At 38.4% G+C, this 143,886-nt stretch overlaps 6 protein-coding genes across 10 annotated transcripts; 2 read left to right on the forward strand and 4 right to left on the reverse strand.

Annotated features, from left to right (window-relative positions):
- Positions 1 to 613: 613 nt before the first annotated feature.
- kiss2 (kisspeptin 2) lies at positions 614 to 3,271 on the forward strand. The gene is made up of 2 exons (XM_051691040.1): positions 614 to 722; positions 2,997 to 3,271. Exons 1-2 carry the CDS (start codon positions 614 to 616, stop codon positions 3,269 to 3,271), a joined length of 384 nt encoding a protein of 127 aa, XP_051547000.1.
- A 330-nt stretch (positions 3,272 to 3,601) lies between these two features.
- On the reverse strand, positions 3,602 to 11,214 carry ldhba (lactate dehydrogenase Ba). 2 transcript variants are annotated; one of them, XM_051691299.1, is made up of 8 exons: positions 11,059 to 11,214; positions 7,723 to 7,859; positions 6,406 to 6,523; positions 6,119 to 6,292; positions 5,747 to 5,920; positions 5,391 to 5,508; positions 5,130 to 5,253; positions 3,602 to 4,285 (listed from the first exon to the last, which is right to left on the reverse strand). In XM_051691299.1, exons 2-8 carry the CDS (start codon positions 7,849 to 7,851, stop codon positions 4,118 to 4,120), a joined length of 1,005 nt encoding a protein of 334 aa, XP_051547259.1. In that variant the 5' UTR covers positions 7,852 to 7,859; positions 11,059 to 11,214; the 3' UTR covers positions 3,602 to 4,117. The 2 variants fall into 2 exon arrangements, with proteins under 2 accessions (XP_051547259.1, XP_051547260.1); XM_051691300.1 differs by lacking the exons at positions 7,723 to 7,859; positions 11,059 to 11,214 and adding an exon at positions 6,728 to 7,704.
- Positions 11,215 to 18,983: 7,769 nt separating this feature from the next.
- On the reverse strand, positions 18,984 to 23,832 carry LOC127436723 (phosphate carrier protein, mitochondrial-like). Its single transcript, XM_051691039.1, has 8 exons — positions 23,475 to 23,832; positions 23,124 to 23,281; positions 22,081 to 22,208; positions 21,487 to 21,666; positions 21,171 to 21,352; positions 20,368 to 20,540; positions 20,064 to 20,174; positions 18,984 to 19,502 (listed from the first exon to the last, which is right to left on the reverse strand). The coding sequence occupies exons 2-8, from the start codon at positions 23,257 to 23,259 to the stop codon at positions 19,339 to 19,341; spliced, it is 1,074 nt and encodes a 357-aa protein (XP_051546999.1). The 5' UTR covers positions 23,260 to 23,281; positions 23,475 to 23,832; the 3' UTR covers positions 18,984 to 19,338.
- A 778-nt stretch (positions 23,833 to 24,610) lies between these two features.
- LOC127436499 (lamina-associated polypeptide 2, isoforms beta/gamma-like) lies at positions 24,611 to 46,186 on the reverse strand. Of its 2 annotated transcripts, none has more exons than XM_051690698.1 (6): positions 45,716 to 46,186; positions 33,432 to 33,549; positions 32,930 to 33,079; positions 32,708 to 32,859; positions 26,469 to 26,572; positions 24,611 to 25,473 (listed from the first exon to the last, which is right to left on the reverse strand). In XM_051690698.1, the coding sequence occupies exons 1-6, from the start codon at positions 45,950 to 45,952 to the stop codon at positions 25,134 to 25,136; spliced, it is 1,101 nt and encodes a 366-aa protein (XP_051546658.1). In that variant the 5' UTR covers positions 45,953 to 46,186; the 3' UTR covers positions 24,611 to 25,133. The 2 variants fall into 2 exon arrangements, with proteins under 2 accessions (XP_051546658.1, XP_051546659.1); XM_051690699.1 differs by having other exon boundaries at positions 24,613 to 25,473; positions 32,708 to 32,850; positions 45,716 to 46,057.
- An 893-nt stretch (positions 46,187 to 47,079) lies between these two features.
- LOC127436501 (serine-threonine kinase receptor-associated protein-like) lies at positions 47,080 to 60,310 on the reverse strand. Of its 2 annotated transcripts, XM_051690702.1 has the most exons (10): positions 53,539 to 53,783; positions 53,260 to 53,384; positions 52,965 to 53,100; positions 52,741 to 52,822; positions 52,561 to 52,633; positions 52,297 to 52,396; positions 51,983 to 52,120; positions 51,473 to 51,609; positions 50,192 to 50,341; positions 47,080 to 47,809 (listed from the first exon to the last, which is right to left on the reverse strand). In XM_051690702.1, exons 2-10 carry the CDS (start codon positions 53,369 to 53,371, stop codon positions 47,748 to 47,750), a joined length of 990 nt encoding a protein of 329 aa, XP_051546662.1. In that variant the 5' UTR covers positions 53,372 to 53,384; positions 53,539 to 53,783; the 3' UTR covers positions 47,080 to 47,747. The 2 variants fall into 2 exon arrangements, with proteins under 2 accessions (XP_051546662.1, XP_051546663.1); XM_051690703.1 differs by lacking the exons at positions 53,260 to 53,384; positions 53,539 to 53,783 and adding an exon at positions 60,182 to 60,310.
- LOC127436500 (ethanolamine kinase 1-like) lies at positions 60,228 to 82,058 on the forward strand. Of its 2 annotated transcripts, XM_051690700.1 has the most exons (8): positions 60,228 to 60,374; positions 63,137 to 63,396; positions 68,585 to 68,725; positions 71,750 to 71,892; positions 75,363 to 75,446; positions 76,318 to 76,478; positions 79,685 to 79,758; positions 79,854 to 82,058. In XM_051690700.1, exons 1-8 carry the CDS (start codon positions 60,228 to 60,230, stop codon positions 79,924 to 79,926), a joined length of 1,083 nt encoding a protein of 360 aa, XP_051546660.1. In that variant the 3' UTR covers positions 79,927 to 82,058. The 2 variants fall into 2 exon arrangements, with proteins under 2 accessions (XP_051546660.1, XP_051546661.1); XM_051690701.1 differs by lacking the exons at positions 79,685 to 79,758; positions 79,854 to 82,058 and adding an exon at positions 73,323 to 73,417 and having other exon boundaries at positions 76,318 to 76,466.
- Positions 82,059 to 143,886: the final 61,828 nt, after the last annotated feature.

Here is a 143,886-nt window from a genome sequence, read left to right on the forward strand (position 1 = left end):
TCTGACAGTGCGGACTCATTTGAATAAGCTATTTATTTGTTTTTACGATATCCATGCTGAAAGCAAAACGACCATGAATCTTCCCTATTCTCCCACAAGGATGCGCCTTTGTTTTCGGTTATTGAAAATGACAGTAATTGTACAGCATTTTTCTTTCCACAGACGCTTCATTCGTGTTTACCAGGTGCATGCAACTTATTTTACTTTCAGATTCTATTTTTCTCTGAGACGGAATGTGTGAATCCTATATTCAAAATCTATGGTGATGCGCATAAAAGCGTGCAGTTATTATGGCAGAATTTCCAAAGGTTGCGTTTTGCAGCAGAACCTCAGCAGCAAAACACGTTATTTGAATAAGTGGGCTTCAAGGAACAATTTACCACTGGATTTCCAAGAAAAAAAAAAAAAAAGAAAAAAAAACAGTAGATAAAATATTCTGGATTCGGATATAGAGACGTCCTATTCGCCACAGACAGTTAAACATGTAAAATAAGGTCAGAGGATGTCACTGTCGACCATGCTTTATATTGAAGGAGAAGATCAGAGCATTGGTTTGTTCCCTGAAGACACAGAAAGGCGCAGTTGTGCTCCATAAGCTTTAAAATTCAGCAATATGAAAATCAAGGCACTTGTTCTTTTCCTGTCTGCAGTGATCTGTCAGTCAACAACTATGAGAGCACCGTTCACATACATGGATACACCTGAGCGCACCGGCATTCCAGGTACATGAATTTCTGAATTATTATTATTATTATTTTAAATACATGTTTAAAAAAAAAAAATAAAAGAACAACTAGAATCCTTTGGTACCCACACATATAGTCAAATAAAAAATAATAAAAAAGTAATTCTGACTTTATTTCTCGTTTTTGCGACTACCGATGATAGCACACATCACCTAGACGTCTATTTGATGTGTGTGCTCATCTGCAATACGTCTATAAGACGTATGTCAATAAGAATGGATGTCAATGAGCAGATGTCTTTAAGACGTTTAGGATTTAGAATGTTTGTACATGTGACCTTTTTAAGATGTTTAGCAGATGTTAATAAAATGCGATGCTTTCCAGACGAAAAGATCTAAAACAGAAATTGACAATTTTCAAAATAGCAACTTTATATTTCGATTTTGCTACTTTATTTCTTGCACTTAACTCGTTATTGTCACTTTGTTCCTCGCAATTGCGACTTTATTTCTCGTAAGTGCGACAACTGATTGCCACTTTATTTCTCGCAGTTATATCTCCCCAGATGGCACACGTAGGGGCGTAGCTACTGGGACACAGCTGCCAGTAGGTGGCTGGCACAGACCCAACACTTACAGTGCGGTATTTATATATTACAGTATATATTAATATACAAGTATTATATAAGTATATTAATATACAAGTATTATTTACTTTGATTATTTGTGGTATTTTAAAGATTCTAGTACTGCAAAATAATTGCAAAATTAACTGCAAAAATAAAGGGCATCTTGTGGAGCACTTGCTTCTGTTTCACACATGACAATTAAAGACTGAGCACAAGATGGTCCTAAATAAATTGACAATTGCGCATGTGCACAAATTTATTTTTTACTCTGTGCTTGTACATTGTGGGATTTAAATGTATCCAAGTGGCTCGAGTGTTTTGACTACGTTCACCAAAATTAGTTCCGATCCATTTAATGATTCGTTCAGTGACCATTTCTGGTGATGCCAGAAGGTGGTGACAAATTAGTGTCTTGTGTGAAATTAGTCACTGAATCAACAACTCAAAAGAAAATTGTAATCCTTTAAAATATGTATGTCTGCAGACCTACAAAGAGACTTCAGGTTTTATGCATTATAAGAACAAAGCAAATGTATAATTTCCCTACTCTTTGTGAGCTGCTGAGCATAACTTTTATCAAAAGACAACAACAGTCTTATAATTATGAGTTTCAATAACGCCCGTACGTTTTCATTTATAAAATAGTGTGTCTGCATATCTCTTCACTTCATTAAAATGCCTAAGTGTTCTAAGAGCACAGCAGATGTATCTTTTTCCTACAGTTTGTCGACTGCACACCAACAGAGGTAAAAAACAGGAGCTGATATTAAAAATAGCTTTACATATTTAACACAGATCTAGTAATCTGCAGAAATTGGCAAAAACATCTGATTCAACTATTACCTCACAAATATAATGTAAAAAGCATAACTTAATGAAGACTAAGGCGCTGATATAAACTCCACTTATGTGTGCTTGTTTTTGTTTTCTGCAGTGCATTTCACGTAATGCTGCCAATCAAGAACGATATGCCAATAAATAACTCTCATTTGTCATCTCTAGATTATTAATTTAGGTCAACATCAATGCTGATAAAAAAAAACATGGATAAATGAGCATTGTTGAAAGCAGTTTTGTAGAAATGAAAGAAGCCGCATTGATTAGACTGTCTGACTGATGGCCTATAACATAAGTGTTGTTTAGGCTCATGAAACTCACATGTGATTGGCTGGATGGTTGCTCAGTCAGCCCAAAGAAACAAAATACAAAGAATACTGTATACAAATCCACCATTTGGACTCGGTATGGATTTAGCTTGGAAAAGTGCCGGGGACAAAAATCACCTTTTTAAAGTGTGTGTGGGGGACCTGTCCCCCACGTCCCCCACGGCTGCTACGCCCCTGCCTACACCTACATATCTGAGATATCTGGAAAGATAGAAACATCTTAAAAAGATCAGAAGATCATAAACATCTCAGAGACATCTGCTGAATGTCTTACAGACGTATTGTAGTCTTATAGACGTATTTTTATGCTATCAGGGTCTTAATTTCACTTTATTTCTCGTAATTGCGACTTTATCTGTCAGTATCTCGCAACTGTGACTCTCTATCTCGTTTAGCTACATACATTGTTACACAAAGTTGCATTTCCTTGGCCAACCCCGGGATAAGAAGCTTTTTATAATGAAGAAAATCAATGTTTCCCGCATTTATGCAGTAAAATGATATCTTGTATTTCAGATTCCAAGCCAGCAAGATTTCATCGCTTTCTTTCAATGGAGCGAAGGGAATCGGACGATCCTAGCACTTCGGACGACGCAAGCCTTTGCTTTTTCATCAAAGAAAATGACAAATCGAGTCAAATTTCCTGCAAACATCGGTTAACACGCAGTAAATTCAACTACAATCCGTTTGGGCTGCGCTTTGGAAAACGAAATGAAGCGATAACGGACAGATCCAAACACAAGCACCTGCTGCCCATGATACTTTATTTGCGAAAACCAGAGACTTCCTGAAAACAGCTCTTCTATCACATCCTCATCAGTTGGATGGTTAAACTGTTGGTAATTATTTCAGGCACATTCTGCCTTTAATTTCTCAATTATGGAATTTTGTGTCGCACTTGTTTGTCAAGTTAATGTATTTGTGCAATAAACGTTTTATATTATTTAATAGATTTATTAAGTAAATCAAATGTTTTGATTTCATGATTGTTGGGATAAAAGTTAAGATTTTACCTATTCTTATTTATTTGAAATAAAGGTTTTCACCACAAGAAGGTTCTAAATATCTGGATTTGTACCTATACACATCTGAAGATCAATAATGCGGTCCACAAATGCAGATTTGGTCAGGTTTCAACAGGTTTATTCATTTTTGAACTTTAGTTGTCATCTTTTACACTCATTAATATGACTGACACATCCAATATGATTCAGAAGACAGAATACATTTGTGTCCATTTTACTTCGGTCCTTCCTCCTCTTGAATTAAGTAGAGAAAAACACATTAGAACTTTCCCTAATGATCTCACTAAATTATGCCAAGAAGAAGAAGAGAGAGGTGTGGGTTCTTTCTTCATTGCCCACACAAAGTGACCAAGTTAACAAGTGCAATTGTGAAGAACCTTTGGAGAACCTGAAGTTCCCCTTTGATCATAACAGAATCATATTATCAGAAGAGACGTTCCTCATTTTGGATTATTATGCCTACATGGATCACCATGGAAAAAATAGTTCAAAAGTAACCATACCCAAAAGCAAGTGAGAAGGGAGGACAGAGCTAAAGTGTGTTTAAAGATTCTGAGGGAGTGTGTTAAAGAGTTATGGACCAGAGAGCGTGTTGTGCCCTCTGCGGATGTTCTACAGGTCCTTCAGGTCTTTTTGGATGCCCCAAAGAGTATCTGCGCTCTTCTTGAGCTGAGCGATTTCTTCGTCAGTCAGGGTCATGTTGATGACACTGCCCACTCCGCTGCTGTTGAGCACACAAGGCAGGCTCAGGTACACCTCCTCACTGATACCATACATGCCCTGCAGGTAACACAAGAGCCAATATGTTATGTTAGAATGCATTAGAAAAGGAAATATGGATACAATTGGAAAAATGGAATAGTATAATTCTCAAACATTAATGAATAGTTCACCACAAAATGAAATTGCAATCCCAGATGTGTATGACTTTCTTCTGCTGAACACAAATGAAGATTTTTAGAAGAATCTCTCAGCTCTGTAGGTCCTCACAATGCAAGTAAATGATGGCTAGAACTTTAAATCTCCAAAAATCACAAAGGCAGCATAAAAGTAATCCAGTGGTTTAATCCATGTTTAAGAAGTGATATGATAGGAGTGAGAAACAGATGAATATTAAATTCTTAAATACACTTTTTACTACAAATTTATACCTGCATATGCCTGAAGAATGCGAATTGCCCAAAACAACAAAAAGAATGTGGAATTGAAAGTGGACATTTATAGTAGAAAAGGACTTAAATATGTATCTGTTTCTTACCCACACCTCTCATATCACTTCTGAAGACATGGATATAAACACGAGTCATATGGATTACTTTTATGCTGACTTTATCTGCTTCCAAAGTTCTGGTCACCATTCACTTGCATTAAATGGACCTACAGAGCCGAGATATTTTTCTAAAAATCTTCCTTTGTGTTGAGCAGAAGACAGAAAGTCATACACATCTGGGATGGCATGAGGTTGAGCAAATGAGAGAATTTTAATTTTTGGGTGAACTATCCCTTTTAGTCTCCTATGCAGATAATTGTGAAAGAGGGATTCATTCAAAAAGTGTGTGAATGCCGACAATCAAGGTGGTTCAAATCATGACAATTTATGGGTGAACTATCCCTTAACACTCACTTTCACCATGGTGGAAACAGGGTGGACCCTGCTCAGGTTCTTCACCAAGCTCTCGGTCAGGTCAGCCACACTAAGGCCGATGGCCCAGTTGGTGTATCCCTTCAGCTTGATCACCTCATAAGCACTAAAAGACAACAGTAATTAACTGACCTATACTTTTCCATCCATTAATCCACCCTTCCCCTTCGATGTTCAGCTAGAAATTATACTAATCTTGATTCATCCATTTCCCTGATTGCCCATAAATGGGATGTTCTCTACCTGTCTACAACCATCTTGTGAGCTTCTTTCCAGTTCTCAGCATCTTTATCTGTGCCAATATCAGGGTTGAGTTTCTGCAGGCTGACTCCAGCCACATTTGCTCCACTCCATACAGGCACTGTTGAACAGCACAAGAGAACAGCAGCTCATAAACCAACAAGTTCAAGTTCTAATTTCTTTTGTATGAGAAACAACTACACAATTCTGGCCATTAATCCACGTGATGAACAAGATACGTGGCCTGACGGGTATTGCACGTGCTCAGACATGCATTACTTCTACGACACCCATGTCTTCCTTCCCACCCCATTTCTCTCTTTCTACCCTCAACCCCCCCACCCCCAGCTCTCTCTCACCGCTGGAGTCTCCATGCTCTCCCAGGATGTAGCCATTGAAGCTGCTGGAGTGGATGCCCAGTTTCTCTGCCATGATGTGGCGAAAACGGGCGGAGTCCAGGTTGGTTCCGCTACCGATGACACGGTGCTTTGGCAGACCACTCAGCTTCCAGGTCACATAAGTCAGAACATCGACTGTAGGAACAGAGACAGTTAGGATTACTACAGGACTTACACTAGAAGGGTTAAAAGACAGCACACACACACACAAAAAAAAAAAAAAAACCTTTTTTTTTTTTTTTCCAACTAACAACTTTACTTCATAAAGCAGTTTCAAGAATTGGTGTAGGCATTATATAAAACAATGTCAGCATGTTCTCAATGTGTGTTTACCTGGATTGGACACCACAATGAGAGTGCAGTCAGGGCTGTATTTGACAATCTGAGGGATGATGTGTTTGAAAATGTTGACGTTCCTCTGCACCAGGTTCAGTCTGCTCTCACCCTCCTGCTGACGCACTCCGGCCGTCACAACGACGATACGGGAGTTAGCGGTCACCGAGTAGTCTATTGGTCAAAAGGTGCAAGAATGAATGTGAAAGTGTCATGGCGATGTATTAAAAAGCATAATCAATATGATAATCTGTAAACAAATAGTCAGTGCCATGCATGCATCTCACCCTTGTCGGCAACAATCTTTGGGGTCTTAAGGAAAAGGCTGCCGTGTTGCAGATCCAACATCTCGCCCTTCAGTCTGTCCTCCACAACATCCACCAAAGCCAGTTCATCTGCCAATTCCTACAAGACACAAAACAGCCAGTGGGGTAACACTTAGGACGATCTCGATAATGATTCTTAAATCCCAAGATCGATCTCTTACTCCATGCACAACCCTCTACTACAATGAGAGGATATCACTTGCATGTGCAACCAAATTTTGCGCTATGCGACTCAAGTGAATATATTTGGCAATTGGCTGGAAAATGTTCAGATTTCACTCACCAGTGATTGTGTAGTATAGTGAAGTATTCAGCAGCAAGATGCTATCACTGCGTGTTGGGAGTAAAAACATTACAAAGTTCCTTTGTAATGCGTGACCAAAGACAAGATACATGCAACCCATTTGTCATTGAATAATGTGTCTTTTAATACCCTTTCTGTTCTCCACAGTCAGTTGGTAATCAAAAACAAAAAAAAGAAACATTTAATTCTAACCATAAATAGCACAGATGAGGTAAAGCCATTTGTTTGCATTTAACAAATCAATATAAATACCTGTAAATAGTACAAATTATGCAATTAAATAAACATGTAACAAATATATGCAATACAAGATCATATTTATTGATTAAATACATGGATTTGTTCAATTATAAAAGTTAAAATGTGACCAAAATGATGGAAAACTAAAAAAAATATTAGTAAAATAAATATTTACATAATGTACCTAGCAAGAAGGTCCCCTGTATAATTAACAGCTGGAAGAGAATTTCTTTCATATGTAAGCAAAAGGACATTATAACTGAAATATTCCCATATGAATTGATATCGAATCTGAATTGAATTGAGAGCTAGTAAAAACACTAGTTATAGTGTTACTCTAAATGTGGGATTTTTGTGGCGCTAGTATCACCAATTTAAAAAAAACAACAACAAAAAAAAACAATTTATAATAAAAAATCCTACCATCCAACAAACTCACGCTATCGGTTGAGCCAATGTTTTTATGTCAGATTGGTTTGAACGCTCAAAACAGAGTTCACACTTTTTGTGGAAATCAACCTACAAATGGCTAATTTATAGTTTAGCTGGGACAAGAGGAAGTTTTTAACATTAAACAATTACATCAACTTAAATTACACTGACAAAATTTCAGTTCTCTTGCAAACTAAAACCAAACTAACTAAAGAGTTGAATGTTGACATGCCAAAATTCAAAAGTTGTTGTGTAATCAGTTACATGTAGGAAAGTTGGTGCTTGAGATGAGGCTTTCTTACCCTAAGCAGGATGCTAACAGCACATGCCATGCCCACCTGCCCCACACCAACAACTGTCACTTTGTTCCTAGGGGGCTCAGCAGCGCCACTGGCCAAAGGAGTGATGAGCTTCTCCATTACTGAGGCCATGATCTCCACTGTAAGCAGGGGAGAGAAAATGTTCACAAATGTAAAATAAAAACTACGGAGTAAAAACTATCCTCTGGACCATAAATATTAAAAGTGAGCAAAAAAAATAAAAAATAAAAATAAAAATGCTATCTGTGCTGTAAATGTTAACTGGTGAGATCTGGGTTAAATTAAAAATAATAATAATAATATTATATATATATATATATATATATATATAATTTTTTTTAAACTTGCCTTGGCCAGAACACTAAAGCTGGCCCAAGGTAGAGTAAATCACCCCATTCACAATTAGGCCCTGGAGTCTGGTCACTCTGACCCCCTTCTAGATATCTAGACAAACTAGGCGTGGTTCTTCACAGTGGAACTACAAATGTTGCAAGATAAATTTAGATAATTTTTCAGCTCAATTAAGGATTTTAAGGTTTGGCCAAGACAAACATCCATATCACGCAACTTTATCTCTGATATTAACCAAGTAATCAAAAACCAAAAACATCATTAAAAGTGCATACTTCAGCATAGGGATGCAACGATACCATTTTTTCTCTCCCGATCCTATTCCAAACCCAGAACTCTCAGTATCTGCCGATACGATCCGGTTAAAAATGTCAGTATCATAGCTGATACCGATCCAGGTATCAGATCGGTGCTCTCCTACTTCAGCAAACAAATCTTTACAAAGCTTCTTGATAAATTTATTTTGCATGCTGTGCTTAGTGTTACTTTGGAAAATAATCACTTTAAAATGCCATTACTTAAAATTAACTATGAAGAACAGACAGGACACTTGCAGAGTCTTCTTGAACCACCCAATCAATTGAATTACAACCTAGACAAACCTAGATAAGACATCACAGCACTGGCTCATTTGTGACTAATTCTCAATGCACTCAAAGCAAATATTAGTTACTGCAATCTTAAAATATCAGACTGAGTGCATTTTTCCTTATCTGGGCCATGGCCAGCATGACACACAATCATGCAGTTCTCGATACGGTAGCACTGTGCCATTATCTCAAACCCTTATCTTGAATTGCTGATAATTAATGTAAACAAATTAGTGGATGAAGAGTCTATTGTTTTATGAGCTCATACTGCTGTGAAAAATCCCTCTATTTTTGGTCTCAATGGGCTTCCAGAAATAAGTATTGTCAAGTATTGAGCTCCATTCATATCCTCATAGGCTATTAAAACATGAGAAAGCCATAATATTGGGATAGAAGAAAGTAGTGTAAACAATGCCAACCCAAAAGAGAGATTTTAAACGTACTGAAGGCTTTCTATCAGAAGGCAACTGGATGGGAAACAGAACTGGCAAATAAAGGTTGTAAATTGCTAAGTAAGGTTACTTGGTTCATAAGAGCTCTAACAAACACACAGTTATAAATAAATGAATGCATGAATAATAGAACAGAAAAGGTGTGAGAACTGTCTCTGCTAAAGACCCTTTGTCAAAGCAGGGCTAAAAAATGAGCTATAATAAAATCATCATCATTAAAAATAATAAATACAATTTCATAAGAACTTTTATGAAACATAATTATTCATTTTAGATACAATAATAGTAGGTAGCTTGCGGGCATTACATAACGGCACATTGCACAATAGTTTTAAAGAAATATGACAATTAAAATTACGATTTTAATAACTTTACAGCTAAACACTCCAAAAATTGGCCCCATACACTTCAAATGCAAGTACTTCACTGTAACCTCAATTTTTGCTTTTTTAAAGAAAAGGAGGGACAAGTCAAAATTATTTTATGTGGTCATCAACATTATGCCACAAATGCTGCCGATGAAGCTTAAAGGGATAATTCACCCAAAGATGAAAATTCTCTCATCATTTACTCACCCCCATGCCATCCCAGATGTATATGACATTCTTTCTTCAGCAGAACACAAATTATGATTTTTAGAAGAATATCTCAGCTCTGCAGGTCTATGCAATGCAAGTGAATGTGTACCTACATTTTGAAGCTCCAAAAGCACATAAAGGCAGCATAAAAGCAAATCATACGACTCCACTAGTATGATCAATGTCCTCAGAAACAATATGATAGGTGTGGATGAAAAATAGATCAATATTTAAGTTATTTTTTACAATACATTTTCACTTTCACTTTCTTTTGTTTTTGGTGATTCACATTCTGCATGCATATCACTTCCAAAGGAGAATTTATAGTTAAAAAAAAAAAAAAGACTTTTTATTTTTCATCCACAACTATCAAATCGCTTCTGAAGCTATGGATTTAATCACGTGAGTCATATGGATTAATTGTATTGTTACTTTATTTGCATTTTGGAGCTCCAAAATTTTGGTACCCATCCACTGACCAAAAAGAGCTGAGATATTCTAACAATTTTAATTTGTGTTCAGCAGAAGAAAGTAAGTCATACACACCTGGGATGGCATGAGGGTGAGTAAATGATTAAGGTAAACTTTCATTTTCGGGTGAACTAGTCCTTTAGCTTGTATTAATCCAGAAATATTCCTTTAAATTTGATTCAGCGCTCATTAACCCTTTTATGACGCAACCGTCCTTATGACGTCCTTGACCATTGGGATGCTTGCAGCGATTGCGTTTGAAAACAGACAGAAGTGTCTATAATTACGCCTTTAATTGGGCTACACGTAAAAGATGTTCGAGTAATGCATATATTCGTAGTTTGGCATCCGACCATTCAAAGCCAATTTCATGTTCCGCGTGCATGGATTCCACCATGTACATGCGCGCGCAGGGATAAAAGTGCATGATGCGTCAGCGTCCTTGCTCATTTTAAAATATTGTTAAAAAGACCGTTACATCTGCACCGTCTGTAGCCCAGTGCCTCTAATTCAGTGCCTCAAAAGACGCTAAATGTCAATATGAGCTGTTACAGTAATGTTTAAATCACAATGTAACCGTTGATTTTTCAGCCCCTTTACAACGTCAGCAATACACGACACTAAAATGGTTACTTCGCACCATGACGACGGTATTAACAGAATGGTAATTCAGAGAACTGAATCTGACTAGACATACGCGAAGCAATAAAACAGCATCAAACACTGGGCCTCAAATTTGATCATCTACACGCAGGGCAATGGGCATGTTTAAAGCATCCTAGAGACTGCGCGATTAATTATATAAAACACGTGGTTTGCTAGCAATAAAACCTCTCTGGGATCATACATGAAAAACGAAATAGCAAGCGTACATACATTAGTTGCAGGGATGTTAAATGTGCGTATCTCCTTGGCTGCTGAGAACCGGTGAGAGTGAGTGTCCGCGTGACTCGTGCAGTGTTCAGGATTTGTGCGTTTAGCTCTACGCTATGTTCGTATGCGCGCGGCGCAGAAAGAGTATGACCTGCTGCAACCAGTGCATGCAATGCACTTTACTTATTTGAGGAATATGAGAACGACAGGCCCGGCCCACTTTCCCTTTTGAAAGTTGTGTCAAGGATTTAACATTTGTCGCCATAAAAATACTTCCTCTTCAATCATCTTGCACTTTAATGAGATCTGTATTAGGTGATTGCAAAGTCTCTCCATGATGCAACATATCCCAAACATAATCCAATGTTAAATCTTACAATTAAGACATTGCAATAACTCGTTTAGATTGTTTTTGGGGCATACAGATCATACAGGATGTGGGTTGCTTAATGGAGTCCTTGAAACTGCATTGGGGCTGTGTTTTATTCAACCATGAACTGTAAAGGCTTTGAACTTTGCTAGTAAACATCCAAATCCAGGTGACATAATGAGTAGTCACTTGTTGGAACTCAAAAATTATCATTAAAACATCCAGACAATCTGTGAGACTGCTTGGCCCATAAAAGAGTTAATATATATATATATATATATATATATATATATATATATATATATATATATATATATTTGGATGTACAGATTTTGCTCTTATGGAAAGTAATTGGTACTTTTATTCACCAAAGTGGCATTCAACTGATCACAATGTATAGTCAGGACATTAATAACCTGAAAAATTACTATTACAATTTGATTTTTTTTTTTTTTTTTTTTTCAGAACTTCTTAAACTACTTCAAAGATTTCTCATTAAAAAATCCTCCATGTGCAGCAATGACAGCTTTGCAGATCCTTGGCACTCTAGCTGTCAGTTTGTCCAGATACTCAGGTGACATTTCACCCCACACTTCCTGTAGCACTTGCCATAGATGTGGCTGTCTTGTCGGGCACTTCTCACGCACCTTACAGTCTAGCTGATCCCACAAAAGCTCAATGGGGTTAAGATCCATAACACTCTTTTCCAATTATTTGTTGTCCAATGTCTGTGTTTCTTTGCCCACTCTAACCACACTTTTAAAACCTAACTAACTAAAGAGGTGAATGTTGACATGCCAAAATTCAAAAAGTTGTTGTGTACACTTTTTCTGTTTGAAAATTGGCTTTTTTCTTTGTAATTCTTCCCATAAGGCCCGCACCCCAGAGTCTTCTCTTTACTGTTGTACATGAAACTGGTGTTGAGCGGGTAGAATTCAATGAAGCTGTCAGCTGAGGACATGTGAGGCGTCTATTTCTCAAACTAGAGACTCTGATGTACTTATCCTCTTGTTTAGTTGTACATCTGGTCTTCCACATCTCTTTCTGTCCTTGTTACAGCCAGCTGTCCTTTGTCTTTGAAGACTGTAGTGTACACCGTTGTATGAAATCTTCATTTTTTGGCAATTTCAAGCATTGCATAGCCTTCATTCCTCAAAACAATAATTGACTGATAAGTTTCTAGAGAAAGCTGTTTCTTTTTTTTGCCATTTTTGACCTAATATTGACCTTAAGACATGCCTGTCTATAGCATATTGTGGCAACTCAAAAACACAAAGACAATGTTAAGCTTCATTTAATGAACCAAATAGCTTTCAACTGTGTTTGATATAATGGTAAGTGATTTTCTAGCACCAAATTAGCAATTTAGCATGATTATTCAAGGATAAGGTGTTGGAGTGATGGCTGCTGGAAATGGGGCCTGTCTAGATTTGGTCAAAAATTACTTTTTCAAATAGTGATGGTGCTGTTTTTTTTTACATCAGTAATGTCCTGACTATACATTGTGATCAGCTGAATGCCACTTTGGTGAATTAAAGTACCAATTTCCTTCCGAAACCAAAGCAAAATCTGTACATTATTAAAAACTTTTAGCCGCCAGTGTGTGTGTGTGTGTGTGTGTGTGTATACATATATATATATATATATATATATATATATATATATATATATATATATATATATATATATATATATATATATATATATATATATATATTACTCAACCTTTTAAAATAAAACACTTCCATGTAGTCTGTGAACATGCTGTAATTTTCAGAACTTCAAGCTATAATACTCTCTCTGTTGACCTATATTAAAAAATAAGTGGCTTTATTGCATTTGGGAGTCACATGAGTTTGCATGAGACCATTATGAGAAAAATTTAAAAGTTGTACATTATAAGTATTTAAATGAGTATGAATCTGACATGTTTCTGAAGCATCACACTTTAGATGTTCAATGTTGTGCTGGTATCATACATTTTTATGAACAGATGATACGTATCTTTATGGCAGGTATCTTTTTGGATGTGTTGACAGAGTACTTTAAATAGAACTCTTGCAAATACATAAAATATTTTCCTTTATTATTTCTCTCAGAATAAAAATGACCCATTTAGTTACGGCATCAAATGTTTGTGCGTTGCCACCTCAGAAACAGCCTTCTTGTTTTGTGAACAAACAAGACTTCCTTAAATCCCCAGCATGGGGACCAGTGAGGCCTCAGATCCACCCACTAGCTAGTCCAATAAAAACATTTGTCAGCCAGAGACATCTGACCATCATTAAGGGCACTGTATCATCGGCTACACAAGCTTAGAGAAGAATTCGTATTTAGACATGTAGACAGATAACATGCAAGAGAGAAAGAAAGATGATAGAGAGAAGAAGAGTATAAGAACATGAGAGAAGTAGAGAGGGAGGGAGATTGCTGGATGCCTTGTCTTGTCAGTGTTTGGTTTTGTGGCAATATTGTGTAATAGGCAATGTATATAACATACTGTAACTGTTAGTGCCCCTCTATGTCTTGCCATGCTGAGAGTCATTAAAATAGAGCCGCTATAAATATACTAGAGACGGTGTCTGAAACTTATTGCATTCAAGCCCTTTTCAGCCGTGATATACTGAATCCGAATAGTACAAACGATGACTTTACGCCAAGTGTGAGGATTTCAGAAGTCATAAATAGCGTGGATCAGGATGGCTAGATATACTCCAGATTCAAAGATTAGATTGGCTGAGTGATCTGAAAATCTCTAGTCAGCATAGTTCATGCAGAAATAAATCAATAGTTGATTGCCCGCTAAGCATGCTCATATTTATCAAAAAACTGTCAGTCTTGCTATTTTTAGACATATGGGTCTAAATATAGTATTTTGCAAATACTTAAATACAAATACCTGTCATGTCATCAAAATTAGTTTTCAGACATCAGTTGAGAAATTAAAGTCAAATATTTGTCCGTTGCCATGGTTTGATAAACTTATTTGGTGTCTAAACATTACCAGTATCTCCAACCTTACAGGTTTATCCCTCATGAACACTATTATAGTTCACCTCATTCATTCCCACCAATCAGTGACCACAATCCTACTACCCAAACAACTAATGGCCAATCACTGGCCTGCTTAAAACTGGAGAACAGAGATTTTGTTCTACGTGAGGGTAATGAGGGTGGTTGGAACATAGTACATTTCCAGGATTCACTTCAAGGACATACTGTAGGAGAGTTTAATAATTTAAGGAGATTAATAATTTCAGAGATTGACAGAGATCTTTCGAGAGCAAACGAAATTATATTATTGCATATATACTCTACTTTTGTATTATTTTGTATCTATTATCTGCTGCCTCAAAACCAAAAAAGTGGGTTAATTTTTATCAGCCTCGTTCTTTTTTATATATGGTATCAAGTTTTTAAAGATTTTAAGGCATGTTCTAGCAAAGGGCTCTGCATTTCTTCACAGAATATTGCATTCAGAGGCTGCCAATCCATTCTAGCTATGCATGAACTCATATGACCCACCTAGTACACTGCATACTATTTCAAAATGACCTCTAAAAGTAGAACAAGGGCAGAGACAAAAGTGTGTGTGAGAGAGAGAGAGAGAGAGAGAGAGAGAGTGAGTGAGACAACACATTAGCATGCACACGCATGCACAAACACATGGAATGTGGTATTTGCTCACACTCTTCACTCTGGTGACTGCACTGCTATATATACAGGTGTTCATCTCATCTTATATCCTAATAAAAGTATGCAAACAGTATCTTTTGCAAAGACCCGGTCAAAGATAAACTCAGGGTGTTACACTGTAATCTTTATCACTCTTCAGCTAATGACAGATTGCAGTGTGTTAATTGAGTTTCCAAGAAGAAGATACGAAAAGTAGCTTTGAAGTGGTAAGTGCTTAAAAAGGATTTCACAGAACATGATTTCTTTTTTTCTTCTTCTTTTTTTTTCTCTCCTTTTCTCCCCAATTTGGAATGCCCAGTTCCCAATGCGCTCTAAGTCCTCATGGTGGCGTAGTGACTCGCCTCAATCCGGGTGGTGGAGGACAAAGCTCAGTTGCCTCCGCGTCTGAGACCGTCAATCCGTGCATCTTATCACGTGTCTTGTTGAGTGCGTTATCGCGGAGACATAGCGCGTGTGGTGTCTTCATACTATTCTCCGCGGCATCCACACACAACTCACCACGCTCCCCACTGAGAGTGAGAACCACATTATAGTGACCACGAGGAGGTTAACCCAATGTGACTCTACCCACCCTAGCAACTGGGCCAATTAGGTTGCTTAGGAGACCTGGCTGGAGTCACTCAGCACGCCCTGGATCAAACTCGCAACTCCAGGGGTGGTAGTCAGTGTCTTTACTCGCTGAGCTACCCAGGTCCCCCAGAACATGATTTGTATCTTAATCTAATTAAAAATTTCATCTAAAAACTGCTGCTTTGTGAAAAACAAAATTTTTCAAACGTTGACAAACTCAAATCTGACTGGTATAATTATATTGCTCATCAGAACAGCCACAGATTACTACGCAGTCTTATAGGGTGTATATGAATGAGCTTCTAAAAGTGTTATAAACAGCTGCTTTAATATTCTGTGCTCATGTGTTCACTAAAAGGGTATGGGACGAGGAGGAGGGTGTGTGCACGGCCGGTGCTGAATAAGATGATCAGTGGGAGAGCGAGATAAAGGAGAGCCGGAGATGCCAGTTCAAGAGAGACGCACTCGGCCACGCTGCATGTGTGTGTTTGTTTTATGCTTTACATTAAAATATATGTTGACTGTTCAGCTGGTTCCCGCCTCCTCCTTGCCCGTCCTTTTACTGTTACAGTTGTGCCAAAACCCGGGAGGGAGGATGGATGCGCCGTTGCAGAGTCCTCACTGCTGCCATCTGCCAGGGGACAGAGGGATCGCTGCCGAGAGCCGGAAAAACCGCTGTTGTCCGCCGAGAAGGGGAGGAGTGCTTCTGTCACCAGGGGTCGTGGGCTTGCTGCCATCCACCAGGGGAGGAGTGAGCTGTCGTCCGCCAGAAGGCAGAGGAGCGTTTGAGGACCGGGTGATGGCGTGTCTGGGGACCGGCAAGCAAGTTTTTCTCTCTCTTTCTCTCCCCATGCCTCCCCTCGTCTCTCCCCCAGGTTCCCAGGAGGTAAGGTGGACCACCGGATGACAGAACGGCTGGAGGGGCAGCGTCAGGGGGGTGGGTGGAGGAGAGAGGAGAGTAAGTCAGTCCAGTGGCACCCGGCCTGAATCGGGCAGGGGAGGAGTGTGACGAGGAGGAGGACGTGGCCGGGCCTTGAATGTGCATGGCCGACACTGAATCAGATAATCAGCGGGAGAGCGAGATAAAGGGGAGCCGGAGACACCAGTTCGAGAGAAAGATAGAGAAGCACATGGCCACACTGCATGTTTGTGTGTTTTTTTCTCACCTTTTACTCCCCAATTTGGAATGCCCAATTCCCAATGCACTCTAAGTCCTCGTGGTGGCGTAGTGACTCGCCTCAATCAGGGGCGGAGGACGAATCTCAGTTGCCTCCCCGTCTGAGACTGTCAATCCGTGCATCTTATAATGTGTCTTGTTGAGCGTGTTTCCACGGAGACATAGCGCCTGTGGGGGCTTCACGCTATTCTCTGTGGCATCCACGCACATCTCAGCACGCGCCCCACTGAGAGCGTTAACCACATTATAGTGACCACGAGGAGGTTAAGCCAACTTGACTCTACCTACCCTAACAACTGGGCCAATTTGGTTGCTTAGGAGACCTGGCTGGAGTCACTCAGCACGTCCTGGATTCGAACTTGCGACTCCAGGTGTGGTAGTCAGCGTCAATACTTGCTGAGCTACCCAGGCCCCGCATGTGTGTGTTTGTTTATGTTTGTTTTATGTTGAGTTTTGCATTAAAACTTCGTTGACTGTTCAGCCAGTTCCCGCCTCCTCCTTGCCCATCCTTTAACTGTTACAGGGTAAAAATAGCCAGCTGGACTAACAGTTTTGTCAAGGAGCGGGCATTTTTTGCATTCATATAAAGGTCTGTTACGTGCTGTGGGTTTTGATTGATTTATTTCTTTATTTCTACTTTCTGAATTCATCCCTGTTCTAATGATAAACTAAAGCTTATTTATATATAAAAGCAATGTGAAATCCCAGTGAAGTAACCCTTGTGTAAAAGCGTGTGCTTTTAACACACTTTAGCGGACCTGAAGCTGCATTATTCTCAAAAGAGGTGAAGGTGCATTTGGAGCCATTACAGAGTGGTGGGTCGATGGTCGAAGAGGTTACAGTGAAATGCGGCTCAGCAGCCCATCCCTTACAAAAAATCTAAACTAGCCGCACATTTGCAGCTACTTATTTTCACATGCACATGAGCTTTTTATTTGCCGCAAATGTTTGCAGTTCTTCGTCAGTAATGGTGAACCTACGGCAAACCTTTGGCAACAATAGACAATTTGCCGCAAAACTCATTTGCATGTGAAAATTATCAATGGCAAATTTGCCATGGACTCTCAATTTTTGTAAGGGATAACCTCTGACCCTCAGCATCAGCAGCTCAGGAACGAAAGGAGAGAAACAAACCAGGGAGCATGAACAGTCCATTTCTCAGAATTCATCTTCACAGGTTCTGTTACCCTCAGCACTGAGAATCACATTATCAAGAGAAACCAAATGGGTTATAATGATAACAATGGCGTGATGCATGCCTGTCTCTTTTAGTGGCTGGATATTCTTTGTCCAATCCCCTATGCACAAAGACACAGGCTAGCCCCAAACACGCACACGTACACATAAGCACCCTGCCCAGCCCCTCTCACTCACAAACTCATACACTCTCACAAAGATACCCAAATGTAAGCACACTCCATCTGTCACTCTGTGAAACAAAGTAAGTGACCCCTCTCTGTTACATGTATCTATGATAGGATTTCTCTTTGAGTGCTCCGTATTGAGGTCACAGGTCACCATTTTCCTATTACTCGTATCAAGCTGATGAGAATGGAATAGGCGAGAGAATGCAGGGGCATTGTGACATCACAATAAGATTGTATTAGTTCATCACTCTTACAGGCTACTCAATGCAATATAGACCTTGTGGATATTTCAAAATAAAGAGTCCCCGGTGTATTTCAGGCCTAAAAAGTCCTGAGTTATGCACCAAATCTTCATTATTCTGGTTATATTTGGGATTTTGGTTAAACAGTAAACTGCATCGGAGATTTTATTCATTTAGGAATCTTTGTCCTAAATCAATAAAATCTGCCTGTCATAGTAAGGAAAGAATAAGATTTGTTTTAGACATTCTAAAAATCTATTTTAAAAACTACTGGCCAATTAATCAGTTATCTGCCTTTCCCATCACCTTAGTTATCGGTGTTGGCAAAATCCACTATTGGTCGACCTCTACTGTAAAAAGTTAAAATATTCTACACAAAATGACAAAACACTTTTTAGTATAAACAAATATTATAACCAATACGCTATTTCCATAAGTGCTGATCTTAATAAGGGGTCTATGTGCTGTTATTAATTTGTTTATTGTGAAAACTATTGCACAGGCATTTTATTTTTATTTAGTGTCATGTTTAGGCTTCAGCAACTGATTAAGGTTCTTCATTAGTGCCCTCTAGTGTTTACAACACAAACCACAGCAAAAAACATTCAACTAATGAGAGTGAAAAACACAAGACAGTAGACCTACAGCTGTTTTAGTGGGTTTTTCAGTTTACTCTAATATTCATACAGACATACAGTGACACTGGAGAAATCCAAAGCAGAGTCTTGTGTATCTTATCGTTGATTTTCACGGCCTGCTGGTGCTATTAACACTGATAAAAAATAAACCATGAACTATGGACTTTACTGTAATTGGTAAATGTTAAAAAAATCATGTGTGTGTAGATGTTAAGGGAGGAGTCTAGTGGTCAAGAAGACCCATCTTCCTCTTAAGGGACTCGGGCATCTCTGGGGGTGGTGGACGGGGCAGGCGTAAATACACCTTCACTGAGTCATAGATGAACCACTGTAGGGCCGTCAGTGTGCCAATCATAATGATGCGAGCAAAAAGCCCCTTCCACACACCTGTAAGAAAGACACAAATGAAGGGGAATTAAAAAGTGTCCTTATTATACACAGATTATGATAAGACCACTCATCTGATTTTATTTAAATGTCTTCTAATCTATATCTCTAATCTATCCCTCTATGCCCTATAATAAATACCCCAGACTAAAACAGGCCTATACCTCTTCACTTAACATCCAATTCAAGCCATTTAAACAGCCCAAACATAAAACATTGTGACTGTCTCCTATAAATGCTTTGAAAACATATTTGACAGGCTTTAAAGTGTCCAAAATGAAAACAACACAGTCAAATACATCTCTAATAGCTATCATGACACTTAAACACCCCTATAACTAATCATTTAGAATGAAAGCAAAGAATGAATGAGACAGACAGAGATTATTCAACTACCTCATCCCTAACTGTTCTGATGTAACGGGAATAACTGTTAAACAACGGCAGCCTCTGGTGGTAATAAAGAGCATTACATCCCTCTGGACACGTGATGAAATGGCAATATAAATGACATTTGTGTAGAGGTATTCTGTGGTTTATGTGGGTGTAGCAGTGACTCACCAGCAGGTCCCAGTCTTTTCAGCACCTCAACAGCTGAACTGCCTTTCTCTTTGTTTAGTACAGACACCACAGAGTCAGCGGGATGGGACACCACAGCACAGAACACACCAGCTGTGGAGACACACACAACAAGGGTTAGAGTACACTGAATGCAATGAATAGCCTTTAAGACATTGAATATAATTTTAAATAGCAAATCTATCTCTTATCTGTCTAACTATCTATCTATCTATCTGTCTGTCTTTATGGAGACATACCATGTAAAATCAACTTCAAGGCCAATCACACAATCAGATTAACTTACCAATGTAACCGGCAACAAAGGTCACCACTAGCTGTTCAGGCTTGGTGCACTCGCTGCGGGGTTTTGGTACTATGTGCTTATAGAGCATCTCCACAGTGCGCTCAAAACAGGCAAACTTCATCATGGTGTAAGGGATCTGCCTCAGCCACAGGGGATAAACACCCTTATAGAAACTGCAAAGACAACAAGAAGGACCTGTGAGAACTCCAACACACTTTTTTCAATACTCTTGAGGGTCTCAGAGGCATTGCAGTCATTTGGGCAGATTTTCAAGATTTTATATTTTTTTTTTATTTTCTCCCCAATTTGGAATGCCCAATTCCCAATGCGCTCTATGTCCTCGTTGTGGCGTAGTGACTCGCCTCAATCCGTGTGGCAGAGGACGAATCTTGGTTGCCTCCACGTTTGAGACCGTCAATCCGCGCATCTTATCATGTGGCTTGTTGAGCGCGTTACCGTGGAGACCTAGCTCGTGTGGAGGCCCACGCTATTCTCCGCGGCATCCACGCTCAACTCACCATGCGCCCCACCGAGAGCGAGAACCACATTATAGCGACCACGAGAAGGTTAACCCAACGTGACTCTACCCACCCTAGCAACCGGGCCAACTGGTTGCTTAGAAAGCCTGATTGGAGTCACTCAGCACTCCCTGGATTCAAACTTGCGACTCCAGGTGTGGTAGTCAGCATCTTTACTTGCTGAGCTACCCAGGTCCCCCCAGATTTTCAAGACTGATAAGCAATGACAGCTTAACAAACGGGCATTTTTAAGAAACGCATGGTCTGCATTAAAGATCTACTCACGCATTTAGCCCCTCCTCAGCATACATTTTAGGGGCACACTCTCTCAGGGTGTTTGCATAGCCGGGCTGGGTCTGGATGCGCACTTTGCATGCTTCCATAGGAGCCAGTGCAATATCAGCAAAAAATTCAGCACTGGCAGATGCGGCCAGATAAACAGAGGTTCTCCACAGAAAAGCGTTCTCCTGTTTACCAGACCACAACAACAGGCAGCTGTTAGTTGTTGATGTTTCATCAAAATAATAAGTCAGCTGGCATAATTAGGTTCTTTGGGGCAATATATGCTGCCCCAAATTAGTTCCCAAAATAAGACACTCACCTCTCCAAGCATATCATTGTACAGGGCCTTAAAGACTTCATAGAAACCGAACTTGCAAAGGCCTTGCATGGAATAACCAATGAATGTAGGGGCCCACCCTTTCCCTAGTCCCCTCACGCCATCCTCTCTCAAGGTGACAGAGAAGCCTTTGAAGATGGACTTGTATTTAACCGGGTCCACCTTGAAGACAACAAGATTAATTCATTTGTTAACTTCATTGTTCCAAATTCGGTCCATATTAATCGGTAATTTATTTAGCAAGTTTTATTTTTAATGTAAATACAATAATGGTAAAAACATCCCGTTGGTAATAGGCTCAGGCTACATTTCTTTTAGTGCAGACATTACAGTCCATTGCTAAATTCATGTATACATACGTTTATGTGTTTAGTGTTATATGGAGAAACTTAATGAGACACCATAAAATTTATTTCACTTCCTGTTAATTTTATAAGACAAGGTATCAGACATTGGAAATGAATATACCAGGGAAATATATACATTTCCACCATTTCACACCAGCATATGCATGTTATTATTTCAGACAACCTTTTCCATGATAATTTCATGTTATATTACACTAATAAAACAAACCTGGATGCGGCATTTAATGAGGTCAAGGGGCACGACTGCCGTGTGCGTGAGACCACAACTCAAAACCCCACCAAAACCACAGAGGGCGTAATATTTATTTGACCCATATTCACAGCTCACATCTGCATCTGATGGAGAGAAAAAAACACATTCAACAACCTGACATCTCTAAAGACCATTCTAATACATGTTATCAAGGGCAATCATAAATGTACACTTTTTAAATCAATTTTAGCTAATGTGCAATGTGCCCAGGCAAGATGATCAGATGGAGTTCAATGTTCACGTACTGAACTTCAGGTAACCTCTGGCAAGTAGTGTCATTCCAAACTCTTCTATACAACCGAATGCATTTTACAGAACAGACCAACTATAATGTAAGCTCTACATTTAACAGAACAAACTTTCTTTCAAAAAAGACGATTGTAATGTGAAGTAATTTATTGCTCATGGCTTACCTTGAGTTTTATGCCAATAGTCAACCAAAAACACCAGACAGCTAAGAAAAATCAGAGGATTCACAGAGGGCTGTCATAAAACAATGTTTTGGCAATCTGTCGCATGCCAAGACTATTCTGTCCGTTTTAGTCATGAAGGGCCAAACGAGTCTATTCTGTTGTCAAATAGCAGTCAGTTGGTGTTGTTCATGTTCAAGTACAATATTTCCCAAAGCAAAAGCATGTAGGAATTAACATATGGCAATAACGACATGGCAAAGTCTATTAGGCAGACGTGTAATTCTAGTGGAGGTTAATTCTTTAAGAATGGAATGACGAGCCATCTGAGACCACTTTAACAGTAGTCATTTCACTGTGCATCCTATATATGAAGAAATCTTCTAAAAATCGAATGAATAAATAATAATAAAAAAAAAGACTAAATAATAACCAAATGAATGTTGATGATAAAAATCTTATTCTTATACATAAGACATCTTCCAGTAAACACAGAATGTTCCCCTGTGGTTATTTTTTGGGAACCAATACAAATGAATATGTTATTGAACTCTTGTGTAGCTCAGAACTAAAAGAAGACACTCTTACCATCATGAGATGCTGCAGCTAGTTGACGCTTATTCTGTCGGCTCTCTGCTTTCTGATCATCTACAGGTTTACAGGAGAACAGAGGAGTATGGAAAGGACTCGAACATGCCAGCTGCGTTAGGGTGCTTGGATACATTTTCACCAGTAAGGAGGGTTTACTTTATAAAATAAAAAAAATATATTGAGAATTAAGATCAGGGATTTCTGCCTTCACACTGTCCAAAAATTGGCCTAAAAATGTTTTTTCAAGTTTTTGCATATACTGTATTTCTGAGGAACACCCAGTTCATTTTCCAGGCTTCAACTATTACAGAAAATGCTATTACAAGTTAAAATAAATATTCCACTCACTTGTTGGCTGTTGCCTCCAGGGTGCATTTAGTGTCGGGTGAATCCGAGACATCAAATGACCTCAGACTAAATCATTCTGACCTTCTGTGACGTCACCACACTGCGAATTCACGTCAAGCTGTGACACTCTGAAATACAACCTCACCATTTGAAAGAGCCATGATGCTTTTTGGCCCATCTTTACACTGTAGCACTTAATAATTATAAATAAATAGTAAATAACTAACACTTAATATCTTTGGCTTTTCTTTTACACCAATCAATGTTTAAATGAATCAGAATTCAATCTCTTGCTCCAAGTTATTGATGCGTGTGTTCTACTGTTACAAAATTCTAGTAACTGAAAAAGTCCCACTGTATTACAATTGCTGCACAGTTGAGCTCACAGTAGTGTGTGTGAGTGAGAGTGAGAGAGAGAGAGAGAGAGAGAGAGAGAGAGAGAGAGAGAGAGAGAGAGAAAAAGAGCTTATTACACAGGGTAACAGGCGGTATAAGGCGATTAAACCCAATGAGACAGTCTATTCCTGGACCAGAGTCTAGGCCTTGCACGGTTATTTCCTCCATCCCTATATGAGATGAAACTAGAACTGCCATCTACAATCAATCAATCTTTCTCCTTTGCTAAAGGCAATAAATTTAATATAAAAAATTCTATTATTAAGGAGGTCAAACATATACTGTAGATACACATTAAAATATACCAGCCAACTGAAATGAAGTGAGGATAAACAACATTATTAAATTTTATGTTTAATGACTAAAGGCACTCAAACCCTCCCACCAAGGCTGGTACTAGGTTGTGAGGGGGAGAGGGGCCGGCTGGAGAAGTACAAGGAAATTCTAGGGGGCAATTTAGAAACCGTCTTTGGTGACAATGTAGAAAGTATAGATCTACTTCAAATTTTAGCAGATGAGAAATCAAACTGCCCCGTTCCTTTTAAATCCACATTACAAATCAGTATTTCTTTTTTTCCCCTTTTTTTTAAATGGTCTGTTTTGAAAATTCTCAATTGGTGTTTTTATACCATTCAAATTAATTGCTGACATTTTAGGATTCATAAGCTACCTGTAACTCTACACCCAAGATCCTGAAACAACAATGACTCATCTAATCTTTAAGAATACATTGCAAATACAGTTTATTGAAAATATTTGTATTTCAACAACAGATACATAAATACTACAAGAGGCATCAATGTTAAGATGAATACAGCATCTTTTAAGAGCTGTGAAAATAAATGCATATATGACAAGTAGACACTAAATGATGTTAACAAAGAAAACAAAAAGGTAAATAGACAACTCATCTTCAACACTCTGACAGCACCAACATTAACTTGTAAAATAAAATACAAATGAAATCATACACCCATCCACTCACTCACTCAACAAGCAAAAAGAAGGAAAAAAACAGTTCATGACTCAGAAACTATAAGAGGCTCCTCTTTCTTAAAATTAAAACCATGTTTTCTTCCTCTCAACCGATTCAGTTGGCAGAGGGCAGGAACAGAGAACATGATGCTGAAGCATTGCCATCTTTATGAATCTACAAAGAAAGCAGGTAAAGGTCCATGATTTTAATGGTTGAGCCAACAAAGTGTCATACTGGCTGAGAATGATAAAGAGAGAGGGCAAAGACTGGGATGATTTGTACGATGTTCACTTGCTGGTGCTATCATCTGCTCCACTTTGCTTGAAGAGTCCAACCTCATTAGTCTCCATGGCCTGGTAGACAAAGAACAGAAATACAGCGACTGCACTGAGCAGCACAAGCTGCACCCAGACTGGCAGGCCACGACGTGCTCTGGTCTTCACAGCGGGGGGTGCCAGAGGCTTGGAAGCGGTTAAAGGGACAGTTGCCGCCCATGGAACAGACCGGGTCTCTGTGTAGGAGGTGTTGGTTTCTCTGAGCTCCGCAAGATGGAAACGGGATTCGTCCAGCTTTGTATCAACTACAGGCCGGCCAGCTGCTCCTCTGATTGGTCGCCGACAGGTGGCACTGAGGAGGCAGGTAAACATGGGATGTAGACAAACAAATTAGTTATTAGGAGCCTGACAGTTTAAATATGCATACTAGAAATTCAGGATATTAAAGTTAATAATCACACTTCACCCCAGATAACAACATGCTTGTGCACATTATATGCAGGCAGGGTAAAAAATTAAGTTTGCTGAACTGCTTGAGTTTTTAGCAACACACACCTGATCTGATTGTCTAGATTTAGAACAAAATACCTAAAGTTAATCATGATAAAATTTTATCACCCAGCCCACTGAGGCAGGGGCAGAGCCAGGAGTTTTTCACAGGGGTAGCCTGGCAGGGGCCAGCGATCAGTCTGTAGTAGCACAGACATTTTCAGGCAGCATTTCCGTATCGTCGGGGGGTGGAATATAGTGACACCTGGGACAGAGAGGTGCGGCGACCTTGGTGTGCGCACATGTTAAGACTCCTGTGTGTTGCGGTTGTACAGAGACAGTTCCACCTTTAAAAACTAAATTGTGCCAAAGACAAAAAATGACCAAAGCGGCAGTTGCGAGCGGGGTGGCCATTGGGGTGGCCAGGCTTTGGTCCATGGTGGTCACAGCCACCCCTGGCCACCCCCTAGCTCCGCCACTGCACTGAGGTAACTGTTGCTGAACAACACAAGTTGCTGTGTGAATACATGAGCCACTGTCAATGAGCTTCTTATTGCGCTCATGAACGTGCAACGGATGTTAAGTTTGTAACTGAAAAGGGACTTATATTTTGGGTTCTCGCCAAAATCTACTGTATGCCTTTAGAAGACATGGAATATGATGTACGAGTCACGTGAACTACTTTTACGATACTTTTGGGGCCTTTTTTACGTTTTAAAGTGAATCATTATCAACTGCCATTAGAACATCTCCTCTGAATGCCAAAGTCATAAGTGTTTGAGCAACATACGGGCGAGTAAATTACGACAGAATTTTCATTTTTGGGTGAACTATCCCTTTAAAATCTTCCGTTTATACCTGATTCCTGTGGGAGTGCTGAGGTTTTCGTTAGAAAAGATCTCTTCAAGAACGTCTCTCTCTACGGTCCTTGGGGTCTGATCAACGGCAGACACCTTTTCAACCTGTACACAGACAAAAATAATTAGGTGGATGCTGATCCAGCATTTAATGCTATTAAACCTCGCAGTTGCTTAGGTCCTGAAGATCCATGTTGTCAGATTTCACTTTTCAGAAAAAGACATTTTATAACACGACAACTGTGTCTAACCAAAACAGATTTGTGCACCCCTACTCCATTTAAGTGGAGTTCCCTCATGACCATATATCCGTGAACCCAGACACTTTACTGATCATGGCATTACCATTGCAGTCTTCTGTGTAGCTGTCAGGCTGCTATCAAACCCACGGACAGGAGTGACCGGGGAGAGGAAAGGGGTGATTTTGGACTGGGTCTGTGGTGAACCATAGCTCTCCTGATGAAGTGTGGTTAGATTCACATAAACTGTAAATTTCAGCACCCATGTAAAAATATATCATTTACTATAATAAAAAGTTAAGAATAAAATATAAATAATTATCAAGAGCAAACCTGGGAAAGTTTAACAGACACAGGCGTCAAGTCATCTGATGTCATACAATATGCAGAGTCCCTAAAAGACAGTGAGGGTGACAGGCAAGCCTCTCTCTGGCCATCACGGGTAGGTGATAGACAGAACATCATGTCAAAGGTTTAGAAGGTTTGTTCTAACTCAATTGAGGCTGAATGTGTTTTGAAAGCTTGGGTACCGAGACAGTTTTAGACTCCTGAGACAAAGCCTTCAGAGAAGAGACACCCTGCTTAGCTACTAAAATTATTCGAGTTATTAACCATTACACATTAATAAATCAGAAGTGCATACCGCAGAAGCATGGCTCCCAGGTCAATTAAGACCTTTTACATGGCCTCTTGTATGAATTTGAGACTCACTGCATTTACAAAAGACATTATGGACAATAAAATAGTGCCTAGACATCCGATACCTTTATTTAGAGAGAGCTGAAAGGGTGAACTAAGAAAGATGAAAGTGTATGAAGGAATCACCTCAAAGCAAGCTGTATTAAGCAAGGAAACTAGTGGCTCTCAATTGGATGGTCTAGCTGGAGGGGATGTGATGTCAGCGGCATTCTCATCAAACTAGAGACCGAAGAGATTCAAAACTCAAAATGAGCTCAAACTACCCTGAGATAGGAGAAAACATTAAACTGTATTTACCAAGCCAGGTAATTAACGTTTATATGAAAAAAACACCATCCTGGTTTGCTGGACTGTTTGTCTTGATAGTACGGAGTTGTGTATAACTCAATAAACCTCAAAGAAAACATACAATACCATGCAGTGTATATATATATATATATATATATATATATATATATATATATATATATATTTTAGAGGTAGACCGATATATCGGTTTTACAGATTAATTGGAGCCGATATTTGCTTTGTGGAACGTTTGCCATCTTCAAAAATCGATGTCGATATGTTGGCATCATTCTACAGTTTATCGGGGGCTTCTAGAGGTAAAATAAAAAAGGCGTGTACATGGGAAGGGTTGCTGTATCTAAATCTTTCAAAAATGAAGTGAGGATTAAAATACAGATGAATATTACCAAAGCATGTTTTGATTCGAAAAATCAAGTGCTCTTAATTGAAATGAGGGCATGCAAAGAAACATGCGATTACATGGAAACGTGCCCCTTTAGCACAAACATCTTATCTCAAACTCCATATCCTATGAATTACAATAAACTTTATTCCTCATTAATCTGGTGAAATAAAATAGAGTTGAGATTGGTCTTGTTTTCCTTGGATACATTACCCTTTAGAGTCACCTTTATATTTCATAGCAACTATGTGGTGATTCTTATGCAGCTGACAAAAAACAAGACACACACCGAGTGTCTTGCCAACGGCAAAGCGGTTCATGTACACAGAACCAAATTATAATAGCTTAACCAAACTAACAATTCTACTGCTGCCTTGCAAGCACTGGTATTTACTTCAGGAAAAGCAAATCTAGTTACACTATATTGCCAAAAGTATTCGCTCATCTGCCTTTAGACACATATGAACTTAAGTGACATCCCATTCTTAATCCATAGGGTTTAATATGACGTCGGCCCACCCTTTGCAGCTATAACAGCTTCAACTCTTCTGGGAAGGCTTTCCACAAGGTTTAGGAGTGTGTTTATGGGAATTTTTGACCATTCTTCCAGAAGCGCATTTGTGAGGTCAGACACTGATGTTGGACGAGAAGGCCTGGCTCGCAGTCTTCGCTCTAATTCATCCCAAAGGTGCTCTATCGGGTTGAGGTCAAGACTCTGTGCAGGCCAGTCAAGTTCTTCCACACCAAACTCGCTCATCCATGTCTTTATGGACCTTGCTTTGTGCACTGGTGCGCAATCATGTTGGAACAGGAAGGGGCCATCCCCAAACTGTTCCCACAAAGTTGGGAGCATGGAATTGTCCAAAATCTCTTGGTATGCTGAAGCATTCAGAGTTCCTTTCACTGGAACTAAAGGGCCAAGCCCAGCTCCTGAAAAACAACCCCACACCATAATCCCCCTCCACCAAACTTCACAGTTGGCACAATGCAGTCAGACAAGTACCGTTCTCCTGGCAACCACCAAACCCAGACTCGTCCATCAGATTGCCAGATGGAGAAGCGTGATTCGTCACTCCAGAGAACGCGTCTCCACTGCTCTAGAGTCCAGTGGCGGCGTGCTTTACACCACTGCATCTGATGCTTTGCATTGCACTTGGTGATGTATGGCTTGGATGCAGCTGCTCGGCCATGGAAACCCATTCCATGAAGCTCTCTATGCACTGTTCTTGAGCTAATCTGAAGGCCACATGAATTTTGGAGGTCTGTAGCGATTGACTCTGCAGAAAGTTGGCGACCTCTGCGCACTATGCGCCTCAGCATCCGCTGACCCCGCTCTGTCATTTTACGTGGCCTACCACTTCGTGGCTTCCACTTTGTTATAATACCACTGACAGTTGACTGTGGAATATTTAGTAGCGAGGAAATTTCACGACTGGACTTGTTGCACAGGTGACATCCTATCACAGTACCACGCTGGAATTCACTGAGCTCCTGAGAGCGGCCCATTCTTTCACAAATGTTTGTAGAAGCAGTCTGCATGCCTAGGTGCTTCATTTTATACACCTGTGGCCATGGAAGTGATTGGAACACCTGAATTCAATTATTTGGATGGGTGAGCGAATACTTTTGGCAATATAGTGTATATTTGTACCAGTTTTTTAGGAAACCTACCACAGGGCCTGTCCTTCTCCTGTCTATGGAAACAGGAAAGAACTCGACAGGTGAGAGCTCAGAGTTTTCCTGAAAACACCACATAAACATACTGTTGAGTAACAAAATATGCTACTACAACGGAGGGCCTCATCTAATTTGTAAAGCAAATATGAAGGTGACCAAAATGTGCTTCAAGTGGAAACCTAAACACACCTTGTGTTCATCCAAAAATGTTTTTATAACATCACCATTGTGAGCAAACATCCAGAAACCTGGTGATGTACAAAAATAACAAAACGACAGATTGGGTTACGGTGTCATCACTGGTGGGGACCGTCTGATCCAGCCTGCGAGACAATCTCTTTGATTTTCTCTTAACATTCAAGACTGGCCAGTCTTCCTTCTGCTCATCTTCCTCCTCCTCCTCCTCCTCCTACTAAACATCACACAACAAAAAAAATCTAGAACTTCCCCGAACAAAAGTAGAAGTTGATCTGATGATGACAGCAGGTGTGTGAACATTTAAATGTGAAGCACAGACAATGCCCATACCAGACAGAGCAAACAATCGCAGTCATGGGATCACCTGCAGCAGATCAGATCTCTTGTGAGGTTCAACAGCAGGTGGCGCTGTTGTATGCTGAACAGGTAATGGTGGGAAAATATGCAGGTGTGAGCGTCATGGAAAAACAATACATTTTTAGGTGGCTGTTTTCTGACATGACATATGGAGCTGACAAATCTTTCTACAGGAGAACAGGACATCTCGCTTCCAAATTTCATGTCGAAAACCACCAAATTTGCACACACCTCTTCATTATTACTATGTTCCACAATAATAGTAAAGTCATCAAAACTGTGAAATAACACAAAATGAAAGTAAGAGAATTATTTAGTGACATTATTTTTTCAAAACCATTGTATATTTTAGCTTCTCCATAGTAGCCACCCTTGGTCTAGATTACAGCTCATTCTGAGCATTCTCTCAACCAACTTCATGAGGTGCCACCTGGGATGCTTTTTAAACTGTATTGAAGGAGCAGCAATGAATGATGGACATGTATTGGCTGCTTTTCCTTTACGATCCGCTCCAACACATAGTCATGAGAAACATGAATAGTCACATTCTGTCCAAACAAGTGTAGTTTTATAATGTGGAAATGATGCAACGAATGCAAATACTTAAAAGTGGGGCATTTGGACAGACAACGCCCAGAGCAAACATGACCACCTGCTGCAGGTTAGATCTATTTTGCAGTTGACGAAGGTGATGCTGGTTAGGAAGTTTAAGTACAGCTATAGGGTTGAGTTCCAGGTAAAGTCACACAGGAATGCAAAAGCCAAGTATTTTTGGAGGAAGGAGGGGCAATAAGATGATAAGAGGGGATTAAAGTCTGTGATCAGCTAAAGTGAAAAGGAAGGGATATGAGACAGTGGGGGCTACAAGTTGCAACTGAAATCAATTGAACCCTAATATCTTCAGTCTGCTTACAGATTTGTTTCCTTTACCATTTTGTCACAACTAGTGGTAGACTGATATATTGGTCAGCCTCAGGCCAATTCATTGGATTATTAATATTGGATAATGAAAATTGTTTTGTTTTCAAATATTTTAAGTAAACTTTGAATAAATGTGTTCCATAAATGTTTAATTTAATTTTAGCTATTGTGTCTCATTTGCTATCATTATATTGTATTATATATATTTTTAAAATACATTATGCAACATTTAGTTTCAGTTCCGGAATCTGGCTGGATGAGCAGTGTTCCAAGAAAGCTGATATATAAAGTCCAACAGCACTGGGACACTTCATTTACATAGCTCAGCTTCTCTGTGTTCGTGGCTTTCTAAATAGTGGTGGGGATTTTAGATTCATTGTTCATTTTGATTTGATTTATTGACTATTTCTGGAGTTTGCATATTTACTCCAATAGGTGGTGACAAATGAGTATATCTTATGTTATTAAAGAGTCGTTCACTCAGTGACTCAACTGATTTGTTAAAAACAGAGTCGTTCACCACCAAAAAAAATGGAACCGAACATGAACAAGTTGCTCAATTTACGAATGAAACAACACTAGTTCAAAACAGAGTATCAGTGCAATAACACAGGTTAACTACTATTCGTGTCAATGACGTGAGATCTATTAAATTAACCAACAATTAATTAACAAATGAAATTCACGCAACACAATTACTTGAATACACCTCTTCCATGATGAATACATTTTCAATTTCTCAGTTCAAAGTCATTTGATATTTTTTCTAGTCCTTAAAAGTAAAATGTCATGTGGTGTAACCGTCCAGAGACGGGAAAACAAAATCATATTAAAAGCTAAAATTCTTGAAGAAAAAAAAAAAAAAAAAAAAAGCGTGAGTATTAACCTTTTATTAACTATCCTTAAAAAAAAAAAAAAAAAAAAAAAAGCAGTGAAAATGTTTACATTTAAAAACATTATTAATGTTTGAAAAACATGTCCATTAAATCAGTCATATGGTGTAACCAACATGTAGGTTGCCATTTTGTTACCATAACCAAATTATTTGATCTAATATCTAAAAATTGTTGTAACTAAATTAGACTTGACACATATTTTAAAATTCATTTCTTTCACCTCGGACCATCTTATTTGTCAATGACTTATTAATTGTTTGTTAAATTGTCGTATGAAAGCAACACAATCGCAATCTTGCTGTTATTCTGTATATCATTACTCCTGTGTAATAGTTTAACTGGCATACACATCGGCCAACCTTCTTTAGATATTGTAAACAGTATCAGTCAACTACTTGTCACAACACCTCATTTCCTTTGTTTCACGTAAAAAGTTGTACAGTTTGACACAAACGAGGCACATTTTGGCTAGTGTGCATTTACCTCAGGTTCAGCACAGAAAATATACTACTGTATGTACAAAGGGAAGGGAAAGTGAGAGAAAGAACAATTTCTTCCTCACCCTGTTGTGCTGGCTACCGCGTGTTCTGGTGGTCACTTGTATTTTCTCTCTGCTCCTGACAGGCCTCTCCACAACTGGAATGGGTTCTGCTTCCACTTCTGGTTCTGGTTCGGGCACAGACACAGGGGCTGGTGCTACCGTTTCTGCACCAGCTTCCCAAGTGTTAATATTTAGCTTCCCAAGACGCATATGTTCATTTAAGGGATTGGTTGGTACGGTTACCTTCCTCCTTGTCACTGTACTGGTCTGAGTCTGTGTTGCCATTATGGTTGCCATCTACATGTGATACATCTGAGGGAGGGGCCACTTTTTCAGGAGGGCCCAGATCCAACAATTTTTGAAGCCTCTTTTCATAGACCTTACGGGTGGATGCTGAAGTGAGTAAGACATTGGTCAGAACAGGTCAATGCAGTTCAATTCTACTGAGCATGTTTAACATTATGGGTGAATACAGTTTCATTTACAGCATTCAAATTTATGTTTCTTTGACATCATGAAAAGCGGGGAAGACACTGGAAGGCCATATTGACAGTTCCAGATATTAAAACCTTTTAGTTGCTGTTTTTAATGCCGAGTGATGACAACTCTATACCCAACCTAGTAACACAAATGAATAGAGCTATTCAAGATAAGAAAAGGCTTTGATCAGTTCTTGCACCATCTGTAAATATTTCTCCGTTACATCTCACAGTAATATTTAAGTTTTCAATCTTAAGTGGCTCACCAACAATGGGTCCTGCGTTCAAACCATACTTCAGTAACAGGTCTTTCAAACCCTCATTGGTCAATTCGGTGACATCGATTTCCTCTGGACGAACTTTATCCGTTTTCCTGGTAGCTTTCTGTGAGGAAGAGAGGCACATTAACATTACAATACTATACAGCAAATTTATTATAATTTAATACTTGATGTTTTAATGAATACACAGGGTGGGCAATATGACATCTTATATCATGATAGGAGTAGTTTTATATAACTCTAAATAAATCACAATATAGGGGGAAAAAAAGGATTATATATTAAATAACCATATTGTAAAAGTCAAAGTAAAAATAATGGTTTTAAATCAACCTTACAATAATGCTAAATTTCATTATGCCACATTTTAGTCTAACATTAACCAGTATTATTATTAGAGATGTGATGTTATATTGAATTTCGATATATCGAGAACCAAAAATAAATAAAAATGAACCATATCGTGGCATAACTCGATAATTCGAAATTTGCAGCATTGTTTTCTGTCCATGTGATCATACATGAAATGACCTGTCAAACATCATAATCTCTCTATCACTTGATTTTACCCCTACTGCGTTTTTTTCTACACTGTTTACAGGATTCATACAAGGTCCTTAAAGTGCTTGAATTTAGCTTTTATAAATTTAAGTACTGAAATACCTGGAAAAATCAGCTTGTTTTGATGAAAAGTGCCTGAGATTAAAATGGATCATTTCCTCCTTGCAATGCGTGTCCATCAAAGACTCTTACTCCACTCGCACTCCACTTTCATTGAATAATGTGTCTTAATGTCCTTCCTGTTCTTTACAGTCAGATATAAAAATAAAAAAAAAAGTAAATTCTCATCAATTTTAATCTCACATAGCATGGATGCGCTAAAGAAACCGAGAGATTCTCATTGATGTTCGCTGAACCGGAACACTGTGAAATGCACCTTGAAACTCTTAAAGTGACGGTAACCTTTTTAGTGTTTCTTATACAAATGAATGTAAACTCAATGTTCTTTCTTGTAAATTCTACACATTATTTCAAACAGTGATGGCTAGGGTTGGGAACAGAGAACCGGTTCTTGTTCAGAACTAGTTCCATTCTTTAAAAAAAAAAATTACCAGAATAGTGTGATCTTCATGACTTTCAGTTCCATTAATGGTTCTCATGTGTGCGATTTTCCACCATTGCAGTTGGAACACCGTTCTGAAATACTCTGACAGTGTTTCCAGCAGCACATTTCTGCAGCAGCGCTGCCCTCTACTGACTCTACGGTGTAAAACACACATCTCTACCAGTGTATTTAATTCCCGATCAAACGAGTCTTGAGCCGGCTCTTTTGAATCTACAGAGTGAAACATTTGCACTTCCGGTACATTTCTATCCCGAAAGAGCCATTCTAATGAGCAGGTTCTTTTGAATCTACAGCGCGAAACTTACAGCACTTCCAGTATACAAGTAATCTTATACTGATGCGCAAGTTATGAATGACCAACTTGAAATTAAATAAGAACTGTTGAAGTCTCACAAGCCTGAAGAACAACATTAGGCTACAAAACAGTCTAAACTGTCTCTGGAACTGTTATTGTTTATTTAATGATGACCTGTGTCTCTTAAATCAAGCAGTGCAGTTACTGACGGGTTGTTCATATAACAATGTATAATTAAAGATGCACAAGTTTTGTTGTAATAAGTGGAACTTTATAAAAGAATAAATTAATGAAATATGCCATCAAATTTCTTGTTGGTTTAGATTTATTTAAAATATAGTTAGGATCTATTATTGGATTGTAATTATTAGGCATACACCAATACCACTTTTTCTCTTCCGATCCGATTTCAATATCGGAAATCTCAGTATCGGCCGATACCGATCCCAAGCCGATACCGGTGTTTTTTTGCATAATCAGTTTAGAATATCTTCACATAATTGTGTGGAACTAATTGCGAGTACTTTTTAATATTTAAAGAAACACAAACCTCTAACTACACATTATTTCAATATAAATGAATAGCTTATTATAAAAAACTTTATTGTTAACTAGTATACTGGATAATGTAGCAGCAAAATTAACAGTAATTCCAGTCTTCAAGTCTTCAGTAGAATTTTTTTTCCTTTCCTTTTTTTTTCCAAAAATGTTTCAACTTGCATCTGGACTTTAAAGGATTCAGATCTCTTTTGTTCAATTTAGTTGTAAGACATCAGTCCACTTTTCATTCACACAGTTATTTTTTGGAACCCATTCAACTTAAATAGTTGTAAACAAATTGTAAATTGTATAGTAATTTAAATTGTAAACAAATACTAAGGATGATGATGATGATAATAATAATAATAATAATAAAATTGTTATTAATATCGACTTAATTTGAATTACAACAGTACTATATTTAAATCGTGCACTTTTTAAACCCTCACGCTTTTATTTTGACATTCTAAACTCTCCAGGATGTCCTGTATGTGACTTTTTGTAGGCAAGTTCACAGAAGTTTAATTCGATTCTTATTCAAATTCTGGTAAAATGCACCTCCGGTGCCGTTCAAAATGCATATTATAAGTGAACCGAACTATTGAGCGTCTACATCTGAGATGCTGTTCTTGAGTAGTGCGCAAATATTGCGCACCGCTGAAGGCTAAAAATAGCCATGAGTGCATCTTCAGCCTGTGCGTGAGTTTGTATCAGCAGAGCAGCACCATTCACTAACATGCTGGGGCTGCGCATACTATATATTTACTTATTAAACACATCCTTTTGTGATTCACAGAGCTAAATCGCACGTCTTCATGTGGCTTTGTATAAAATGCACGAGTCATTTTTGGAGCTTGAAAGTAACGAACATGACTAACACACAGTATTGGATTTGGATACCCGATCCATCTAAAAGCTTCAGTATTGGAGCCGATACAGATCCAGGTATCGGATCGGTGCATCCCTAGTAATTATGTCTCTAAAATGTCTGCAAACACACCTTTTACATGAATTGTATTAAATGTATTTCTGATTTGTTATATCTGCCCAGTAGAAATCTTAAATGATCTCATTATTTTGTAACAGACAGTAGAGGGTAATAAATACAATAAGAATTGCAGAATTTTTTGACCGATTAGGCTCGATTTATGTAGCTAATCTGTGGAAAATATTTGAAAGCAAACATGGCCGGCTTTGTTTCCTAATATCTAACATCATTCAAACAGAATTTTATTAAGGGTTATGATTTAAAAAAAACATGCATGACACATAATTGTTGACGCATAACACTGTTTTAGCGGTTCTCCTCGTCAGTGGTGGTTAGAAAGTCAGGCTTTGATTTGTGTGTGATATTGAGAGAAGTCAGATTGAGTAGCACAAGTGATCCCGTTTTGCGCTCTCCTGTCTCTGGAGCCTGCCGGACTCGCGCACTTTCATGAGGTGCACATTTATTGCCACATGGTGGTGATTTTGCGTAACCAAGATGAAGACGATATTCCAAAATGTATACGGGTTGTCAAATTTCTACCGGTTTATCAAGTCTACCGGTATAATCACCCACCCTTATATACACTGCAATGTGCTGCAGACCTGTAGTCCTTTGTAAAAGATGACATAATGGCAAATTAGTTGAACTTAAAGCAACAGGTGTCTAAACATGCCTGACAGGCTTTTAATTACACACTTGAGCAAAAGTGGAGGGAACTTGGAAACTTACCTTCACATGAACTCTATCAAGTTTAAAAGTAAAATCTGAGAGCATTCTTTTACGTCCACCCAGCCTATAAACACACTGCTCTGAGAAGCTATAACTACATAAGAAACAGCAGAGAGCCAACAGGGTGGAGTCTGAGATCAAGCTCATGTGAAGTAAACCTAGAATGTAATTTCAGGAGCAAACATTAATCTGGAGAAACGCAGATAAAGTTAACTACCCACATACAACAAACACAATCTAATGAGATGCGATTAAACGAATGGTCAGTTATGCATATACAAAGTGATAATGGGAAAAAGTCCTGCTTCACAAATGCAAACATGTGACCGAGTAGAAATGGTGAAAACAGTGAAGTGTAGGGGGAGAGAATGTGTTATGATGGGGAAGGACAGACGGGAGGAGATCATGAAGACATTTGCTTCAGTTTCATTGTAGGGGCCTTCACTGGGGCCGATCTGGAACGGTGCCTACTCAAAAAATGCATTCACAGCATTCCAGCAGGATGGAGGGAATTTTTTTTCCCCTGTCCATGAAAAACACCCTGAAGCTCATAAAGCGTCTACAAAGGTCAGCACTAGATTTGCATGTGAAAAATGGGTCCATAAACAAAAATGGGTTTCTATAGAAAAGTTAGTCATAAGAGTTTATCTTATTAAAACTTTGGCATGTATTTAGAAAGCATTGTTAAAAATGTCTGATTAACTTTTATTGCATAAATCGGACCATCCTCGTTACTATTGGTAAAAGGTCCTTTTTAGTTATGTTTTAAAGACAGGTTTATTTATTTAACAATTTGTGATGGAACTGAGGGACTATCATTTGCTGAATGTCAGAATACAAAAAAATGGGGTGAAAAAAAAAGCACAGATTTGTCTGCAATTCGTCTCGCTTTTTTGCGTCACATTTGGTGTATAAACCAGGCCGAGAGGGCCTTTCACTTCACGCAGCCACTACTTTCAGAGGATTCCCATGCACAAAGTGACATCGCAGCCTTCGCAAGCTCCATTTCACGCAGCTGTGCACATCCCAGTTTTTGTAAAAGTGCTTCAATCCCACTGGATGAATTTGAGGAAAGGGGCAGGGCAGATGTGCCTGTGCTTTTGGAATAAACGCACTGCAATTTTAAAAGGACAATACTTCACAGTGAAACTACCTGCTGCAGCTCCTCAGTTCTTGTATAGAAAGACAACTATGTCTATGTATCCATTTCCGTTTATATACTGAATAAATAAGGTCTAAACAAGTTCGGTTTCATTAATATACACTGAGCACTTTATTAGGTACACCTGTGCACCTACTTAGTCATGTGATTAGATAATCAGCCAATCATGTGGCAGCAGTGCAATGCATAAATTCACACAGAAGCTCAGGACCTTAAGTTAACGTTCACATCAACCATCAGAATGGGGAAATGTGATCTCAGTGATTTCGACTGTGGCATAATTGTTGGTGCCAAATGGGCTGGTTTTAGTATTTCTGTAACTGCTGATCTCCTGGGATTTTCATGCACAACAGTCTCTAGAGTTTACTCAGAATGGTGCAAAAAAAATAAAAAAAACACAACATTCAGTGAGCGGCAGTTCTGCGGACTGAAACGCCTTGTTGATGAGAGGTCAAAGGAGAATTGCCAGACTGGTTCGAGCTGACAGAAAGTCTACGGTAAATCATAGCCCCAACTGTACAATTGTAGTGAGCAGAACTGCATCTCAGAATGCAAAACACATTGAACCTTGAGGCGGATGGGCTACATCAGCAGAAGACCTTGTTGGTCACTTTATAAGGACCATAGTGTTTCTAATAAAGTGCTCCGTGAAGGTATAATTGAATGGCTCTTGTTATTTTATACTTTGTAAATTAAAAGCATTTTTGTGAACATATGGTTAAATGTAATTAGTTCATACAAATATTTTTAAATGTAGAACTTCTTATCTTGACTATAAAATAGGCTATAAAATATGAAACACTAGTATTTTAACTATAAACAAATAAAGGTGCCTGATTTTAGTCACAGAAATAGCCTACTGCTGGTTCTAAATAGTTTGTTCAGTTCACCTCTTGCATATGATCAGTGAACATAACCTATATGCATTCAGCAGTGGCACACCACCACTGCTAAATTATGAGCGCCACTGTTGAAATTTAACATGTGAACCCCCATGTGACGCTGCCGAAGATGGGGGCACAAGATGACCCGGAGACCTTTCTGGAGCTCATCGAGCGCACGGCCCAAGCTCTGGAATGGCCGCAGGCGCAATGGGCAGTCCACCTCCTACCGCTGCTGACCGGGGAGGCTCAACTCGTGGCCCAACAACTCCCGGTCGACAACCAGCTCAGGGTACCTCAGGAGAAGAAAGCCATACTGCAGCGGATTGCTCTTCGGGACTGTGGCCATCGCCAGTAGTTCCGATCACTGACGCTGATGTGGGTACCCGACACTCCGCAGGCCGCCCCCGATCGAGCCAGGACGTACCAAATACCCGCGAGTATTAGGGGGAGTACATACCAAGCCTTGGTGGATTCAGATTGTAACCAAACCTCCATTCATCAATTCTTCATTCAAAATGGGGCATTGGATACAAATAATCAGGTGAAGGTGAGGTGTGTGCACAGGGATATTTACGATTATCCTGCAGTGATGGTCACTATTCTATTTCAAGGTCAAAAGCATAACATTGAGGCTGTGGTTAGTTCCCACCTCACCCATCCACTAATTTTGGGTACTATTTGGCCGGCTTTTCCCGAATTGTTAAAGGGGTTGTGTGTGGATGGGTCCTGTAATACAGTCGGATTTCAGCTCTGCGTCAGGATGTAAGGGAGCCCTTAGGGGAATTCCCGCTGGGGATTTCCCTCTGGAGCAGACGGGAGACGAGACACTTAAGCACGCATTTGACCAAGTGAGAGTCATTGATGGTCAACGCCTTCAACCCCGCACTGCAATCACATATCCGTATTTTTCAATAATAAATGATCGGTTGTATCGAGTGACGCAGGATGCTCAGACAAAAGAAGATACAACCCAGTTGTTAGTACAAAGGAGCCGTTGGGAAATGTTGTTCCAAGTGGCTCATCATAGTCCGATGGCAGGTCACTTGGAACAGGGAAAAACACTAAGCCATCTCATGGCCCGTTTCTATTGGCTGGGCATTAGCGGGAATGTTAGATGGTGGTGTGCGACGTGCCCCGAATGTCAGCTGGTGAATCTACCGACCACTCCAAAAGTGCCATATCTTCCGTTGATCAAGGTTTCCTTTGACAGAGTTGGCATGGACCTTGTCAGGCCATTAGAATGGTTAGAACAGTCAGCACGTAGGCATCGCTTTGTGTTGGTTCTGATGGACTACGCAACGTGATGCACAGAAGCAGTGCCTCTTCGCAACATCTCAGCACGTAGTGTTGCGGAGGCACTCTTCAGTATAATCTCTTGAGTGGGGATTCCGAAAGAAATCCTCACTGATCAGGGCACTACTTTCATGTCACGTACACTATGTAAGCTGTACGAATTATTAGGTATTAAATCAATTCGGACAAGTGTGTACCATCCACAATAGGAATATTAATAATATACATAATATGAAATACGCCAAATTGGGAGGAGGGAAAAGCCAATCAGTTCAACCCGGTCCCTTGCGGAGACCACCTCTCACTGTCACAACCTAAGGAGGTTGCCACATTGCAAAATAATTTATCTGGTGTGTTCTCGCCTCTCTCCGGCCACGCTAATCTCAAAACACCACATCAAGACAACCCCAGGAGTAGTGGTACATAGCCGTTCCTACCGCTTACCTTAACACAAGAAACAAGTAGGACAGGAAGAATTAAAGGCCATGCTCGATATGGGCGTAATAGAGGAATCCCACAGCGATTGGACCAGCCCGGTGGTTCTGGTGCCTAAAAGCGATGGTCCGGTTCTGTGTGGATTATAGAAAGGTCAACGTGGTGTCCAAATTTGATGCTTATCCAGTATTGATGAACTGCTTGATCGGTTGGGCTCGGCTCACTTTTATTCGACACTGGATTTGACAAAGGGATATTGGCAGATCTCCTTGACCCGATGTCCCGTGAGAAAACGGCCTTCTCCACACCGCTTGTCTTACACCAATTTGTGACCCTTCCATTCGGTTTGTTTGGGGCCCCAGCTACGTTTCAGCTGTGGACTGAGTCCACAGACTGCACGCTGCGTATGCCGCTGCTTATTTGGATGATATCATTTACAGTAATGATTTGCAATGGCATATGCAGCATCTGAGGGTGGTTCTGAGGTCGCTGTGACGAGTGGGGCTCACAACAAACCTAAAGTGCACAATTGGGCAGGTGGAGGTATGGTCTCTGCGGTTCCACTTGGGTCACGGGCAGGTGCAACCCCAAATTTGATAAAACTGCAGCGATTGCGACCTGTCTGAGCTGTACCGTTGCGCTGTAAAGCGAACAAGTTTTTGAGTTCAATAAAAGGACACTTCTGTGTGGGAACCGCCATCTTCTGCTTCCTCCTTTTGATCCAAATTACGAACTTGTTACAAGCACCTTTGACAAGAAAGGCGGAAACAGCAAAAAAAAAAAAAATGGTGTGTAAAATGCTACCAGAACTGCTCTGGGTAAAGAGAACATACTGCAAGGAGAAGAGAAACACTTAAACACCTGTTACGTAATATTAATAATATACATAATGTGAAAATTATCTATAATAAAATTATATATATATATATATACACACACACACACACACACACACACACACACACACACACACACACACAGTACTGTGCAGAAGTTTTAGGCACTTGTGAAAAATGTTGCATAGTGAGGATGTCTTCAAAAATAATGACATAAATAGATTTCATTTATCACTTAATGTCATACAAAGTCCAGTAAAGCTAAATCAATTTTCGGTGTGACCACCTTTTGCCTTTAAAACTGCACCAATTCTCCTAGGTACACCTGGACACAGTTTTTCTTGGTTGTTGGCAGATAGGATGTTCCAAGCTTCTTGGAGAATTCTCCACAGTTCTTCTATCCATTTAGGCTGTCTCAATTGCTTCTGTCTCTTCATGTAATCCCAGACTGACACAATGTTTAGTGGGGGGCTTTGTGGGGGCAATGACGTCTGTTGCAGGGCTCACTGTTCTTCTATTCTAATCTTTTCTATTTGCAAAAGTAATGTTTGGGCGTCTAACATTTATATTTCCTATTGACACACTAAAGCTAAAGATATAAATAACCGTCTTAAGATGCTTCTCAAAAGCATTTGTCTTATGTGCCTAAGACTTTTGCACAGTACTGTATAATTATATTTTATAAGCAAGTTCTCTCTCAGGATTTCATCCGTTAACATTTTCAGTGCATTTTGTCAACATTAAAAGGCCATGTAATATAACGGGTGAGTACTGACTTGTATTCTTAAAGTGACAGTTCCAGATAAAACCTTTATGACTTTCTTCCATGGAACACAAAAGATGTTAGGGAGAGTGTAGTTTCAGTCATCATTCACTTTCATTGTGTTGAAAATAAATAAATATGCAGTGACAGTGAATGCTGACCGGAACTAACATTCTGCCTAAAATCATCTTCTGTGTTCCACAGAAGAGATTATACAGGCTGGAGGGTGAGTAATGACAGAATTTTTTTGTTTTTTTGTTGGGTGAACTGCCCTTTAATGTATTTGTTAAAAGTATCTGCCAAAAAAACAACAACAAATGTAATTCAGCACCTGTTGCATGAATCACGTCTTGCTGAGAAACAAGTGATGGAAGAGAAGGACCATAATTAGGCTATATACTTCAAAAATCATTCTATCTGAATAAACCTAGAAGTAAAAATTGAGAATGTAGCCCCCCGTGAGATTGTTAGACATTTTCTGATGATTTAATCAATTTACAACCCCCCCCCCCCGTAAATAAACACATGACAAGGAGAACATGAATATGATCCTATTATCCCACCTATAATGATCCTAAAGTCATTTTATGCTATTGCTCAACCGACGCGCGTAAATACGGGTCCGGTGTTACGGACTTATGAAGGCACGCACAACTGCACCACTGCTAAAAACAATCCTGGGGGAAACACTGCTATTTATTATCATTCCTGGCTAGGTAAATGTAAAGTTCAGCAAAGCATATTTACACTGCTGTTTCTTGCTCCAATAGCTGATTGTTTCTCTGCACTGTCATCTGTCGTTTGAAGAAGAGTGCAACTGCGGTGCGCCTCAAGTATAATGTCTTGGGCCGCTGACAGCTGTGTGTGCAGGGCCTGTTGCAGTGCCATGCACAAGTATAAACAAGGCTTTACATGGCAGAATCTAATATAATTAGCCCTAACTTCACATTTAAACATGCGCAATGCACATACAATTTAAGTACGTACTAACTGGTAGATACTTCATTAATGGACGATAAAAAATAAATCTAGGCCTAAATTTAAAACATAATAACCGCAATGGCATCACCGCATAGGTGATGTATAATTATCCATTGTCAATTACATTAACTATTCTAAAATGCTACAAGATTTTGGTTTGTCAGCACTGTCTAAAACCTAAGCCTGTGGGTTCACATCAAACCAAGCAGCATGCATTTTTATGTCAGCTTGACCACTGCTCTGGAAATTTGCACTTAAGCAGCATGATGTTAGTTTCCCAAAATTTGCCCGATTGTGGCTCTTGCATCACAAATTCATAACCAAACGGTATTGGAACACAAAATAGCATGACTAAACCTGGTCCAAAAACTCTTACAACTATGACTAGTGCATTCAAGTGATTAGTGCTACTGAAGAGCTTGAGATGGGTGCCAACATCTATACAGACCCTATAGATTCTTGGACTTTGAACTATGGTATGTGCAGCAATTTAAACATACCAGAGATATGTGTGTGTGACATTTCTTGTCATCTGAGGCCAAGACCGTACAAAACTACAAAGAACACCACAAAGCATACCCACATCTGGCAGCCAAAGCACGAATTCCTCGTCACCGTAAAGTATTTCCTCAATAAAGGGACCAAACCCACAATGAAAACAGCCATATCCTACAACTCTCAGACCGAGGCAGGAGAGGGAATAATTGGCTCGCTTCCTGCTCACTCATTCTTGTCATTTGTTTACAAAAATACAATAGTATTTCCTACTCAATAAATACAGGCTCTGACTTATATTAGGTGCTGAAAAAACTTCTCAGTAGATCATGGAGAGATGAAGAGGGCAGTCACTGACAGGGGAACGCCCATGCAGGAAGATTTCACAATGACAGGCCACACTATTCCCTGGTGCCAGAGTACAGAGAAGTGCCAATGTTTCGCTTTAACATAAAAGAATTATTAAAACATAACAGGTTTCTATTTAGTTGTGTAGGGGGAGAATTGAGGTAATTCAGTTGAACGAACAAAAAAACTTTTTGTATTCTCTCTGGACAGTTTCTTAATAATGGCAACAATGCACACAGCTTCATACTTGATTAAAAGGTTGAAGGCCCAACATAGTAACCAGGTATGACATTGTTTTGGCAAAGAAGCATAAATATCACTATGGAAAATGACGTACACATTTCCACACAAGAAGCCAATTTAATGTAATCCAGTGTAAATCCATGCTGGGGCCTTTTCGTTTCCTGTGATATAACAGGCCATGGACACGCCTTAAACAGATGTGTAAAGGAAATAACGTACAGCATCCATGTTACTGGGTGATTTTCATTGGTTTTAAACAGTTTCTCAATGAATCACACTTTAATATTTCAAACTTGTGAAGTTTGCTAGCAGCATGTCTGTTTGTTTTCACTGAGAGACAGCGTACACATGTCATTTATTCACTAAGATCTTATTAACCACCTCGTCGAACTCCGACAAACAAGCTTTCAGAAGGCGCGCGAAAAATGTAACTAGTCATCATCAATAAACATCAATGTGACGTTAACCTAGAGCGCTACAAAATTTAAAAACGGAAAGATTCGAATTCTTTCCCGCCACTCGCGTTGTGAAGTCGATTCATTTCAGCAAATCGGTTCGTTCGGACCTTTCATTTTATTACACCGGTTCAAAGAACCATTCACAAATACTCATTTAAAAGTATTCTCCGAAGTATTCGCGGAGCATTCTTCGTTTCTTTCTTTCTTTTTTTTTTTTTTTGTAAAATTGATTTTATGTACAGTATTTGTGTTCTTGTTTTTACTTGTGTACTTTAATAATTGTTTCAATGTTTATGCTGCCCTTTTGGCCAAGCCTCTCTATGAAAATAAATGTTAATCTCAAGAGACTAACCTGGCGAAATTAAGGTATAATTAAATCAAATAATACTAATTATTAGTAATACGAATTATTCCCATTATGTAAACGACTCTTAAACAGTATGGGTGATCTACGAAAGCTTTGCGAATCGGTTCAATCGAGTCATTTAAAGGAATCGGTTCATATAAACAATTCACACAAGATTCGGACATCGCTACCCGCCGCTACTATGCTAAAACTTCTGCCCCACAAACGTGTTAAAGTTATTCTTTTTAAATGTTGAGGGGAGAAATTATGCAGCAAATTAAAGGAACTTCAGCAATCTGTCCGAATCTTTCTTTGTGCGTTTACAAGCATCTCCAGGAATGTCTCACCCTGCCGGAGCGGCTCTTGTTGGAGATCACGGGGGTTGGTGGCAATTCCTCGTCGCTGGAGAAGACATCTGGAGAGCCGCTGCTCTTTTTGTTTTGCGCGGTCAGATTCTTCAAGTACAGCTGTACGAACACGTCTTTCCTCTGGTCACCGTTCGGCAGAACCACATTATGGGCCATCAGTGCACTTTTCAGCTTATCTTTGGTGAGCACGGACGGGTCATCCAGAAATTCCGACATGTCTGCTCTTTCACAGCGCTGCTGGCTCGAGCAGGACACTATCGCTGATTTATTTTATGGGATCTGTTACCATCTTAGGAGAGAGACCCCTATTGGTTGTGCACGGCAGAAAGAAGCGCTCTGATTGGTGGACAGATAAAATTTAAAAGCGCTGGTGATAAACTGGTTTACCGAATCGCAGCATTTGTTTATATGAGATTCAGTCACTACATGTGCGTTTTGTTGTTCATATGAGTGTGAAATGAAAATCACACGAAAGGGGAAGGACATAATTCATTTAGATTTGGTTCATTGGCTAGAAAAGGGGCCATCTACTGGTGGACTAATGGACAACTGATGTGCAGAGAATAACAATTCTTTGAAATAAACTGATTTGAATGCATTGAAATGATCTGTCAGTTTGGATACAGTCATCTGCTAAATTAATCATAAAGTGAAGATTTAAAGGAATAGTTCACCCAAAAATTAAAATGTTCATTTACTCACCCTCATGCCATCCCAGATGTGTGACTTACTTACGTCTGCACAACACAAAGATTTTAGGAAGATCTCAGCTCTGTTGGTCCATACAATGTAAGTGAATTTTGACCAAAACTTTGAAACTCCAAAAAGCACATAAAGGGAGCATAAAAGTAGGTGCACTTTTGGGTGAGAACAGACCAAAACTCAATTTTCACTATAAATCTTGACACCAGCAGTCTCCATGGCAATCATGATTTCAAGCTTGATCACACTTTCTAGCGCTCTGCACATTCATCAAGCACTTGGAAGTGTAATCAAGCTTAAAATCATTATCCTGCCTAGACACACACACATGTACAGTGAAAGAAATATTTTGGTCCATTCTCACCCAAAATAAATTTGATCGCTTCAGACAACAGATTTAACTGCTGGAGTCTTATGGATTTCTTTTATGCTGCTTTTTGGAGATTCAAAGTTTTTGGTAACCAAGCATTGTATTGACCTACAGAGCAGAGGTATTCTTCTAAAATATTTGTTTGTGATCTGCATTAGAAAAAGTCAAGCACATCTGGGATGGCATGAGGGCAAATAAATGATGAGAATTTCCATTTTTGGGTGAACTATTCCTTTAACTTTTATGATTTAAAAACCAAACAAACAAAATGTAGCAGATGACACGTTATGTCACCAACATTTTATTGGCCAAATTATACAACTTGTCATGTAGCAAACAAAGACAAATTATTAAAGAACTGAAGTCACTTTTAAAGCTTTACATATTTGCAGTTTACATATTTCCCAGCATCCGGGTTCTCTCATGGGGAAAACATTTACCACAAGTTCACACTACTACTGATTAACATTTGAATAACGTGTTCCTCATGACCACTTCCACTAAGAGATGCCATCAAATTGAACATGAGCTCTTGAACATTCCCTTAAAAAAGAAACAAATGTACTAAAACCACATGATGTAACACCAAAACAAAAAAAACTAAATCTTAACCAAAGTGATCACAGTGCTGTAGAAAAAGACCGCTACAAAGGAGCCGACCGGTGTATCATGGGCATCAAAGAAAGAGCAGGCAGCTAGAGGATTAGCATCTACGCTAGCACTCTCAGCTCTACCACTATCTCCTGACGTTCACTTCCACAATATGTGCGTATGTATGTTTGATGTTCTCCACACTCCAATTCATGCTCAGCAGTACGGTCCGTCTCAAGTGAAGAAGGGTGGTGGCACAGCACTTTGCTGGGGTGTGGTTTCCTTGTCCCATCCCATCCCCTGACCTCTCGTGTGACCTTTTTTGCCACCTTATCATCCTCCCCAAACTCAGGCCTTGATCTCTGCTGGAGGGCAGTACAGTGCTTCAGAGTTCTCTGATGACAGCTCCTCTGTAAGGAACAGAGAAGCATTTATGTATTCTGCAAATTATGGAATTTTAACAATAGATCTGCTTTCATAAGGCCACATATGAAGCCTATTTCAGACCTCTGGGGAACTTTCAAATAGAAAAATGACAACTAGAAGTGGGTAAAAACATTGATTTTCCAATGTATCATGATCTTCATTTGAACGACCTCGATATCGATTCTTAAATCCCAAGATTGATCTTTTACTCTATGCGCAACCCTCTACAACAATGAGAGGAAATCAACTGCATTTGCAACCAAATTTTGCGCTATGCGAATAAAATGTGCATATTTGGCAACTGGCTGGTAAATGTTTAGATTTCACTCACCAGTAATTGTGTAGAATAGTGGTGAATTATTTAGCAGTTGAGAGTTTAATGTTGTACTGTGTAATGTGTGTCCAAAGACGAGATCCTTGTGACCCACTTGTCATTAGGGCCTTTCCCACTGGTGGTACTAAAGCCTGTTTAAGGTACTTTTCCACAGGACCAGTGCTTTTCATCGCTTTCGCACCTAAGGAACTATAGTTCCTCGAAGCAGTTTTAGGGGACATTTTTAGCTCCTACTCTGGGGTAGATACTTTTAGGGTGTATAGGGACTGTGGAATGTGCTGCAGCCTGTGATTGGACAAACACCTGCATTGAGAAAGGAGAAGAGCTCCACAGCCACCATAGTAAACAAACTAGCTGCTAGCCTGCTACTGAGAGGATTGCGCAAATTTGACAATTCCCTTAACAGAAATAACATATAACAAAGTATCCAAAGAGAATCGCCTTTTTCATTTATTTGTATGTGACTTCATCGGGAGACACTTTGAGTTTATTGCATCTATTTTCTGTATAGTCACACAGTACAAAGTGAATTCTGGATTACTACATTTTCCTGGGGTGATGGATATAAATAATCAGGTGTTTATCGAGAGTGGGTAATTGAACTTTATTATACACTAAACTGCCATTAAATCTAGTTTACATAATAGAAATATTGCGTGCCTGTTACTGTGTTGTTAACTTGCATCAAAACTCTAAGTCAATGAGTGAGTTTTTCACTACAGTAATTTATGTTGAGTTATAAAAGCCTTTATCGTAAAAGATTGTGTTGATAAATAGGTTTATAGTGAATTTGCAACATGTTGTCCGCTGAGTTCAGCGTGTGTAGCGTGGTTAAAGAGTGCTTTTCGCCGCCTTGTCTCATCTCTCCAGCTGAAGCACGGAGCACCACACGCATGTGTCGCGAACCCAGTTTAAACTTCAACCTGAAGACACAGGCTGCGTCCGAAAACTGGAAAATGTTGCCTTCGGTGACTGTATAAGGATGGATGAAGGTAGGATTAAATAAGTTGCACTTTATACTGTTCAGATAGTTCCATTCATCCAAAAACACTGTTGTTTAAACCATTAAACGATAAGGCAGCTGCCTACGTTTTCCGATGCAGCCAAAGTTCGTATAAAACAGCCTTAAACAAACAAAAGTGTAGCTCTGATCCTGGCATCCTCCGTCAGTGTTGTTGATTTTGTTGTTGTTGCTATTGAAACACGTGTGCAAAAAAGTCAGAATAAAAATGGTTGATAATAGATGACGTCACTACGATGGTACTTTATGAATGCAAATGCAAAGGGGAAAAAGTCTCCTCGGGTGTTCCGTTCTTCGTAAGCATTCTAATCTTGAAAGTTACTGAGGGAAATGTACCAGGACTGTAGGTGGGAAAGGGCCTATTGAATAATGTCTCTTTACAGTCAGTTGTTAATAAAAATAAACATTTAATAATATTCTAATTATTCATGGCACGGATGAGGTAAAGCCGTTCGAGTCTCTCTCGTTACCATGCGATCATTTACAGACTTTTTTTTACAGAATTGTCTGTTTTCTTAAGAGACAGTACTAGTTTTTAGCATGTGTTTAACAAATCAATGTAAATACCTGTAGGGCGTGCTGAGTGACTCCAGCCAGGTCTCCTAAGCAACCAAATTGTCCAGTTTGCTAGGGAGTGTAGTCACATGGGGTAACCTCCTCGTGGTCGCTATAATGTGGTTCGTTCTCGGTGGGGCGCGTGGCGAGTTGAGCGTGGATGCCACGGTGGATGGCGTGAAGCCTCCACACGCGCTATGTCTCCGTGGCAATGTGCTAAACAAGCCACGTGATAAGATGTGCGGGTTGACGGTCTCAGACGCGGAGGCAGCTGGGATTCATCCTCCGCCACCCGGATTGAGGCAAATCACTACGCGAACACGAGGACTTAAAAGCGCATTGGGAATTGGGTATTCCAAATTAGATGAAAAAAGGGGAAACCCCCCCCCAAAAAAAACAAAAAAAACAATGGAACGAGCCTGAATATTTGTTTAGGCTATATTTAGATAAACTCACCAGGCAGGACACACTTCCACAAGCCATATGTTTTTCCTACAGCAGTCTGCCAAAGACGCAGAGTTCCATCTTCTGAGCCACTGGCATAAAGCTCTCCATCAGGGCTAAACCGTACACAGTGTACAGGCCCGAAGTGGCCCTTATATGACTCTGAAGGGAAGACGAATAACTTTATTGCCAAGCACAAACAAATAAGTACATATTCATGGGCTATAATGGCCCCACCTTAATTTACATTATGATGTATCTCTTGTGGATGAGTGTAATTACAGTAAGTGTATTTGTGCTAGCTTAATGGTTGTAGTTTATCAGCTTTATTTACCTTAATACATATTACAACCCCAATTCCGAAAAAGTTGGGACAGTATTTCAAATGCAGCAGGACAACCCCAAACCACATACTGCTCGGATTACAAGTGCACGGCTGCATAAGCAGAGAGTGTGGGTGCTAGATTGGCCTGCCTGCAGTCCTGACCTGTCTTCAATTGAGAATGTGTGGCACATTATGAAGCGCAAAATACGGCAATGAAGGCCCCATACAACTGCACAGCTGAAGACCTGCATTATAGATGAATAGGGGAAAATTCCACTTGCTAAACTTAAACTTGTGTCTTCCGTGCTCAAACGCTTAAGTTTTATTAGAAGAAATAGTGATGTTGCACAGTGGTCAACTGACACGACTGTCAACTTTTTTGGAGCATGTTGCAACTATCTGATTTGAAATGAGTGTGTGTGTATCTCTCCTCTCTCTCTCTCTCTCTCTCTCTCTCTCTCTCTCTCTCTCTCTCTCTCTCTCTCAGAGTTAGACATTTCTGTGCCGGACAAATTTAAAAAAATCCGGTCATCTCATTTTGCGCTGTAACACGATGGACTATGCATAATAATGTAATATAATAATGACACAAAATAAATTGTAAATGTTTGTTCTATATAGCTGCTAATCTATTAAAAAAAGAAAGTGGTAACTGATAATTTTGCAGTGGTCTCTTAATTTTTTCCAGAGCTGTGTGTATATATGTGTGTGTGTGTGTGTGTATATATATATAACTATGAATTTCACAAGGTAAAACATCAAATGTGTTGTTGTAGTGCTTTCAATATAGCACAGGGTGAATTTACAAATCACTCCTTTTTTGTTTTTATTAGCATTTTTCATACAGTCCCAATTTCTTTCAAAACTGGGGTTGTAGATGTGTTTATACTCTGCAGTTTCTTATAACGATAAAGTTATCCTTTATTGCAATTTCTTATTAATTTGTACAAAAGTGACTATATGCTGACCTATTTCCTCTTTGGTAGTGTAGTCATATTTGTAGAGCTTGAAGTCATCTCCTCCAGCAACAAAGAAGTCTTTCTCAGGGTGAAGGGAGGCAGAGTGAATGGAAGCAGGGGCGTCTACTGTCTTAATCAGTTCCAGACTGCAGATTACAGAAGCATTTTGGCTTTATCAGTTCTCATCACATTTTTAAGGCCATGTTTTCAAGGCAATCCAGTCTTCAAGGTAATATTTTCATGACAGATTGAGGATTAGTCTTAAAGGGATAGTCATTTACTCACCCTCATGTTGCTCTAAACCCATATGACTTTCTTCTGTGGGACACAAAAGGAGATGTTAGGCAGAATTCTTGCCCTAGTCACCAGTCACTTCCATAGCATGGGGAAAAAATGCAATGAAAGTGAATGCTGTCTGAGGTTTCCATTCTGCCTAATATCTCCTATTATGTTTTATGAAAGAAAGCCCCTGTCCCTTTAAAATGAACACACTTTGAGCAGTGAGGTTAAGCTGTCTACCTGTGAGCTTTGTAGAATGCGATATTTCTCCCATAAGTGATGACAAGAATCTCCCCGTCGGGAATATACTCCATGCTGCTGACAGAGGCATCAAACGAAAGAGTCTTCACTGCCTCATTGGTGTTCTTGTCCCAAAGTCTACAAATGAGAACATACAAAAAGAATCAAGACAAGCCAAGAAAATCAACACAGTATTGCTTATTCCCGTGATCTACGTGCAAAGAAGCAAAGCTTGCAATTACTAAGCTGGTGATCAAAATCTAGTGACTACATTTGAGTTCTATGGTTCTGACATTACCATTTTGGACACACACCTGATTGTTTTGTCATCAGCAGCCGAGAGAATCTGTTGGTCATTGTTACACCATAGAGCTTTCTTTATGGCAGAGGTGTGGCCTGCAATCTCCTGGGGTTCTACAAATACAAAATGTCATATAGCCATACATGTTTTATTTTTGGCATTTGTAACAGGGATTGAGTTTGGAAATTGGCTATCTTTCTAGGCTTGTGAACAAAACAAAGTTGAAGGAAAGCAGCAATGAAGAAAATAACATGTCATGTGACTCTACTGTACATACCTGTTTCAGGTTTGCTGAGGTCATAGATGCGCAGTACTTTATCATTCCCTGCCGTCAGGAGACAGTTACTGTCCTGTTGATAACCATATGCTGGTGAATCAAGTGTCGCTGTACTTGTGTCAGACGTAAACCTGCCTTTAATTCATGCATCATAATAAAATAATGTGGAATCGTTGTTACCTGTGTGAAGTTCACAGATTTCACAATGTGCTTGTGTGCCAGGGTGAGGACCTCATCTCCAGTGACAGCATCCCACACCTTTCTGTATGATTTCAATTAAAAAATGGGAACATGTTTCTTCTGTGTGTCCAAAGCTGCTGCTTTTTTGTGGGTGGTATGATACTGGGTGCCTACAATGTACATTAATTCTATTGAAACATTGTTTTGTTAGTGCTTGTACTTACGCTGTAAAATCTGCTGCGGCCGTAGCTGCTTTTGTTGCTTCTTTATTTAAGGTGGCACCCCAGACAGCACCCTTGTGACCCAAGAACGTCCCGATCCAGTCCCCTGTGTCTCCCTGGCGCAACATAGGTTTGCCATCTACATGGGAAGAAATAAACAACTAAATTAACTAATAAAAAAGTCACCTATTTAAAACATGCGCTTGCTCTTCAGCCTGTACATTTTCAATACTTAACAAGGGATCCAGGTTGACTGACAACGACTGACTGGGGAACTAGTGTCCAGGAGAACACCTACCTTTACAAGCACTGATAAGAAAATATCCAAAAGGGGTTATTCCACTGAACGCCAGATCCACAACAGGTCTGGTGTGACCAGAGCAAGTGAGAGGAGTCTGTCTCATAGCCATACTTACAGGAGACCTGGATAAATTACAGTATACACAAGATCTTGACCACTCACAATACAGAGCTGCACGCATTTTATAATTCAAGAAAATTTCATATCAACAAAGCATTGAGTAGAACAGATGTGATGGCTAACACAAGCTTGGCTAGTCAGAAAATCAATCATTACCTTGCAAAGACAGCAAAACAACGGCAAACACAAGAACTCTGAGGCCAGATAAGTGTCGGGGATGATTGTGTAGCTCAGAGCTGCACTCCCAGCTACAGTGCTGTGCCACCAGCTACACGAAGTGCAACTCGTGTGGGTGAGTGTGTGTGAGCTAAACTAGAGCACTTGCTAAGGCTACAGGTACATAATGGAAGTGTGAAGAGCCGCCATCATTTCCGGACCACGGCGCAACGGGATTGGCCAGCGTCGTGTCATGTGACGAGCTGCAGCGTCATTTGAGAATTTGCAAACGGTTCGTGAGGTTTTATTTACATGTGAAGCGTTAACTATTACGTATTATAATTTTATTGTGTAAATTAAAGGTGTAACTATAAAAAAACGCTATATGTATTTATTTGGCTGAAAAAACATAAAAAAAAAAAAACAGGACTTGTCTTGCTATCTAGGAAGTAAACTTTTTTGAGCCACGGAGTGCTCCCCTGCAGACAACTACATGCATGCATGCAAGATACAGACAAGTGCGCTTCTTGTTGAAGACACTGGTCATGACATTTCACCAAAGATTATTTAGCAGAGACGGGACACTTGTATTTAAATGAATGGGAGAAATAGACCTTTTTCACACTCCAGGTTTTGGAACGCGGAAGTAAATGTTTACAGGGTAAACTTTGACAGCGGTGAATGGGAGATCACAGCAAATATTATTTTCACTTACCCATTTGCTCCAAGAGCAAAAGAAAATAATCCACTCTTACGTTTGAATGACTTTCAAGAAGAGAAAAAAATAGAGAGCGGTGGATTAAGACAGTAACATGGGTGAAGATGCCAAATTTACAGTCACACTCTCTTTTTTTTGTTTTTTTTTTTAAAAATACAAAATAACAATAACAATAATTGCAAGAAAATCAGTAAAAATAACATAATACAAATAAATAAATAAAATAAACAAAATAATACAAAAATTAAGAACTATATACATAGGGGTATTGAAATCAAATTCATATCTCTAATTGCAAAATAAATACAAAAAAACCTTAAAAAGGATCATATTTCAAGGCTTTACAACAATTTATAGTCTTTTTTTGCTTTGGTGTTCCTTACACCCTCCAATGCTTTAAGATACTGACAAAGCTCAAACTTAAATTGTACAAAACTAGGTGTACTTTTTGACCATCGACATTTATGAATGTGTTATTTCCCTAAAATAATAAACAAATTAAGAACAAAACAAATTTTCTTTTCTAAAGGCTTAGTGTAAAAAAATAACATATTTTTGTCCTCCAAAGTAATATCAGATCCAGAAATCTTCTTAAAAAAGATCTTAAAATCACACCAGAACAATTTAGTGCAATTACAATAATAAAAAAAGATGATTATCTCTTCAAATACTCTCTTCATTCAAATTACAAAACACACATTCCAAATCAATATCTTCCTTAAATCTTTTTATGACCTGATTTACTGGGTAAATACAATGAATAATTTTAAATGAAACCTCTCGAATCTTATTGATGACACAGTATCTCCTGGAAACCATAAAAGCCTCCTTCCACTTAATGTCCTGGAAGAATGAATTCCAGAAACTTTTAGCTGGGGGTATCCTAAAAGACAGAGAAATCTGTCTAAGGAAACAATTGTTGCATTTTTATCAACAATACTTATACCATCTAATTTTAAATTGAGGTCAACAGTTATATTACCACCTTGATGAAATAGATGACCTAATATACCTCTATTTAAGTAATGTGGCCTATTCTTCCAAATAAAATTATACATTTTCTTATTAACTTGCCTAATAATTCACTTTGGAGCATCTAAAACCATTGCTGTATAAGCTAATCTTGACAACCCTTCAGACTTTGATAGCAATATTCTACCAGTCAAAGATAAATCTCTAATTAACCAAGCATTACATTTCTTTTGTACTTCATCAATTAATGGAAGATCATTTAAATCAGTTCTTTCCTTTTGATTATTACATATTTTGATCCCCAAATAAGAGACTTGGTTTTTAACTGGTATGCCACACAATTCCACCACACCATCAGGTATGTCTTTCAAAGGGAACAATTCACATTTATTAATATTTATAATTAAGACTGACAAAAATAGATCTAAACACCTAAGTGCTGCATCTATTTCTCTGTCACTTCTCAAAAAATGTGTCATCTGCAAGCTGTGAACATTTTATTTCTTTGTCAAATAAACAAATACCCTGAAATGGATACTTTTTAACATGAAGACACAACACTTGCATAACTAATAAAAATAAGAAAGGAGCTGCAGGATCTCCTTGTTTTACACCTCTAGAAATATTAAATCTGGGAGTTGTTCCAAAAGGTAATTTAATAGAAGTATTGCAATCGCTGTACAATGTACGAATCGCTCTGATAAAATTATTACTAAAGCCAAAAAAAAAAATCAAAAAAAAAATCAAAAAACAAACAAAAAAAAAAACAAAAAATCAAAGGTTTTATAATAATCAACAAATAATATATAACTTTCATCCTGAATTAAGAAATTATAATCAATTAGGTCCAAAATTAGACGAATATTATTTCCAATATATCTGCCACACATAAAACCTGATTGACGGTCATCAATAATTTTATCCAAACAAAACTACAATTTACCATCATTATTAATGAATGATACGGGCCTCCAATTTTCAATAATAAGTGGGTCTTTACCTGACTTTGGAATAAGGGTTATTAAAATTTGAATAATTGTAGGCAACATTTTCTCAGCTTCCAATATTTCCTGAAAAACGTGGAACACTGAAAGGTTTTATAAAATTTGGCAGTTAAACCGTCATTACCTGGTGATTTATTATTCTTCAGTTTGGCAATATTTTTATGAATTTCATCCAATGTTATTTCCCTATCACAATTTTTTTTGTTTTTTGTCTTCGTCTGTTATAGTAGAATTTATTTTAATATTATCCAAGAAAGACCTTGCATCTCCAATACCTTCATCTTTTGTGTATAATTTTTTTTATAAAAGCTTGTTACAAATTGAGAGATCTCATTTAAGTCTGTTGAAACTTTAGCATCAATTCTAAGTCTCTTTAAAGAGGACAATTCAATATTTCTCTTTTCCAGATTGAAAAAATATTTTGAGTTCTTTTCTCCTTCCAACCATTTGTACCTTGACCTCACAAATTATCCTTTAGTTTTATTCTCAGACATTTGATCCAGTTCTAACTGTAATTTAACTAAGATGTCTTTATCTATCTGAGACAAATTATGTTTTCCATATATAAGAATAATATGTTTAATGATGGAATCCTACTTAACCCTTCTGGCTTTGGCGATTTCATTTCCAAACCTAATAGCAAACATTCTTATTGAATACTTCATAAATTCCCAATGTTTCCCATAGATTTTAGAATCATTTGCCTTACTATAAGAATCCTTTATAATATCTTTAACAACTTTTTGAAATTGTTCATTTCCAAGGAGAGAGTTATTTAACTTCCAATAATTAAACCCTGATCTTTTTTCAGCTAAACTATCAAAACTAATCATAACATGGATAATTTTATGATCAGAGAGAATGGAAGGTATTATATCAATTTCTTTAACTTTATGTGCCAATTCTTTAGACAGTAGCCAAAAATCAATTCTGGATTGTATGGCACCATCCTTAGTACTCCATGTAATCTCAACTTTACCAGGATTCCTATTTCTCCATTCATCAAGACAGTTAAGATCCAAACATAAATCATTAATATAAGAAAAATAACCATACTGTCTAACATATCGTGGAGGTAGACAGTCCAATAAGGGATTACTGATGGTGTTCCAGTCTCCACCCAAAACCAAATTAGCATTAGAAAAATGTAACAACATTTCTGAAATCTCCTCTTCAAAACTCTGCAACAATGTTTGATTCTCAGCTTTGTAATTCTAACCATAAATGTTTCCTAAAATAACAATATCATCTTCTATCTCAACTACCAAAATTATCCATCTTCCAGATGAGTGTACATTACTTTTCAGTACTTTCCCCTTACATTCCTCTTAAAATCGCAACACCTGCAGTTACTGCTTCCATAGCACAGCCAAACATCATCTCCCCATTGATTTCTCCAATATTTGTAGTCAGATCCTAATGCAGGAGTCTCTTGCAAAAAATAAAACTCAGCCTTGAATCTCTTAAAATATAAAAAACAGCATTTCTTTTTAACATACCACGAATACCTCTTACGTTATACGAATATAAACATAATGACATTGCATAGATTTACTGTCACTCTCTCAGCAGCTGTAATTGAAACCCCATCGAAACTGTGGTCATTCATTTTTTTTTAAACTAATTCCAGGGTAATATAACACAAAGCATAATGTTATAAACTTACACTCAATATTTAAAAAAATGATAATATAAAAAAAGTTTGCTAGATTTACGCTGCTAAATAAGGTGGAAACGCGTCATCAGTCTGTGAAAAATGTCACTCAACGCTGAACAACGGAGCTCTGAGCGCCCAACGGATGTAGAAAGAAAGTCCCGCCTTAACGTTAAAAGAGCCAATCACCTTTTAGATACAGACATCGCCTGTCAATCAACTCGCTAATGCGCATGCGCATAACTATACAAGCCGGGAAAATAGTTTTAGAGTAATATGAGGTAAAGAAGCACAATTTATGATTCCAATTTTATAAAATGTTGTTTCTGATTTGAATTATATTCTTTGATCGTAATCTTAACCATCCGTTCTTGAGATTTCGGTGTTCCTCCATTCATGCATTGGCATGACTGGAAATAGCCTCCCGAGAGTGTTCCAAAGATGGCCGACAGTGGACTGACTTGCTAGACTTTGCTTACACCTGGCAGCAGGATTGCGGCTAGAAATGCTTTACATAAAAATGTCCAAATGGAAACCTCTCTCTGAACCTCACTGTTGTAAAGTTCTGATGTAACATAACACCCAGTGATGATAACCTGACGTATCTTCTTCTCTGATCTCATGATAGTCTCAGTGCCATAGGACGTGTACAGTACCTGTTAGAAAGCCCAGGTAGAAATTTCTAGAAAGACTGGAAAATAAATAAATAGATAAAAATAATAAAAATAAAAATAGCTTGATAAAGTAAAACTACCATTATAAGGCCATAGGCTTCTATCAATCAATAACCACTCTATATATCTTTCTACATATTTTTGTATAAAAATGTATAATTAATAAATTATCTTATTAATAATATAACCATATATTTCTATAAAATATATAATAATTATATCAAAATAATACAAATAAAAATAAATCGATAAGTGTACTAAAATATTCATATTCACGGTAATGACTTCCTATAATAATCCGCTGAAGTTGCCACTAACTTTATCTCTTTGAAAATACTTTTGAGGGCCATTCGATATTCTAAGCCCTGAAAGATGACGTGATGACGAAAATTGCGTGTTTTAGTGTAATATGAGTTTAAGAAGCACCATTTATGATTCCAATATCATCAAGTTTTATTGCTGATTTGAAAAATTATCTTAGATCGTCATCTTGACCAACTGTTTTTCGGTGATCCCCCATTCAAGTAGATAGGAGCTGCATTGGCATGACTGGAAATAGCCTCCCGAGGGTGTTCCAAAAATGGCCGACAGTGGACTGACTTATTAGAGAAACTTTGGTATTATCTTGGTGAAACAGTAATGTTGAAAGCTTTGATGTAAAGCAGCGTGTGAGTCACATAGTACCAGCATGCACTGCGAGAGATTTCTAACACACGGGGTGGGATCATTTGCTACGACATTAGAATTTTGATTCATTATAGCGGTTCTTTTGAATGATTCACTTCAATGAACCGATTCGATCGAGTCATCGCTCAAACGTAATACATTTGTTTTTAGATTACCTTTAGAAGGTAATGCGGATGTTGATATGAGTTGTTTATGATTTCAGCCCCCCACCCCACCCCCCCCAACAGTCGACCTTATTATATAATTCATTTAAAGCACTTTGAATTGCCACTGTGTATGAAATGTGCTATATAAATAAACTTGCATTGCCTTGACTTATTCATTTTTTTGTTTTGTTTTGTTTTTTTGACAGGAATGAAAACAAGGCTGTGAATGACAGATAAAAAGGCGTATAATGAATAATTGAATAATAATTCAAGATTCAAATAGCTTTATGGGCATGTGTACATAGGTATACATTTACACACATATACACACAGTTACAAATAAATAAATAAAAAATAATAAAATGCAATAAAACTGTAATAATAACAATATAAATAATTGCAGTTTCTTGTGCTTGCCATTTAATGTGTGTAGCACTGTTTTTGTAAATGTCCCGTCGTGTTCCTGTTCCACTTGTTGACCTTTTGTCATGGCAGGACTTGGCATACCTCTATTGTCTATTTAATTTATTTTGTATTTTTTGGGAAAGATACATTTTCAAAGTTTCATCAGAAGAACGATCAACACTAATTTAAACAACAGTAGCTACAATCCATTCGCTGTCGAGTGAACTACGAACACTTTACGAACCGACTCAACCGAGTCATTAAAAAGAACCCATTCAAACGAATGATTCATTCGCGAAACAAACACCACTGGAGGCGTGACCGTGCAGAACCTGAGTTTAAATCTGCATCCTGCTTTACTTTTCGCATTCATTGAAACTTACCCGCCGTCTTCCACGTTTAGAGCAGTGCAAGCAAGCGTTTACAGCAATGGCCAATTACATTCACGTCCCTGAAGGCGCACCGGTGGTTCCAAAATTAGATGTGACCGTAGACGAGCACGATTACAGAGCCGGGGCGCTGAAATTGATCAAGACGCTCAGACCCCACTGGAAACCCTCGGAGGTCAAAATGAAGGTAATTCTGATGTCTTTCCTCATCACTTGCGATTTGGGCGGTCGCACGTTGACCCCAAGCGAAGCAGAAAGCAGCTCGTTCACGCGTTACATAATGCAGAAAACGAATTTAAGCGTGTTGCGTCTTCAAAATCCTCAGCTGCGTCACCAGAAGGACCCACTGGCACCATGGCACTCAGAAGACTCACCAACCAATGCGAGCTGTCATATCACTTGTTATAACACTCTTATGCACGAAATCCTATTGCTTTTGCTCGTGCATGCACGCAACAACGTATTTTACAATAGCATAGAAGACAATTACAGCTGTAATTATTGTTGTAAAGAAAACTTAGAATTGTAAAATCATAAAGTGAAATGCCTGGGTGGTTGATTCCGGGAGTTTTTTTTTAATGCAAAGCTTTTATATGTTACTTAATGCGCACCAGCTTAATGGCATTCGTGTGTGTGTGTGTGTGTGTGTGTGTGTGTGTGTGTGGGTGGGTATTCCTGATCGCGCATACCTCTTGTGGTTTAAATATGTCACATCGAGTTATCGAGCTTAAAATGGTTTGTTGATGTGTAATTACAATTAATTTTAATGACGAATTAATGCCACACACTATTGTATACATCTAGTTAATAAACTAGTTTATTATTGGCACAGTTTTTGTGTATGATATAATTATGTGTATGATTTAATTGATTTAATATTATTTCATTATAAGAAGCCCCATTTTGTGACTCGAGCTACCCCCCTTTAACACTTAATTGCATTGACTGACTGTCCTGGCTCCTATTCAGAACAGACAAGTTAACACATACCAGATGTCAAAAAATATGAGGAACATATAAAAGCAACACTTTCATTTTCTCTTTGTTAGCAGTAATGCATTATGGTCATGCAACATTCCTCATTTCTAAAATTAAGCCAAATAGGTTAGCATACATAGTTGTGCAGCATAGTTTTACTGTATTACTAAACCACTAAAAGGTGTTTGCTCAGAGCAGTCAGAGATTGGCCTGATGGTGATGACACTAGACTGAAAAAAATGTTAACCTAAAAATGTGTCTCATGTGATCACATCTAAATTAACTGGTTTGAGTCAACAATGTTATTTAACATGTCTGAATCAACCTGGGTGCATTAGGTTACACCAACCCAACAAAACTCATTTTAAGGATTAGATCAGGTAGAAATGGCTCCTTAAGTTCACAATTGCAGGTTATCACTTAGCCTACTGTGTATGCCCCAGAGAGCTCTGTCTGTATTCATACTTCATTGATTAACTTGAGATGGGTGGATTCAAGACTACAGTAGAGGACACCTCTTCACAAACCGCTGAAGGCAAAAACCGCTTTAATGACTGAACAACCCATTTCACTGAACCAACTTTTCCGAGAACTTGTAAATGAAGGAGAACTTCACGTGACTAGTAATAGGCTACTCCTTTTTTTTTTTTTTTTATTTTTTACTTTTTTGAGTCTTGCATCGTCTCAAAAACTTTCTTGGAATCCTAGGATACAGAACAACAAACCAATTCCACTAATTCAGGAACCTGCATGTATTGACTATTGACCATAGCCTTGACGATTGTCAATGAGGTGGGTAAGGTTTCTGTTGCCTTGGTGTTGAGAACTATAGAGAGAGGAATCTTTTCTTTAGATTTGCGACCGTGGACACACCTTGAATCAAGTTTTTCAGGTGCTTAGTCATTGCATCGGATCGAACCTCCTCAGTACATCTTTTGTATAGAGATACCAGTATAGTGTGATTGGTGCTCTGTGGATTATGCAACTGAATTCCTTTCTTATCACAGCAGAAGGGATTATTGTAGTCGTTTTAAGATAGCACTCAGTTTTTAGGCCAATAAAACTGGCTTTTCACTTGCCGACCCTAAAAAAACATATTTTTATGACAAATTTGAAGTTAACCCATTGCACAAATACACTACGTAGTACATTTAATCTCATTCCCACATGACCTTGTAACCCACACTTCTTAAAACTCAATTCAGATGAAAAGTCAGCAATCTGTAACAATATTCTTGGAAGATGAAAATGTTTTAGCCTTTGGGTGGGTAAGAGCACTTCCTTGTATAAACAGAGCTGGTAGGAGTGTGACTCATCGCAAATGGGAGGGGAAAAAAACATGATATGTATTGGGTTGTTTTCATCAAGTTTCAAACAGAACAGGGTACTCAGCACATGCCAGACCACCGGTCAAAATAAAATTCCTGATGTTCTGCCCACCGCCAGTCAATCCCAGAAAATGCAGATGATTGTGCCCTGGAATGCTTGGCTTTCCGAACACACTCCATTTACATTAGAAGGCAAATTTGTTCAGCTCTGTCACATGGAGTTCGCCTGCTTTTGTGCTGGATTTCCATTAAAAATAAACTCATGTGACACCTGAGTCACACACCTAAATTTGTAAACTAACAGTAAAGTGAGGTTAATTGTAATTTTGTTAAAATGACAGCCACATTGATAAGGGAATGTTTTGGGAAAGAGTTTGACTTGAATGTGAGAATTTGGTTTGACATCTTATATAGCATTTTTGTATAGATAGATGTTTACTACCTAAATCTGCATTCCTCAAGTGTGTGAAGTGTGTCAGCTGACTTGGCGGTGAAAAAACAGAAAAGGAGCTTTTTAAAAGCATGTGATGCTGATGCTAACAAAGGTTTTTTTTTTAATGAAGACCACTAAAGGTTAACCTCAAACCAGCTGAGCAAGCTGATAAAGATGACCTCTCCACTTTCTGTCTTCCTCTTTCTGCAGTCCTTCACTGATGGCATCACGAACAAACTGATTGGCTGTTATGTTGGTGGCTCCATGCAGAACATGGTCCTGGTACGTGTCTACGGGAACAAGACGGAACTGTTTGTGGACCGTGAGAATGAAGTGAAGAGCTTCCGAGTTCTCCATGCCCATCGATGCGCTCCACGCCTCTACTGTACTTTCAATAATGGCCTGTGCTATGAGTTTCTGCAGGGCGTGGCCCTGGAGCCGGAACACATCCGCAGCCCTGCCATCTTCAGGTTAGATACCCACAAACACAGAGCAGTCAACAAACTGTCACATAGCGGGCATTCCATTTTTGCCATTTGATTATGCCTAGGACACTGAGAAAATGGACTGGCCATAAATATTTCTTACCAGCCATGAAAGTGTACTTTGCGTAACACTGAAAGAAAGTGGTAACCCTCAATTTCCATTTGTATTACAGTGTATTTTGATTAAAAATCTATTTATGTCCTTATGCCAATAGGATTATTTAACAGATTTTTCTTTGCATATTAGTGAGAAATGTCATGGCTCATTGTGTCACTGGCAGAATCATATACGAGACTGATATATGATGCTATCTCATCATATTGGAGATAAAACTGCAGTTGTCACAAGACACACCGTAATTTTTTTGCTAATATGTGCATTTTGGTGGCTTAATGTGAGGAGTATTTGACGTATGTGTCACCACAAAGAGTTCTGGAGAAGAAAAACATCCTAAATAAACTGTTCCACTCAGATAAAAGTCATAATTAGGTGCTTCAATTGTGACAGTTGTTTCTTATCGTTGATTTGAATTGAAAGCGTCACTTACATCAGTGTGGCTCAGACTATTGCTCTTACAGTTCTACTTAAACCATGTATAATGTTGCAATTTCCTAAAAAGTTTCTGGCCACTTGCAAGTTATTTACTCACAAAGATGATTTTTATTGCATTTGGTGCTTAGTGACTGTTCATTTTTGACTCTCTGATAGGCTATGATACCAGGGTCAAAAAGGCATTCTCTATCGTCATTTCTTGGCCTGAACATTGTTGTCCTGCTTAATAATGAGCTCATCAATTGAGAACAGTGAAACGGAGATAGTGAGACTGGCATTGACCTCAAATTAGCCAGACACTTGTCATATTACCCTTGCCCTCAACCAGTAATCCCTTAAGACAGTAGTGACGCACTGCTCTCTCACACACTGACCCAGGCCTTATGCCAATACGTGTCTGTCCTCAGACTGCTGTAAAAGAACAAGGCTACTGTGTTAGCAGAGTGATAGCAGAAGAGTTGTCTGATAAGCCATTTTAAACAGTTTAATTTTGGTGAAGCTGGTAATTCCTGCTCCACTAATGTCAAATATATATGACATTAGTGGCTCCACACACACTATGCCTCCACACACACTATGTCTCCGCGGTAAAGCGCTCAACAAGCCACATGATAAGATGCGTGGATTGACGTTCTCAGATGCGAAGGCAACTGAGATTCGTCCTCCGCCACCCGGATTGAGGCTTGTCACTACGCCACCATGAGGACTTGGAGCGCATTGGGAATTGGGCATTCCAAATTGGGGAGAAAAAAGGGGAGAAAATCAAAAAAAAGAAAAACACAAATTTTTTTCCATAGGGGAAAAATTCCATTAAAGACAAACCTACCGTGAGCTCTGAGGTTGTTAATCGATGGCATATGCTTCTGTTAAAGCCATCAGTCCACATTATTTCAGCTTCCATAAAAAAAAACTAAAAAAAAGCGTGTTTAATTTTAGAATTCCTATTGAAGAATTACACTATCGCTGATCAAGCTGAGAATGATCCACCAATCAGAGAATCGCATTAAACAAACTGCACCAAAAGAGCTCTGCAGTGACCGTTCACACCCATGAAGTAAAAAATCGAGTCGGTCTGTCTTCAAACTACTGTACTTATATTAGGGATGGGCACGAGTACTCGAGTACTCGGACGTGGCATTAATGATTGTTCATGAAAACGATGATCGATGGTGATCAAGCATGATGTGACTTCTCACTTAATTCGAAATTCAGTGACAATTACCTGATAACTAAACACACATGTGTCAAAGAGTGAGCTTATTTTTAATTTTGAGATTGATTACGTTGTGATTTTGAGGGGTACATTGATTATCAGAGACGTCTCATAGCAACCAAACTGATATACGACGTTGCAATGCTATCGTAACTATAATCCAAAGGGAGTGTAATTAACCATGTTTTGAACACCTGTCTCTGCAAAACGTTTGCTAAACATGTTTTATTATCATTTAATGTAAGAACTTTGACTTGTTAATGGATATTATTTAATAAAAGTGAATGTTTGTCATTGATTGTAAACCTCCCTGTCCTGGGTGCCAAAATGTTTGCGTGAAGTAACACACACCTGCATCTCGACGAAATGGGAGTCGAAGATTTCCGCATGAGTTTCCAAGTTAGAAGTCTGACATAAAGTGTCATTCCGTTGCACTATCCCCAGTTAAAAGGTGGAAATTCCGACACTCCGAGTTGAATGGAACGCTTCATGAATCATCACAGCAACAATAATATGGTAGTGTTGGGTTCGAGTCCACCTTAGTCGAGTCCGAGTCAAGTCCAGTCTTTAAACAATTGAGTCCGAGTCGAGTCAGAGTCCAAAAGGGGCCGAGTTGGACTCCAGAACGAGTCCGTGTCGAGACGGAATGAATCTGTTCATGAATCTGAATTAAAATTGTAACCGTAAACTCAACATCAAAATGAGTGGTTTCAGAATGAAAGCATTTACTTTAGGTGTATGAAGACAAAACATGACTAAAGAAAGTGAAAGCTCAATCAACAACATTTGTGGCATAATATTGATTATCACAAAAATTTATTTTGACTCGTCCCTCCTTTTCGTTAAAAAAAGCAAAACTCTGTGTTACAGTGAGACATTTACAATGGAAGTGAATGAGGCCAATTTTTGGAGGGGTTAATGTGAAGCTTATAATTTTATAAAAACACATTAATTATTCTGTTAAAACTCATGTATTATTTGAGCTGTAAAGTTGTTTAAATTGTAATTTTTACAGTCGTTTTTGGTTTTAGGGTTTGTTGACATTACATTGTCATGGCAAAGAAGTTGTAAAATTTGCTATATTTTTACACAGAAAAGGTTAGCAAGTGATTTCATCACACTAAAATCATGTTTACACACATATCCTTTATATCTTGTGGCTATACTTTTGAAAAAGTGAGTATTTTAAGTAAAAAAAATTGCCACATTTACTTCCATTTTAAGTGCCTCACTGTAAATCCGATTTTTGCTGTTTTTAAAGAAAAGGATGGATGAGTCGAAATTATTTTATTAAGCCTTTCCTCTAAGTGCTTGTACTATGTAAAAAGTGCAGTTTAGCTGTCTGAATGTGACACTTGTCTGATTTACCTCTGTGCTTGTGGGGAAAATGAACATTCAGAAAACACCCCGCTTACATTTTCACAAGTTGCGCGAAGACATGGATCGGCTTCTTTCAACTCGTTGAAAACGCATTTTTGCATTATTTTGGGCATTTGCGCTGACTGACGGCATGACATAGAGCGCATGACGTCATTGCCATGATAACCAGATACATTTCAGCTGATTTGCTGAAGACTAGAATGAATGTATCGTCAAATCAACGTGCGACGCAACAAAATTTATTTTCTTCTCTGTAAACGATACCAGAGACAATAGCGAGAAGGACAATGAGGAGATTTAATTTAAGAAGAAAAAAATCAGTGACCCTACCAAAAACTGGTACTATCCTGTGTAATAAACCGGGACGTCTGGTCACCCAATCTATAATTAAATTATAAACAAAACATTTCACTGCCCAAAATAACTTCATATTTCATTGGGTATTTTATTGTGGAAAAAAATATAAAAAAAAACATATTTTAAGTAGCTCATCAATGCTTTTAAAATAGAAAAACAATAAATAGGTGCTGTTTATCTGTTTAGAGTTGCAGTCTGCTTTAGCAATAAAAATTTTTTTGCCTACATGTGTGGATACATAACACCTAAAAAGACTTAATAGCCCAATATTAATAATATTTTTTAGATTTTTCATTTTTATATGTTGTTTTAGTAAACTGTGAGAGACATGATGTGGGTGATTTGACTTAATGAAGTTCTTAACCACGACGAAACTGCAACGCGAGCACCATCTTAGCTGCACAAATGCTGTGTGTGACTTTACCAGTTGTCAGGTCCCGTGCCATGCGAGACTGCCTTGTAGTTTCTAGTACATTGGCTACATACCCGTCGTCTTTATGTGTTTATCGTGCCAGCCACCTTGGTAATCGGTGTTATACAGCAGTCTTCATAGGAACATTCAAGAATATTGGTTGACTGAGTGTGCCGCTCTGCAGGTGTGTTTGCTCAACACGGTGAAACAAACTCTGGCTACGTCTATGACATCAGGGGGTGCTACAACTGCTTGCAGACAGAGTTTCCATTTATTTCTGTTTCATTATTTGTAATTATTTATTTTGTTCATTGCATCACAAATCAAATGCCCTGGACTCGGAAAAAATACAGAGTCCCAAAGGCTCGAGTCCGAGTCAAGTTCGAGTAAATATGCATCCGAGTCCGTGACAAGTCCAAGTCCATTAAAACAGATTATTTTATAACAGCCTATAATAATGAATAGATGATAAACTGGAACAACAAGATGCAATGCAGCAGCCAAAGACGTTTGTCAGATGTTTGTTATTAAATATACAGTTATGCACATGTCATTGGCCCTCGAGTTCTCGACGAGTAATTAGTCCGAGTACTCGAGTAGACAAAATGGCCAAAATGCCCATCCCTGACTTATATACTGTATTTGTATATGACTGAATATTTTGCAATAAACATAAAATATATTGATTCCATACTTAAAATTACCAACTTTAAATGATTAGCTTTTTATTTTTCGTTTTTTAGATTGAGCACATTCCCAATGCTTCATGTAATGTACCTTTGCCTTTTTTTCTGATTTTCAAATACGTTCTTGCTTCAAATTCAAGTGTAATGTTGTGATTCACCTTAGAGCTGGTTGGTTTGGTTCATGGCTTTTATGTGTTTTATGAACCATTTTATAAATTTCCTATGGAAGAAATGAATGGGAAAAATACTTCCGGAACCAAGACAGCTGATCAAGTGGGAGGGCACTATTTATTTTTTTTACTGTTTTCACTGTTTTATTGCAAAAATAAAGGCTGTTTTTAAAGATTTCCTAACCCAACCACCCTCCCACCCCTTTCCTCTCCCCCTTTCCATCTGCCATTGGTCGGCAAACAGATAGTCATTTCCCAAACTCACACCATTGGTTGAGCCAGTGTTGCTGTATCAGGTTGGTCAGGATGCTCAAAGAAACATAGCAATGTTTTGCTCGCAGCTAAATCATCAGAATTGCAAAGTATATTTCATATGCATGTTATCATTTTCATATTTTACAGGCTCATTGCAAGGCAGATGGCCAAGTACCATGCCATACATGCCCATAATGGTTGGGTACCCCAGTCAGACCTTTGGCTGAAGATAAGCAAGTTCTTTTCACTTGTTCCTACACACTTTAAGGACCCTGAGATGGACCAAAGGTGAGAAGAGCTTTGAATTTAATGATTGAATCCCATTTAAATCTAACTGCAATCTTTTCAAGTGCATTTCATCTGCAAAACAGAACAAGTAGAGAGTTGTACACAGTAACACACAGTAGATTCAGAATTCAAAATGTAGGCGGTAGATTGTCAAAGAATGTATCTTAGCCAAGCCTGCTATGGCAGTGAATTACAGAAAAGATATGAGATTCTTTTGATTTATGACATTTCTTTTATCATTCCTAAGTAAATACGCTCTGTTCTCATTGTGGTTTGAAAGCCCACCTAATGTTACATGACTCGTCTTGTCATGGTATGTGGTACACACACAGATAGACTTATTTGCACAAGAACAAGTTCAGAGCAACAACCATTAAGCTGTCAGTCATGAAGCAGAAATACATCTAAATGCCTGATAATCAATTCAGCAGGTGGTCATGTAATTTGAAAAAGTTTTTTATATATTTCTAAAGAAAATATTGTGTTTACCTGTGCAAAACTCAGTGCTAGGGTGCTTTTATTTGCTAGGGCATTTTTATGAAGTTGCTAAGGCATTCTGAGTGGTTATAAGTAGGGCATTCTTGGTGGTTGCTTACTGGCCCAAACCACAATCAAGTCTCTGAGAAATCTGGACCCTAGATATGACTACCGGTACTTCTTATCTAGGAAAATCTTATCGTTTAGAAAAGTAATAGCTCACCTCTCTTCAACAAGCCACATGACTTTAGGTAATTATTCACGTCCATGGAACAAACAGATCTGTATGAGGTACATGACAAAGTTTAATACTTGAAGTTTAGAAAGCATCATTAATTGTTTCAAGTAAAAAAGGATCAATGTGTGCTATCTAGCACCTGCAAAAAGTAACATCTGCAAATAACACACCAATACAGTGTCTCTATGGTAACTTTACAATTTATAAACTCCAAAAATTTAACTGTTCCAATGCCTTTGTTGTATCTTTCATTGCTTTTGAAAAGTAGTCTCTTATGTAGTCTGTTATGTTTCCTATAATTTCACCCTGAAAAGAAGGTTTTTAAGATAATATAATTTACTACGTGAAGAAGGCAGGTTTGGAAACAATGTGCCTTCATTGAATCACAAAGATCACACTGGAACACAAAAATATTTGTGTGTTTGTATGTGTGTACATACTAAGCTATAGTTTAGGGACATGATCGTCCTCAAAAGTGAGCTAAATCTGGCAAAACCTTCCTTTTTGGACTTTTGGGAACGTCCTCAATTGGAATATCAATTCATAATTAAAGCAAAGTTGTTGTTTTTTAATCTAAATTGAAAAAATATATATTTTATGGTTTGGGAAAGGCAACGTCCACACACTAATCCATTTTCATTTAAAACTCAGTTTACTTAAACATCATCTTCATCCAAAATATGTGGTTCTAGAGAGCATTTTCATAAGTCTTAATTTTTGTTGGTGCCAAGTGTGGAGGCGTAAACATAGGAGGTGTAAACGTAGCAAAATCACATAACTAGGGTTGGTGATTTAATGCGTTAATTTAGTGCGATTAGCTAAAAAATAACACGTTACAAAATTAACACAATTAACCATTCCCCCTGAGTACGGATAACTAAAAAGTATGGATTTTCCAACCATTCAAGCTGCAAGTGGGCAGAGAGATCTTCCAATGTTTATTACGTACGTGAAGCAGTTGTAGAGGCGATGTCAGCAAGCGCCTACTTTTTCAAGCTTGAAGTACATCTGTTTTTGCGAGCTGCGTGAATAGGTGGCAGCGTGCCTCAATAAACCTCACTAGCAGCGCAGCCAAAGAATGAGATTCGCTCACTCTGAGGAAGCAAAAGCACAACAGGTGGGCGAAACACAACAGAATACAGGAATCTTGAGATGTGATTTTCAAAGTTTCCAATACTTTTTTTTTCCTCCCCAATTTGGAATGCCCAATGCGCTCTAAGTCCTCATGGTGGCGTAATGACTCTGGGTGGCGGAGGACGAATCTCAGTTGCCTCCGCATCTGAGACCGTCAATCCGCGCATCTTATCGCATGGCTTGTTGAGCGCGCTACCACAGAGACTTAGCGCATGTGGAGGCTTCACATTATTCTTCACGGCATACACACACAACTCACCACACGCCCCACTAAGAGGGAGAACCACATTATAGCAACCACGGGGAGGTTAAGCCAACATGACTCTACCCACCCTAGCAACCGGGTCAATTGGTTGCTTAGAAGACCTGGCTGGAGTCACTCAGCACGCCCTGGATTCGAACTCGCGACTCCAGGGGTGGAGTTTCCAATACTTTTAACTTGACAGAGCGTCCTAAAAATGCAGCCCTTGTGATGCTGAATACCAGTGAAATGGTCCAAACGTGTCCGTCTGAGGCACGCACATGTTCATTGAGCGACAATTAAAAAATGCAAGAATGCATACTGTGAGAGCTGGACACATTGACAAACTCAGTGCAAAACAGATTGCTGTAAACTGTAGGCTTGTTCAATGATATGAGAATAAAACAAACAATATATTGAGTTCTTTTTGTATTGTCAAATCAATGCTTTATCCATCTGCCACAATAATGCAATTTATTTCAAACTGAATTTCAATCCGTATTATAGATATTATATATGTTATTTTTTATAAATATTTGAATTATTATACATAGTTTATATAAATTATCTTTATTTGGGGGCCTTTCTCAGCAAACAATGATGTATGTGATTAATTACAATTAATTAATCATCATGTCATGAATTAATTTGATTAACATTTTTTATTGATTGACAGCCTTACATATAACATATGCTTAGAAATATATATAAATTAGTGCTGTCAGTCGATATTTAATCGTGATTAATCATATGATTTTTCATAGTTAATCTCCAATAGTTGCAGATCATCTGACTCTGTGTACTTCTTTCCTGTCAAAATGCATTTAATTCCTTCTTAGAAAAGAAAACAACATGTAACAATAAAGTTTTATTAACATTTTCCAAACAAACATTTGTGTGTGTTTTTATTGATGTCTGTGTCCTCTTTTTCAAGGCTGAACAGTGAGGTCCCCAGTGCTGTGTGTCTTAGAGATGAGATGATCTGGCTTAAGCAGAGCCTTTCTAAACTGGGTTCCCCAGTCGTTCTTTGCCACAATGACCTACTCTGTAAGAACATCATCTACAACCAAGAGGAAGGTGAGTCCAACAAACCCTACCAGCTTCCTTCAGCCACAGTAGCGTTTGTTTCACCAACCCCCCTGCCTCAGGTAGGCTTGAATTTAGTGTTTTCACCTCAGAAATGTAGTATGGATGCCCTTCCTTAAAGGATCCTTAAATTACATTCTCATCCAAGGACCAGAAGAATCCACTGGTTTCCATAAAATGTGTTTTCTTGTCTTTAAATCAAAAGCAAATGTGTGTTTGTGTTGCTTTTGGGGGAATGTTGCTGTGATGCTGTTTACAATCTTCATGAAGTAGAAACTGGCGACTGTCTGCCGCTACCTAAACGACAGGCTGCAGAGAATGAATGCGAGTGTTGACTTGGAAGAGAGTGAGCAAGTGAGAAAATGGCTGCTCTGCCACAGTAGTAATGGGAAAATTTAGACTTCCTGTCTCTCTATTTTTTTTGTTTTTTTAAGAGGCAGCAGCAGCAGTCAAACTGATTATCATCAGCACATATCAGCCACAGTGCCAACCCTAAAGGTAGCAGTTGCCCATAAAAAGGTAGTTCACCCAAAAATGAAAATTTTGTCATCATTTACCAAATCACATGTTGTTCCAAAGCACTTTCTTTCTTCTGTTGAACACAAAAAGAGATATTAAGCAGAAAGTAAGCCTTAGTCACCATTCATTTTCATTGTATGGAAAAAAGATGTAATGAAAGTAAATGGGTGAATAAGGCTAGCATTCTGCCTAACATCTCCTTTTGGGTTCCATGGAAGAAAAAAGTCATTTGGGTTTTGTATAATATAAATAAATTTTATCAGAATTTTCTTTTTTGGGGAACTGTTCCTTTAAAAGCTGTTCTTGGATGAGTAAATAATTCCCAACAACAGATTAGCAATTCAGTCATGGAAATTTGGTTCAAGAACATGGTTTGGGGGCAGCTACAACCTTTGGGCACTTGTTTGTATTTGAACTACACAAACCATAACTTTCAGAGAGGAAGGAGGTGACATTTTCAAAAAACAAAAAAAGCCAAGCCAAGCTCCAGCTAGATTTTAATATGTACACTGAGGGGTGGGAGAAAGTTTTCACAGCAGAATGTTTTTTAAAAGTTATTTTTAATACTGTATACTCAGCCCCCTCCACACAAAGAGAAATAGAAAGCAAAGTGTTACACAACAGCAAAGCTTTCTGCAACTGTACTTGTTTTTGTTTTTCTTTCCTTTCGTTGTCACTCAGGGAGTCAAATAAGTTTGAGAGTCCCACAGGCTTGGCCTGCACGGGAAGCCACCATGGCATTTGCACTGAGGCAGTAACTCGCGGCCTCATTGGCTGGATAATCGACCAATGGGGATACTGTGTGGTGGGGGTGTGCGTTTATAAGATGAGCCGTGTTTGTTCTTAAAGAGGGAGGTGCCCAGTGGCCTCTCTGCAGTGAAGCTGTGTGTGTTCTGTGACAGATGTGAGTTTGCCCAAATCTCTTCATCTGCTGCACAGGGCTATAGCCACTGACTGGAGGTGTTCAGTGTGTCCCGCTAGGACGCCACCGGGTCCGGTAACCACCTCACGTGTCTCTTTCTGTAGACCAACACTTCTGTCCAATGTCAATCAAACTTTTTTTTACACATCATAAGCTCTAGCGCACTGAGTATGCAAGGCAACTTAAAGTCAAACACACATATAAACACATAGGCACACTGATTTCAAAGAACAGGCAGTGGTGTAGTTTTAAAGGGGCCATATCAGATCTTTTGAGGGAAAAAAAAAAGAGCATGAAAACATACTTTCAAAACTCAAAACTTCCTCTCCAGTCTAAAAAACCCCCTGATTTGTTGAAACATAGCTGCAAAAATTACTCCTAAACTTTCATGACTTTGCACAGATGAATACATTTAAACACATTAGCACGTCAATGACGCCTATTTGGTGACTTCAAGGGATAGATCACCCAAAAATGAAAATTCTTTAATTGTTTACTCACCCTCATGTTGTTACAAACCTGTATGACTTTCATTTTTACGTTGAACACAAAAGGAGAGGTTAGACAGAATAGCCTCAGTCACCATTTACTTTCATTGCAACTTTTTTTTCTTTACAATGAAAGTGAATGGTGATTGAGGCTATAAAATTTCATTTATTTATTTTGGGGGGGTGGGGGAGGGATTACCCACCCTAGCAACTGGGCCAATTGGTTGCTTTGGAAGCCTGATGTCTCTCGGCACGCCCTGGATTCAGACTTGCGACTCCAGGTGTGGTAGTCAGTGTCTTTACTTGCTGAGCTACCCAGGCCCCCCAAAAATGCCATTTTCTGTTTGATTGAATAAAGAGTCATATGGGTTTGCAAAAACATGAGTGTAAGTAAATGATAAATTCTGACTGCATTTGGCACAAAAATACTTGACTAACATTATAGTTTGCAACAACTATAATATACATACATATGCAACAAGCAAGCACAGGTAGACTGGAATTGTTGAAGTAAATAATATATTCTAAATACTTTCAATGTTAAAATAAATATTAAAATAATAAAATACTAAAAAACTATAAAAAGAAGTGTAAATAACGAGTACAGTCCATAGCATCTATATACTATGTTCAGTTAAATAATATAGTGAATCTGGGTAAAAATGAAATGATATGACCCCCTTTAAGACAACACAAACAATGCAGTACACATATTTATATGGTCTCATAGGAGTAAGGCTTTGTATTCTGAAGTTAGCTCTATCCACATCACTTCACCGATTAAGTCATTGCTTGCACACCACTGCTATACAGACTATGTGCCACTAGATGCCGATGTCGGCCATTTTCTCTCCTTTACCTCCTCTGGCCTTCATGTACGACTGTCTCCCATTTTTGCATTCTGTAAGGCTGTAAACTCGACTCCTCTCTGAACAATTTATCCATATTGCTCTCTTCACTTTTATTTTACTCTCTTCTTTACTTTGTTGTGTTTCCTCCTATAGAGCAGAACACTGTTTGCATGAGACACATTTTCTTTCTTTCTAAAGTCAAGATTATATTTCGTGGAAAATTCGGAAAACTTGCAATAACAACTTTCTCCCATTCAATTCATATTTTGTAATCAAGCAGGAACCAGTGTGCTTGTTTCCAGTTTAAATATCACCTAAATATCTTCCAATAAAGAAAAAAAAAAAAAAATCAAACATGATTGCAAGTTTTCCACTTTTCCTCTCAGCAGACTCATGTAAATATAATATGCTATTTATTTTACACATGCATGCTATGACTGCATGAAATCTGTCCCCATGTCTTCAGTTTCTGTCATTTGTTGACTCTGTCTTGTCTTTCACCAGAATGCAAATCCTTACTCCTTTTCCCAGATGTGATTTGTTTAAACTGCAGATAAACCCCATGTGGTGTTGGTTTGCTAATACAGGCATAGAATGTTACAGTAAAAAAGAAAAAGGGTTAAGAAGACAATTATCGTGTGTGCTTTTGTAAACAAATTGTCATTGTTTTCCCTCCTGTAGGAAATGTCAAATTCATTGACTACGAATATGCTGGGTACAGTTACCAAGCCTTTGACATTGGGAATCACTTCAATGAATTTGCAGGTAATGTGATATGATCAGAAATTAAGCTATTCTATAAAAGAAATTAACAAACAGAATGGAGAAACCTGTTTAACAAGGTAGTCTGTGACACAAAGATATAATTGTGTTTAGGGCTAGCCAATATATAAAAAAATAAATTAAAAAAAATTAAAAAAATCTTGCACTTTCCTGATATTCAGTATACGTAAATATCTCGATATTTTGGAATTTGTTCTGAAAGTCAGTATTTTGGGCCAAAGAATTGTAACCAAGTAGATTCATAAAGTAAAATACAGTAACAATCTTGTTAAAAACATTCAAGGCATGTTTTTCACTAAATGAACATGAAAGAAGAATGATATTTCATAATTTTCATTTAAATGCAGCAATACAAAATACATAATAAATAAGTAATAAACTGCAATATTTATCGACATATATTTTTTCTAAAACATTAAAATACATGAAAAATGACACGCAGGGACTTTCGTGATCTTTTTCAGAAATGACATGTATGAATTATTGAATCAGTGATTTGAATAGATTCTTTAAAATGGACACTTTGAACTGATTTACGGAAATGAATCAAACTCCACGGATACCAACACAAACAACATTTTTACTACTGAACTATACAGTAAATTGTAGACGCTGTTAAAACATTTTAACACTTTTATACTTCCAAGAGGACAAAGAGGGATTGCAAAACTGGTCTAAAGACACAGTCTTTAAAAAAACGGAATGGACAAATACAAAGCAAAGTAAAATCATTCATATTCACAGTGTTGATCTTTTTTTTTTTTTTTTTGCTAGCAAAATCATCACAAACTATTGTAAATATTAGATATGTTGCCAATAGCCCTAACTGGGTTTGGTTTTGGGTGAGTGACAGGTCTGAATGAGGTGGACTACAGTCTGTATCCTGGTCGAGAGTTCCAGTTGCAGTGGCTCAGGGCCTATCTGGAGGCTTACAAGGAGTACAAATCACAGGGCTCACAGGTCTCCAACACTGAAGTGGAGGTGCTGTACGTGCAAGTCAACTGCTTCGCCTTGGTGAGTTGAAACTGGATTTATCTGCTTCGTTTTTTGAATTGTGACATTCTGATCCATGTGTACCCTGCCAAATTAAACACTGGCCTTTTTTTAGTTTAATTGCTTTCTTTAATAACATGCAGCATTTTAACAAAGTAAATGGGAACATCATGCTCAATTTAACTATTTAGCAGGTAGATCATGTGCATTAGAGAAGTGATTGAATCAGAGACAAAGGAATGAATAGTAATTGCAGGATTTCAAGGAAAGAGCCTTGACTTCCTGGCCACCCTGACTGAGATGTAAATGTGTGTATTTGTGTGTGTGCAGGTCATTCTTTGATGATTGTGTTGCACTGCCCTTTAGCTGTTTCTTGAAGATGATATTTACTTCAGGGTGGAAAACTAATTTAATATCCAGTTTACACTCACACAATCTGTTTTATGATCAATAGACAGGTTAAAAGCAGGGCAGATAGAGCAATTTTTACATTTTGATTTATGTGGGGGAAAAAATAAAAAAATAAGAATAAAATAAAAATAAAACCTAATTTTTTGGCATTGCGATACGATGAACAAAACCAAGGGAGGCACTGTTTTCTCTCATGTCCCTGAGAGAGACCTTGAGAGACATTTAAACAGATGCCAGAAAATGGCACAGTGTAAAAGCAATGGTGTTTTGCTGCCTTAATTTTTTTGTAATTGGAAATCTGAAGAAAACATGGACAGATCTGAACCAGATTTGGTGGGAATTGTTTATATAGGATTCCCACAGTCATGGAAAATCTAGAAATATCAGGAAATTCTTAAAATAATGATTTCCAGGCTTGGAGAAGTCATCTAAACAAACATATTTTGGTAGTTTCTATATATTTTTCAAGCTACGTTTGGATCTAAAACATTTCTTCATTTAGAAATTGCTCTGTGTGAGTGCAATCTCTATAAAATGATTTATAAAACTCAAAAGCCATGGAAATTGATTGTTTAAAAGGTGTGAAAACCTTAAGTCATCTTCTTGAATATTTCTGTTACATTTCAGATGTGAACATGGCTAATTTGTAGGTACTGATCCCTGGGTTGCGTTCTTAAACAGGGGTCCTGAGTTGAGCTGTGTTGCCCTAACTGATGTGTACACACCATCTTTACATGGTGTTTTACAAAAGTTGGTCTGTATTTGCTCAAAGATTGTGTTTGGGGGGGGGGGGGGTTTGGGACCTTTGCCTCTGGCAGAGACAAAAATTTGTCCTGTGTAGTTTAGCAAAAAACAGGATAGGATAGCGAGTTTATTATGGGCCAGCAAACCCGTGATTTTTACTCACATGATGGATTCAATGATTCATTCTCATAACGGGCTTTTATAAATGTATGCCACATTTTATAAGCTTTTACTTTCCTCTCAGTGATCCAGAATCAACACAAATATCTTTCATGCAGTTATTTTTTCCCTTTTTAATGTGTCCACTGAAAGAAAACAGTCTTTGCTTAGGAAGGAGTAGGTCAAATGTTTATAAGCAACAATAACATACAATCTGTCGCAGTTGACTCCAGTGTCAGGGTGATTCTTAAAAAACCTGTCAAGCATTTTCTGGAGAGATCAAAAGAAAACATGTATTTATTTTGCATATAGAAAATGAAGCATATTTTTAGGTCCATTAAGATTATTACATTGTGACATTATTTTCATGACACAGGACCTTCTTATATCAATAATGCAAAAAAAATTTAAAAATCTTGGTAAAAAAAACAAAACAATCCTTGTTACCTTTCAGAGCTATTTCCACCTGATCAAACCCTTAAAATTTGTCGAATGAGTCGAATGAAACAATTAATTAATTTAGATTTTACCATTATTTTTAAGCAATATTTTTAGATTTACTTTTTTAGTGTACTGTAATTGGATTTTTTATATATATATATATATATATATATATATATACTGTATATAATAATAAATGTGCAATATTTTAAAATTATTAAATCTATTAAAATATATATTTATAAATGTAATATACATAAAATACAAATAATAATATTTTAATAATTAATACATATTTAAAAACAATATTAAAATATATTAAATAGTACTGACATTTATATTACTTTATATTATTAGTTAAATGTTAACTGAATGCTAATTTAAGCTGATTCAAATAATTTAGAACAAATGATTGCGTGTGGACAGCTGTTTTCTACAATTTATGGTGTACTAAAGTATGCATACATACAGTATATGAAGCCTATGTCAGTCCTATACAGTTTAAAAAAGTGATAACACTTGAGTAACCTTGGAAATTAACTGCATAATGTTCAGTAACACCAGGTGTGCATATTAGGCATCACACTATGCTCTGTATATTATATGTGTTCAAACTGTGTGTTGCACACTGTTTATAGTACCACACTTTCACAAAAAAGAAGATGAGACAGAAAGAGAGAGTGAAGGCAGGCTGCTAAAGGGAGTGTTTCTTTGCAAAGCTGGATTCAAAACACCAGCAAGCAAGCAGGTTCATCATGTGATGAAAATATATAGCAACAGATCCAGCACATTGCACACTGTGTCTCCAGGAAAGTATTTTTCCTCAATCATTTGCCATGGGAGGAAGTAATGTATAATTTTGTGTTTGCAAGTAAAGCATATTTTAAGTAAAACTAAAATAAATATTTGTTTACAGATAACAAAAAAAGAAAAAAGGTAGTAATTATTTTTACATGAGTTATGTATGTAGCATATTAATATACAGACACTACTATTACAATCACAAGGCAACAGGTCAGAGAATGAGAGTGTTCTGAACATCAGGAGTCAGGTACTGGTGAGAGGATTTTAGTGACTTACTGTAAAGGGACAAAATACTAAGAGTTTGATAAGGAGCAAGATAAACATGGGAATATTTTAATGGAACACAAGTTTTAACAGCAACAACAACAGTAGTAGTATTAGCATGAAGCCTGATTATTAACAATACGACTTTGATTTTTTTTTTTTTTTTAAATAATTCTCTGTAACTTTATTTTGGGGGGGGGGGGGGGGGGGGGGCTTTTTCTCAGTTTGAGCCACTGCCCCTCAAAATGTCTGTGCATGGGCCTGCATGTGTATGTGTGTGTGTGTGTGTGTGTATATATATATATATATATATATATATATATATATATATATATATATATATATATATATAGTAAAAGCTATCCTCATTTATCCTAATTGTCTGTGGCTTTCATTCGGCACAGGCATCTCATTTCTTCTGGGGACTGTGGGCGTTGATCCAGGCTCAATACTCCACCATTGACTTTGACTTCTTGGGGTGAGTTTTCACTTACTCTTCAACATGAATTCTCAATACAGTCCAGTTCCAAAATATACATTCTCACTCTTCATCATCAATTATGCTTTTTGCAGATATGCAGTTCTCCGTTTCAGCCAGTACTTTAAGATGAAGCCAGAAGTCACATCACTCAACCTTCCAGAATAATCTCTCAGGTTACGGTTTGCACTACTCTGTAGAGAAGAGCTCCCTCTGGTGGACACAAGTACTACCTGGAGAGCTCTTCGGTTTTGTAGACTGAACACTGCACTTACTTGTCTGAACATATCACTTTACACAAGCCCCCAGTCACTTTTGAACTCAACACCTCATAGTGTTGGTTTAGTGTTGTAGAAAGATGAATAAGCTCTTCTCTTTCCTTCCATCTGGTCAAGAAAGAAGTCACCCTAGTGCCCTAGTTTTCCAACAGTGTCAGTGAAGTGCTATTGCCAGCAAACAACTGGCACTCTGCTACCATGAACAATATAAGGAGGCTTACTCTGGAGCCTTGACTTGCCCGTGTATTTGAAGAGCCCTAGAGAATATGAAATAAAGAAACCCCTTACCTCCCCTCCCAAGATACCAATCCACTTTGCCTCAGAGGACAGAGTACCTCAATAACAATAAATATCACGCAAAAAAGAGAGAGAAGGGCCACTGGGTTTATTTTCAGCAACTATTCTGAAGGTCATTCCTGCTTGTTTACACACATTTTTAAGGGGAGAAATCTGTGTACTGTAAGGAATTTTTGGTTACTGTACAGAGAGTCACTGATGCTATGTGGTTCTGTCTGAATGGCAAACTTAAGGCCTGTCTGTCCCTATATGAGGGTTATTCCTGGCACAGATGTGGTAAGATGTGGAATTCAGGGACCAATAGAAGCGTCATTGTTTCCGAATGAAGATTCCTCCCAAATTCTGTCACTGTGAACCATCACACTGTACCACATTCATAAAATTTCACAATGCTTTCTAAGCTTGGCACTTGGAGAAGGCAGAGGTAGACATGGCTACAATGAGCCGGTAGCTAATCTGAAGCCCACACCAAAGTGCTGATATTTCATGCTTTGTACATGATGCACAGTGTATTTTCCCACATAGATAATAATATGGGGTGATATTTACTGTTTGAAAGGTGTTTTTTTTATACTTATTTAAATGAGACCACTAGTGAGCTGCTGTATGTTTGTCTGGGAGGTATTGGTGAACTGTTTTTAATTGATGTACTGTTCTCCCAGAGGCCTTAACGATGGTATCGCAGGCTGGACCCAATAAAGCTTTCATATTCTTACTCTGAACTCCACTTACTCCACAATAGCTAAATGCCTTGTTTGCTCAATTTTTTGAGAACAAAATCAGTCCTCATTTGAACCTCTGTTAAGTTTTAACTGCAAAGAAATGGTGGTAGAGATTAGAGTAGAGATTTTGGTAGCATTTCATTTTACAGTGTCCCTGTTACACATATTGCTGTTGTAATTATAATAACTATTGTAATTACAAGTAGCTCTGCAGTAATTAAATAGTAATTACATGTTCATTAATATTACTTAGTACTTACATGAACAATGTAATTTAAAGTGTGACCAAGCTGTTTCTAGTGCAAATCTCAGCTCTGAGACTAAGTGCTTACCTTTGCATCGCTTGGCTGCATCTCATTTAACTCTGTTTTCCAGTGTCAGTTTGCCTATATCACAAACAATCATATACAATACTGTAAATTCTAGAAACTGTGAAATCTGGTTGTTTTTTTATTCTGAAGTATGCTTCTTTTTAAATGCCAATTCTTTGGGAACTGTCAAGATAACACCGTCACCTTGATCACAGTTTTGAACTGTCAAGGATCACAGAATGCTACATTTAATTTTTTTTCTTCTGAGTAATATAAAGTAATAATACGCCCAGAAATTTGTACAAAGATCCTAATATTGGGAAACATCTAACAGCTAGCAATTGCTGAGATTAACTGCTTTCTTTGCACTCTTTAGCATTTGTATGAAACAGAAAGTGACAGGTAGTTCCAAACTTTCAGCAAATGAAGTACTTCTGGTGAACGTTGTACTTTGTACAGTACTGCCTCATGCAAGTATCTACTGGCAGTTTTACTGTAGGTGTAGTCTATATGTTCAGCTTTAAACAAACTGTTAAAAAAAGTTCTTTGTTTAAACTATGTCCATTGTGTTTTTTTCCCTAAACAGATGTACTGTTAAGTAGATTTAATAATCTGGGGATGAAATCCTAAAGTGTTGCATTTAAAGTCTGTATCAAATCATGTGAATAGAAATAAAATTCTACAGATTTTAATTGCCTCATTCCTTTGTCTGGAATTTCATAAAAATATATATATATATATATATATATATATATATATATATATATATATATATATATATATATATATATATATATATATATATATACAGGGTTGGGAGGGTTACTTCTGAAATGTATTCCACTACAGAATTTGTAATGTATTCCGTTAGATTACTCAAGGTCAGTAACGTATTCTAAATACTTTGGATAACTTCTTCAGCACTGGTAGATTTTTTCACTTGTTTTGACTATAAAAACTCTGCCAGTACAGTAAGACAAAATACACATGTTAAAAATACATTCTCTGAAATATCTAAATATCTTATGCAGTGTTGTTTCTAAAACAAGATCAATCAAATTGATCTTGTTTTAAGGATTTTTAGATATTTTTACAGGAAAACAATATAAAAATTATTATCAAGAATACGATAATATCAAAGGTTTTACAAGTAAAGAAGAAATTATAATCTAACGTGAATTTTCTTGATAAAAAAAATATGATCGTGTCTGGTGACGTGCACGTAAAATGGTTAGAAATAGCATTTTAGCTTAGCGTAAAGCTGACAATTTACACAAAGTTTATTTCTATTTCTTCTGCTGCAAACTTCAAACTTACTTCTCTGTCTGTTCGTATGAATGTAACACATCATAAGAAAGTGTTTCACCGCTGTTCAAATGCACTTTGGATCGCATCATTTATATGTATAAATGTTTTTCATCTTAAAGGACTAAATATTAAATGAAACAAATGACAATAAAATGCAGAGTAATCTCTTCAGTAATCAAAATACTTTTTGAAATTTAACTGTTGTGGAATACAGTTACTTATATTTTGTATTTTAAATACGTAATCCCGTTACATGTATTCTGTTACTCCTCAACACTGTATATAGATTTACTGTGAATATATAGATTTACTTGTATACATACACACACATCCATCCATCCATACACAGTGTATATATATATATATATATATATATATATATATATATATATATATATATATATATTAAGCAATATCACACGAGCAAGAGTGCGATATGGCCCTACATCAGCACTGCTGTGATTTGGCCATAGGTAATCACAGCAGTGCTGATTTAGGGCCATATAGCATGATTGCGAGTGTGATATTGCTTATATACAACAGTTCAATGAACAAGTAAATTTTAAAAAAGTAGGAAAAACTGAGTACGGTCATAAAAACGAATTTGTGCATGGAACTACTTTCTAACGTGACTGATCAGAATCTGCCGTTGCTGGTTCAAACCAAATGATGCGTCCAAGCCTTCGTTAGTAATTCAAAAATGTCACTTCAGAAATAGTATCACGGCTTGTGCTGTTTCTAACAAGTTATTGAATAAACAAGGATGGATGTGTGTCTGTGTGTGTGTGTGTGTGTGTGTGTGTGTGTGTGTGTGTGTGAGAGAGAGAGAGAGAGAGACGGAGCGTGTGCGATCACCTGTTGCCACTCCCAAGCAGAGATGCTGTCAGCTTTCTGAAGATCAGCTTTCTCAGTGGAAAAAGAGCGTCCAAGTGGGGGTAGTCCTCTCTATTTCGCGGTAGACGGTGCACAAGAGTCTTTCACTATAGAAACCGCAATGTCCTCTGCCATTTTAAACAGTATGTATCCAATGTGGAAACTCCGTTAAGAGGTAAGCACCTTGAGTTGTGTAATTAATTAGTCTGTTGTGTCTCTCAGCTGTGATGAGCCTTAATGCTGAAGTTGTTTGTTTAAAGCCGTTTAAAGCTATTTCCTAGTTTTAATAGTGTAGTAGCAATCACGGAGCGCTGTTGTATGTAAACAGTGGCTGACGTGGATTCACTTCATGATCTTTTGCCACCACATGCTACCTAACATATGTAATGTCAAAAAAAAAGACAAACAGTTCCATCTGCACTGCTCTTACACTTTAGTTTAGAACGGCACAAACACAAGCGGAGTGAAACACACAGTGAAGCATCTGAGCGCTGATGGTGTCAGACCATCAGTGCTCATGGAACGTCTCTCGCCCAATCAGATTTGAGGACCGGAACTAACTGTTGTGTGTGTATATATATATATATATATATATATATATAATAGCATTCTGAGATGTTATTCGTCTCACCACAATTGTACAGAGCAGTTATCTGAATTACCATAGACTTTGTCAGTTCGAACCAGTCTTGCCATTCTCTGTTTTTGGCACCATTCGGAGTAAACTCTAGAGACTGTTGTGCGTGAAAATCCAAGGAGATCAGCAGTTACAGAAATACTCAAACCAGCCCATCTGGCACCAACAATCATTGAACTGACAAAGTCTACAGTAACTCAGATAACCGCTCTGTACAATTGTGGTGAGAAGAATCGCATCTCAGAATGCTATTCTTAGATGCGGGTTGGCGCTGTTTTGGCAGCACGAGGGGGACCTACACAATATTAGGCAGGTGATTTTAATGTTGTCGCTGATCGGTGTATATACTGTATATATATAAATTAGATAAAACTGTAAAAAATCACCCAGAGAAGTCATTTGATAATAGATTGTGCCACCACTTTTTGTTCACCAAAGTAGGAAACAGCAGCAACAAAGAAAATCATGCTTGCATTTTATACTGCGTTATTTCAGAAAGAAATAATTATATCAGTGCTCCAGTTAAGACTGTAATTGAATTAGTTCCAGTTCCTCCAGCGACTTCCACTGAAAGCTCAACATTAATTACCAAATTCAATATCTGCTATTCATGCCTCAACTTATTTCCATTTTACACATACTGAAATAATTACAATGCTTGAACATTTGACAGTGTACAGGCTGACATGTGCCTCATTTACACACAATATTATGGCTAAAATTATAAAAATAAAAAATAAAAGTAGGATATATATATGCAATTATTACACAATATAAACCGTATATACAATATAATATAAAGCCTTCTTAGTCTTTAGACTATAAAAACAAATCCTTCAATACATCCCTAAATTTTGCATTGTATCTCTGTCGTTCTATTGAATTAATAAACAAACAAATAGATAGATAAAAAAACAAGCTACCTAACAAAAAGTCTGTGCATACTGCACACGTATTCATGTACATTTGTCTGAAATAATTACTAGAGCGTGGGATACGCAAAGCATATTGAGAGTCAGACAACTTTACAATTTTGACACCTCCTTATGCCTCATTTACTTACAATAATATGATAAAAAACAGTAGATTATGTATGCATTTATTACTCATGGAATAACCTTAAAAGTCTTGTTTCCACAACAGGTGGTAGATATGGACTAAAACCCTGAAAAAGCATAAAAGCAGCTGAAGGCAGAACGAGCTAGACAAAGCTCTCATTCAGAGCATCTCTTTAAAACACACCACAGGAGGAGGTAATAAAGCAATACACAGTTATGGGAGCGTGTCTCATCGAGACAAGGTCATGATAATACAGTTTGAGGAATAAAGATGTAAAAGCCGCTGGGTTTGTGAGCCACAAACAATGTGCAGCGGGTCAGGCTGTTCATTCATCTTGATTAGACGTGCCAACCTAATTACAAGCGGAGGAAACAGTAATTAGCACAAGTCTCACCTCGTTAATCACAAAAGACTCCTTCAGTCTATTTTTATCTGATTAATGGCTCTTTAAACATGGGGGGATATTTATATTTGAGGTAATTGTACAAGGCTTGCTCGATCTACTTTTATTTCACTGTAACCTCATTAGTATTTCATTGTTTAATGGAAGCTCTTGTCAGGACTAATGTGTGTATCTTCACAATGAGATGGCTTTAATGTGCTACAAGGCTGATCCAATGTTTTGAAGGTATTAAAAAAGATGTTTTGGTGTGGGGGGTGTTGCATCAAGTCTCTGATAAATCACTGTTCCCAATCTTTTTTGTCTTATGTATCCCTTAATTGACATTACTATTATGAGTCACTTTAAAAAAACACAAATTAACAAAACAATTATTTTTCTTTCCTTAAGAATAAACCTATAGGTCAATAGGTTCAATAGGTTTATCAAAGAAAAATCTTCCCAAGTACCCCCTGGAACCCGCTTAAAGGGATAGTTCATCATTTACTCACCCTCACATTGTTCCAAACCTGTATGACTTTCTTTCTTTCATGGAACTAAAAAGGATATGTAAGACGGATTGTTTAGTCTCAGTCACCATTCACTTTCATTGTCTGAAAAAATAAAAAAATAAATAGCAATGAAAGTGAATGGTGACTGAAGCTCCTTTTGTGTTTCACAAAAGAAAGTATGGGTATGAAGCAACATGATGATGCATCAAAGATGACAGAATTTTCATTTTTGGCTGAACTATCCCTTTAGTACCCCCTGGGATAAACATATGCCTAGTTGGGAATCACTGTTAAAACTAAAGACCATATCTTTATTGGGAGCAGCATTCATATACAGTACATCTTTCAATGGCTGTATATCAATGCCAAATCAGATTATGTTCATTGATGACAGTCTTTTACACCAGACAATCTTTTACTTTAGAAAACAAAGCAGAATGGTATTAAAGATAAGCCTTCTGCATTATTTTAAATGTTGCTTGATGGTTCTGAACACAGGTGCTACCCAACATAATATTGCTTCCACTATCCAGGTGCATGCTCCCTTTTTTAACGTATTATTTTCCATCAAACTCCTTCAGTTAGTGCTATCCATATTGTCTGTCCTGTAAATAAGTGTATTTGTTGAAATAAATTAAGATTCAGCTAAATAAGCCATTGTACAATCAAAGATTGCATCTGGGAAACATCTGGCGACAGCAGGCCGTCCGAGTGTTTGTCTACAGATGTGGAACAGATCCAGCTCATGTTTACAACAAAGAATCCACGCAATAGGCGGTGTAATGGCCCGGACCAAAACCTCAAATTGAGGAGCTAAAGATGAAGAATCAGATTAACGACACTGGCACAATACGAACAGCTGTTCATAACGCGGAAAGCTAAAGATATTCCCTCAGATTAACAGTGATGACAATACCCACAGCTGTTGCTGGAGCGGATCATAACAATAGACAGACGAACAGACTAAGAAGATGGAGAAAAACATGTGCTATCACGACAAAGGGCTTGACAGCCTCAAATGCTTTACATCCTACAATCCCCGAGGATCAAACAGGCTTTGTATCGGAGCGCTCGGCACTTAACTCTTATGAGAGAGCTCCAAAACTAATCTCAGTGCTGCTGCCGTTGCTTTTCACTGAGCAAATCCGACTGTCGATAGTGTTGTTACAGGCCTGCTGTCTGTGGAGAGAATGACTGAGTGAACGCCACTGTCATAGGCTGATTTGGACCTGCTTAGAGTCTGTTAAAAACACTGTCGACAATGGGAAACAGTCTGTGTGGGCCACACAAAATGACTCTGTGAGGTCTTTGTTGATAGAATTACTGTCCTGATTAATAGTTTAGTCAATACATAATGTCTTGTTCTCTCTCTTTCTTCCCGAAGCTATTACAATCTCAATACGAAGACCACATTTTTCAGACATGGAATATCAGACTTGTTTTAGAATCCAATTAAAAAAGCCTTTTTTCTTCATTGTCTGTTTTTGTGTATTCATATACACACACAACACACAAACTTACTTGGCTAAATAGGGACATACCATAGACTTCCATTGTTTTTATATAAAGCTGCTTACTATTTACAAACCCTGACCCACACCCTGACCCTACCCTACAAAGAAAACCTTGTGCATTTTTAGGATTTTAAAAAACAGTATTTGCTTTATTTATGAATCAATTTTCCAATTGAGGATTTCTCCGATCGCCCCCAAAGAGAGGTTTGGTCGGGTTTAGCTTATGTTTGGGCACAATTTTATCCCCAAACTATAGCTAATATTTGTATATTTACAAAAATTCTTTATTTTTCTATCATGGTTAGGACTTTCCATTGACTAGCTAATGATGATCTTACCCCACTCCCTAAACCTAAGCCTCAGCAAAACCTTTTTGCATTTTTAGACTTTCATTAAGACATTATTTAGTATGTGACATTATTATAGTCATTTGACATTAAAGACATTTGATCCCAACAATGTAGGCAAAACCTGACCCACACACTATACTGTGTCAAACGATTATACTGTGTCAAACGATTATATTTACAGTTGCACTTCCTGCACACCTAGAATCATGTGTTTGACTTTCATCTCCTAATGATGTTACTTTTGGGGTCAGAGTTCACCAGAGACAGTGTTTGGGGAGTGTCAGTAATGGTGTGCAGAGGTTCATTGACTGTGATCAAACATGATTTCCTCAACAGCATCTCACCAACACCTAATTTTGAAATCATTTGTGCTTTTGTGATTCATGTATTTTTAACTCAAGACAGGCCTTAAGTCATTTGTATTGCTGTCTGTAAAGGGCAAGTTATTTGTGGATGAATACATCTTTCTGTTGTATCAGCATACTGTTCACATTCATTCGGAAATGTGGGATAAAACTAGATGATAAACAATGTGACAATATGGTTAAATATATTAGGTAAACTGCAGTCTAATTATGTAAGGGATCTAAGAAAGACACAACACGTCTAAATTAGGGATGTGCTGAACGACTAATTTCACTGACATTTAAACTGAAATTTTGAAGTCGACTAGTCTAAAAAGAAACCAACCTACAGAAAAACTTGACTCACATGAGGCGAATAACCTGTACTTGAAAAAGCCTGCACAGTGGAAAAATAACGTACAAGCACACACAGATTTAAAGAAGACTCAAATGTGAAAACATCCATAGGGACATTCAAACGTTTGGAAATCCTATTCCTGCACCACCACCGAAGTGATTTTATAGCTACTTTGCTGAGTTTGCTTGTCTAGCGAGAGGACATTTTCCTGCGCGCGCCGCGAGTGAGAGAGGGAAGAAGCACGCGCAGCCTGAGGTGAAATGAAACTCTGTATCTGCTCCAGCTATTCTCTTTTTAAAATAACATTTGTATTATTAATTCTATTTAAAATATGTAACATTAATATGTAATTTAAGTGCAGCCTCTGTAAAAATATAAACCCAAACGTAAATGTGTAAAAATTATGATCAGTTTAATGGGGGGAAATATTAGCCGACTAGTAATTCCAGTGTCGATAAATCGACTAGTCTCGCACATCCCTAGTCTAAATCATCTCCCAAAATGTGTCTTTGCACCACAGAAAACTGCCAACAGATGGCAGCAGCGTGCTGTCCATTACTTCTGGTTAACAGGGCTTTTTTGTAGTGTTGATGAAGGGATAATGATGCTCATTGGTATCTGACTTACAGCTACAGTAACTTCAAGACCTGCAATTAACCATATCCTGTTAGTTATGTTAAATTGCACAGCCGGATGGCAGTAAAATTCAGGTGAGTTTCTTCTCTGAAATGACTGATAGAAAACATTGTATGTATTTTGTACTTTAAAGCAAACAATATGGGCAGTTGACATGATATGTGTCAAGCAGTTTTAACTATATGCTGCTTTGTGACATGCTATACTCAATTTAAAACTATTTGAAACAGCATTTTTCTAATTTTCTAATTATTGAACAGGCAGTTTATATGACCTCAATGAGAACGCATGAAATATTTGTACTTTAAAAAAATATATATTTGTCAGACTGCACAACTAATAATTAATTTAACTGCAAAAAAGCAAAAAGATTATTAAAAATGTAAGAAATTGTGAGCAGTTACATAATCTAAAAATATATATCCATTATACAGTATGTTCATAAAGCTACATAACCAATCATGTCCAAGTTATTTCCCCACTACTACAGTTTTTTTTTTTTTTTTTGGCTTTTACAATGATCCTTTAAATATTTTACTAAATGACAGATGAAAACTAATGAATTTATTTTATAATTGATATTTACATAATTAAATAATCTTATCATTTGCATATGCTAAATCAAACTCGTATGATTATTTCTTAGCATTTCAATGTTATTTTTTGAAGTAACAGATTCAAAATTTAGTTCTTGCTTTCCCTTTTTCTCTTATGAAAAAAAAATCATATAATATGATATTTAATTCATAAATATGGCCAAATTGTATGTATAGAATATATTTACATTTCCCTCACTCCATATATTTTACAGTATAAAATGAAAAAAATATTTTCAAAATTTCAAGCATACAAATTCTGTTGCATTATGACAGCAGTGTGTTTAGTCTCAGTGGCTGAGGTACTCTGAGGTGTTACAGTACTGCTTGTGTGCTTTGCAAGTCAGTAGGACAATAGGTCATCTGTACCCCACACAAGAGGGCGGAGACGCCATAGCCAGGAAGACTAAACCTCCTTGTCTGATTGGCTGAACTGGGATTTTGAATAGTTTACTTTGGACCAACTCTGTTTGTTGGATTTTGTTCTCAATTAAATGTGGAATGCAGAGATTTTTGGGGGGCCTACATATAGGTGCCCTTTCTTTTTATTTATAGGTAAATATAAAGGTCTCTTTAGACTGGTTTGTGGAGTGAGAGAGTGATATCACCTAATCCAATGTTAGCATTTCTAAAACAGCCTTTTTATAGAGCTGCTTTAAATCTATGGATGTCAAAAGTGTGCCTGCTGGCTGCTAAGGATATTCTGCTGTGCAAACACTTCACAGCGAATTCATCACACTTCAAATCTTAAAACAACGCTCACTTTTGTTTCCCTTCGTACCACTTTTCGCTCATTTGTCTCCGAATTGCCTATTTCAGTGGTATTTAAAGGCAGTTCACCTAAAATGAAAATTCTGTCATCATATACTCACCCTCATATTATTCCAAACCTGCTCGGCTTTCTTTCTTCCGCAGAACACACAAAAGAAAAAAAAAAAAAGAAAAAACACAATGTTGTGTTAGTCTCAGTCGCCTTTCTATTTCATTGTATGGAAAAAGATGCAATGAAAGTGAAAGTGACTGAGGCTAACACTCAGCCTAACATATCCTTTTGTGTTCCACAGAAGAAAGAAAGAACATCATATGGGTTTAGAACAACCTGAGGTTGAGTAAAAAATTTTATCCCATAAAATTATGCCTTTAAATAGAGTTTTACATGATAACGGTGGTGAAAAGGTACAATTAATGTAGGGGATATATAAGCTCTAATTAACCTACATCACTACAAAGAGTCTTCAAGAAGTTTTAAATGTGTCTTTCTAGCCTTCAGATGCAGGAAAAACATAAGAGGCTGACCAATCTCAGACAGCACAAAGACAGGCTTTATTCGATGCATAAAAATCAGAATGATCTAAAATAATTAATATGTCCTTGAGAAAAACAAAGGGCCCTCACAAAGCGAGAAACAGAGCTATAGAGATAGGAAAGATGGCTGATAATTGTTTTCAAGTCCTCGCCTATCTGTAAATGAATTTGTTGTGCTGAAAACACTGTGCTTCCTGTCTTTTATACAGCTTGCTGTTTTTCTTTCTTTCTTTATTTTCCTTGCCTTTGTTTCTTGTCATCCCAGCTCTCATATTTACTGTCTCCATGCCTTTCACGGACCTCATGCTGCAAATTCTTTTGTGTACCAGGCTTTTAACATCTTTGCCCGGCCATTTATTCCTCCTCTTTGCTTTCACCCCAGACTCTGAGTCTGTGCAACACAAGACATTTTACCATCAGCTTTTATTGGTAATTAGGCAATGTCCTCCTTCACCCCTGTGACCCCTGTGAGATGCATCAGGATCACAGAGTAAACAAGCACAGAATGGCCACAGTACTGACAAAGACTCTGTATTCGGTTCTTATTTCAAATAATTTTTTTTTTTTTTTTTTTTAATGTCTGAATGCAAATAATCTAAAATGGGATTTATATATATATATATATATATATATATATATATATATATATATATATATATATATATATATATATATATATATGACGGCACTGGCACTGCCTCTCCAGCCATAGCAATGCACGTGACACAACGAGACAACATTTTACAGGACCCATCCACACATATTTCCCTTAATAAATTCTTAAAATCAGGCCAGTTCGTTCCCAAAATCAGTGGATGGGTGAGGCGGGAATCAACTGCGGCCTCTACTCTATACATTTGTTTCGCTGAATAGTATCTCAGTGGTAACCACTGGATACATGTGAATATCCCTGTGCACACACTGCACCCTCACCCATCTATCCATGCCCAATGCCCCGTCTTGCACCAAGCATTGGTGAATAGAGGTTTGAGAACAGCCTGAATCCACCAAAGCTTGGTATGTATCCCCTTTTAGACTCACTGGTATACGATATGCCCCTGCCCGATCGGGTACGGCCTGTGGAGCATCAGGGATCTGGACCAGCGTACCCACCACCATCACTGGACACCGATCCTGGCAGTGCCCGGCTTCCCCGCAGCCCCAACAGACCAGCCCAGACTTCCCTACCATGCCCGTGGGGGCGGCCTTGACAACTTGGGGGGGAGAGTGGAGGGAGACAGGGGAAGAGGGGACACAGACAAAGGGATAGAGCCCCTAGGTCGGGGAAGGGGTTTGGGCAGGGTTCCTCCCCACCTCCGGGGAGCCGAAACAGGACGGAAAGGGGAGGGGTGAGAGGGGGGCTAAGGGGGTTGAGATGCAGAGGAGAGAGAGAAGAGAGAGAAGGAAGAGTCTCTGGATGGCTGCCTCCCGGAAACGCCATCATGTAGCCCTCGGGCAGCTGGACGGCCTCCTCCAGCGATGCCGGGCTGTGGCACTGGACCCACTCTGCCATCCCTAAGGAAGCTGGGAGATGAATTGCTCCAGTGTCACCAGGTCGACGATATCCACGGCACCGCGGGCTCCCTCAGCCAGCAACCATTTCCGGAGGCATCCAGTTGTGCAAAAGCAAACGGGCAGCCGTGTTTCCTGAACTTCAGGGACCTGAAACGCTGTTGGTTCTGTTCAGAACTACGGCCAACCTGTTGCATGATGGCCTTCTTCAGATCTCGATAATCGAGGAGGCTGGCAGCAGGAAGTTGTTGGGCCGCTAGTTGTGCTTCCACGGAGAGAAGCGGTAACAGGTGGGCCGCCACTTCCACACCTCAGCAGTTTTCTCAATAAGATCGAGATAGGCCTCGGGATCATCACTCGGCCCCATTTTGATGAGGGTCACCGGAGATGAGGGCTCCGGGATCACAGCGGCAGCACCCTCTCTGTCGATAAGGCTCCGGAATACCTACCAGTCCTCTCCTTCAGCCTGTAGCAGGAGTTGAAAACACTGTTCCTGCTGCAGGCATAACTCCATGAGGGCCTGATGTTGACTTTGCTGGATGCCATCGAGGGACTTGATGACATCACCCAGCGGTGAAGATTCCATGACGACGTTTTCTCCGATCGCTCCTGGGTTTCGTCACCACTGTAACAAGTTCGTAAATTGAGCAATGGAGGAGTCAGGAGGCAGCGAACTGTCAACGTGAGTATTTTATTACTCTTCAGCGTCACTCACAAAAACTTAAACAAAAAGGGCTCTTAGTAGCCAAGTAAACACACAAACGAGTCATAACTGTCACAGATGCAGGAATAATCTCTCTCTTGTTTCTCTCTCTGCATACTGCATTGTCCGTCAGCCTTTTTAGGTCTCCTTCCACCATCACTATAACAAGACACAGGTGTTAGAGATAATGACAGCCCAAGTGACGAGCCTTACCGCTCTCCCTCTCCAGCAGACAGATACATGACCACGCCCCCATCCCCACGCCTGTATTGCTGCAAGAGGATTCTTGGACAAACAGATAATTTTAAGAATACAACATTTATTTAAATAGTAATAGCTATTTTGTAACATTCTAAATATCTCTAAATCGTCTCTAAAATACATAATGTGCATTGTAACCGAAACACATTCCTATTTCAGGTTTATTCTCATTCACGTATGTCCAAGTATTTTGACTATTCATTTAACATACTGTACAAAACTAATATAATGCAATATCATAGAGAAATAAATTTATCCTCTATGATATTGCAGCAATTATCAGATATGGAAACTGTTGCAAAAATAACATTTCACACAGTGTTTAGTGAGAGATATGATAGATTCAAACACTAAAAGTGGTTGTACTGTGTATGTATTATTGTACTACAGTTGTAATAATAAAGTCTTAATTAACATTATGGTTATTTAACACATTGAGATATTATTATTAAGTAAATTGTAGCATTTGGTTACATAATGTTTTGTAATTTCATCCATCCCTTATGCACTTTTGGCCTCTAGCGAGCGAAGCTTTTCAGACAGATAAACAGCAGCACAGGGCAGGGTAGTACAGTACAGCACCGTGAGCGAGAGTGTTACCCGCTAGGACAATTTATTTTGAACAAGAGGGCGAATGGTTACAGAGTATAAAGTAGGAGTACAATACCAAACTGATGCGGATTGATAGAAGCAGAGAGCCCATCTGTGCACGCGATGGTGCGAGGAACCCGGATTGCGGGAAAAATATTATGTTCAGCAAAAAGTCAAAAGAAGATCGCAATGTATGTAATTGTAACTATATCAGATATTATTAATAAAACACAGGAACTCGTTGTGTAGGTATTTTTTGCCCCCATATTTTGAATTTCTGGGATATTTTTGAAAATTTCGGTGGCATTTTTGCCCTTAATTTCTGACACTACTGGCATTGTATCTTTCTAAGGTATTTAAAAAGTTTGTTTTAGACATACAGTAGCAAGTAAACACAAGCATCCCCACATATATGTCAGACTACATTGTGTTAATGTTTGACAAATTTAAAACATTGCCAACCTTAAAAACAAGTGAAGTTTGATCAGAGGTTAAACATGTTCAGACAGTTCCCTTGTACCTGAATGAACAGCTCCTTTCCAGAATAAAATTTAAAATTGAAATATGCAGAAAATCACAGTATTACAGTTCTAATATAGTGACAGGGCAGAAAGTCTTGGAGAAGCTAGGGAAGAGAGGACACTGGCGGCAGTTTATGCAAGCTGCTGTGCCCATGATGCTGTGCCCTGCGGGCTTCCAAGGTGCCGCGCACAGTTCGTCTTAGTTTATTAATGGATTAACGCTTATAACTTGTTGATTTCTTCTTCCCAAAAACTTCCCAAAAATTCAGATATATTATGTATTTTTTTGTACTTTGTAATTGTGGTGAAAAGTAACTGTAGTGAAGTTGAATACTTCATTTTTAATCAACTCAAGTAAAAGTAAAAGTACTATTATTGATTTATTCTTAAAAAAAGTAGAAAAATTTGAAAAATGTACTCAAGTACAGTAACGAGTAGTTGTAATTCATTACTTTCCACCCCACCTACTTTCCCCATTCTGATGGTTGATGTGAACATTAACTGAAGCTCCTGACCCGTATCTGCATGATTTTATACACTGCACTGCTGCCACACGATTGTCTGATTAGATAATCGCATGGATGTTTGTTGGTGTCAGACGGGCTGGTTTGAGTATTTCTGTAACTGCTGATCTCCTGGGATTTTCACGCAAAACAGTCTCTAGAATTTACTGAGAATGGTGCCAAAAACCAAAAACATTCAGTGAGGGGCAGTTCTGTGAATGGAAAAGCCTTATTGATGAGAGAGGGCAACAGAGAATGGTCAGTATCGACGGTAAAGTATCGATACCTCTGATACTGATGTGGTATCAAAAATATTGATTCTCGCATAAAAATATCTATTCTGAAGTTTTTTTTGTTGTTTTTTTTGTTTTGTTTTTAACTAGTGACCTTATTATTTAGATTACATGAATATTAATGCATCTCATAAGCTTCGAAGTGGAAAAAATCATTATGTTAGTGAATAGTTGCATGGCACCGGAATTATTTTTCTTCTGCTCATCTTGATGCACAGAAATGCTAAAATACACTAGCAGTCACAGACAGTGCTCACCCTTTCAGTCATAGTGCTCATTCAAATAGAGAGCAGTGCGTGACGTATTATAATGGGCTTGTGTGACAATTTTTACAGGTTTATTTAAATTCAAAGTTGTTAAAACATTGATAATGATCTGTAATCCTCATTAATAAATGATACCCTTATGAAAACTTACCATGGATTTACTGTAGGAATATTGTATTAACCATGAGTGTAGTTATCATGACTGAAGTGACCATGTTTTTCTTTTTCTTTTTGGATGTAACCAAGGTTTTGATACAATTAACCATGTTTTTACTACAACATTACTGTAGTATCCATATGGTAACTTGGTTTTAGAAATAGTATCCATATAATAATATCTGTGGTTAATTATGAGGTTTTATATATGGCTTATATTTACTAATTTTTAAAGGGTAAACAAAGCAGCCTAATAATTTTCTGTTTAGACCTATATATATATATATATGCAGTTGTGCTCAAAATTTGCATACCCTTGGAGAATTGGTAATATATGTACCATTTTTAAAGAAAACATGAGTGAGCAGGCAAAACACATTTCTTTTATTTCTTATGGGATTCATATTCAACTGTATGTTATAACAGAATGGCACAATCATAAAACAAAACATGGCAACAAAGAAAAAAATGAAATGACCCCTGTTCAAAAGTCTGCATACCCTTAGTTTTTAATACTGTGTATTGCCCCCTTTAGCATCAATGACAGCGTGCAGTCTTATGTAATAGTTGTCTATGTGGCCCCAAATTCTAGCAGGTGGTATAGCTGCCCATTCATCTTGGCAAACTTCCTCCAGATCATGCAAAGTCTTTGGTCGTCTTGCTTGAACCGCACGTTTGAGATCTCCCCAGAGTGGCTCGATGATATTAAGGTCAGGAGACTGTGATGGTCATTCCAGAACCTTCACTTTTTTCTGCTCTAACCACTGGAGGGTCAATTTGGCCTTGTGCTTAGGGTCATTGTCATGCTGAAAAGTCCAAGGGTGACCCATGCGCAGCTTTCATGCAGAAGAATGCAAAATGTCTGCCAGTATTTTCTGATAACATGCTGCATTCATCTTGCCATCAATTTTCACAAGATTCCCCGTGCCTTTAGAGCTCACACCCCCCCAAAACATCAGTGAGCCACCACCATGCTTCACAGTGGGGATGGTATTCCTTTCACTATAGGCCTTGTTGACCCCTCTCCAAACATAGCACTTATGTTTGTGACCATAAAGCTCTATTTTGGTCTCGTCACTTCAAATTACAGTGTGCCAGAAGCTGTGAGGCGTGTCAAGGTGTTGTCTGGCATATTGTAACCGGGCTTTTTTGTGGCATTGGCGCAGTAAAGGCTTCTTTCTGTCAACTCGACCATGCAGCTCATTTTTGTTCAAGTATTGTTGTATTGTGCTCCTTGAAACAACCACACCGTCTTTTTCCAGAGCAGCCTGTATTTCTCCTGAGGTTACCTGTGGGTTTTTCTTTGTATCCCAAACAATTCTACTGGCAGTTGTGGCTGAAATCTTTCTTGGTCTACCTGACCTTGGCTTGGTATCAAGAGATCCCCGAATTTTCCACTTCTTAATAAGTGATTGAACAGTATTGAGTGGCATTTTCAAGGCTTTGGATATCTTTTTATATCCTTTTCCATCTTTATAAAGTTCCATTACCTTGTTACGCAGGTCTTTTGACAGTTCTTTTCTGCTCCCCATGGCTCAGTATCTAGCCTGCTCAGTGCATCCACGTGAGAGCTAACAAACTCATTGACTATTTACACACAGACACTAATTGCAATTTAAAAAGCCACAGGGGTGGGAAATTAACCTTTAATTGCCATTTAAACCTGTGTGTGTCACCTTGTGTGTCTGTAACAAGGCCAAACATTCAAGGGTATGTAAACTTTTGATCAGGGCCATTTGGGTGATTTCTGTTATCATTATGATTTAAAAAGGAGCCAAACAACTATGTGATGATAAATGGCTTCATATGATCACTATCCTTAAATAAAAGACAGTTTTTTTGCATGATCAGTCATATTTTCACAATTTCTGCCAGGGTATGCAAACTTTTGAGCACAACTGTATATATATATATATATATCAAATTAAGTAATAATTTAAGTTACTAATTTTATCCGAAGTATTCATAAAACTTCAGATAAATGGGTATCGGTATTGGTATCGAAATCGGCGATATTGGCCTAAACGTACTTGGTATCGGATCAGAAAAAGAAAATAAGTGGTATCGCCCATCCCTAATGGCCAGATTGGTTCAAACTGACAAAGTCTACGGTAACTCAGATAACCACTCTGTACAATTGTAATGAGAAGAATATAATCTCAGAATGCTATTCTGAGATGCGGGTTTGCACTGTTTTGGCAGCACGAGGAGGACCTACACAATATTAGGCAGGTGGTTTTAATGTTGTGGCTGATCGGATTATATATATATATATATATATATATATATATATATATATATCAAATCAAATCAAATCCAATCTATATATATATATATATATATATATATATATATATATATATATATATATATATATATATATATCAATTGCAGCAGTAAAGTTTGAAAATGAAATCCTTTTCATTGAGATTATTTGCTGCTGTAAAAGTTTATAACTGTTAATTTGAATATTAACAACTTTTTTTGTGGATTTGTTGGGAAATTTGTTGGCAATTACATCTATCACTGTAAACATGTTTTGTCAGGTAACCTAAAAATCTACTTCGTGTCATAAAATCTTAATAAAAAATATTAGTTATTATGACTAAATACACCTGGCTACATTGGGTGACTTAATCAAAACTAATTTTAAGAATTAGAAGTTGATCAGTTAGAAATAACTCCTTAAAGAGGTAGCTCATCTAAAATTGAAAATTCTGTCATCATTTACTCACCCTAACATTGTTCCAAACCCATATAACTTTCTTTCTTCTATGGAACACAGAAGGAGATGTAATGCAGAATGTCTGGGACTGACGGCCTCAGTCACCATTCACTTGCAAGAAAGTCATGTAGGTTTGGAGCAACATGAGAGTGACTAAATGATTACAGAATTTATATTTTTGGGCAAACTATCCCTTTAAAGGTCCACTGCACAGTTTCACATTTTACATTGTGTTCGTACAGAAATGAGCATTGGTTTTGTTGCAACATTCAATGAAGAGAGAAAAAGAAAAACAATTTTGCCAAGTCTTTTTGAAATATAAAACAGCTATGTCCACAGAGCTGTAAACATTTGTTCAGTGAAGTACTGTCAAGCGGTTATAAGATGGCCCACCTGTCATTCACGATAATGTCCAACAATATTCCCATAAATAAAGTTCAGAAGCACAAGTGGCTGCTTGACAACCTTCCTAAACAGACTGAAACATGTCTCATTTGATAGTTAAATATTTAACTAAGAGATTAGTTGTTTTGAGGTCATCATTTCAATTTTAGATGAGGCGTCACCCCACATTTTCGAACAGGGAGCCTGGGACATTTACAAAATGTTCAGTATGATCTAGGGTATGCCATTAGTCTTGGTAAGGTCATGCAAGCTCCCATGTGACCAGTCTTTGGGTCCCCACCCCCGCAATATCTTCGTATTTTCCATGAAAAGGACTCAAGGAAACAGGGTTTCTCAGACACATCTCCAAACTTCACTCATTCTGACAGATAAATGCTGGTTATACATAGTCCTATATGCATTGTGAGTTTCATTAAATCATTACAGTTCATATTCTTAATTATACCACAAATTTCCCTCAGGGAACATTGTGGAGGCCACTTCTCCCCACGATCTGTCCATATGGTGTTTAATTAAAAGTTTTCTTAAAGAGTAAATTGTATTGAATTTAATTAAAACTGTAATGTCACAGCTAAATAATGGGCTCTGCCACTGTGGAGGAAATAGGAATATCATTTTGCAATATTTGCAATGAAAAAGTGAAGATCGTGTTTGTTCTTCGCTTTCTTAAAAAAAAAAAAAAAAAAGAAAGAAAGAAAAGAGAAAAAAATACTAGAACAAAATATGCAAGAGGCAAATATCACTAAAAACCTCCTACATGTTATCAGGCCTCAGGCACTGCACATTAACATTGCTGGAGCTATTTCTAGATTCCACTCTTGGATTTCATACCATGACAAATGAAGCGTTGGAGTTTGGAATTCCTATTTATCTGCTGCGAACAGAGGCACCTCATTGGGGGAGAAGAATGGAGGGTTTAAGCGAGAGACCAAAAAAAAAAAAATCCATTTTGCAGGATAAATAAAAAAATAAAAAAATAGATGCCGTTGTGTATTGGAAGGTAAACTGGCGCGATCTCGTCTGGTGAGAGGGCGGCAATGTGCCGGTGTCAAAAATATTTATATCGGGCCAGCCATGCCAGACTGTTCTCTATGCAGAGTGAGTTTAATAATGTGAGGGCAGATACAGTCCTGAGGGCAGAGTGGGTGACCACAGAACATCTTTAAACGGTGGGGTTTTTAAGGACACATCACTCCTAACAACCATCTGCTGGGATTGAGGTGTCTTTTTTATTTGAAAAGCCAAAAAACCTTTAAAATTGTCATGGAAAATCAAAGATAAGTTGAATTCTTATACTCTCTTTCTCCCTCCCCCTCGCATTCTCACATTTTTGAACAGTGAAGGCCTCTGAAGCATAAACAAAGCCCAGTGTATTTCCTCTGTGAGTGGAGTGCAGAGTGCTGTTCACTCATGCTGTCGGACTGTTCGGGACCACAGTCACAGTGTTTACACCCCCTGCCCACATGACACACACAGGTCAGGGCCCCAGACAGACCTTTATACCCCCATGTCTTGACAAAACACTGAGCTGTGGCCCCATCAATTCCAGATCAATGGATTCAAGAGGAACAATCAACTGAACCTGTGTCATGTGACATGCATTATGAATAGTAGGCAGTCTGGATTAATGTCAACATGCTGATCCAGGCAAATTACTTCAAAACTTTACAAAACAATGCAAATATACGCTCAGAAATTCAATAGACAGTAGGGGCCAAAAGAGGCAACTATAAAAATAAAAATAATTCTATTTTGCATTTTCTTTTTTACATTAAGCATTTTTTACCCATTACAAATTATATTATTGAGTGAAAAGTTGAACTGAAAAATTAACATGAATTTCAGAATGTCTTAGTGTTTAGTATGTGCCCCTTTTGCTTAAATAATAGTATGCACTTGCGCTGGCATGGACTTATCTATGGGTAACACTTTACAATAACATTTTATTTATTAACATTAGTTAACAACATTAGTTAACATGAACTAATAATGAACAATTCTTTTACAGCATTTATTCATCTTGGCTAATGTTAATTCCAACTTATACTTAACTAATATTAACAAAGATTAATAAATGCTGTAAAAAATATATTGTTCATTGTTTGTTTATGAAACCTAATGCATTTACAAATGTTAACACGTGGAATCTTATTGTAAAGTGTTACTCATCCTAGCATAATTTGAGAAAGTTCCAAAAAACATCTTGTGTGCTACGAAGAACTACGGAGTTAACATGGTCAATTTCACATATTTGCTTAGTTACTTAGTGTCCTAGAATTACTGCAGATCTTAAATACTGTATAAATATTTTGTTTTAGGTCATAACATTGTTTAAATCTATTCTAAATCTTAAAACTTTATTTTGTTAAAATTCTCTCACCATCTCAGATGTGTATGGCTTACTTTCTTCTGCTGATCCATACAATACAAGTGAACGGTGACCAAAACTTCGAAGCTCCAAAATCACATAAAGGCAGCATTAAAGTATTCCACACGTCTACAGTGGTTAATGTCCATATCTTCTGAGGTAATATGATAGGTGTGGGTGAGAAACAGAACAATATTTAAGTCCTGTATTAATATAAATCTCCACCTTTGACCAGCCCCGACCAGTAAGTGGCGATATGCACGAAGAATGCGAATCACTAAAAAACAAACGAAGAAGAATGTGTAAGTGAAAGTGGTGATTGAACTTTGCTCTATCACCTCTGTTACATTGCAAAGTACTTTACCTCAAGTGCTCTTGCGGAACTGTGCCTGCAATTAGTGTATTACAGTTTCAAAATATGGTACACAAGCAGACAAGCAGTTTGGCTTCCTTAGACACAAACACGTACACAACACATGGCCAGTTGTGAAAGAGATGACATTTTCCAAAAAATTTGGAAACACCTTGGCCATTGTTTTGTTCTTCTTTGGCTTGGGGGCCAAATTTCTATTTCCTTTTTTTAATATTTTAAAAGTATTTCATGCTCTCAGAATACCCCCTTGTTTTGCATTATTTTGCACTGGGCTCTGGGTCAGTGCTCCTGTGTTTCTGCAGTCATCTCTGCAGTCATCACTGTTCTTTTTTAGAGAAACTGTCAAACACATACACAACACGTGGCCAGTTGTGAAAGAGATGACACTTTCCAAAAAATTTGGACACATCTTGGGCATTGTTTTGTTCTTCCTTGGCTTGGAGGCCAAATGTCTATTTCCTTTTTTTAATGTTTTAAAAGTATTTTATGCTCTCTGAAGACCCCCTTGTTCTGCATTATTTTGCATTGGGCTCTGTCATCACAGTCATCACTGTTCTTTTTTAGAGAAACTGTCAAATACTTGTGTTACCATGTTTTTCACCATGTGGTAATACCATGACATTCTTTAAAATACATGGAGAACCATGGAAATACCATGGCATTACCATCTGATACCACCATTGTACCACAGTACTTTGTTGTTATGGTTATGTTGTGATGTTATCATGATGGTTTGACTAGGAAAATGCAGAAGGACATCCTATATGAAGGAATATGACTGCACAAAGACAAAACACATTCGCAATAACCAATTTACCTTGTCTGTGTCAATAGAATGGGCCGTGTGATGAACAAAAACTATCTCTGCAGAGAAACAAGAAGGGACAAGCAATGATATTTGAGCTGTCAAACGATTTTAAGGCTTCGTAAGGGCTTATCTGTTGTAGGTCTTGTAACATGTACATAAAGTAAAAGTGTCAGGACAGTTAGGGCTCCATTTGTGTGTGTGTGTGTGTGTGTGTGTGTGTGAGAGAGAGAGAGAGAGAGTGAACTTGTACAAACAAAGATTACCTGGTCCTGTTTTTTGACAGCATCCTATCCTTGTTGCATCCTTTTCAGACATACATGTAGTACGGCAAACACTCCCCTCTGACTTCATTCTGCAATTTCAAAAAGGGAAACAGTGACTGCTTGAATCTCAAAAGCAACTCTGTAGTTTATTTATATATATATATATATATATATATATATATATATATATATATATATTACTTAGGGATGGGCACGAGTACTCCAGTACTCAGACGTGGCAACAATGATCGATCATGAAAACGATGCTCGATGATGATCATACATGATGTGACTTCTCACTTAATTTGAAATTCAGTGACAATTACCTAACAACTAAACACACATGTGTCAAAGAGTGAGCTTATTTTTAATTTTGAGACTGATTACATTGTGATTTTGAGGGGTACATTGATTGTCAGAGACGTCTCATAGCAACCAAACTGATATACGAAGCTGCAATGCTATCATTCCGATAATCAAAAGAGAGTGTAATTTACCTTTTGTCTCTGCAAAACGTTTTCTAAACACGTTTTATTATCATTTAATGTAAGAACTTTGACTTGTTAATGAATATTATTTAATAAAAGTGAATGTTTGACACTGACTGTAAACCTCCCTGTCCTGGATGCCGAAATGTTTGCGTGAAATAACACACACCCGCATCTCGACGAAATGGGAGTTGAAGATTTCCACATGAGTTTCCAATAAAGTGTCATTAAAGTGTCTGGCATAAAGTGTCATTCTGTTGCACATTCCCCAGTTGAAAGGTGGAAATTCCGACTCTCCGAGCTGAATGGAACGCTTCATAAATCATCACAGCAACAACAATACAGAGCATTACGGCTTTCCCCACAGGAGTGAACATTTGGACACACACACAATAGGAGTGTGGCAGTGGACTCAACACGCTGCGAGTGTTTCAAACAGCTAGACCGTGCGCAGCTAAATGGAACAGAATGCAGCATCTTCAAAACTGAACACGCATATTAAAAATGCAATGGTTATGGCGTCTCCTGTTAAGCCAACCGTGATTTGAAAATAGATGGTTCAGACAGACACTAAAAAAGCTGGTGTGCGCTTACTAAGATTACTATGATAACCTGAAGGAAGAACAGACAGATGTGTGTTGGGCACATTCTTTCATTGAGTTGGGCAATGAATCTTCACATAATGACAAAATATGATGCATTATATTTTGATTATGCAATATTTTGTACATTTTGTAACAGATTATTTTATAACAGCCTATAATAATGAATAGAAGATACAATGGAACAACAAGACGCAATGCAGCAACCAAAGACATTTGTCAGACATATTATTATATATATTCAATCATGTACATAATATTGCCCCTCGAGTACTTGACGAGTATTTAGTCCTAGTACTCGAGTAGACAAAATGACCAAAATGTCTATCCTTAATATCATGTCAATTGATCTTATAACACTGTGTAACAATTTTTTTTTCTTTTTTTGTTCCTGGGTAGTAAGTGTTATTTCCTAATTGCTTATGCCTCAAAAGTATAGAAAATGGCTATTATTCCCCACAAACTTTGCCTTTGTGAACAGGACAGTGATATTTTGAAATTTACCTATTTTCAATGAGAAAACGGGTGAATTTGTGTCTTTTCGTTCACATAAAGTCAGAAAAAAACAACATATGAATCCAAATTAACATGTATTTATACTAAAGTAATATTCAAAGCTGTGCTGGTCCATAATGGTAATAAGTACCCGTCTCTTCCCCTGGCTCACTCGGTGCGCCTCAAAGAGGATTACAACAGCATCAAGACCTTGCTGGACGCCTTGAAGTATGATGAGTATCAGGAGGTCATAGGAGACTTCAGAATGGTGGCATTCTCCAAGGCGGTTTTATCAAGTTTCCCTGCTATCTTTGCCTTTGGGACAAAGGGAATAATGCGGGAATAATGCTAGAACAATTCAAAGAAGGACCCTTAGGAAAGAAAAAATAAAATCACAACTGAGATCTCTTTACTATGTCAATTTATTTCCTCCTAAACAGTGAAGATTAATCAGAGACCAAATGGAGATCCTTGCTCAAGTCTCCTGCTTCTCAAATGGGACCCCAGTAGTCTCCCACAAGTCTCCTCAAGAGTTTCAGAAGAGATCACAACAACGTCACAAACTGCTAAGATTTGCCAAAAAAAGTCAGAGATTTCAAAATGAACTCAAACATTTCTAATCAAATTCTTCCAAGACCAAATTATCTGAGCAATGCTATTCATATTTGTGATTGCGCTATACTCTTACTGCATGTTAGCAAGTGTCTCATTTGTTTGTATGTATTAAATAAGCTTGTTTCTGGGTAGTGAAGTTAAGCAGTTGGTTATTTTACGTTGTGATTCTACATTCACAACACACACAATGAGACTCAATTTAAGGTACTATTCTCGATTCCTCCCTGTTTGTTCATATCAAGTCTGTGGCGCTAAGCTTAACAATGTGTCCAAGGCTCTGAGGTCTCTTCATGTTACCAAATTTCTCAACTCCATGTATTTAGCAAGTGTGAGAGAACATAGCGCTCGCAGACACTCTGTGAGGGGGGCGGCTGGGTAGTGTGCGCAGATGTCTGCGAGCCCGGTCCACCCTTGAACTGCTCAGAAACTCAGAGGGACACATTCTTCACTTTTAATTGAGTGTCACGAGTGGTCTACAGATTAACGTGCCTCCCATCACACAGATAAAGCAATGCTTCATTATTTGTTATTGGTATTTACGGAATGTCATTGCTCTCCACTGGGTGAGAGGATTAGAGTCGAGAGCGAACAGCTTAGCAGGACGTTGAGAAGAACTCTTCCCAATACTCCCGTCCACCCCTCATAAAAAACAATCACGGAGATTAGCCATCTCTGATGACATCACTTTCAACAGAGCTACTGTACTTAGTGAAAGAAAGTTTGAAAAATCTCAGAGTGTGCATCAGATTTTTTGGGTCCTTTCATTTGTTATCTATCTTAACATCTTTCTCTTATTGATATAAATTTCTCTGCAACAGATTAAGGATGTAATTAAATATCTAATGGCAAAGGTACAATTTTAAGAAAATGTAATTGAGTACATGCAAACAAATACACTGACAACTACCAAAATTCATCTTATTTAAAAAATCTGACAGCACAGGAGAAACGTGTTTACATGAGATTTGAAATCATCTGGTTAAAGGGATAGTTCACCCAAAAATGAAATTTCTCTCATCATTTACTCAAACTCATGCCATCCCAGATGTGTATGACTTTCTTTCCTCTGCAGAACACAAATTAAGATTTCTAGAAGAATATCTCAGCTCTGTAGATTCATGCAATACAAGTGAATGGGTGCCAAAATTTTGAAGCTCTAAATACATATAAACACAGCATAAAAGTAATCCATAACACTCCAGTGGTTAAATCCATGTCTTCTGAAGCGATATGATAGGTGTGGGTGAGAAACAGTTCAATATGTAAGTCCTTTTTTACTATTAATCTCCACTTTCACATTCTTCTTTTGTTTTTGGTGACTTGCAGTCTTCGTGCATATTGCTACCTACTGGGCAGGGAGGAGAATTTATGGTGAAAATGGACTTAAATATTGATCTGTTTCTCACTCTATCATATCATAAAATAATTTTGCTTAAATAATTTATGACTTTTTAAGGCGATCACATGACCTTAATCTTTGTCAGCTTTTTTAAAGCTGAAGTGTGTAATTTAAATCAGAATTGCAAAAATATTTTACTTGGTTTTGCCACAGTGTCTTTTATCACTTCTTTCCTCCTCTTTTTGTACATTAGTATTTTTATCTCTCTGTTCTGTCCTTCAATCTCTCCTCTAGTCTTTCTGTCACTCTTACTTTATCTTTCCCTCGATATTTCAGTGTTTCTTTCTCTCTGCTTCTCAGTACTGCCAGTTTTGCTGACAGACAGCCATGTTCTGATGGCATCTGCCTGCTGCTCTGCAGCTTGTTTGTGTGATCAGCTGTCTCCAGCACCTCAACTCTTCATCTTCTCTTCTTAGCCGACCTCTACTGAGCGCGTGCAGCTTGCGTGCCAGCTCCCATCCTCCGTTAACTCCTATACCATCTTATGTACTGCCAAAGCAGATTGTGTTTGGAGGGCAAGCAATTAAGGGGTAAAAAAAACTGTAATGTAATTTTGGCTGCAATATTTACAGAAATGGTAAAGCTTAAGCGCAAAAACATGACAAAGTCAACATCGTGGAGAATAATGATTTAGAGCCCAGATTTAGAGGGACGGAAAGGCTGGCACATTCCTAATTACACAAGGCCAAATGTCAAGCCTGCTTCCTGTCAACGCATTTCGTTAACGTTTTTTTCTTTCTTCGCGAGTTCAGCCATGTTGTATGAATCTCATTATAAGTCATTAAACTCCACTACAGATTTCATAGGTTTCTCTCTTCGAAGCCTTGCAGTCCTGGGTGAGATGGAGTTTTTTTCGATGGGTGCCTGCGAGCGTCCACGTCCATTTAATGGAACGAAGAAGGGCGAGAAATGACCACCATTAATTCACCTCTGCTCAGGGGCACAGAGGCAGCAAACAGCGGTAAATGAATTAAGACACTCCACAACAAGACATTTAGCCTGGAAGACGTGAAATTTCTCACAGTAATATCGCACTCAGAGTGTAATTCAGTGTGTAATATTATCAAGCCCTGACTCTCTCTTCTTGGGAACGATCACCTGGGACCCCGATTACTGAAGGATAATTAAATAAACCTGTGGGCTTTTTTTTCTATAAGAACTGAAAAATTCCGCTTTGGTCAAACAACCACTTTCACTCTCCACTGAAGAAGTTTTCTTGTCTTTTCTGATATACACTCTGTTGCCTTTTCCTCTGCTGTAGACTTTCTGTAGTAGGGAATAAGCCCTGATTTTCTCTGCTTAAGTGTGTGAGGATATGACTCTTACACTCCACAACCCAGTAAGATGTCTGTCTACAATATGCACCATTTTAAGGCATCATAGGTACGCATACAACACTAGGTTGTTCTAAAAGGTAGAAAGCATATTTATGCATAATAGGTATATCTTCTAAGATACCTCATTTGGACAAATTATAAGGCAGCACTGCATGTACAGTGCATCAGGAAAGTATTCACAGCGCTTCACTTTTTCCACATTTCGTTATGTTACAGCCTTATTCCAAAATGGATTAAATTAATTATTTTCCTCAAAATTCTACAAACAATACCCCATAATGACAACGTGAAAGAAGTTTGTTTGAAATCTTTGCAAATTTATTAAAAATAAAAAAAACACATGTACATAAGTATTCTCAGCCTTTGCCATGACACTCAAAATTGAGCTCAGGTGCATCCTGTTTCCACTGATCATCCTTGAGATGTTTCTACAACTTGATTGGAGTCCACCTGTGGTAAATTCAGTTGATTGGACATGATTTGGAAAGGCACACACCTGTTTATATAAGGTCCCACAGTTAACAGTGCATGTCAGAGCACAAACCAAGCCATAAAGTCCAAGGAATTGTCTGTAGACCTCTGAGACAGAATTGTATCAAGGCACAGATCTGGGGAAGGGTACAGAAAAATTTCTGCAGCATTGAAGGTCCCAATGAGCACATTGGCCTCCATCATCCGTAAATGGAAGAAGTTTGGAACCACCAGGACTCTTCCTAGAGCTGGCCGCCTGGCCAAACTGAGCGATCGGGGGAGAAGGGCCTTAGTCAGGGAGGTGACCAAGAACCCGATGGTCACTCTGACAGAGCTCCAGTGTTTCTCTGTGGAGAGAGAAGAACCTTCCAGAAGAACAACCATCTCTGCAGCACTCCACCAATCAGGCCTGTATGGTAGAGTGGCCAGACGGAAGCCACTCCTCAGTAAAAAGCTCATGACAGCCTGCCTGGAGTTTGCCAAAAGGCACCTGAAGGACTCTCAGACCATGAGAAACAAAGATTGAACTCTTTGGCCTGAATGGCAAGCGTCATGTCTGGAGGAAACCAGGCACCGCTCATCACCTAGCCAATACCATCCCTACAGTGAAGCATGTTGGTGGCAGCATCATGCTGTGGGGTTTTTTTTCAGCAGCAGGAACTGGGAGACTAATCAGGATCAAGGGAAAGATGAATGCAGCAATGTACAGAGACATCCTTGATGAAAACCTGCTCCAGAGCACTCTGGACCTCAGACTGGGGTGAAGGTTCATCTTCCAACAGGACAATGACCCTAAGCACACAGCGAAGATAACAAAGGAGTGGCTACGGGACAACTCTGTGAATGTCCTTGAGTGGCCCAGCCAGAGCCCAGACTTGAACCCGACTGAACATCTCTGGAGAGATCTGAAAATGGCTGTGCACCGACGCTCCCCATCCAGCCTGATGGAGCTTGAGAGGTCCTGCAAAGAAGAATGGGAGAAACTGCCCAAAAATAGGTGTGCCAAGCTTGTAGCATCATACTCAAAAAGACTTGAGGCTGTAATTGGTGCCAAAGGTGCTTCAACAAAGTATTGAGCAAAGGCTGTGAATACTTATGTACTTGTGTGGTTTTTTTCTTCGTTTTTTTATTTTTTTATATAAATTTGCAAAGATTTCAAACAAACTTCTTTCACATTGTCATTATGGGGTATTGTTTGTAGAATTGAGGAAAATAATGAATTTAATCCATTTTGGAATAAGGCTGTAACATAACAAAATATGGAAAAAATGAAGCGCTGTGAATACTTTCCGGATGCACTGTATCCTTTAAAGAGGAAGCAATTCCATAATGCATTTCGATGAGTTCAGTGAAAAAATCCATTTACAAATGAAGCGAGGTGGATGAAGAATGAGAAATTATGATTAGAAATATACTTCTAATTCATTCAATACTAAAAAAATATTGATAAAATGTTCAGATCAATAAAAAATTTACTAGTTTACCTAATATTTGCAATCTACAGTTCTTAAAGGGTTCGTTCACCCAAAAACAAAAATTCTTTCATTATTTACTCACCCTCATGATAGCCCAGGTTTGTATGACTTTCTTTCTTCAACAGAACTTCTATTTGAAGAAAAATATCTTAGCTCAGTAGGTCCTTAAAATGCAAGTGGATTGTGATCCGACTTTTGAACTTCCAAAAATCACAGACAGTCAGCATAAACGTCATTGATTTGACTCCAGCGGTTAAATTAATGTCTTCTAAAGCGATACGATCGCTTTTGGTGTGAAAAAAATCAACATTTAAGTACTTTTTAACTATAAACCATTGCTCTTGGTCAGTAGCAGTATGCGCGTGTGATATAATCGCGTTGGCATGTGAGACACTCGAAAACTGACGCACGTGCGACACCTGGAAGAGCAGCACTGTTTACAACTGAGTAGGTGGAATGCTGTAACAGAGCTTCGGTGGTTTTGGTTTAGATCTGCATTTGTATCAGTTTGTTTACTCACAATGGTGAGTTTGTGTGCTCATCCTGGATGTCTCAACTGAGAGAAGAAGCAATGGATTGTAATTAAAAAGTACTTAAATATTGATCTTTTTTGCACCAAAAGCGATCATATGTCTTTAGAAGACATTAATTTAACCGCTGGAGTCGTATCGATGATATTTAAGTGGATCACCATCCACTTTTTTTTTTTTTACTGACCTACTGAGCTAAAATATTTTAACTTTTTTCTTGAAATGTGTTCTGCAGAAGAAAGAAAGTCATACACACCTGGGATATCATGAGGTTGAGTAAATAATGAGAGAATTTTCATTTTTGGGTGAACTATCCCTTTAAAATTCTTTTAATTTGACTCAGCACCTAAAAAATGCTGCGCTCTTGTGCAACATAATGGGAAGGGCCCCTTAGAGGGTATAACTGGTATGGACTCTTCTGTCTTTCTAGAGTTAGTAGGGAACAAGCCCTGATCTTCTTCACTTAAGTGTGTGAGGATTTGACTGTGAGTGTGTGTACTTCATGTATGTCGTGTGTGTGTGTGTGTGTGTGTGTGTGTGTGTGTGTGTGTGTGTGTGTGTGTGTGTGTGTGACGAGGCCGTGCGGGGGCCTGTGCTTTGGCAGTGGCTGGGTGTTAGCAGCTCTGCAGATGGTGAGTGCTCAGCGCTGAAGGTGAGAGGAGTGAAAGTGAATGTGTATGTCTGTGTGTGTGTGAGAGAGAGAGAAAGGTTGGCAAGGTGTATACTGCCAGCGAGAGCAGGGAGGCGTCGGCGGCTCGTGATATTGATGCTGCGCTGTCACCTCAAACCCCGCCTGCACCCTGTGACTTGGCGAGGGGAAAAACCAGGCCTGCGTTTGCGCAAGACACACCGATCCACTTTGTTTGCATGTGTATATGCATACGCACAAGCGTAAGCAAATGTCAAAATCACTTTTCACCTGTCACCTGTGTGTAATTTTGCCCAAAAGGGGAAAAACTCTCAAGCAATGCCTTTTATATGCAAGTATTGAGTCTTTGCCTGGAATCCTAATTTGAGTATACCACATTGTATTAAAAGGAATAGTTCACCCAATACTAACAATTCTTTCATCATTTACACACCATCATGTTGTTAAAAACCCATGACTTCCTTTATTCCATGGAACACAAAAGGCAAAATTCTAAAAACAATGAATGGGATCTGAAGCTTCAAAATGGATTTAAAAGTACCATGAAGCAATAAAGTTTGAGTATCATAAAAGTGGTCCGTATGACTTGAGCTCTTCCGAAGCCATACAATAGCTTTTTTGAAGAACAGACCAAAATGAAAGTGGTTAATCACTAACAGTCCTCCCCTCCAGTAAGTTAAGAACTTGAGAACCTTGAAATCTAGAGATCAGTTTAGATTTGAGAACAAATCGTTCAGACCCGTTATGTGAGCTGAATCATCTGATTCATTCAGGAAACACATATTGCTACTTCTCTAATGAACATGCTGAGGAGAGCTAGGGTGGATGACAACATTTTCAGTGAATAAGAACTTAAATATTGTCCTGTTTCTCACACAAAGCTATTCTGTGACTTTATAAGACAAGGAATACATCACATGATTTGTATGGACAACTTTTATGAAACTTTAATGGTGCTTTTTTATCCTTTTTAAGATAGAAAGCTTTAGTCCCCATTCACTGTAATTGCAGGAAAAAGAGTGACCAGCACAGCCTTCTTAATTTCTCCATCTGAGTTCCACTGAAGAAAGAAAGCCATATGGGTTTGGAACAACATGAGAGTGAGTAAATGAAAACAGAATGTTTAAAGGGATAGTTCACCCAAAAATGAAAATTCTCTCATCATTTACTCACAAACAAAGATTTTAGATGAATATTTCAACTCTGTAGGTCCTCACAATGCAAGTGAATGGGTACCAACATTTTGAAACTCAAAGAGCAGCTCAAAAAGCACATAAAGGCAGCATAACAGTAAAAAATGGATGAGAAACAGATTCGTATTTAAGTCCTTTTTTTACTTAAATAAGTCCTTTTTTACTTACCTCCCTGCCCAGTAGGTGGTGATATGTACAAAGAATGCGAATCACCAAAAACAAAAGAAGAAGAATGTAAAAGTGGAGACTGATAGAAAAAAGGGCTTAAACATTTATCTGTTTCTCACCCATTTTACCCATTTTTGAGTGAACTATCCCTTTAACCTCATGCGCATCAGCCTTGAACAGAATTAAAAAGATGAGAAGCAGTGTAAAATGATCTCATACAGCAGGAATATTAACTTCACTGCTCTATAAGTTCTATTTGATACAGAACGATTCACCACTCATTTGCCTGTCAGAAATGAAGCTTAACCAGAACTCAACTTAAAGTCATGATGAAAGATGTTAACAAGTGTAATGTGCCTATTCAGCTAGAGCCAAATGATGACCTCACTGGGGTGGGTGATCTGCAGGACGGTAAGTAAAACAGAGACCAGAAGTGATCTTAAGAATGAATGACCTCCCTGATGAGTGTATTAAATTTGACTTGCGACTAAGTTAACTGACCTTGTTTCTGATCTGCCTAACAAACACAATATTTGACCATAAAGGACCACAGGAGGACTTATGTCAAGGCATAAAGCAGTTCATAGGGCTGGGCGATATGTCTTAAAAAATTATATCTCGATAATTTTCAGCCTATTTACGATATTCAATATATATCTCGATAATTATGTATTTGTTCTAAAATGGCTCAAAAGTGTTTTTTTTTTTTGTTGTTTTTTTTATATATATCAGAGGAACCATCATTTCATCCAAGTCATTGTAGCCAAGTAGATTAAATATCTTTTAAAGACATTAAATAAATCTCTAATAATTAGTTTTTCATTAAATAAACACAAGGGAGAATGAAATTCAGTCATTTTCATTGATATGCACTTTATATCTATATTTCATACACAATGATACATAGTAGCTTAATAAAAAAATTATTTACCTTCAAATGTTTTTACTATGCAAAGCTACTTCACAGACTTATTTTTGAAACCCCAGTTGAACATTGAATAATACAAAATTATTACTGTGGGACACAGGTTGATTATTATAATATAATGCTGATTATCATTATTATTCTGATTATTAGATTTGCTTATACAAAAGTAATTTATTTCTGTCCTGTTTACTTCATCTTCACCTGTGGCTTTTATTTTGACACCGAAAGTGCTGTCGTATTTACTTCAACTTCACAAGGAGCTTTTATTTCGACACAGTTTTCTGTGTATTCAATGTGTATTTGACAGTTTACATTGTTCTGCATTTCCTGAAATGCTGTAATCTCCATTTGTTCTGAATCACACACAGACCATGTTTATCTTTCTTTAAATTGCAGCCTTTTGTTGATTAATAATCACATACGACTAATTTGCCATTTTGATGTTATTTTGATTAATTGTGCAGCCTTGAAGGATCGTGATATTATACTACTGATGCGCTCTTTATGAAACTTAATGAGCAAATTAAAGCACATTAAAATCATCGCGATATTCATGATATTGGTCAATTTACATCGTCAGCAAAATTATCTCGATTATACTGTTAGTAATCGATATATCGCCCAGCCCTACCTTGACACCATTACTCAAAGTATAGAATACAGAGTGTATGAGGAGGAGACTGACAACTGCAGGAAAGATAATCATGCTTTTTAATTAAAAGCCAATTGCCTTAATGCCAAATGATGTTGACATATGTTGAAACTAAAACTGTGTTGGTGATTTCTGGTTTTTCCAATTGAAGTAGATACTATAGCACCACGGAAACTTTGCTTTGTAGCATTAAACAACTTCCGCTGCAGTCTGTTTCAATGGCAGTGCCCATAGCGCAGAATTATTATGGTCTATGTTATGTACAATTAATGTCAAATACTTAATCTAAACAGACCTATGTCACCTTCCAGTCACAAACTAACTAACTAACAAAAATGGTGTTGTTATTTGATGAATTTTATGATCTTAAAAGAGAGGTATGTGAGATGTATGTAAGTAGGAAGCACTTTGCAGAGTATAACTAAAAAATTTTAGAGGAATGCAAGAATATAGTACAAACAAGAGTACATATACACATCAAAGAGCATTAGAACAAGACAAGGGTATACAGTGTGTCACAAAAAACTTTAAACTTGCGTGTAAAGATTGTCCAGAATATGAGAAATGATAATCACATTGCTTTCATGTACTTACTTTTTACTTTATTCTCGAGGTATGTTGTAAGATCCATTTAAAAATGTTCAAATATAGAAACATGTCCATCCCAGAATCTGATTAGAGAAAATAACTGGTTAAATTATTGTAAACATGAAGTTATATTCTCACGGTTTGAGTGTGATGGTCAGGGAAGTGTTCACTGGTGACTGAATGCCATGTAAATAAATATGTTGCGGTGTTTACAATTGAATTATATTAACGTGGTTGTGACTCAAGATGGCGCCGAGTATGGCTGCTGCATTGCGAGCTCCGACACAACATAGCAATGGTTTGTTTGTTTTGTTTACAATTCTTATGTTTTTTGTCTTGGATGTTGTCTGCCTTATTGTCTACGACAGACAAACACTTTTGGACATTGGTTCAGCGATCTCACACCGTAAACCGGACTTCACATTCCTCAATGCCGACCCACTGTTTACAAACACGCAAGCGGAGCCCTTTGTCTGGGCAGCACGGCCGCGGAAACGCAGGAGGAAAAGGGGAAACAGAGCCGGCGTTCTCATCAGAGTAAGACGCCGCGCAAATCGACCCCCGCTACCCACTATTCTACTGGCAAATGTTCAGTCTCTGGATAACAAGCTCTGCGAGCTGAAAGCGCGGATCTCTTTCCAACGAGAGACGAGGGACTGCTGCATTATCTGCCTTACGGAAACTTGGATGTCTGCGGAGATTCCAGACTCAGCCATTGAACCCACGGGGTTCTCCATGCTCCGAGCGGACAGAGCGAAAGACCTCTCAGGTAAAACTAGAGGAGGTGGTGTATGTTTTATGATCAACAAATCCTGGTGTGATCAGAGGAACGTACATTCCATCAAGTCTTTCTGTTCTCCTGATCTGGAATTTCTTATGCTTCTGTGTCGACCATTCTGGCTACCGAGGGAATTCACAGCGGTCATTATCACTGCTGTGTACATCCCCCCACAAGCCGACACAGACCGGGCACTCAAGGAACTGTATGGGATTATAAGTGAGCAGGAAACCGCGCACCCTGAGGCCGCGTTCATTGTGACCGGGGACTTTAATAAAGCCAGTTTAAAATCAGTCGCACCAAAATATCACCAGCACATTAGTTTCAACACACGAGGGGACCGGGTTTTGGACCATTGCTACTCTCCGTTCCGGGATGGCTACAAATCCCTCCCCCGCCCACCATTTGGCAAATCGGACCACTCTTCCATTCTGCTTCTGCCCGCTTACAGGCAGAAATTGAAACAGTAAGCACCCACCCTCAGAACGACCCAGTGCTGGTCGGACCAATCAGACTCTACGCTACAAGACTGTTTTGATCGCACGGACTGGGAGATGTTCCGGTCCGCCTCTGATGACGACATCGAGCTTTACGCTGATAGCGTAATGTGTTTCATCAGAACGTGTGTAGAGGAAGTGATTCCGACCAGAACTGTGCGAATCTATCCGAATCAGAAGCCGTGGATCAATAGCGATGTTCGCGCGGCACTTAATGTGCGGACCTCCGCTTTTAATTCCGGGAACGCGGAGGAGCATAAACAAGCCAGTTATGCCCTCCGAAAAACTATCAAAACAGCAAAACGCCAGTACAGGAGCAAGATTGAAGGACAGTTTAACACCACCAACTCTAGAAGCATGTGGCAGGGAATTAACATCATCACGGACTTTAAAGGGAATAAAAACTCCGCCATGAACACTGCTGCCTCTCTATCGGATGAGCTAAATACTGTTTATGCTCGTTTCGAGGGAACTAACACCGCCCTCGCGGAGAGAGCTCTCACGGCCGAAGCTACAGAGGTTAGTTCACTCTCCGTCTCTGTAGCGGATGTAACCCGATCCTTTCCGACGGGTGAATATCCGCAAAGCCGCGGGTCCAGACGGCATTCCGGGCCGCGTCATCAGAGCGTGCGCGAACCAGCTGGCTGGTGTTTTTACGGACATTTTCAACCTTTCCCTTTCCCTCTCTTTGTCTGTAGTCCCCACATGCTTTAAAACATCCACCATTGTGCCTGTTCCAAAACAATCAAAAATAACTTGTTTAAATGACTGGTGTCCTGTTGCTCTGACCCCCATCATCAGCAAATGTTTTGAGAGACTAATCAGAGATTACATCTGCTCTGTATTGCCATTCAATCTTGACCCTCTGCAGTTTGCTTACCGCAACAACCGCTCCACTGATGATGCCATTGCATCTACAATACACACTGCTCTCTCCCACCTGGAAAAAAAGAACACTTATGTGAGAATGTTGTTTGTAGACTACAGCTCAGCATTCAACACCATAGTGCCCTCCAAGCTAGATGAGAAACTCCGGGCTCTGGGCTTAAACAGCTCGCTGTGCAGCTGGATCCTGGACTTCCTGTCAAGCAGATGCCAGGTGGTTAGAATAGGCAGCAACATCTCCTCATCACTGACCCTCAACACTGGAGCCCCGCAGGGCTGTGTTCTCAGCCCACTACTGTATTCCCTGTACACACATGACTGTGTGGCAACACATAACTCCAATGCCATCATTAAGTTTGCTGATGACACGACGGTGGTAGGTCTGATCACTGACAATGATGAAACAGCCTACAGAGAGGAGGTGCACACTCTGACACACTGGTGTCAGGAGCACAACCTCTCCCTCAACGTCAGTAAGACAAAGGAGCTTGTGGTGGACTTCAGAAGAAAAGACAGAGAACACAGTCCAATCACCATCAATGGAGCACCAGTGGAGAGAGTCAGCAGCTTCAAGTTCCTGGGTGTCCACATCACTGAGGAACTCACATAGTCCGTCCACACTGAAGTCATTGTGAAGAAGGCTCATCAGCGCCTCTTCTTCCTGAGATGGCTGAGGAAGTTTGGAATGAACCGCCACATCCTCACACGGTTCTACACCTGCACTGTGGAGAGCATCCTGACTGGCTGTATCTCCGCCTGGTATGGCAATAGCACCGCCCACAACCGCAAAGCACTGCAAAGGGTGGTGCGAACTGCCAGACACATCATCGGAGGTGAGCTTCCCTCCCTCCAGGAAATATATACAAGGCGGTGTGTGAAAAAAGCTCGGAGGATCATCAGAGACTCCAGCCACCCGAGCCATGGGCTGTTCTCACTGCTACCATCAGGTAGGCGGTATCGCAGCATCAGGACCCGCACCAGCCGACTCCATGATAGCTTCTTCCCCCAAGCAATCAGACTTCTGAACTCTTGATCTCCCACGATCAAAATACATCAGCCCTGCACTTTATTACTCTTTTATCTCACACCGGACTGTCATAAATTATATTACTGTTATTATATTATGTCTCTCTTAACAACTGATTATCAACCGACAGCCTGAATGTCAATAGAGTACAATACTGTACATTATATATATATATATATATATATATATATATATATATATATATATATATATATATATATATACTTTTTTCATATATATTTTAATTTTTATTGAATAATGTGTATCTATATAGTATCTATATAGTAAAAAAAAACAAAAAACAAAAACAGCATATTGTATACTGTACAGTGTATGTTATTATTTGTATATTGTTGAGTGTAATTATGTGTATAACAGATGTTTAAATTGTGTTGTGTTAATTTGATGTTTTAAGTTGTGTAATTATGTATAACAGATGTTTAAATTGTGTTGTGTTAATTTGATGTTTTAAGTTGAGTGTAATTATGTATAACAGATGTTTAAATTGTGTTGTGTTAATTTGATGTTTTAAGTTGAGTTTAATTATGTATAACAGATGTTTAAATTGCGTTGTGTTAATTTGATGTTATTGTAAATTGGTATATGTCTCATCACTGTCACGACTGCTATGTTGATCGGAACTGCACCCAAGAATTTCACACACCATTGCACTTGTGTATATGGCTGTGTGACAATAAAGTGATTTGATGAATTGATTTGATTTTTGAAGTGTTCCACGATTCGACTGTTTTCAATTTCCGGGAAAACGTCCTGGTTACTTGCAGGGCGGAGGCGGCTTGTCCAGCAGCACTGTAAGCTCAACCTGGTCAAGATGGGAGAGGCCCATCAGGGACGATGTAATCCTACAGGCCTTGGATGGGAGCTTTGGGTGCCCGCGCCAGGTGGCGGCGCTCTGCGGGCATAGGTGCACCGCGAGCGCCTTATCCACCGGGGGAATCGCCGAATAGCCCCTGGCCGCCCCACCATTGAGGGTAGTGAGGGCGGGGGAGCTGAAAGATCGAGACCGGGCAGTAAAAGGTGCCTCCCACGACCTTGTCAGCTCCTCGTGCACTTCCGGGATGATCGTGAGCGGCACTGTGAGCCCAGGAACCAATCATCGAGCCACGAGGGTTCAGGGGAGAGTGGAGGGTTCCACTCTAGCCCGACACTCACAGCTGCCCGGGAAAGCATGTCCGTCATTTCCGTGTCAGCCTGTGACTAGGCGACCCTACCCGAGGGAGGGAGCCCAGCTGAGGCTTCCGTGTCTGACTGGACGAGCCCGCTCTCCGATGCTGCGCTCGAGAGCTCATCAGCTCAACAAGAGGTCGAACTCACCATGAGACAAGCCGGCGGACTCATCCGGAAGCCCGATCAGGGCAAACGAGCTTGCTGGGGAATGGGAGGTCCGTGGGGGGATACCTGGCGGAGGTGGTCCCATTGGGGTCCCCAAATTGCCCCCAGTGCTAGCTGCGCTGGTCTCATACCCGTAGGTAGAAGGACCGAGGCTTTTCTTACGAAAGCAAGCCACGACCACAACGTTGCCATGGTCATGTTCTCGCAATGAGTACATGATCCATCCACAAATGCTGTCTCCGCGTGGGTCGCACCCAGACACGAGAAACAGCGATCGTGACTGTCAGAAGTTGAGAGATAACGACCGCAACCAGGAATAACACACAAATGGAAAAAGACGTTCCGTGTGTGCCACTCTTTTAGAGAAATATACTCTCTTATTTCTGCCGAAGTGCCCAGGGGCGTTCTCTGCAGTGCACCAGTGCAGAGGAGGGAGAAGCCGCTGAAATGCGCCGTCAGATCCAGCAGAGGTGAATGAACAGTCAGCTCAGTAAACATCGTCCGTTCGGCTCCGAAGAGAAAATCTGAATGAGTGGTTGCATACCATCTCCTTTTATACCCGTATGTCCGGGGGAGTAGTATGCAAATACCACTCGCCAATTTTCATTAGCCTTTTATCAAAGACCAGAGGTGTCTCGGGCTCCCAAGTGTGACCCCTAGTGTCACTACATCGACACAACGTCGAGTGAGTGACAGATAGGGAACTGTGGATTATGAAAACAATAACTTTAAGGGTGTGATTGGACTTAAAGGATTAGTTCACCCAAAAAAGAAAATTCAATCATTGTTTACTCACCTCTGTGTTGTTATTACCCCATATGTCTTTCTTTATTTTTCTCAACACAAAGGGAGAAATTGTGAAAAAAAAATTATGCTCAGTGATGTCATACTATGGCAGTTTATGGTGATCACCTCTTCAAGCTTAAAAAAATTCAGAAGTCTAATAAATTATTCCATGAGACTCATGATTGTTTTGAAAGCATTCGATAAAATTAGGTGAGAAACAAACTGAAATCTAATGTATTATTTTGTGAAAATGTTGACTGACCTTTACTCTCCTCTGCATGTACATGAGACTGCACGAGAGCTTACAGAACTTATTAAATATTTCTGATGAGTTTGTAGTCGGAGAATAGATGCATTTCTATTCCCAGCCTCATTTGTTTGAAACAGAGTACTTAATCAAACAGAGAGATAGAGGAGGTGGGAATGTCTTTTCTCCATTCTGAAAGGATGTGCATTTGTGACAGACCTCCGACTGAAGAAAGCGATACCTCAGCGAAAACATTCAGGTGTGACATTCTTGGCCAAAATCAAGTAGTTTTTAACCAGCTAGTGAGATGCAGGCTTTAATATACTATTATGAGAACATTTTTGGACCGGTGCCAGTTCACAGCGGACGGGGCTGCACAGAATGTACCATCCTTCTTAATGGCTGGTTAGGACAAAAACTCTGATTAACATAGAAAATATACCTTTTATCATGTGTTGTTTGCCATCAGGTTAGGACAGGTTAGGACTGTAGCTGCCTTCAGCCTCCTCTGTCTATCTCTCTCAGTTTGACTGAGAACTCCGTTTCAAATGAATATGTCTGGGCAAAGAAATGCTTCTATTCTCTGACTACGTACTCATCTAATCAGACATATGTGACAGGAGGATGGCGTGGCCGGGCCATGATGGGGTGTGGCCGGGCAGTGATGGAGCACGCTGAATCAGCTGATCAGTGGGAGAGCGAGATAAGGGGCAGCCGGAGATGCCGATTTGGGAGGGAGAGAGAGAGATGCACGCGGCCGTGTTGCATGTGTGTCTGTGTCCTTATGTTGTTTTAAGAAGTTCATTTATATCATTAAAGTTTATGTTTACTGTTCATCCAGTTCCCGCCTCCTCCTTGCCCATCGGTTCGGTTCTCTGGTTTGTGTGCAGCTGTGCTGTGTTCTGTTGTTAATATAGCTGTGGCGGACCTGTTTTTAGATAAACAAAACGTTTCGCTTGAACGCCCCGTCTCACGACAGATACTGCTCTCGTGCAGTCTCATGACTGCACAGAGGATAGCAACGATCGGTCAGTGGTTTCACCATTAATTAATACATTAGATTTTGGTTTGTTTCTCACCAAACCTTAACGAATGCTTTCATAACAACCATGAGTCTCATGGAATAATTTATTAGACTTCTGAATTATATTTTTGTGTGCTTAAAGAGGTGGTCAACATAAACAGCCATTGTATGACATCACTGAGCTCAATTTTTTCCCCCACAATTTATCCCTTTGTGTTAAGAAAAAAAAAAAAAAAGAAGTCATATGGGGTTATAACAACACAGGGGTGAGTAAACAATGACTGAATTTTCATATTGGGGTGAACTATCCCTTTAAAATCTGACTTGAGTTGAGCACATTAATCCTCTGGGAATAACCTGAACAGCACATGCAAAACTAACCGTCACAATACTTGGGTGTTCTGGGTGGTTTCCAGTGTCAGAAATAACTTTTTGTAATTATTGGGGAATTCTGTTGAAACCAGCCCAGAAAATATATATATATATTTTTTTTCAGAAGATCGAATGTGTTGGAGACTATTTGGTTTTATAAATGCTAATCAACATCATATTTTTTGGAGTTGCAATGAAATTAAATCTTTTTGACAGAAAGTTCATAAAGTTATTGAAAAAGTATTGGATAAGTTCGAGGTACTTTATTTGGCCTTAATACCCAAAAATATTGTGTTAATGGGTCATAAACATCGATTTAGAATAATGTTAGCTACAATTAAAAAGAAATGGTGACAGCCTAAGACACCAACCATGCAAGAATCTGCACAAGTTATAAATTATATTTTTATATTTTTATATACATATTTTTTAAACTAAATAGTTAAATAGTTTTGAGCAATACTGGTCAAGATGGATTGAATATATTACTCACTGATGTGCTTTTTTAATAAATAAATAAATAAATAAATAAATAAAAATATTAATAATAATTTTTACCTCCCTACTCTATTTTTTCCCTTTATAGATGTTTTTGTTTTGCTGTTGTCTTTTTTTTGTGTGTGTGTGTGTGTATAACTTTGGTTTGTTTCATAAAATGCATGGAAGAGCTATGATGAATTAGAAGTTATGTTCAACTCAATGTATGAGTAAGCATGTTATTTGAGAAAAAACAATAATAAAAGGAAAATAAGTTAATAAAAACAAAAAACTTTTTTGATGGAGGGGCAATATTTACCCACTGAAACTGATTTTTTTTTACCTGTACAAAGGCACTTTTTTAAACCATATAAAACACACTGTGTGTCGTCCATTTATGCCAAATACATAGATTTATATAGATTCATTAAAAATAAATACACTTATATTAATGTTTTTTAATAATTAAATATTCTAAATAATATTTAGAATAATTAACTAGGCCTAGAACAGAATTTGAAAAAATATATAAAATATTACTAATAAAAAGAAAATATTTTATAACGAATTTTTGTTACTCATGGTGGCATTTTTGCCCTGAGCCTCAATTTCTGACCCTGGTGGTTTCTTGGTTGTTTTTGGGTGATTTCTTACAGTCCCAAGTCAAAAGAGCCAACCCCAAAATTTCAATGACATTCTGGTCTCTAGATATGGCTCGATCCATCCTTCAATGTAAGTTTATGGCATTTTTTCCCCCATCCTTTTTATCTAATGCAAAATGAAAATTATGTTTGACCACTTAGAAAAATAAGAGCACAAATCCCAAAACCTAAGTATGAGCAATAGTAATAGGTTTTGCTTCGACCACACCAACACTAAAATACTGAAAACATATTCCTGAGATTTCATTGGCTCAGATGGAGCATTTGTACATATGTTAATCAAGACTTGCTTACACCTAAGCACTGTGATAGGATAAGAGGTGAAACTGTGTCTCCCATGTGTCTCTCACTCCGGGTGTAGTGAGGGACTCTGACAGTGCCTGACACCCAGCTCCACCTCCCTTAGATGGGGATGGATGGTGTGGGAATCCCCCACAGGGCTCCAGTGAACACAAACGGGCACTTCCCAATGACACTAAGCCAGTCAGAAGAAAATTCTTCACCTCTTTAACACAGGCTGGCAGGTGAAGCTAAGCTCTTCCCTGCTAACCTGCTAGAGAACCCAGTCTGCCAGCATGGCCTCCAATCAAGACTGTCAGAATAATAACAAGTTTTTTGCTGAGGGGATACACTCTGTTGCACCCTGATAAACATACACTGAGATATAGACAGTCTATGCACACACACACAAATGGACACATATCTGAGAGTAAGAATGGGTGTTATCATTTAGTGTACAAACATTGATACACAGTTGTGTGCAAACGCTACAAAGCATACCAGTTTTTTGTCAGTTTAGAAGCCAAACCCTCTTCCTCCCCTTCACTGGTCTGAAATCTAGTCATCCAGTCATCTGGTGCAAAATTCACAAAACATTCTTAAGCATAAAATTCATTTTAAATCAAGCTTAACCTCAGTTCAGGCTGGTCACGTGAGTCAAGCTCGCAATCAGCTGTACACTTAGCCGATCATAATATCTACCAATACAATTTAGATGCTTATCAGAGTGGTTCTATTTAAGTCCTCCATTTATTTATCGGAGTGTCTATTTGCACCCCGGTGTAAATAGCATCTGCTACACAGGGCAGCTATTTGCACCCCAATAGTCTGGTGGAACCAAAGAAATATAACCAATAGATGTCACTGCAGTGGTGTGTGGTTTAAAGATGGTGTGTGAATGTGTACTATTGTTCTAGCAACCGGGGTTCAAATCCACCTTTTGTCCCACTCTTTATCCCATCCAAGTACCTGTTTCCACCCTTAATATTTCCTTTAATACTATTGAAATAATAGATCAAAATGAATATAAATGTTGATTTCATCACAGTGATTTGGTCACGGTGATTGTCGGGGATTGCAGAGAAGGGTTTGATCCAGAGGCGAGATCTGTCGATCGCACTCGTTCCCACGTGAAACCATGGTTACTGTAGTAAAATCAAGGTTATTTTTCCTAAGGTAAGGTTAAGGTTAGGTTTAGGGGTAGGGGTTAATGTAGTGTGTCTGTGGATGTTAGTTTTTAAATACTGATGCTAATAGTATCTTACACTATTCGCACCAGGGTGTAATTATTGTCTATTATTATTTGCACCAGTGTTGGGGTGCAAATAATATCTGCCACAATTTGCACTGCGGAGTATAGCATAAACCATCTGCCTTTATTTATTGCCTTAGCTGCCTTTCCATTGCATGGATGCAAGCTGCATTTTAACACCCTCCTCTATCCCCAGTGTAACCTCTTGTATGTCTGCTTTGCTTTTTAGTTTTCTCTACATCTGTCTTGTGTTCTGTGCTCTCAGACTAAAATTGTTTACCAGTTTGGAATTCCAATCCTAAATGTGTTATTGCACCTTGTTCTTGAATTATCAACTTGATATACATTATTTGAAGGTCTTTTAAGTGTCCATTTAATTTATTATACAATGAAGGATTGTACAACATTGCATTGTTGGGGGGGGGGGGTTCCTCTGTCCATGCATAGCTAGGCAGAGAGTTTGCCCAGAACAGAACCATACTGCCAACACCAACAGATTGCTTTAATTGTCTATAAGTGAATAAAGTATTAATTCAAGTATTCATTTGATGGAAGTGACAAATTGCTATTTTCTTCTTCTAAAGATAAAAGTTATATATTTTGGAAATATTTTGTATTCCCGAAATGGCTTCTTGAGACCCCGTCTACACTAATCTCCAAACTGAGAAGTTGACTAAAAGTAGCATTATTAACTTAACTACATTTTTCAGTAGAGTGACAGTAGCTCAGCTATTTTCGAAGTATTGTAACTTTTCAAGTAACAAGCTACATTTTCCAAAGAGTAAAGATGTAGCAACCAGGGACTAAAAACAGTTCAAGGAATGAAAACGAAAACTGAAAAGAAACTAAATATTTTGCAGAACGTAACCGAAAACTGGAACAAAGTCCCTTTTTCCAGAGTGAAAACATTATATTTAAATGCTGGTAACCGGTTAACAACTGGTTAATTTTGTTTTGATCATTTTTTTTTTTTTAAACCAAAAGACCAAAGTGTTTATCATAGTAAATTTTTGGAATTACACCACTGCCTGTTGCCCGATGAAATTAGGCTTCTCTCTTTTTAGTAGAACATAAGCATGCACTTTAATTCTGATGTATCCTGCTAGTTTAAAAACCAATGTAAAAAAAATCAAAATCATTCGGCCCGCAAAAGGTGAAGTTTAGTCCAAACTAATTTAGGCTATTAATTGATTTTAGATTTTGAAATATTTTAGGAGATATATTTTATATTAATAATACATTTATTGAAAAGATTGTACTTTATATAGGTTATACTATGCTTGATATGATTTCTATCCTGAAAATTCCCACACATGGGAAAAAATTTAATAGCTTATTTTTGCTTATTTTGGGTAATTGTGAGCTTGTTTTTCAAAACAGATGCCTTGTTTCTCTTGTGAGATCTGGAAATAGTGCAACTGGTATATCGCCCACCCTTACCAAAGAGTACTGTCATTAACCGTTATTTTATTTTTTCTAACTGGTTACCATTTGGAAAGGAGGCTGCGGAAAGCTGGACCAGAACGAAAAAATACAGTTTCTGCTCAGGATGAACCAAAATGAAAAACATTTATTATTTAGTCACTGGTAGCAACACAAAAATACTACATTAGCCACACTGTATTGCGCATGCAGCAATGGAACCGACGGAGTAATCAAACATACTCACCTAATCATCCTCTCTCGCAGGCAGCGCTAAGAAATCCAAATCATTTAAGTGAATCTGTCTTTTGGATGGTTTATGTAAATTAACTAGTTTACAGAATTGATTCACTGATTCACTTGTTCCCTGCATAGCCTTAAAGGGGCTTTGCCTTCTTTTCTGAAGTGAAATATTAAGTGTATTGCTGCTGTTTTTCACTCTATTTCGATTCAGTTTCACTGGACAAAATAGGATGTTTTCTAGTTGTATTAGTGGATATATAACTCTCAGGTGATGTTATTGAATTGTGCCATCAGAACTGGAAGAAAATGCCATTTCAGTGTGGTTGAGAGATGTAAACATAGCAAAATCAATGCGTTTTCAAATGAACAATTATTACTGTAGACGTTGCCTAAGAATCTTGTTTCTTAAACTGGCAACATTTATAACTGGATACCTTCTTACGAACTTTCTTTCAAATTTATACTATAATTTTTTTATTTATTTTAGATTTAGATTTTTGTAAATCCGGCCCCAGGTGCACACTGTCTAGAGCCGAAGACAAAACAAAAATTTGTCTCATTAATATTTTTTCGTCTCTTTTTCTTTTTTCTTTTTTTTTCCCTGTTCTGAGCATCAGTGCTAACGCTACCACAAGCCCTTCCTAAATGTTGTTTTTAACATATTAAAAAGAATCAACTCTCACTTTGCTATGTGCACAAGTTTGCATGAGAACAAATTTCGGGATCGAAAATTAATCATGCTATATGGCATTTTTATTTTATGCGGATGAATGCAAGGCTGTATAAAGGTTCTTGATCACATCTAATTTTCTTAATGTTTCATCAGCTGAATGATCAAAATCAGTTTAAACAACAGTGCAACCCGTTAAAGAAATTGTAAGTCTATCTATCACAGCCTCATTTTTATTCCAATCAAAAATGGCGCTACTCTGAGTAAGGTTAATGATCTTGTAAATGACGCACCTAGTCTGCACTCCAACACATCAGAAAACAAGAAACTGCACAAAAAAGACACAAACTTTAGACAATCTCAGCTCTGCACATGCAAATACACTATATGTAATGAATACACAGATTTCATCTTGCAGTGAGAAAGAGAGACAGAGAGAGAGAATCATGTGTTGGACGATGAAGGAGAAAATGTATGCCAAGCACAGGGTACATGCCCCTGCGGTTACAGGCTGCTTGGAGAGGGTGTCAGGTACACTTCTCTCTCTCTTTCTCTCTCTCTCAGACACACACACACACACACACACACACACACACACACACACACATGTTGATGCAGCTATCCTTATGAGGACTCTCCATAGACATAATGATTTTTATACTGTACGAACTATAGATCCTATCCCCTAACCCTACCCCTAAACCTAACCCTCACAAAAAACTTTCTGCATTTTTACATTTTCAAAAAAAAAAACATTGTTTAGTATGTTTTTTAAGTGATTTGAATTATGGTGACACTAGAAATGTCCTCATAAACCACATTTATAGCATAATACCCTTGTAATTACCAGTTTGTAACCTAAAAATGTCCTCGTAAACCACCCAAACCCACACACACACACACACACACACACACACACACACACACACAAACACACAAACACACACACACACACACACACACACACTGCATGTCCGGATAACAAATCACTGCCGGCAGCAAGTCTGTGGAGCTCCTCAGTTTCCCTAATAACATTTAGAGATGCTTAAGCTGGTAAATTAGCGAATCTGGGCTGCAGAGATATTATTTATGCTTGTCTGCGGTGGAGAATAAGGGGGGATGATGGGCAAATTGTGTTTAATTCTTGGAAGGGGATGAATTTTTCTGCACCACAGCATGATACGAGATTAATCCCTTGACAACCTTTGCGACGCACTACAAATCGCTCGCAAATGTCAGCGATGCAGATTTGCAGTGGGAGAAATGCAGATGGAGGGAGCACAAAGCTGGTCCATCCACACAAATGCATCCCCTGTTATTATCCTATATTCCTACATGCATCATGCATGCATAAACTTACTGCATGCAGTACACCTATTGATGACAAGCAGTACAACCACAGATGGACCCAAAAAAAGTCACACACACAAAAAATACAAGAATAACATTGCATTACAAAAAATATACCAAGTGCCATTTCATTTTTAAGAAGCATAAGCCCACTTTTCAAGCCAAATATTTCACCAAAAAAGAAGTTAGAAGATTTCTAAAATCAGTATAGTATTTTAGCACAGTTAATGTGTAATGTAGTACAGTTAATGTGATTAACTGTGCTAGGACACCTGTGAACTTGAGGGGAACTAACTTCATTCATCCACTAAAAATGTTTTTCAAAAGTAATTGCAAAAATGTCTAAGAAATTTGAGATTAGGTCTCAGAAAAAGCAATCATTTGTTTGCAGATGCCACATAGTTTGATATTTTGTAGGCCCATCTAAGACAATCACTTTCAAACATTTTAATTTGTAGCTTAAGTGTCCAAATACTATTTGGGGCCACTGTACATCTGAAATCTTCCAGCATTTAAGAATAACAAAAAAAAAAAAAAAAAAACAGGCTTACATGTCATTAAATTCCATTAATGCCTGTATTTCTCAAGACGCTCTGTGTTTTATTTGCTGGTTTCAGTTTGAAGGCTTTTCGTTTCTATACTTTGACTTGTCTGCATTATGGAGAAAATTCAGAGACTTTAATTATGAAGACAAGGGCAAGGGTGAATCTCTGCCCTTGTCAAAAGCACTCTCAAACTGCTTTCCATCTGAAACAGGTTGTCAGCAACATGGAAATAACCTTATTCCGACTCAGTTAAGGCATTCCTTTGCTTACTCACGTGTCTTGGGCAAAAGGGGATCCCTAGTGCGCAAAGGTCCTCTGCCACCCCTCCTGCTTTTGCACTCAGCCCCGCAGGTTTCGGCACAAAGGTTGTGTGTATAAACCACAGAGTGTGCTTGTGTGTGTGAGATGCCTCTTGGTCCCAATTCAAAACCCAGGGCATCTGGATCACTTTCAGGGGACAGAATCTACACATGACCTGCGGAACTAGAGACATTCCAACTGTCAACACACATCATCCTCTCCCCTTTCTCTCCATTAATTCTCTCGTTCTCTCTCTTTCCCCAGCGCGTGTTTTTCATCTTGCGCCGCTCCACAGCTGGGAGCTCTAAGGGGGAGCAGAGCTGAACACAGACAGTAATTACACTGTAAACACTTCTGGATATCAAAGGACTTTAAAGGGTCAAAAATGACCAAAACTAAGAATCTGTAACAAAAAGACCACTCAACTTTTGAAAAATGGTAAAAGTTTTTGGATTGTATAGCCAAATGTGCTGTACACATACACATGGTAATGCACTAATTACACAACAACAAAATGTACTCAGTATATATGCCTTGTCATACAGTTTGTAATCATCCTTAAAACAGGATACATTTACTTATAGGATTATGCTTAAAAAATGAAAAACAGAAAACAAGATTATTTTTCTTAGCCCATTGGCAAATAGTTTTCTTTTTTTCTTAGTTTAAAAATAAACCTCACTAAATTTGTTTAGAGTCCACTGAAAACAAGACGTATTATCTTATGTAATTTTGTTTCTCAGGTTAATGTATCTTGTTTTATAGATGATTAGCAGGAAAACAAGCTAATGAACAGTGATTTGACACATGACTCCAAAAATGTATACTTCAGTCTGCCTTTGTTTTACCTAAAACAAAACAAAAAAAAGGGTTACCTTGGTTTTAGTTTGTATTTTGTAGTCACTGCAACTCAATGACAAAAAAATATTTTGTGTTTTCTTTCATTTTTTCTTTCTTTCTTTTTTTTTTTCCTGGACAAAAAATTTCCCATTAGGATGTGACAGAGTCCAACTCCAAGATAAGCACTAATTGTAAATACAATTATTACAGATCATAGTTTGGATGTGCTCTGTTTTACTGAAACCTGGCTTAAACAGGATGAATATATTAGTTTGAATTAATCTACTCCCACAGGTTATTGTTTTCGATTAACATTTTTTATTGATTCAACCATTAAATATATACATAGCAGAACACAAATATACAGAATCAATATACAACCCCCACTATCCCCCCTCAATCCCCCACCCGACCCCCAACAACACCCCAGTGGTCACACAACCATATACACACAACAAAAATAAATAAAAAAATTAATAAAAAAAAAATAATAATAATAAAATAAAATAAATAAAACAATCACACACATCTCTGAACACCACTCCTGAAAAGGGGGCGCTCCAGCCGACTTCCAACTCATCAAAGTGATCTGTCTGGCGATCATAACACTAGATAGGACCCAGTTTTTCATGTGCTTATTCTCCAAATTAATGACTGCCCCATCTCCCAAGATACAGAGTCTGGGGCAAAATAAAATTTGAGAGGCCAAAACCTCGCACATAAAACTCTGAATCCTCATCCCAAATTCCTGCATCTTAACACATCCCCAAAAGACATGGGTTGTGTCTCCATCTTCTAATTGACATCGCCAGCAGGTGGGTGTGTCTTTAAGACCAAGCCTATGCAATCTAGAGGGGGTCCAATAGACTCCAATAAAGTCTAATAAATCCCAGCCCACTCTCCCTCCTCCAATACCAAATTTAGAATTTCTCCACTCCCAACAACAGTACAGAGCAGGTGGCAAAAAGTTGAACCAAATTTTGAAAGGATCTCAACACTCCATTCTCATACAGGTCACCGAGTGTAGTAACCCCCCTCCCAATCCACTCTGACCAGCAAAAAGGGGACTTGTTGATGCATAGTTTGGGGTTCAGCCATATGCTCTAGGCAACATTTAAAAAAATGTCAGAATTAAACAGTCTGGACACTTCAGTCCATACCGAGTTCAAGTGCGAGATAACGGGATGTAACTTAGCTTCTCCGATTAATTTGATAGAAAGGCTCTGCAGTGGCGAAATAGGGGCAAGAACTTCCTGTTCTATACAGAACCAGGGAGGGGCTCTCTCAGGTGGAAGCGACCAATGAGCCAAATGTCTGAGACCGAATGCATAATAATAAAATAAAATCTTGGGTAGGCCTAGCCCACCTTTGTCAATCGGCCTATGTAACTTATTGAAATGTAATTTGGGATGCTTACCATTCCAAATGAAAGACTTTGCTATGCTATCAAATTGCCTGAAATAAGAGAGGGGGACATCTACAGGGAGAGACTGCAGTAAGTTATTGAATTTTGGAATACAATTCATTTTAATAACATTAACCTTCCCAATCATAGATAAATGTAATGAAGCCCACCTGCCCACATCGCTCGAAAATCGTTTTATTAAGGGGTCAAAATTAACTCTAACTAAATCACACAAATTTGCTGGAAATAAAATACCCAAATACTTAATGCCCTGTTTGGGCCACTGGAAAGCACCCAGCTGGAAAGCCGTTTCTGGGCAGTACGCTGTCAGAGCCAAAGCTTCAGATTTAGACCAATTGACTTTGTATCCTGAAAATTTAGAAAAGGAATTAATAATTTTGTGGAGGCAAGGCATAGATCTACTGGGGTCAGAGACAAATAATAAAATATCATCTGTGTAAAGCAAGAGTCTATGCGCCATACCTCCCGCCACCACCCCTGGAAAATCATCCTCCTTTCTTATCGCGGTTGCTAATGGTTCCAGGGCAAGACAGAACAATAATGGGGAAAGAGGGCAACCCTGCCAGGTGCCCCTATCCAAAGTAAAATAATCTGAAATTTGTCCATTTGTTTGTACCGCTGCTACTGGGTGTCCATAAAGTAACTTAATCCATCCAATAAACATACTCCGTAAAACGTACGTAAATTTCCAAAACCGTGAAAAGATAATCCCATTCTACCATATCAAATGCCTTTTCGGCGTCAAGTGAGATGGCAGCGACCGGAGATTGTTAATTTGCTACTGACCACATGATATTGATGTGACGCCTAATGTTATCAGAAGAGCTACGGCCCCGAATAAACCCCACCTGATCTATATGTATAAGTGATGTCATAACTTTACTTCTTTTTACATCTAACTGGATCAGGGAAATTGGATGGTAACTTTTACACTCGCTTGGATCTTTGTCCTTTTTAAGAATCAGACTGATCCGGGCTTGTGTCATGGTTGGTGGAAGCTTTCCATTCTTTAATGATTCAGTATAAACTTCTAACAAAAGTGGAGCCAGTTCTGTAGCATAAGATTTGAAAAACTCAGCAGCAAAGCCATCAGGCCCTGGAGCCTTGCCTGTAGGTAAGGCCTTAATAACCTCGCCAAGCTCCTCCAAGTTTATCTCAGAATCAAGAGAATTTCTTCGTCGGTTTAGGGAGATCTAATGGTTCCACAAAGTTTCTAATATCTTCATCAGTAGACGAAGACGTGTAACTATAGAGATCAAAGTAGAATTCTTTAAAAGCATTATTAATATCAATGGCTGAGGTAAAAATTTCACCACCAACAGATTTCACTGAATGGTAGAAAAAAACTCCCTCTGCTTTATATATCTAGCCAAATTTTCCTGCTTTGTCCCCTGACTCAAAGTATGACTGTCTTGCCCTGAATAACTAAAACTCCACTTTCCGCAACAAAACAGTATTATATCTGTATTTCAATCGAGTCAATTCTCTGAGGCCATTGGATGACAAACAGCGCTTCAGCTCTGCTTCGGCATTTTTTATATTTCCTTCCAAATCCACGAGTTCTCGTGTTTTGGATTTTTTGATGAATGAGGCATACTGTATGATCTGACCCCTAAGAACTGCCTTAAGTGCCTCCCAAGCCATGCCCACAGTGGATACTGAGGACCAATTGGTCTCCATATAAACACTGATTTCAGCCTTTAGCATTTGTTAGAAATCAGTATTTTGCAAAAGGGACAAATTAAGGCGCCAACTATATGATTTATTTTTCTCTGTATGTGGCACCACCTCTAAACTCACCAGGGCATGATCTGAGACTAAAATGTTTCCAATTGAGCAATCAACAACAGATGAAATGAGGGACTTGGATATAAAAAAAAATATTTTCTAGAATAAATTTTATGGACTGATGAAAAAAATGTATAGTCCCTACCAGATGGGTTCAAAAGTCTCCAAATATCTGTAAGACCAATATTTTTACACATCCTGTGAAGCATCAAGGTTGCTCTAGGTGGCTTACACACTTTTGCTTCACTGTGATCAAGGACTGAGTCCATCAAAATATTAAAGTCTCCTCCCAATATTATATCATGGGGAGTGCCAGCGGTTTGCAACAACCCTTCAAGATCTATAAAAAAGCCTTGATCATCAGCGTCAGGCGCATAAATATTAGCCAAAATCAACCTTTGCTTTGAATTTCAGCTAAAACAATAATGACTCTTCCTAATTTATCTTTAATCTGTTTGAGGAATCTGAATTGTAAATGTTTATTTACCAATATTATGACTCCCTTGCTCTTACTTGACCCAATACTAAAGAAAACATGTCCACCCTATCTTCCCAAATTTTTCAGCTTCCTGGAGGGAAAGATGAGTTTCTTGAAGAAACACTATATCATATTTCTTATGTTTAAGAAAAGTAATAACCTTCCTTCTTTTTATGGGGTGCCTCAATTCATTTACATTCCATGTGGAGAGAGATAGTACACTCATATTAACAACTGACATATTGATATAATAAAAATAAATAAACTGTGTGTCAAAAACAAAATTATACAGACCACATTCCCCATTAGTGCAACAATCAAACCCCGAACTTCCCCCCGAACAAAACAAACAGAAAAAAGAAAAACGTGCGCATTAACCCCGCGCACGAAAGCGCCAACCAGCGACAATCCCTCTAAACTCAAAAGGTCCATGAACGCCCATGAGCCCCCACGGCAACTTTGCCATCAGATTGCTCAATTTTGCCTCACAAATTTGTGAAGCAAAATTACATAACAGAAAATACTTTGTAAAATAACCCCCAGCCAAAAGGAAGAATGAACACAGAACATGTAGATTAATTCACAGAATTGTTTTAAAGGTGTGATCCTCCACAAAACAAATTTCAGCTGATATAAAACCATTCAGTTTCACAAATAGACGAACAAATGTTCAGTGAGCCAGCTGTTATGAGTTCAGTGGATGATGTAATCATTCCAGTGTCCCAAAAACGGCACAAGTTCCTGCCGCTAGGCGGAGCCAACACAAAAAGAAACAAAACCGACATCCCGGTTCCCCGGATGGTCGTCAATTCACTCGGAGGCCGCATAAAAGTATATACCATGACTTACTCAATCCGTCAATTTTATAAAAGACATCCTTTGTGTGAGCATGTAGATATTTTGCAGTCATCCATAGTGTCCACTCTCAAACTGGCCGGGAACTTAAATGCAAAAGTAATTTTTCATCAATGCAAAAACTTCTTTAAGGAAAGTGTTATTCACAAAACAAACTCCAGCCGCTAGGCGGAGCCAATGCAAAAATAAACCAAAATGATGCCCAGCTTCCTCAAAAGCCAGAGTAAGTATAGCGAGTCAGACCCACTCATATGAGAAACATCCAATGGTTTACTCACACATTGATTCAATAAAAGACATTGCCTGATTGGGGCATGTAAATACTTTGCGACCGTTCTTCGTTTCTATTCTCAGTTTGGCTGGAAACATTAGCGCAAACGAGATATTTCACCGATGTAAGAGTTTCTTGCATTCCTTGAACCGATCGCGTTTCTCTCTTGTCGAACTCGCAAAGTCCGGGAACAAGAAAATATTATGATTCCTCCAAGAAAGCTTCCCTTTGCTCCTCGCCCGGTGCAACACGAGATCTTTATTGGATGACCTCAGAAATTTGGCCTGGGGGGGCCTGTCTCCCTCAGCAGATCTGTGAGCTGGGACTCTGTGAGCTCGCTCGATTTCCAGCTTGTGGCCAGTTATGTCGAGCAGACTCGGGAAGAGCTCGTCTAGGAATTTCACCATATCTCTGCCCTCCTCATGCTCAGGAATTCCAACAATTCTGACGTTATTCCTGCGGTTTCTATTCTCAAGATCTTCAAGCTTTTCAAGAATACGTTCCAGATCAACTTTGGTCGCTGGCGGATTAGCGGTTAATTCCCTCTCCGAAGACTCCAAATAATCGATTCGTTTCTCAGCATCTGACACTCTTGTAACTAACTCAGAGAATTTTATTTCCATCGCCGTAATCGATCGACGTATTACAGCGAGATCCTCCAAGTCAGCAAGAACCTTCGTCAACATCACCGACATGTTGGACAACTGACACTGGATCTCCTCTTCTGCCGCGCCATCCAAATCGAGTCCCCGGTCTGTAGGTCTGTCGGGGCTTTCATCCTGAACACGTAAGTGTCTTTTTATGTCTCTAGAGCCCGATGATTTTGACTTCTTTGCCATGTTTTACCTCAAAGAGCAAATGTGTAACTGGGTGTATCGAATTTCACCAAATTATAACATGAGAATAATAAAAAATTTAGCAAAGTGTGCAGAGCTCTTCGTTGACACGTCTGCTTCTTGCATGGCGTCACGTGACCTCCCCCCCAGGTTATTGTTATAAACATGAGCCTCGTCTGAAGGGTCGAGGAGGAGGTGTTGCAACAATTTACAGTGAAGTTACTCAGAGGACAGGATATAAGTTTAAGTCTTTTGAACTAATAATACTTAATGTAACACTGTCAAATATAAATAAAAAATCTCTGTCGTCTTTTGCCCTTGCTACAGTATATAGATCACCCAGGCCGTACTTCCTTGGTGAATTTGATAATTTTCTATCAGATCTTGTAGTTAATGCAGATAGAGCTTTTATTGTTGGTGACTTCAGCATTCACATAGATAACAAAAATAACACATTGGGATTAGCATTTATTGATATTCTCAACTCTCTTGGAGTCAGACAAAATGTAACAGGACCAACTCATCGCCATAATCATATGCTAGATTTAATTCTGTTATATGGAGTTGATGTTGATACTGTAGAAATTCTGACGCAGAGCGAGGATTACCTTGTCTCTTGTATGCTGCGATCAGCTAATGTTACTCAATCTACACGATGCTATCATTCAGGAAGAACTATTCTTTTGACCACTAAAGATAGCTTCACAAATAATCTTCCAGAATTGTCTCATACTCAGTAAGCCAAAAAGTCTAGAAGAACTTGATGTAATAACAGAAAATATAAATACATTCTTCTCAAGCACTCTTGATAGTGTCGCCCCCCTTCGACTAAAGACAATTAAATACAAATCCCCACACCATGGTACATTGATCACATGCATGCTCTCAAGAGAGCAACTCGGAAAATGGAGCGCAAGTGGAAGAATACAAAATTAGAGGTATTTTTCTGTGCATGGAAGGATAGTGTCTGTAGCTACAGACAGGCACTAAAAGCTGCCAGGTCAGCATATTATAGCAAACCTATAGAAAATAACCACAACAATCCTAGGTGTTTATTCAGTACTGTGGTTAAATTGGTTAGGAATAAAACATCAACTGAACCAATTCTGAACCAGTGCCACAGGGATCAGTTCTAGGGCCACTGCTTTTCTCCTCACATATGCTTCCCCTGGGAGATATTATCAGGAATCATGGAATAAGTTTCCACTGTTATGCTGACGATACCCAACTTTATATTTCTTCTAAACCCAATGAAAATTCACAATTCTCCAAATTAGCAGAGTGTATCAATGAAATCAAAGATTGGATGGCCAGAAATTTCCTTCTACTCAATTCCGATAAAACTGAGGTACTAATTATTGGACCAAAAACCTCTAAAAATAAGCTGCTAAAATATAATTTGACTCTCGATGGATGTATTGTTACGTCGTCCTCTACAGCGAAGAACTTAGGTGTTATATTTGATACCAATCTGTCCTTTGATAATCAAATTTCCAATATTTGTATAACAGCATTCTTCTACCTCAGAAATATTGCTAAGTTACGACACATGCTCTCTGTTGCTGATGCCGAAAAATGAATTAATGCGTTCATTACCTCAAGACTATATTATTGTAATGCATTACTGGGAGGATGTCCAGCAAGTTCAATAAATAAACTTCAATTGGTTCAAAATGCAGCGGCCAGAATGCTGACTAGAACCAAGAAATATGATCATATTAGCCCCATTTTATCGTCGTTACATTGGCTACCTGTTAAATTTCATATTAATTTTAAAATTCTGTTAACTACATACAAAGCTTTGAATGTTCTAGCTCCACAGTCCTTAAGTGACCTTCTGACACACTATATTCCATCACGTTCGTTACGATCACAAAATTCTGGCCTGTTAATAGTTCCTAGAATATCAGAATCCACAAAAGGAGGTAGATCCTTTTCCTATTTGGCTCCTAAACTATGGAATAGTTTCCATAACACTGTTCGAGATGCAGACACACTCACTCAGTATAAGTCTAGACTAAAGTCTCATCTATTTAGCCAGGCATACACCTAATTTATCCTTCAACTCACAATTAGGCAGCGTTAGTTAGGTATGCTGGAACCAGAAACATCTATCATGATCAATAACTCTGCATAAAATTGAATGGCATCTACGCTAATATTATTCTATTTGTTTCCATAGGATTCATTTCCCGAGGTTACCAGAGCTGGCCTGATCCAACTCCGTTCTTGCTTGGTGTCGGACTCCACTGCTACGTGTCGCTGAGTGATGATGACAAACTACAGCCGGTGCTAGCCAGACATCACTTCAGTCTTTTATGATGGACTTCAGAGGATGAACTGATGCCAACTCCAACTGTAAGACATCAGATACTTCATATGGCACTGCCTGAACCATGGACTTTGTATGGACAAAAACCCACCGAACCTCACAGAAATGACCTGCTGGTTGAACTGCGATGCACCTCATTAATCTCAGCCTGCATCACCTTTGTCATTAATCTGACAGTTAATAAAAAATCTTTTTTTTAAACACTGACTGTAACACTTAATTAGTCTACAAATTTCAAACCATGACTTGCACTGCACACAAATAACTAATATTGGCATTATATTCATGATGTTAGCCAGAGGGGGAACTGGCCCCCACAGTGAGCCTGATTTCTCCCAAGGTTATTTTTCTCCATTAACCAACATCTTATGGAGCCTTCAGCTTGCTCACATGGGTTCTAAATACAATTATTATTTAATTATTTAAATTATTATACACAGTTTACAATAATATTTAATCAAACTACACAATGATGACTAAGAATTACAGTTTCATTTTCTGTTAATGCATGATTTTCTGGAAAGCTGCTTTGAAATGATGTGTGTTGTGAAAAACGCTATACAAATAAAAATGATTTGACTTGACACCCACAAAACAAAGCTGCTCAAATGCTGCATTGTCAATTGGATGGGGGAATCTTTCTGCAGACATCTGACTACGGCAATCAAAACAGAAAATGACACGGCAGCTATTTCCACGGAACAAGTAATATCTGATAATTACTGTTATTTGCAATATTTCAGACACACCAATTATGCTTGTCTAGAGAATTTTAATGTATTTCTACACTCAAAAGAACTGTATATGTGGACTGTGTGTGTGAGAGACAGAAAGGGACGTGAGAGACAAAGTACTTAAAATCTGGAATTTTTATTGATTTATTTTTTACTCAGAGCCATTGTCCCTGTTTTTATTTGTTAATGTTTAGCTGACAAAAAATATAAGAAAAAATTATTTTGGGTTAAATTAATAAAAAAAGAATTAAAACATTTTATTTTATTTTTTTTAATTTTTTTTTTCACAATTTATAATCACCTTTTAGCTGTTCTGCAGTTCACTTTAAAAGTTCCCCATTAGCAGTTCACATTGTACTTTATAGGTTGAAATGACACTGAATACTGAAATAAAAATATTTGACTTTTCTAATAGAGATTTTTTAAGGAGATTTAAAATTCCAAATTCCAAATTGTTCAAATTTATTTCATGTGACCTGAGATCTTAAATCAGCGCTGAAGGGAGTCTCTAAAATCACACAAGTACTCAGATGTGCTGTATGCTTTTTGTCAAAACTTGGGAAATGTTGAAAAATGTGTTTTTTTTTTGTTGTTTTTTTTTACTTCAAAGTGATTTCATATAAAACACCATAATCCATCAGCTGAGGAATCATTCAGAAAAAGGCTAACTTCGAGAATAATATTGTCAATCTGAAAGCTGAATGTGTTCTGATGTGATCTCAGTTGTTCAGACTTTCTATCTGGCTATGTTTGGAATAGCATACTTACATCCTGCTCTTACTTTTTCTGAAATTACAATATATTGCATGTATATTGTGCACAGAATTCAAATTCCCTTGGAATGTACAGAAAATTCTGTATGCATGAAATTTGAATGGAACACTATGGATGGAACATATACAACATGATGAGAACTGTTTGAAATGTTTATTGTTTCAGAATGTGTATGGTTTAACTTAAAAATAGTAGGTAGTATACAGTGAATACTAAACACTATTCAGTAAGCAGTAAGTTAGTATTCCATTCCGAATAATAGCTCTTTTCATTTTCACACTTTATTCACCAATTTCTCAAGATATCAAATATTATTCAAGAGTAAACTAATCTAAACTAATGTCTTTTGTATGCTGTGGCACACTCTCAAACAGTCAGGTGGAGTTTACAGGCCTGTAGTTTGTGGTGAGCAGTGTCCCCTTGCTCTTGTTAAAGGACTGACCGTGGGACTAACTGACACTTCCGTTACACCACAGGATTACCCCACATCTGTTTAACAGGCCAACTTGAACAACACTCGCCACTCAACAATTACACAACCGAGGGGGATTTATTTGGCTTCAGTTCAGGCCCTAAATCCCATCACTCAGAATACTGTGCACTCAATGCACTGTAATCCTGGGACATTGGCTTAAATCCTGTAAAATCTCATGGTCTCTGATGTCTCATCTGACTCTTCAAATCTCACTGTATCCCACTATAGATGGCAAAGGCCACTAATGTGTCTCTCAGGCAAATAACATTTGCTGGGATGTAAAAACACCTATCCTTTCATCCCAGATGGGCTTATTCTACACACCAGATGCTCCAACTTTAAAAGAATCAGTAGTAATGCCACAAATGTTTGACGGGGTACAATGATGCTCTCAGTGAAGCATGAGACAAAATATTTTTGTGCAAGTCTGGAAAATGATTCCAGGTTAATTACAAGTTAAAGGGACAGTTCACCTCAAAATGGAAATTCAGTGATCCGTTACTCATTCTCATGTTGTTTCAAACCTGTATGACTTTCTTTCTTCTGTGGAACCAAAAAGGAGATTGTTGGCCTCAGTCACCATTCATTTTAATGGCATCTTTTTCTTTCATGCAATGAAAGTGAATGGTGACTGAGACTGAACTTAGTGCTTGACATTTAATTTTGTTTTCCATGGAAGAAAGTCTTACTGGACTAGAAAAACATGAGGTTGAGTAAATGCTGACAGGATTTTTATTTCTGGGTGACCTATACTTTTAAGCTCTACTGACAGTAACAATACATCTGTTGCCCCATAGGTTTTCATTGTATGGGCATTTCTGTCAACATGCTTTTTGATTTATTTTTACAAATGGAGGTATGTGTCAAAATTATTTTAACAATGCCACAGATACTGTAAATAGAGGTAATGTTTAACATATATATATATATATAACTTGTCTGTGAAACTTGTTCAGTTTATGTCTTAATTGTTGAATCTTTTTATGTTCATACAAATATTTACACATGTTAAGTTTGCTGAAAATAAAAGCAGTTGAAAGTGAGAGGATGTTTCTTTTTTGCTGAGTATATATATATATATATATATATATATATATATATATATATATATATATCTGCTGCCTTGTGCTTCACAGAAACCTGGCTGAGTGAAGCCATTCCAGACAGCGCGTTACATCTGCCGGGCTTCCAGCTGTTCAGAGCGGATCGCATCGCGGAGTTAACGGGGAAAACGAGAAGCGGTGGAACGTGCTTTTATATCAATGAAATGTCCTAATTTGGAAGCACTCTTTATTAACTGTAAGCCTTTCTACTCGCCGCGGGAGTTTTCCTTGTTTATTCTGGTGAGTGTGTATGTCGCACCAAACGTGTGTTTGAACACAGCACTGCAACAGCTGGATGATCAAATCACAGATATGGAACAACAATACCCGGACTCAGTTATTATTATTCTCGGGGATTTTAACAAAGCAAATCTCACACGTGAACTGCCCAAATACAAACAGCACATCAAATGCCCCACCAGAGACAGGAACATACTGGATCATTGTTACACAACAATAAATGATGCATATCGCTCTGTCCCTAGAGCAGCTTTGGGACTATCTGATCACTGTCTGGTTCAACTTCTTCCAACCTACAATCTGAAATTAAAATCAACCAAGCCAGTATTAAGGACTGTAAAGAGATGGACCAATGAAGCAGAGCGGGAACTACATGCCTGCTTCGATTGCACGGATTGGAGTATTTTTGAGGCTGCAGCCACAGACCTGGACGAGCTCACAGACACTGTTATATCATATATCAGTTTCTGTGAGGATACGTGGTTTACAGCAGAGCTCAGGCAGCTTCATCAGGCCAAAGAGGATGCTTACAGGGGTGGGGTTTAAAGTATTGTACAATCAGGCCAGGAACACACTGAACAGGGAAATCAGAGTGGCTAAAAGAAGATACTCCGAGAAGCTGAAAAACAAATTTTCAACCAACGACCCTGCATCAGTGTGGAGTGGCATGAAAAAACTCACAAATTACAGGACTCCTACCCCCAAACCTGTAGGGAACCAACAACAGGCTGATGACCTGAATGTGTTCTACTGCAGATTTGAAATGCCCAATCTCACACCCCACACCCACTCTGACCTTCACTTCACAAAAACACCAACACCTTCTGCAACCCCCCTCCTCCCCCCTCCTGCTACTCAACCTGCACTTTAGATCTGTGAAGATGATGTGAGCCACGTCTTTCAGAAACAAAAGATGAGGAAAGCTTCAGGCCCAGATGGTGTCTCACCAGTGTGTCTTTGATCCTGTGCTAACCAGCTGGCCCCCATCTTCACACAGATCTTCAATAGATCACTGGAGCAGTGTGAAGTCCCATGCTGCTTCAAACGCTCAATCATTATTCCTGTCCCAAAGAAACCAAAAATCACAGGACTTAATGACTACAGACCTGTCGCCCTGACGTCTGTGGTCATGAAATCATTTGAGAGACTGGTGTTGGCCCACCTGAAGAACATCACTGGACCCTTTCTAGATCCCCTTCAATTTACTTATTGAGCAAACAGGTCTGTGGATGATATAGTCAACATAGGATTGCATCATATCCTGCAACATCTGGACAGACCAGGGACATATACAAGGATCCTTTTTGTGGACTTCAGTTCAGCTTTCAACACCATCATCCCAGCTATACTCCAGAATAAATTACGCCAACTCTCTGTTCCCATGTCTATCTGTCAGTGGATTACCAGCTTTCTGACGGACAGGCAGCAGCTTGTGAGACAGGGGAAACTCACTTCTAGCACCTGTACAATCAGCACTGGTGCCCCCCAGGGATGTGTGCTCTCCCCACTACTCTTCTCCCTCTACACCAATGACTGCATCGCCAAGGACCCCTCTGTCAAGCTCCTGAAGTTTGCAGATGACAACACTGTCATCGGCCTCATCCGATATGACGATGAGTCTGCATACAGAAGGGAGGTTGAACAGCTGGCTGTCTGGTGCAGTCAAAACAACCTTGAGCTGAACATGCTCAAAACGGTGGAGATTATTGTGGACTTTAGGAGAAACCCCCAACAATGACCCCCCTCACCATTCTAAACAGCACTGTGGGAGCAGTGGAGTCATTCAGGTTCCTGGGCACTACCATCTCACAGGACCTGAAGTGGGAGACCCACATTGACTCCACTGTGAAAAAGGCCCAGCAGAGGTTGTACTTCCTTCGCCAGTTGAGGAAATTCAACCTGCCACAGGCGCTGCTGATACAATTTTACTCAGCAGTCATTGAGTCTGTCCTCTGCACTTCAATAACTGTCTGGTTTGGTTCAGCTACGAAATCAGACATCAGAAGACTACAAAGGACAGTTCGGACTGCTGAGAGGATTATTGTTTGCCCCCTGCCCCACCTTCAAGAACTATACACTTCCAGAGTGAGGAAAAAGGCTGGAAAAATCACTCTGGACCCATTACCTTTTTGAACTGTTGCCTTCTGGCCGACGCTTCAGAGTTCTGAGCACCAGAACTGTTAAATTGCCACATTGAGCAATAACTATGTGCAATACACATTTTAGTCTTTCTTATATTTATCCAACCCATCCAACCTCTTCTGTCATTTCATTCCTCTGAAAATGTTTTTTTTTTTTTTTTTGCACTGTACATAACAGATTTGTATTTGCACTGTACATAACAGATTTGTATTTGCACTGTACATAACAGATTGTATTAGATTTGCACTACCCATGTGTATGTGTGTATGTATGTATGTGTGTGTACGTATGTGTATAATTAGTTTTATTTTTTATTATTATCTGTGTCTTGCTGCTGTTTTTGTATTGTTGTACACTGGAAGCTCCTGTCACCAAGACAAATTCCTTGTATGTGTAAGCATACTTGGCAATAAATCTGATATATATGTGTCAGTAACCCAGAGCCTTAGCCACTGAGCCACCACTGCCTCCCTCCCTCTCCCTCTCCCTCTCCCTCTCCCTCTCTCTCTCTCTCTCTCTCTCTCTCTCTCTCTCTCTCTCTCTCTCTCTCTCTCTCTCTCTCTCTCTCTCTCTCTCTCTCTCTCTCTATATATATATATATATATATATATATAGAGGGGCAGTGGTGGCTCAGTGGCTAAGGCTCTGGGTTACTGGTCAGGGGTTCAAGCCCCAGCACTGCCAAGTTGCCACTGTTGGGCCCTTGACCCTATCTGCTCCAGGGGCACCATATCATGGCTGACCCCAGCTTAGCTGGGATATGTGAAAAAAAGAATTTCACTGTATGTGTGATAATTAATTATAATTATTTTATATATATATATATATATATACACACACCAACAAAC

This window comes from Myxocyprinus asiaticus, chromosome 47 (genome assembly GCF_019703515.2).
Source record: "Myxocyprinus asiaticus isolate MX2 ecotype Aquarium Trade chromosome 47, UBuf_Myxa_2, whole genome shotgun sequence".
Taxonomy (NCBI): Eukaryota; Metazoa; Chordata; class Actinopteri; order Cypriniformes; family Catostomidae; genus Myxocyprinus; species Myxocyprinus asiaticus.

Coding starts and splice junctions, on each gene's coding strand:
- kiss2 (XM_051691040.1), top strand. CDS start 614: ATGAAAATCAAGGCACTTGTTCTTTTCCTGTCTGCAGTGATCTGTCAG. Junction 723..2,996: donor TGAGCGCACCGGCATTCCAG/GTACATGAATTT, acceptor CTTGTATTTCAG/ATTCCAAGCCAGCAAGATTT.
- ldhba (XM_051691299.1), bottom strand. CDS start 7,851: ATGGCCTCAGTAATGGAGAAGCTCATCACTCCTTTGGCCAGTGGCGCT. Junction 5,254..5,390: donor CACAAGATGGTTGTAGACAG/GTAGAGAACATC, acceptor GTTGTCTTTTAG/TGCTTATGAGGTGATCAAGC. Junction 4,286..5,129: donor CTGTTTCCACCATGGTGAAA/GTGAGTGTTAAG, acceptor TGTTACCTGCAG/GGCATGTATGGTATCAGTGA.
- LOC127436723 (XM_051691039.1), bottom strand. CDS start 23,259: ATGTATCCAAGCACCCTAACGCAGCTGGCATGTTCGAGTCCTTTCCAT. Junction 22,209..23,123: donor AGCTGCAGCATCTCATGATG/GTAAGAGTGTCT, acceptor TCTCTCCATCAG/ATGCAGATGTGAGCTGTGAA. Junction 20,175..20,367: donor CTTTGTTGCCGGTTACATTG/GTAAGTTAATCT, acceptor GTGTCTCCACAG/CTGGTGTGTTCTGTGCTGTG.
- LOC127436499 (XM_051690698.1), bottom strand. CDS start 45,952: ATGTCGGAATTTCTGGATGACCCGTCCGTGCTCACCAAAGATAAGCTG. Junction 26,573..32,707: donor GCGGTAGCCAGCACAACAGG/GTGAGGAAGAAA, acceptor GTCTGTGTACAG/GTTGAAAAGGTGTCTGCCGT. Junction 25,474..26,468: donor AGCACTCCCACAGGAATCAG/GTATAAACGGAA, acceptor CTGCCTCCTCAG/TGCCACCTGTCGGCGACCAA.
- LOC127436501 (XM_051690702.1), bottom strand. CDS start 53,371: ATGGCTATGAGACAGACTCCTCTCACTTGCTCTGGTCACACCAGACCT. Junction 53,101..53,259: donor TCTTATCAGTGCTTGTAAAG/GTAGGTGTTCTC, acceptor CTTCCCATGTAG/ATGGCAAACCTATGTTGCGC. Junction 50,342..51,472: donor CACTACCAAAGAGGAAATAG/GTCAGCATATAG, acceptor TCTTCCCTTCAG/AGTCATATAAGGGCCACTTC.
- LOC127436500 (XM_051690700.1), top strand. CDS start 60,228: ATGGCCAATTACATTCACGTCCCTGAAGGCGCACCGGTGGTTCCAAAA. Junction 63,397..68,584: donor CGCAGCCCTGCCATCTTCAG/GTTAGATACCCA, acceptor CATATTTTACAG/GCTCATTGCAAGGCAGATGG. Junction 79,759..79,853: donor ATTGACTTTGACTTCTTGGG/GTGAGTTTTCAC, acceptor TGCTTTTTGCAG/ATATGCAGTTCTCCGTTTCA.